This window comes from Protomyctophum bolini (assembly GCF_963924005.1).
Source record: "Protomyctophum bolini genome assembly, chromosome: 8".
NCBI classification, from domain to species: Eukaryota; Metazoa; Chordata; class Actinopteri; order Myctophiformes; family Myctophidae; genus Protomyctophum; species Protomyctophum bolini.
The window spans coordinates 3,320,770-3,464,948 of NC_137869.1; the positions used below are offsets into that span (position 1 = coordinate 3,320,770).

General features: G+C 44.1%; 4 protein-coding genes across 5 annotated transcripts; all 4 read right to left on the bottom strand.

Moving 5' to 3' along the window:
* Window positions 1-3,221: 3,221 nt before the first annotated feature.
* On the bottom strand, window positions 3,222-34,706 carry LOC308320656 (uncharacterized protein). 2 transcript variants are annotated; one of them, XM_080771249.1, is made up of 2 exons: window positions 34,427-34,706; window positions 3,222-5,048 (listed from the first exon to the last, which is right to left on the bottom strand). In XM_080771249.1, exons 1-2 carry the CDS (start codon window positions 34,569-34,571, stop codon window positions 3,862-3,864), a joined length of 1,332 nt encoding a protein of 443 aa, XP_080627375.1. In that variant the 5' UTR covers window positions 34,572-34,706; the 3' UTR covers window positions 3,222-3,861. The 2 variants fall into 2 exon arrangements, with proteins under 2 accessions (XP_080627375.1, XP_080627374.1); XM_080771248.1 differs by lacking the exon at window positions 34,427-34,706 and adding an exon at window positions 8,739-8,930.
* Window positions 34,707-44,089: 9,383 nt separating this feature from the next.
* On the bottom strand, window positions 44,090-59,145 carry traf3ip2l (TRAF3 interacting protein 2-like). The gene is made up of 10 exons (XM_080771247.1): window positions 59,045-59,145; window positions 56,368-56,772; window positions 54,895-55,205; window positions 53,832-53,874; window positions 52,255-52,319; window positions 49,520-49,617; window positions 47,641-47,709; window positions 46,051-46,167; window positions 45,134-45,208; window positions 44,090-44,403 (listed from the first exon to the last, which is right to left on the bottom strand). The coding sequence occupies exons 1-10, from the start codon at window positions 59,107-59,109 to the stop codon at window positions 44,257-44,259; spliced, it is 1,395 nt and encodes a 464-aa protein (XP_080627373.1). The 5' UTR covers window positions 59,110-59,145; the 3' UTR covers window positions 44,090-44,256.
* Window positions 59,146-66,444: 7,299 nt separating this feature from the next.
* On the bottom strand, window positions 66,445-111,852 carry chd1l (chromodomain helicase DNA binding protein 1-like; the record flags this gene model as incomplete). Its single annotated transcript, XM_080769658.1, has 25 exons — window positions 111,754-111,852; window positions 110,239-110,351; window positions 109,530-109,636; window positions 108,796-108,907; window positions 107,864-107,895; window positions 106,219-106,300; window positions 105,499-105,661; window positions 104,110-104,265; window positions 101,927-102,019; window positions 101,522-101,618; window positions 100,205-100,278; window positions 96,763-96,873; window positions 95,247-95,361; window positions 80,156-80,309; window positions 78,103-78,310; window positions 77,442-77,608; window positions 76,246-76,412; window positions 74,429-74,628; window positions 72,686-72,784; window positions 72,090-72,160; window positions 71,538-71,652; window positions 70,473-70,581; window positions 69,041-69,423; window positions 67,555-67,661; window positions 66,445-66,567 (listed from the first exon to the last, which is right to left on the bottom strand). The coding sequence occupies exons 2-25, from the start codon at window positions 110,260-110,262 to the stop codon at window positions 66,445-66,447; spliced, it is 3,069 nt and encodes a 1,022-aa protein (XP_080625784.1). The 5' UTR covers window positions 110,263-110,351; window positions 111,754-111,852.
* A 2,059-nt stretch (window positions 111,853-113,911) lies between these two features.
* sft2d2a (SFT2 domain containing 2a) lies at window positions 113,912-116,955 on the bottom strand. Its single transcript, XM_080771251.1, has 8 exons — window positions 116,860-116,955; window positions 116,625-116,714; window positions 115,478-115,563; window positions 115,268-115,349; window positions 114,744-114,779; window positions 114,273-114,331; window positions 114,113-114,142; window positions 113,912-113,987 (listed from the first exon to the last, which is right to left on the bottom strand). Exons 1-8 carry the CDS (start codon window positions 116,920-116,922, stop codon window positions 113,948-113,950), a joined length of 486 nt encoding a protein of 161 aa, XP_080627377.1. The 5' UTR covers window positions 116,923-116,955; the 3' UTR covers window positions 113,912-113,947.
* Between the last annotated feature and the right edge of the window lie 27,224 nt (window positions 116,956-144,179).

Below are 144,179 nucleotides of genomic sequence, written 5' to 3' on the forward strand. Positions count from 1 at the left end.
CACTGGCTGGGGGCGTAGGAAGACCCGAGGCGCAGCCGAGGGTCTTCTACCCCGCAGCCAGTGTAAAATACCCGGTAAGCTGGGGCCTCGAGTGGCTTATTGCTTTTCTAAAACGGTTACAAACATATGTACCATATTAACCTAATAAAACTATTTAATTCACAAAAGTAGCTACGCTTTGCGCTATCAGAGCGAGCCACATAACTTCCTTGTTGTGCTCGGCAAGTAGACTATGTGACGGGAGAATAGTGCTTGATGTTTTTACGGGGCTGCCTGGAGCCACACATTCACAGTCATTATGAACCGGGCGGTGCTTAGACGCCCGCACGGCATGTGTTTGTAATTCAATCAAGCGCTCTCCTTCCCCAGTTCAGCTACAAGGCTGCAAGATGATACAAAGTGATTGAAGGAGTGGGTTATCGGTGAAATTTACACCGGTCACGTGATGGTAACCAGCCAATCAGAATGAAGTATTGGGACTACCCGTTTTAGAAACAAAGTTTTACACCGATTGGTGCAGTTATAGTTAAAAACACGAATAGGCCAGTTATAGCGCCATCATGAAAAAAACTGAAAGACCAGTTTTGTGTAGTGGCTATAGAGAGACTGTGTACCAATTTGCGTGATGTTTGGACAAAATCTGTAGGTGTAGTCAAAAAATGTGTTTTGCAAAAAGTGGCCTCCATGTGGCGCTATAACAGGGCCATGTGAAATATTCGGAGCAGAGCTTCAGCTCTGGCATCCACAGAGTGTGTGTGCAGAGTTTGGCTGCGATCAAGCAAACAGTGCCAGAGATGAGCTGTCCACAGACAGACAGACAGACAGACAGATGGACTGCAAAACATACTCTCCCCATGCCTTCGGCCTGGTGGAGACAATTAACTACAGTTTGAGTTTAGTGCTAGGACTCCTAGGAGGAACTTAAGCATTACTCAGTTACTCCACCACAAAATGTGTGTGCATGTGCTGTCTGTTGAAGATTAAATCAAAGTGTACAATACAGTGACATGAAAACATGCACATACTTATTCTGTGTAACTTTAGCACAGGCTGCTTCAGCATGGCTGCCTGGATCTGTTCCTTCTCTGACGCAGCATCGGTCCACTCTGATGATGGTCCACGTTTGAGGTCCGCTTTTACCGTCTGGGATGTGACTTTACTCGCCGACATGTTGTGGTCTTTGACCCAGTCCTCTGCTCTGCTTCTTGACTAAACTCTCCCAGATCAATGTAGTGGACAGAACAGTGACTAAATGCTAATCTAATCTAGTCTGTAACAGAGAGCAAAGCAATGGCCGCCACTGTTTGTCTGACTGAAACGCGTCCCCGTTTTTACTGATTGTTCCTTTATCCTTTTTTCGCCACAGCCGCCTGCCGTCCAGACGCCCCTCCCAGTCACACAGCTCACTGTGGAGAAATAGGGTAGGGGGGAAACCATACGGGGAGCCTGGCGTAGTGCAATGCATGTTGGGAAGAAGTGACTACTTTGAATGGGTCACAGTTCTCTGTGCAACATCTCCGCACTGCCGCTGACGGGTCGCGCGCACGTGTGCATGTGCGTGCGTGTTTGAGAGAGAAAGACACATAGGCCCTTGTTTGTACAGTTATATTGCATTGCAATTTGCATCGTGTATGTTTGTGTGACACGTGGATTTCGTTAATATGGAAGAAGGAAATACAGTCATACATCCATGGTGTTTATAAATCATTGTGTTAAAAGTTGTTTTGTTTGTTTGGTTCCAAACGGGCCAAATCCTGCAAACTTTGAAAGGATGGAATATGAAATATGGGACAGATCCGTCTTGAGCACATGACTATAGAGATACTGTGAAACGATTTGCAGGATTCTTGGACCGAATCTGGAGGAGTAATTTATTTATTTTAGTAATAATTTATCCTGTGACATAACTGAGATGCATTGGCTTGCATCGCCCTCTAGTGGTTATGCAGATTAGCACCCACAGGTGTCAGTATAATGGTTCACAAATAATGACACTCCTCCTCACTACATTAAGTGCATCCTACACACAAGTAGAACAAGAAAACAAATAATAATCTGACGTAGGTCAGGTTACAGTCAGAACAAGCATAAACCACTGTAATAATAATAATTAAATAAAAGTGTTCCATGTAAATTGCAGTGGCATAAAGGTATATCCTACAATAAGTCTCTGAGATGTAGATTGATTGATTGAAGTATTTTATTAACAGTATGCAGAATGGGTACATTTCAAACTAAAAGCACAACTCAATACAAAAACTGTTAACTGTGGACGACACCATAAAGCTTTACACTTGGTTTACAAGAGGGTCCACCGTGTTCAATTCATCAGCACATTTAGAGATGTACAAATATACACTTCTATATAAAAGAAAACAGGAAATCATCATAAAAGGAGGTAAAAAGGATAATTATACACAAACACACAATATGGGGAAACAAGGGGTGGAAAAAGGGGGTGGGGGGGACTCGACTTTACGGGGGCCCGTTTCGAATTGCAGCCGTCCGTATAGGTGACCTTTGAGAGCGGTTTTGAAGGAGTCAAGGGATTCACATGTGTTATAAAAGCGAAATTAATTTAGTACTTTAATAAGAAGTTTACTCAAGTACAGTCCTTGAGTAAACTTAATTACTTTACAACCACTGCTTTTCCACAACTACACCTGACCTTAAAGATGGAGTGCCGTGATTGTTATGCTTTTTCCAATGTTTCATGTGTTTAAGAGGTGACAGTACTTCTTTATGTGCAATGATGTCTTCCCTTTGTATTCAGGGTTTCTTCCTGGAGGCTGAAACCTTGACAGTCAAACGTGCCAATGAAAAAAAACTGTAATATAGTGACGTCACACTATCAGCCCCTCCCCTAACCCCTCACCCTTTATCATACAACAGCTGTGGCTTCAGTTCAGGTGGATCACCACCCATCAGGCAAACCAGGCATACTTAATGTGGGCATGTCCACGTAAAACGTCATTTTAACAAATACTGTACAATACTTTCAAAATAATCTTCCTCCTTATATAACAATAAGACCTGATGTTCTAGGGTGGGTAAAAAAAATCATGTAATCAAGTTATGATGTAATGAAGAAAACAGGTAATCAAGTGAAAACAGGTAATCAAGTTATGATGTAATGAAGAAAACAGGTAATAAAGTGAGTATACTTTTATGATGTAATGAAGAAAAAACCGGTAATCGAGTGAGTACTTTGGGTGGTAGCCTAGAATTGAAGGAATTCCAAGAGATCTTCTTCAGGGGGAAGATGTATTGAGGGAAGAGAGAGAGTGTGTGTGTGTGTGTGTGTGTGTGTGTGTGTGTGTGTGTGTGTGTGTGTGTGTGCGTGCGTGCGTGCGTGCGTGCGTGCGTGCGTGTGTGTGCGTGTGTGCTGGAGTGGTGGAAAAAGTACTCAATTGTTTTACTCAAGTAAAAATACCAATACTGCAATTTTAGAACTACTTTGTTTAGGACAAAAGTATCGGCATCAAAATGTACTTAAAGTACTAAAAGTAAAAGTACTCATTGTGCAGAATATGCCATTTCAGTCACAAGCTCAAAATGTGTACAAAATCTATTGAAAATAGCAGATCTACAAGCTTATAATATGTGAGCTTTTAGATCGGCTATTTTCAAACCCGAAATGTATAGGGTTGAAATGGTTAATGTATGTTTTCTAATCGAAATTAAAATCTCCAAAGTAACTTGTAACTAAAGTTTTCAAATAATTGTAGTGAAGTAACAGTAAGTACTTAGTTACTTTTCACCACTGGCATGTTGTGCATGGGTAAGTGTGCACTGTGCACCACTACTACGATGGGATGTTGTTTGAGGAGAGACTACAGAGAAGTCTACAGAACTACAGAGTCAGTGGGAGCTGGTCTTCTCTCTATGAGTTCTCTTATGATATCTGAGACTACTTATCTGGCTGAACCTGCTCCCACACTGGTCACAGGCATGGGGCTTCTCTCCTGTATGAATTCTCTGGTGACTTTTGAGAGCACTGCTCACGCTGAACTTAGCCCCACACTGGTCACAGGCGTAGGGCTTCTCTCCTGTATGAATTCTCTGGTGACTTTTGAGAGCACTGCTCACGCTGAACTTAGCCCCACACTGGTCACAGGCGTAGGGCTTCTCTCCTGTATGAATTATCTGGTGAACTTTTAGTTGACTGCTCCGGCTGTACCTAGTTCCACACTGGTCACAGGCATAGGGCTTCTCTCCTGTATGAATTCTCTGGTGACTTTTGAGATGACTGCTGCAGCTGAACCTAGTCCCACATTGATCACAGTGGTAGGGCTTCTCTCCTGAATGAATTCTCTGGTGACTTTTGAGATGACTGCTTTGGCTGAACCTAGTCCCACACTGGTCACAGGCATAGGGCTTCTCTCCTGTATGAATTCTCTGGTGAACTTTTAGATCACTGCTCTGGCTGAACCTAGTCCCACACTGGTCACAGGCATAGGGCTTCTCTCCTGTATGAATTCTCTGGTGAAGTTTTAGATGATTGCTCACGCTGAACCTGCTCCCACACTGGTCACAGGCATAGGGCTTCTCTCCTGTATGAATTCTCTGGTGAACTTTTAGTTGACTGCTCGAGCTGAACTTGCTCCCACACTGGTCACAGGCGTAGGGCTTCTCTCCCTTATGAATTCTCTGGTGAACTTTTAGTTGACTGCTCCAGCTGAACCTAGTCCCACACTGGTCACAGGCGTAGGGCTTCTCTCCTGAATGAATTCTCTGGTGACTTTTGAGATGACTGCTCTGGCTGAACCTAGTCCCACATTGGTCACAGTGGTAGGGCTTCTCTCCTGAATGAATTATCTGGTGATTTTTGAGACTACTGCTGCGGCTGAACCTAGCCCCACACTGGTCACAGGCATAGGGCTTCTCTCCTGTATGAATTCTCTGGTGAACTTTTAGTTGACTGCTCCAGCTGAACCTGCTCCCACACTGGTCACAGGCGTAGGGCTTCTCTCCTGTATGAATTCTCTGGTGTTGGTTGACATGTCTATTTCTGCTGTAGACATGTTTGAGTTGGGCAGGAAAGACATCTGGGATGGAGAATGAGGAGAGAGAAACAGAGGCTAAATAAGATGTTTTAAAAATAACATGCAAGTTGTGTTGGTATTTCGGGATGTTTATTGGGTACCGAAATTGGGTTCCAAGTAGGAACCGAATGAACACATGGTCGGTACCGGGTACCCATACAAATAATAAAGAATCGGTTCTGCCTATCGGTTCCTGACCTAAACGTGAAGTCAAGCACTATTTATGTATTTAACAGCTAACTCCGGTAAAGCACCGTTGTACGGAGATGTATAGCTGCGTGTCTCTCTGTAACACACCGTCGAATGGAGGAGTAGACAGCTGGAATAGTCCGAGCACACGCTCTGCATTCCATTGGTTTTTAACTCTCTCTCTCTCTCTCTCTCTCTCTCTCCACCCAGCATGCATACAGTGCGCGCTGCTGCGCAATGTCTGTGACTGTGAGACTTTGACACAATAATAATATATATAAATATAAATATAACACTTTCCCTCTATCTGTGACCAGCTCCTCACACACACAACTCCTCTCTCGTGCATGCACGCCTGCTCAATATCAGCAACTGTTTGGGTAAATGTATTTTCTTCCCCGATCCCAATGGAAATATTGCTGGTTTAGCGGGACGAAACGACACAATTGCGGGATGGTGCGGGACTAAACGAGACTTTTCTTTTTTTTTTGCGGGCGGGATCGGCGGACAGGCGGTCACTGCGGGCGGTCAAAATAAAATCATTGCGGGCGCGGGAGGGAATGGGCTGAAATTCCGCGGGAGCGGGATCAATAAATCACTCCCGCGCAGGGCTCTAGCGCGGCGCAACCTGGCGGACGGGACGAATACATTCAGGTCTAATTCCTCATGGGGGCGGGGCCCCCAGCCGCCACAGAGATGACGTCACTGCACATGCTTTAATGGTCTGTGAGTAAAACCCTCGACATTTGAAAGAGTTTATAACCCCCCCCCCCCCCCCCGACAGACCCCCAGAAGAGGACTTGTACGGAGAAAAGAGGACGTATGGTCTAGAATATGAGAAATCAAACAGACACTTGTTGATCACATGACTACAGAGATCAATGTATACCGATTAGCGTGACATTTTTATCAAATCTGAAGGAGTAATAAAAAAAAGGTTTTACACACAGCCTCCTGGTGGCGCTATAAAGAGCAGATGTGAACAATACAGGGCAAAGGTTCTAGGGAGTGTGCATACAAAGTTTTACACCGATTGGTGCAGTTATAGGTAAAAACATGAATAGGCCAGTTATAGCGCCATCATGAAAAAAACTGAAAAACCAGTTTTGTGTAATGGCTATAGAGAGACTGTGTACTGATTTGCGTGATGTTTGGACAAAATCTGTAGGTGTAGTCAAAAAATGTGTTTTGCAAAAAGTGGCCTCCGTGTGGCGCTATAACAGGGCCGGAGCAGAGCTTCAGCTCTGGCATCCACAGAGTGTGTGTGCAGAGTTTGGCTGTGATCAAGCAAACAGTGCCAGAGATGAGCTGTCCACAGACAGACAGACAGACAGACAGATGGACTGCAAAACATACTCTCCCCATGCCTTCGGCCTGGTGGAGACAATTAACTACAGTTTGAGTTTAGTGCTAGGACCACGGCCGGCGTCACGGGGGTGCCTGGGGGTGCAAAGCACCCTCAGTTGCAAAATGTGCACCCTCAGTTTATGTTCTATGTAAAGTTATGACAATATCAAAAATAACAAAATTATATTCAGAATATTATAATTGTCATAGAGATAACAATAACAGTATCAAAACACTCCGTTTTACCCAGTAATATTATATAGCCACATCCACCCTATCAATTGCTCGTTGTCGTTGCAGCGCAGCTCCAGTCTAATTCCCCAATTTACAATTACCTGCCTGCAGGCAGTAGCCTATTATTCAGCAGTGGCACCGTGACCACGGACAGTTTAGTGATTTTAATTTTCACCCTTTCACCTCGTCCTGACTCCTCTTGTGTTTTGTTGTGGAAAGTAAAAGCGTGCGAAACAAATTAAAACAAAGTGATTCAAAGACCGAAGATCTGCCCTCTCCTGGCTCTAGCTGTGGAAGAACTCCACCTCGGTAAGCCTAAACTAAGCTTGCCATCACACCACACACCCACCGCCGGTTGATTAGGGGACAGAGAACGAAGCCAGGAGCTACAATCCTACCCAACTCGAATATTTTTCAATAAAACAGCTAATTTAGCATTAGCTGGTTTGGGAGGCTGGTGCTGCCTTTTGCTTTCCATGTCGGACATTTCCTAATTATTGGTAGGCTGCAATCTACGACTGGTTCAGTTGGAATTTAGCTGGCATATTTTGTTCTGCTGGTTTTATTTGTCATGTCTGTCTGAAACAGGCTATTTTAGGCTATGCTATAGGCTTAATTATTTTTCACTATTCTATTTTTTGTATCATTGTAGCAGTAGCAATAGAATGGTGAACTTGGTGAAGGAATGGCTGTCTTTTTGAACGAGCGAGATGTTTGCGCCTCGATCTCTCTCTCTCTCTCTCTCTCTCTCTCTCTCTCTCCCCCCCCCACTAGCTGCTGAGCTGCGCGAGTCAGCGCCACCATGGCCACATTGACAGATGTATAATCTTGAACTTATGTTGGTTTAGAAAATGTTGTCCTGGGTCCTGGCTCACTGGCTGGGCTGCAGTTCAGGCGATCCGTTTATTACAGTGCCGGCCCTACAATTTGGTGCCCTAGGCAGGATTTTTGGTGTCCCCCGGGGTGGGGGGCCAATTTGGTGCCCTAGGCAGGATTTTTGGTGTCCCCCGGGGTGGGGGGCACCGAACACATGAACTGACATGGGGGATGTCAGTTCAGTCAGAGGGTGTGTTGTGATGCCCCAAACTTAGATTTGTCAAAACTTAAAATTTTGAAGGAGCTTTTTCAATTAATGATATAAAAATATGTATATATGAGTTAAAAAAAGAATGCATGGTTGGTCATGGCACCTAGGCAACTGCCTGTTCTGCCTATTCTTGCACAGTGCTTTATGCTTTAGAAATTGTTCCGACCTGGCTGTGGCTGCAGTTCAGACAATTTATTTTTATTGATTGATTGAATACTTTATAACAGATTGCATGCAGTAGCATGCATGTAGGCTACACTTAATTCAATAAATGCTGCTGCGGCTGCAGTAGAAACAGACGGAAACTCAGGTTTTTGATTGATTGATTGAATACTGTATAAAGAGTTTGCAGATTGTAGCTATACCACACTTAAATTAAATAAATGCTGCCTATTTAACAGCAGTAAATATTTCAGCATTCAGCTATGCATTGTTAAATCATTCAACATGGCAACAGGCTGATACAAGTTTTACTAAATGTGCAGTGCAGGGCTGCGGTCACAGACAAGCCATTCTTATTCTGTAACAACCGTCCTACACTTCTCCAAACCCCTACAGTCCACAGCGCCTTCTGGAGGCACTTGTACAGTTATCACCCCGTTTGATTTAACAACGCTATAGTTGTATGTTGAAATAAAATAACACTATTTCCTGTGCACCCTAAGAATTTTCATCTGCACCCTTAGTCATTTCATCCTGCAGCCGGCCCTGGCTAGGACTCCTAGGAGGAACTTAAGCATTACTCAGTTACTCCACCACAAAATGTGTGTGCATGTGCTGTCTGTTGAAGATTAAATCAAAGTGTACAATACAGTGACATGAAAACATGCACATACTTATTCTGTGTAACTTTATCACAGGCTGCTTCAGCATGGCTGCCTGGATCTGTTCCTTCTCTGACCCAGCATCGGTCCACTCTGATGATGGTCCACGTTTGAGGTCCGCTTTTACCGTCTGTGATGTGACTTTACTCGCTGACATGTTGTGGTCTTCTTTGACACAGTCCTCTGCTCTGCTTCTTGACTAAACTCTCCCAGATCAACACTAGAACACAGTGACTAAATGCTAATCTAATCTAACTGTCTTTAACAGAGAGCAAAGCAATGGCCGCCACTGTTTGTCTGACAGAAACGCGTCGCCGTTTTTACTGATTGTTCCTTTATCCTGTTTTCGCCACAGCCGCCTGCCGTCCAGACGCCCCTCCCAGTCACACAGCTCACTGTGGAGAAATAGGGTAGGGGGGGAAACGGGGAGCGAACATTGTATTCATAGGCGACCATCCCCCGCGTCTGGCGTAGTGCAATGCATGTTGGGAAGAAGTGACTACTTTGAATGGGTCACAGTTCTCTGTGCGACATCTCCGCACTACCGCTGACGGGTCGCGCGCACGTGCGTGTGTGCATGTGCGTGCGTGTTTGAGAGAGAAAGATATAGGCCCTTTCTGAAACCAGTCCCTTGACTTGATGTGCTCTCGGAGTTTCCCTCCTCAGGAAGTGCCCCTCCAGCTGAATCAAGTTCCCTTGATTAGGGTGCTGGGTATAAAAAACTGTTATACACTCGCCCTCATTGTGTTAGCTGTTATTTTTTGTACAGTTATATTGCATTGCAATTTGCATCGTGTATGTTTGTGTGACACGTGGATTTCATTAATATGGAAAAAGGAAATGCAGTCATATACATCCATGGTGTTTATAAATCATTGTGTTAAATTAAAAGTTGTTTTGTTTGTGTGGTTCCAAACGGGCCCAATCCTGCAAACTTTGAAAGGGTGGAATATGAAATATGGGTCAGATCCGTCTTGAGCACATGACTATAGAGATACTGTGAAACGATTTGCAGGATTCTTAGACCGAATCTGGAGCCTGGAGGAGTAATTTATTTATTTTAGTAATAATGTATCCTGTGACATAACTGAGATGCATTGGTTTGCAACTTTGCATCGCCCTCTAGTGGTTATGCAGATTAGCACCCACAGGTGTCAGTATAATGGTAATCACAAATAATGACACTCCTCCTCACTACATTAAGTGCATCCTACACACAAGTAGAACAAGAAGAAAAAATACAAATAATAATCTGACGTAGGTCAGGTTACAGTCAGAACAAGCATAAACCACTGTAATAATAATAATAATTAAATAAAAGTGTTCCATTTAAATTGCAGTGGCATGAAGGTATATCCTACAATAAGTCTGTGAGATGTAGATTGATTGATTGAAGTATTTTATTAACAGTATGCAGAATGGGTACATTTCAAACTAAAAGCACAACTCAATACAAAAACTGTTAACTGTGGACGACACCATAAAGCTTTACACTTGGTTTACAAGAGGGTCCACCATGTTCAATTCATCAGCACATTTAGAGACGTACAAATATACACTTCTATATAAAAGAAAACAGGAAGTCATCATAAAAGGAGGTAAAAAGGATAATTATACACAAAACACACAATATGGAGAAACAAGGGGTGGAAAAAGGGGGTGGGGGGGACTCGACTTTACGGGGGCCCGTTTCGAATTGCAGCCGTCCGTATAGGTGCACTTTGAGAGCGGTTTTGAAGGAGTCAAGGGATTCAATTTCACATGTGTTATAGAGGCGAAATTAATTTAGTCCTTTAATGAGAAGTTTACTCATGTTCTCCCCGTGTCCCCTATAGGGTAGGTACCCTCACAAAAAACATGCAGTAATCCTGGTCTCTAAACTGCCTCCCCCTGGCCAGCCGGGGCGCCTGATGGAGGGGAAAGGAACTGGTTGGAATAACGTGTTCCCTCCACGCGCTACGTCCAACCAGGGAAACTCCATCCCTGTCAGGTGTAAAGGAGCAACTTGGCATGAAGGAAGCATGGGTTCAAGTCCGTTTGCTCTCCCCATGTCCCCCATATATGGGGACTAGGTTGGCGGAGGGTGTGTAGAGCCCAAGGATCACATTAGATAATTGACACAGGGGTGAAAAATGGGTTACAAAATCGTGTGTTTAAGAGGTGGTCATTATGTGCAATGATGTCTTCCCTTTGTATTCAGGGTTTCTTCCTGGAGGCTGAAACCTTGACAGTCAAACGTGCCAATGAAAAAAAACTGTAATATAGTGACGTCACACTATCAGCCCCTCCCCTAACCCCTCACCCTTTATCATACAACAGCTGTGGCTTCAGTTCAGGTGGATCACCACCCATCAGGCAAACCAGGCATACTTAATGTGGGCATGTCCACGTAAAAATGACCTTTTAACAAATACTGTACATTTTTTGTTGAAAAACATCTTCCTCCTTATATAACAATAAGACCTGATGATCATGTTCTAGGGTGGGGAAAAGATCATGGCACTCCATCTTTAAACGAGCAAAACAGGTAATCAAGTTATGATGTAATGAAGAAAACAGGTAATCAAGTTATGATGTAAATGTTATGATGTAATGAAGAAAACAGGTAATCAAGTTATGATGTAATGAAGAAAACAGGTAATCAAGTTATGATGTAAATGTTATGATGTAATGAAGAAAACCGGTAATCGAGTGAGTACTTTGGGTGGTAGCCTAGAATTTAAGGAATTGCAAGAGATCTTCTTCAGGGGGAAGATGTATTGAGGAGTGTGTGTGTGTGTGTGTGTGTGTGTGTGTGTGTGCGTGTGTGTGTGTGTGTGTTGCAGTGGTGGAAAAAGTAATCAATTGTTTTACTCAAGTAAAAATACCAATACTGCAATTTTAGAACTACTTTGTTTAGGACAAAAGTATCGGCATCAAAATGTACTTAAAGTACTAAAAGTAAAAGTACTCATTGTGCAGAATATGTTCAAAGTTCAAAATGTGCACAAAATCTATTGAAAATAGCAGATCTACAAGCTCACAATGCGTTATGTTGTGACGCATTATTTGTGAGCTTTTAGATCGGCTATTTTCAAATGGCCGAAATGTATAGGGTTGAAGTGGTTAATGTATGTTTTGTTTTCTAATCAAAATTAAAATCTCCAAAGTTTTCAAATAATTGTAGTAAAAGTAAAAGTACAAATTTTGTCTCCGAGATGTAGTGGAGTAGAAGTAAAAGTATTGGAAATTGGAAATACTCAAGTAAAGTACAAATGCCTCAAAATTGTACTACCTATCTGGCTTCTCTCCTGTATGAATTATCTGGTGACTTTTGAGAGCACTGCTCACGCTGAACTTAGCCCCACACTGGTCACAGGCGTAGGCTTCTCTCAGGGGCGTAGTGAGGTCATTGTGGGCCCCGGTGCGAGAATATTTTGTAGGCCCCCCACCACCGCCATAAACAAGTGTGCGTGCGCGCGCCCATGCACACACACACACTCACACAATAGGACAGGTATAGACTAACATTACAGGTGAGGTGACCGGCCACACAATTAAATTATTCAATTAAATTCAAAGGGGCTTTATTGGCATGAGAACATATGGTACAGCATTGAGTAAACTTGTCCACTCACAGTTAACAGTATTTGTATTGAGTTTGTGCTTGAAATGTACTGTAATTCTGCAAACAAATATTTCAATCAATCATTTAAACCAGCCTTTCAGCACCACATGCAGACAGCACCAGCTGCCAAGCTCAGTGTCCATATATTCATCAATAAACAACCTGCCCTGACTTGGGCACAAAAACAAAACTACCACAGCCTGATGTCTCCAAACTATGAAACACTAAAAAAAAAAAAACACAGCTCATTATATGCCTTACAAAACCACAGCATGGAATGGATGTGGCTGTTGCCAGAGTACTCACTCATTAGAAGGTGACAAACAACCTGCCCTGACTTGGGCTCAAAAACAAAACTACCACAGCCTGATGTCTCCAAACTATAAAACATTCAAATATAGCATTATACACTAACAAAACTTGTACAAAGATTATATATTCCACTTCCACAGAATGTCCATAACCATCAAGAAAAACACAGGTCATTATATGCCTTACAAAACCACAGCATTAATGAATGGAATGGAAGTGGCTGTTACCAGAGTACTCCCTCATTAGAAGGTCACCTTACGGGCCTTGTACTCAGCAAAGTCCTCGCTCTGCAGCTCTCAATAGAAAGCGTAGCCAGTCCACTGAGTCTCTTTTTTTTAATAGTTCTAAAACTTCTATCTCACTACTAGAACTTTCTGACTCTGAGGTAGATAAGATTGTTGGCACTTAAGTTGGCTGTCAACACAGCATCCATTTGTTTTTTCAATGTTGTGGACCGGAGCGTGGTGAAATAGTTGCTAAGATATGATACTGCATAATGATTGGCTGTGCTGCATGCCTATGAAGAGTACTGACCAATGAGCTGTGCCTAGCGCCTTGCTAGACACCAGGTTCCATGTCTTCCTCCAGTTCCCATAGCTCAGCTAGCTGCCCCTTCTGCTTGTGTGTATGTGTGTGTGTGTGTATTCACAAAACAGCGCCCGTCAGCTTTTTCTTTTCTTTTTTCCCTTCCCCTCATGGGCCCCTAGGGGGCGCTGGGCCCCAGTGCACGGCACTGGCTGCACTGCCTTATCCTACGCTGCTGGCTTCTCTCCTGTATGAATTATCTGGTGAACTTTTAGTTGACTGCTCCGGCTGTACCTAGTTCCACACTGGTCACAGACATAGGGCTTCTCTCCTGTATGAATTCTCTGGTGACGTTTGAGATGACTGCTCTGGCTGAACCTAGTCCCACACTGGTCACAGGCATAGGGCTTCTCTCCTGTATGAATTCTCTGGTGAACTTTTAGATGACTGCTCACGCTGAACCTAGCCCCACACTGGTCACAGGCACAGGGCTTCTCTCCTGTATGAATTCTCTGGTGAACTTTTAGTTGACCGCTCCAGCTGAACCTGCTCCCACACTGGTCACAGGCATAGGGCTTCTCTCCTGTATGAATTCTCTGGTGACCTTTTAGTTCATTGCTCCGGCTGAAACTGCTCCCACACTGGTCACAGGTGTAGGGCTTCTCTCCTGTATGACTTCTCTGGTGACGTTTGAGACTACTCCTCATGCTGAACCTAGCCCAACAGTGGTCACAGGCATAGGGCTTCTCTCCTGTATGAATTCTCTGGTGACTTTTGAGGTAACTGTTCTGCCTGAAACTAGTCCCACACTGGTCACAGGCATAGGGCTTCTCTCCTGTATGAATTCTCTGGTGAACTTTTAGTTGACTGCTCTTGCTGAACCTGCTCCCACACTGATCACAGGCGTAAGGCTTCTCTCCTGAATGAATTATCTGGTGACTTTTGAGACTACTGCTGCGGCTGAACCTGCTCCCACACTGATCACAGGCGTAGGGCTTCTCTCCTGTATGAATTCTCTGGTGACTTTTGAGTTCACTGCTCTGGCTGAACCTAGTCCCACACTGGTCACAGGCATAGGGCTTCTCTCCCGTATGAATTATCTGGTGAACTTTTAGTTGACTGCTCCGGCTGAAGCTGCTCCCACACTGGTCACAGGCGTAGGGCTTCTCTCCTGAATGAATTCTCTGGTGACTTTTGAGATGACTGCTCTGGCTGAACCTAGTCCCACACTGGTCACAGTCATAGGGCTTCTCTCCTGTATTAATTCTCTGGTGAACTTTTATACGACTGCTCACGCTGAACCTGCTCCCACACTGGTCACAGTCGTAGGGCTTCTCTCCTGTATGAATTCTCTGGTGACTTTTGAGAGCACTGCTCACGCTGAACTTGGCCCCACACTGGTCACAGGCGTAGGGCTTCTCTCCTGTATGAATTCTCTGGTGACTTTTGAGAGCACTGCTCTGTCTGAACCTGCTCCCACACTGGTCACAGGCGTAGGGCTTCTCTCCTGTATGATTTCTCTGGTGACTTTTGAGTTCACTGCTCCAGCTGAACCTGCTCCCACACTGGTCACAGACATGTTTGAGTTGGGCAGGAAAGACATCTGGGATGGAGAATGAGGAGAGAGAAACAGAGGCTAAATAAGATGTTTTAAAAATAACATGCAAGTTGTGTTGGTATTTCGGGATGGTTATTATTGGGTACCGAAATTGGGTTCCAAGTAGGAACCGAATGAACACATGGTTGGTACCGGGTACCCATACAAATAATTACATTTCGGTTCTGCCTATCGGTTCCTGACCTAAACGTGAAGTCAAGCACTATTTATGTATTTAACAGCTAACTCCGGTAAAGCACCGTTGTACGGAGATGTATAGCTGCGTGTCTCTCTGTAACACACCGTCGAATGGAGGAGTAGACAGCTGGAATAGTCCGAGCACACGCTCTGCATTCCTCCTCCTCCCCTCCCCTTTCTTGTTTTGACTACCTGATAAATGTCAAGCACCATAGAGTCAGTCTCACTCTCTCCAACAGACATCATCAGGCACGCTCACAAAGCGCCCACACCCGTCAATCATTAGTAGGCTAATCACTCTGAGAAGCGCATGCGTGGATCGAGTTCCTTTTCCCCACAATGGACATTTTCGCTTCTAAACCCCTTGTTGCTTTTCCCTGTGTGCGTCAGCAGCGTCACTCACTCAGCAATAACGTGAAACGGAACACAACGATGAGTATATTTGGTTTTTAACTAGGCAATGTCCCGATACCGATACTTGTATCGGAATGCCCTCCGATATGCCCTTATTTGGTCATATCGGAATCAGCAAGTACGCACCAATCCGATACCACATTTTCAGGGACTAGGAAGAGCAGCAAGCGTTCACATCACGGTGCAGCCTGTATAGTGTGTGTGTGTGCGCGCGCTGTATGGTTTAACCCATTCTGACCTGAGATCAGATTCATACGAGGTTTCCACTGGACACACACTGGTCTGATTAACCCATTCTGACCCGAGATCAGATTCTAAAAAATGTCTGTCGTTCTTCGATTTTTCAAAAATAGCAGACCTACAAGCTCGTAGCGCGCCACTCGGTGGCGCGCTATGAGCTTGTAGATCTGCTATTTTTCAATAGCTAAAGCATGACATGATGCTAACACCAAAATGGGTTCCCGTTCAGAATGGGTTATGTCAAGTCCCAAAATCACTTGTTGCCGTGGATCGCTATGACACAGAGCTATGCTGGGACAGACAGACACAGAACAGATTCGTTGCAGCTCAGCATTGCAAAAATATTCCTATCAGCAACAGCAACTGGCCCGCTCTCTGTCAGGCATGAACTAAACTCAGTTGATCAACTGGCCCACTCTCTGTGAGGCATGAACTAAACTCAGTTGATCAACTGGCCCACTCTCTGTCAGGCATGAACTAAACTCAGTTGATCATGCTGAAATAATCTGACGCGAGACAACGGCTGCGCCTCCACTTGCAATCTAGAATTAATTATACGTCGCCGTACTGCGGAGCGCGTGCAGAAAATAGCCGATCTACAAGCTTACAGCGCGTCGTCGCGCATTGTTTATGGATGCGTTCATGACTCGTTTCTGTCACATCATAAGATACTACTGTAATGTAATGGGTATGGGATCAACTCGGAGCAGGCGGCCAGGCAACGCTGTTTGCCTGAGCCTGGGAGCTCACTGCACTACGGTAGGCAGAGAGGGACAAGACAGGCGAACGATACATTACAATAGCGAAAGGGGCCATCTTGTGGCGATAGACTGTAATAGCAGTCTCTGATTAACAAAATGAAATAATACTTTATACATTGTCTTAAAAAAAGAAAAAAAGAACTCAACTTGTGTGTGTATGTGGGGTACTTAGTTATTTTATTAATTTGACTTGTGTTTGCAGTGTTGTACATTTATTTTTAAATGTTTTGCAGTGTTCTTTTTTTTGTACTATGTGTTTGCAGTGTTAGTGTGTTACTGTACTATATATTTTTTTTTTACTTGGGGTGTGTGTGACTGTGTGTGTGTGTGTGTGTGTGTGTGTGTGTGTGTGTGTGAGAGAGTGAGAGAGAGAGAGTTAAAGTGCCAGTTTTGCACAGCACAATTGTAGCATAATTGTAGCTCACATCTGTGGAAAAGATAAATCCTTATTAGGAATAAATTTGCCTCCTGTGTGATATAGCTGAATATTAAACATTGTATTTTAACATTAATGCTGGACATATTGGTGGTGGTACTTGGTTAAAAAAAGGTTGAGAACCACTGCTGTACAGCTGCTTACCTACTTGTTTGAAGTTTGTCTTAAGTTACAGACAGTACTTTGCACTTTTTAAAAAAGCACTCTGGTATCTGTATTCAGTATCGGCTAACACAGAAATTGTTGGATCGGAATCGGATCGGAAACGAAAAAAGTGTATCGGGACATCCCTATTTTTAACACTGTCTCTCTCTCTCTCTCTCCACCTAGCCTACTAGCCTACTTCCTTAATGTAAACGAAGTCCACACCCACAACACCCGAGGGAGTGCAACAAACCATGTACAGCCCAGATTCGGCACAAACAAGGGACTAAATTCTTTTCGCTCCTATGCCACCAAAATGTGGAACGCCCTACCAACAGTCATTAAGACATGTGAATCCCTTGACTCCTTCAAAACCGCTCTCAAAGGGCACCTACGCATGGCTGCAATTCGAAACTGGCCTCTGTAAAATCTGATTCCTCAGGTCCCCAGTTTCTCTCTAAAATGCACTATTTTAATCATTAAATGAAATTAATCCAGCCAGATCGGCGCGGGTAAAACCCGGAAATGCCATAGTAGGGCTACTCTCCACCCAGCATGCATGTGCGCGCTGCTGCACAATGTCTGTGACTGTGAGACTTTGACACAATAATAATATATATAAATATAAATATAACACTTTCCCTCTATCTGTGACCAGCTCCTCACACACACAACTCCTCTCTCGTGCATGCACGCCTGCTCAATCCCAGCAACTGTTTGGGTAAATGTATTTCTTTCCGATCCCAATGGAAATATTGCTGGTTTAGCGGGACGAAACGATACACATGCGGGATGGTACGGGACTAAATGCGACTTATTTTTTATTGCGGGCGGGAGCGGCGGACAGGCGGTCACTGCGGGCGGTCAAAATAAAATCATTGCGGGAGCCGCCGCCTTCGCCGAAGGCATGGGGAGACAATTATAACTACAGTTTGAGTTTAGTGCTAGGACTCCTAGCCTAGGAGGAACTTAAGAATGTCTCAGTTACTCCACCACAACATGTGTGTAGGCTACATGTGCTGTCTGTTGAAGATTAAATCAAAGTGTACAATACATTGACATGATGAAAACATGCACATACTTATTCTGTGTAACTTTATCACAGGCTGCTTCAGCATGGCTGCCTGGATCTGTTCCTTCTCTGACGCAGCATCGGTCCACTCTGATGATGGTCCACGTTTGAGGTCCGCTTTTACCGTCTGGGATGTGACTTTACTCGCTGACATGTTGTGGTCTTTGAGAGAGAGAGAGAGAGAGAGTTAAAGTGCCAGTTTTGCACAGCACGATTGTATAGCATAATTGTAGCTCACATCTGTGGAAAAGATAAATCCTTATTAGGAATAAATTTGCCTCCTGTGTGATATAGCTGAATATTTAACATTGTATTGTAACATTAATGCTGGACATATTGGTGGTGGTACTTGGTTAAAAAAAGGTTGAGAACCACTGCTGTACAGCTGCTTACCTACTTGTTTGAAGTTTGTCTTAAGTTACAGACAGTACTTTGCACTTTTTAAAAAAGCACTCTGGTATCTGTATTCAGTATCGGCTAACACAGAAATTGTTGGATCGGAATCGGATCGGAAACGAAAAAAGTGTATCGGGACATCCCTATTTTTAACACAGTCTCTCTCTCTCTCTCCACCTAGCCTACTAGCCTACTTCCTTAATGTAAACGAAGTCCACACCCACAACACCAGAGGGAGTGCAACAAACCATGTACAACCCAGATTCGGCACAAACAAGGGACTAAATTATTTTCGCTCCTATGCCACCAAAATGTGGAACGCCCTACCAACAGTCATTAAGACATGTGAATCCCTTGACTCCTTCAAAACCGCTCTCAAAGGGCACCTACGGACGGCTGCAATTCGAAACTGGCCTCTGTAAAATCTGATTCCGCCCCCACCCCACCCCCCCCCCCCCCTTTTTTCCCCTCACTGTATATGTATATGTATCTTTTCCCTTTTTGCTTATATATGATGAATTCCTGTTCTGTTCTTTAACTACATAGAAGTGTCTATTTGTATGTCTCTATATGTTTTGATGAATTGAACAATGTGGACCCTGTTGTAAACAAGTGTAATGCTTAATTGGGTCGTCCACTCACAGTTGACAGTCTCTGTATTGAGTTTGTGCTTGAAATGTACTGTCATTCTACAAACTGTTAATAAATATTTCAATCAATCAAAAAAAGCCCTGGTCCAATGCTTACAGCGAGTGTCTCTCTCTGACGCCTTGTGGAAGTACCTTCCACAGCCCACTGGTCATATTTCCACTCCCGTGCGCTGTTTTTCTAATACCAGCAAATAAACAAAACGACGTAACCACTCACCGAAATAAAGCCTGCTAGACCTTAAGGTAAAAGTCTATTCTCGAACCTGGGAAGCGTCTCGGGTCCCCAGTTTCTCTCTAAAATGCACTATTTTAATCATTAAATGAAATTAATCCAGCCAGATCGGCGCGGGTAAAACCCGGAAATGCCATAGTAGGGCTACTCTCCACCCAGCATGCATGTGCGCGCTGCTGCGCAATGTCTGTGACTGTGAGACTTTGACACAATAATAATATATATAAATATAAATATAACACTTTCCCTCTATCTGTGACCAGCTCCTCACACACATAACTCCTCTCTCGTGCATGCACGCCTGCTCAATCCCAGCAACTGTTTGGGTAAATGTATTTCTTTCCCCGATCCCAATGGAAATATTGCTGGTTTAGCGGGACGAAACGATACACATGCGGGATGGTACGGGACTAAATGCGACTTATTTTTGTTGCGGGCGGGAGCGGCGGACAGGCGGTCACTGCGGGCGGTCAAAATAAAATCATTGCGGGCGCCGCCGCCTTCGCCGAAGGCATGGGGAGACAATTAACTACAGTTTGAGTTTAGTGCTAGGACTCCTAGGAGGAACTTAAGAATTGCTCAGTTACTCCACAACAACATGTGTGTAGGCTACATGTGCTGTCTGTTGAAGATTAAATCAAAGTGTACAATACAGTGAAATTAAAACATGCACATACTTATTCTGTGTAACTTTATCACAGGCTGCTTCAGCATGGCTGCCTGGATCTGTTCCTTCTCTGACGCAGCATCGGTCCACTCTGATGATGGTCCACGTTTGAGGTCCGCTTTTACCGTCTGTGATGTGACTTTACTCGCTGACATGTTGTGGTCTTTGACCCATGCAGTCCTCTGCTCTGCTTCTTGACTAAACTCTCCCAGATCAACAGTGGACACTAGAACACAGTGACTAAATGCTAATCTAATCTAACTGTAATAGAGAGCAAAGCAATGGCCGCCGCTGTTTGTCTGACTGAAACGTGTCCCCCTTTTGGGCAGCGTCTAGTGAACAGATCTAATGAACAGATTTAAGACTTCCGGTGGACGATCTCTTCAAAATAAGAGTACCCTCTAGAGTATGAAAAAAAAGTTTCATTTGCACATTAAAACTACAAATTAAGCATTTAAATGATGCTATATGATGCTAGAAGACACACATTATGTTTCTGTGTAAAAATAAGTAATTAAATAATAATAATAGTAATAATAAAGTCATCTAAATGCATAAATGCTCATCACTGGAGTGCATGGACTTTATAAAGTGGACACTGGACAAAAGACGGCTCCGCGAGGCAACTATCTGGACATACCCACGCGTCCGGGGAGATGTCCTCTACCACCCCACAGTCTCCGCTAAGCGGGAGAGGTGTAAAATTCAGAGCAGCAGAGCTTCTACTGGGGTCAATGCAAAAAAAAATACCGTTTCCGGACCCAGACTGGACACTGGACAAAAGACGGCTCCGCGAGGCAACTATCTGGACATACCCACGCGTCCGGGGAGATGTCCTCTACCACCCCACAGTCTCCGCTAAGCGGGAGAGGTGTAAAATTCAGAGCAGCAGACCTTCTATTGGGGTCAACACTCAAAAAAGTGCCGTTTCCAGACACAGAATGGACACTGGACAAAGAGGCCTCCGCGAGGCAACTATCTGGACACACCCACGCGTTCAGGGAGATGTCCTGTACCACACCCCAGTCTCCGCTAAGCGGGAGAGGTGTAAAATTCACAGCAGCAGAGCTTCTAATGGGGTCAATGCAAAAAAATGTACCGTTTCCGGACCCAGACTGGACACTGGACAAAAGACGGCTCCGCGAGGCAACTATCTGGACATACCCACGCGTCCGGGGAGATGTCCTCTACCACCCCACAGTCTCCGCTAAGCGGGAGAGGTGTAAAATTCAGAGCAGCAGAGCTTCTACTGGGGTCAATGCAAAAAAAAATACCGTTTCCGGACCCAGACTGGACACTGGACAAAAGACGGCTCCGCGAGGCAACTATCTGGACATACCCACGCGTCCGGGGAGATGTCCTCTACCACCCCACAGTCTCCGCTAAGCGGGAGAGGTGTAAAATTCAGAGCAGCAGACCTTCTATTGGGGTCAACACTCAAAAAAGTGCCGTTTCCAGACACAGAATGGACACTGGACAAAGAGGCCTCCGCGAGGCAACTATCTGGACACACCCACGCGTTCAGGGAGATGTCCTGTACCACACCCCAGTCTCCGCTAAGCGGGAGAGGTGTAAAATTCACAGCAGCAGAGCTTCTAATGGGGTCAATGCAAAAAAATGTACCGTTTCCGGACCCAGACTGGACACTGGACAAAAGACGGCTCCGCGAGGCAACTATCTGGACATACCCACGCGTCCGGGGAGATGTCCTCTACCACCCCACAGTCTCCGCTAAGCGGGAGAGGTGTAAAATTCAGAGCAGCAGAGCTTCTACTGGGGTCAATGCAAAAAAAAATACCGTTTCCGGAACCAGACTGGACACTGGACAAAAGACGGCTCCGCGAGGCAACTATCTGGACATACCCACGCGTCCGGGGAGATGTCCTCTACCACCCCACAGTCTCCGCTAAGCGGGAGAGGTGTAAAATTCAGAGCAGCAGACCTTCTATTGGGGTCAACACTCAAAAAAGTGCCGTTTCCAGACACAGAATGGACACTGGACAAAGAGGCCTCCGCGAGGCAACTATCTGGACACACCCACGCGTTCAGGGAGATGTCCTCTACCACACCCCAGTCTCCGCTAAGCGGGAGAGGTGTAAAATTCACAGCAGCAGAGCTTCTAATGGGGTCAATGCAAAAAAATGTACCGTTTCCGGACCCAGACTGGACACTGGACAAAAGACGGCTCCGCGAGGCAACTATCTGGACATACCCACGCGTCCGGGGAGATGTCCTCTACCACCCCACAGTCTCCGCTAAGCGGGAGAGGTGTAAAATTCAGAGCAGCAGAGCTTCTACTGGGGTCAATGCAAAAAAGAAGTACCGTTTCCGGACCCAGACTGGACACTGGACAAAAGACGGCTCCGCGAGGCAACTATCTGGACATACCCACGCGTCCGGGGAGATGTCCTCTACCACCCCACAGTCTCCGCTAAGCGGGAGAGGTGTAAAATTCAGAGCAGCAGAGCTTCTACTGGGGTCAATGCAAAAAAAAATACCGTTTCCGGACCCAGACTGGACACTGGACAAAAGACGGCTCCGCGAGGCAACTATCTGGACATACCCACGCGTCCGGGGAGATGTCCTCTACCACCCCACAGTCTCCGCTAAGCGGGAGAGGTGTAAAATTCAGAGCAGCAGACCTTCTATTGGGGTCAACACTCAAAAAAGTGCCGTTTCCAGACACAGAATGGACACTGGACAAAGAGGCCTCCGCGAGGCAACTATCTGGACACACCCACGCGTTCAGGGAGATGTCCTGTACCACACCCCAGTCTCCGCTAAGCGGGAGAGGTGTAAAATTCACAGCAGCAGAGCTTCTAATGGGGTCAATGCAAAAAAATGTACCGTTTCCGGACCCAGACTGGACACTGGACAAAAGACGGCTCCGCGAGGCAACTATCTGGACATACCCACGCGTCCGGGGAGATGTCCTCTACCACCCCACAGTCTCCGCTAAGCGGGAGAGGTGTAAAATTCAGAGCAGCAGAGCTTCTACTGGGGTCAATGCAAAAAAAAATACCGTTTCCGGACCCAGACTGGACACTGGACAAAAGACGGCTCCGCGAGGCAACTATCTGGACATACCCACGCGTCCGGGGAGATGTCCTCTACCACCCCACAGTCTCCGCTAAGCGGGAGAGGTGTAAAATTCAGAGCAGCAGACCTTCTATTGGGGTCAACACTCAAAAAAGTGCCGTTTCCAGACACAGAATGGACACTGGACAAAGAGGCCTCCGCGAGGCAACTATCTGGACACACCCACGCGTTCAGGGAGATGTCCTGTACCACACCCCAGTCTCCGCTAAGCGGGAGAGGTGTAAAATTCACAGCAGCAGAGCTTCTAATGGGGTCAATGCAAAAAAATGTACCGTTTCCGGACCCAGACTGGACACTGGACAAAAGACGGCTCCGCGAGGCAACTATCTGGACATACCCACGCGTCCGGGGAGATGTCCTCTACCACCCCACAGTCTCCGCTAAGCGGGAGAGGTGTAAAATTCAGAGCAGCAGAGCTTCTACTGGGGTCAATGCAAAAAAAAGTACCGTTTCCGGACCCAGACTGGACACTGGACAAAAGACGGCTCCGCGAGGCAACTATCTGGACATACCCACGCGTCCGGGGAGATGTCCTCTACCACCCCACAGTCTCCGCTAAGCGGGAGAGGTGTAAAATTCAGAGCAGCAGAGCTTCTACTGGGGTCAATGCAAAAAAAAATACCGTTTCCGGAACCAGACTGGACACTGGACAAAAGACGGCTCCGCGAGGCAACTATCTGGACATACCCACGCGTCCGGGGAGATGTCCTCTACCACCCCACAGTCTCCGCTAAGCGGGAGAGGTGTAAAATTCAGAGCAGCAGACCTTCTATTGGGGTCAACACTCAAAAAAGTGCCGTTTCCAGACACAGAATGGACACTGGACAAAGAGGCCTCCGCGAGGCAACTATCTGGACACACCCACGCGTTCAGGGAGATGTCCTCTACCACACCCCAGTCTCCGCTAAGCGGGAGAGGTGTAAAATTCACAGCAGCAGAGCTTCTAATGGGGTCAATGCAAAAAAATGTACCGTTTCCGGACCCAGACTGGACACTGGACAAAAGACGGCTCCGCGAGGCAACTATCTGGACATACCCACGCGTCCGGGGAGATGTCCTCTACCACCCCACAGTCTCCGCTAAGCGGGAGAGGTGTAAAATTCAGAGCAGCAGAGCTTCTACTGGGGTCAATGCAAAAAAAAGTACCGTTTCCGGACCCAGACTGGACACTGGACAAAAGACGGCTCCGCGAGGCAACTATCTGGACATACCCACGCGTCCGGGGAGATGTCCTCTACCACCCCACAGTCTCCGCTAAGCGGGAGAGGTGTAAAATTCAGAGCAGCAGAGCTTCTACTGGGGTCAATGCAAAAAAAAATACCGTTTCCGGACCCAGACTGGACACTGGACAAAAGACGGCTCCGCGAGGCAACTATCTGGACATACCCACGCGTCCGGGGAGATGTCCTCTACCACCCCACAGTCTCCGCTAAGCGGGAGAGGTGTAAAATTCAGAGCAGCAGACCTTCTATTGGGGTCAACACTCAAAAAAGTGCCGTTTCCAGACACAGAATGGACACTGGACAAAGAGGCCTCCGCGAGGCAACTATCTGGACACACCCACGCGTTCAGGGAGATGTCCTGTACCACACCCCAGTCTCCGCTAAGCGGGAGAGGTGTAAAATTCACAGCAGCAGAGCTTCTAATGGGGTCAATGCAAAAAAATGTACCGTTTCCGGACCCAGACTGGACACTGGACAAAAGACGGCTCCGCGAGGCAACTATCTGGACATACCCACGCGTCCGGGGAGATGTCCTCTACCACCCCACAGTCTCCGCTAAGCGGGAGAGGTGTAAAATTCAGAGCAGCAGAGCTTCTACTGGGGTCAATGCAAAAAAAAATACCGTTTCCGGACCCAGACTGGACACTGGACAAAAGACGGCTCCGCGAGGCAACTATCTGGACATACCCACGCGTCCGGGGAGATGTCCTCTACCACCCCACAGTCTCCGCTAAGCGGGAGAGGTGTAAAATTCAGAGCAGCAGACCTTCTATTGGGGTCAACACTCAAAAAAGTGCCGTTTCCAGACCCAGACTGGACCTCTTTGTCCAGTGTCCATTCTGGGTCTGGAAACGGCACTTTTTTGAGTATTGACCCCAATAGAAGGTCTGCTGCTCTGAATTTTACACCTCTCCCGCTTAGCGGAGACTGGGGTGTGGTAGAGGACATCTCCCCGGACGCGTGGGTATGTCCAGATAGTTGCCTCGCGGAGGCCTCTTTGTCCAGTGTCCATTCTGGGTCTGGAAACGGCACTTTTTTGAGTGTTGACCCCAATAGAAGGTCTGCTGCTCTGAATTTTACACCTCTCCCGCTTAGCGGAGACTATGGGGTGGTAGAGGACATCTCCCCGGACGCGTGGGTATGTCCAGATAGTTGCCTCGCGGAGGCCTCTTTGTCCAGTGTCCAGTCTGGGTCTGGAAACGGCACTTTTTTGAGTGTTGACCCCAATAGAAGGTCTGCTGCTCTGAATTTTACACCTCTCCCGCTTAGCGGAGATTGTGGGGTGGTAGAGGACATCTCCCCGGACGCGTGGGTATGTCCAGATAGTTGCCTCGCGGAGGCCTCTTTGTCCAGTGTCCAGTCTGGGTCCGGAAACGGTAATTTTTTTTGCATTGACCCCAGTAGAAGCTCTGCTGCTCTGAATTTTACACCTCTCCCGCTTAGCGGAGACTGTGGGGTGGTAGAGGACATCTCCCCGGACGCGTGGGTATGTCCAGATAGTTGCCTCGCGGAGCCGTCTTTTGTCCAGTGTCCAGTCTGGGTCCGGAAACGGTACATTTTTTTGCATTGACCCCATTAGAAGCTCTGCTGCTGTGAATTTTACACCTCTCCCGCTTAGCGGAGACTGGGGTGTGGTACAGGACATCTCCCTGAACGCGTGGGTATGTCCAGATAGTTGCCTCGCGGAGGCCTCTTTGTCCAGTGTCCATTCTGGGTCTGGAAACGGCACTTTTTTGAGTATTGACCCCAATAGAAGGTCTGCTGCTCTGAATTTTACACCTCTCCCGCTTAGCGGAGACTGGGGTGTGGTAGAGGACATCTCCCCGGACGCGTGGGTATGTCCAGATAGTTGCCTCGCGGAGGCCTCTTTGTCCAGTGTCCATTCTGGGTCTGGAAACGGCACTTTTTTGAGTGTTGACCCCAATAGAAGGTCTGCTGCTCTGAATTTTACACCTCTCCCGCTTAGCGGAGACTATGGGGTGGTAGAGGACATCTCCCCGGACGCGTGGGTATGTCCAGATAGTTGCCTCGCGGAGGCCTCTTTGTCCAGTGTCCATTCTGGGTCTGGAAACGGCACTTTTTTGAGTGTTGACCCCAATAGAAGGTCTGCTGCTCTGAATTTTACACCTCTCCCGCTTAGCGGAGACTGTGGGGTGGTAGAGGACATCTCCCCGGACGCGTGGGTATGTCCAGATAGTTGCCTCGCGGAGGCCTCTTTGTCCAGTGTCCAGTCTGGGTCCGGAAACGGTAATTTTTTTTGCATTGACCCCAGTAGAAGCTCTGCTGCTCTGATTTTTACACCTCTCCCGCTTAGCGGAGACTGTGGGGTGGTAGAGGACATCTCCCCGGACGCGTGGGTATGTCCAGATAGTTGCCTCGCGGAGCCGTCTTTTGTCCAGTGTCCAGTCTGGTTCCGGAAACGGTATTTTTTTTTGCATTGACCCCAGTAGAAGCTCTGCTGCTCTGAATTTTACACCTCTCCCGCTTAGCGGAGACTATGGGGTGGTAGAGGACATCTCCCCGGACGCGTGGGTATGTCCAGATAGTTGCCTCGCGGAGCCGTCTTTTGTCCAGTGTCCACTTTATAAAGTCCATGCACTCCAGTGAATAGCATTTATCCATTTAGATAACTTTTTTATGTTATTTAATTACTTATTTTTACACAGAAACATAATGTGTGTCTTTACAATAACTGTAATGTAATAATAATACTAATAATTTAATGTAAAAATTATTTAATTAACGAATTAAATAACCTTATTTTATTCTGAAAGCAACCGGATGTCTTAAATCTGCTAGCTCTCAGACCGGAAGTTCTAAAACTGCTCATAAGACGGAGCCCCCCTTTTGACTGATTGTTCCTTACTTCCTTTATCCTGTTTGTGCCACAGCCGCCTGCCGTCCAGACGCCCCTCCAGTGCCGTATCCAGGGAATAATCAGCAGGGGGGCATTCATATTTCCAAGGGGGGCACTTGATTTTTCAAGTTCACATCCATATATAGCAATTAAGCTCTCACATTGGCCTATACAATAAAACAACACAAAAGGCTTGGAGAAGGGCTACAAGTATAGGTTCCAATTATACACCAAAACAAATAATATAGCCTAATTATTGTAGCCAACAGAACAAACAAACAAACATAGCCTATATACTGTCATGTGGAAACACGATCGCATCGCACCAACAACACAATGAACACAATGAGCATCTCCACGGCGGGAGGAAAGTAGAAAAAAAAGACTATAGCCTATGCACCAACCATTAATCACCAACAAATAGTTGAGCATTTAGGCTTATAGTGTCTTTTATATGTGGCCATCTCCACGGTAGGGGAATATGAGTAAAAGTTTATGCACCAACCAAAAACAACAAGTCTATATAGTGTATTTATGTCGGGAGGCAAAGGGGGGGGGGGGGGGGATCTGCGCGTCTGCAGATTGCGCGTTTGCCATTATGAAGGCTACTTGGGTATTTGTCCCGTTTTACCTGATTCAGTGACGGTGTGCCAGAACCTCTGGCTTCTCTGGTGGAGAAGCATGCGGTGGTGGTGGAGGTCCGAAAGTTGAGCTGCTGCTGTGGAAGTTAAACAGCAGCCCTCTGCCTCACTGGAATAATGCTATCCGACACTCGCGAACCCCCAGTAATGTGATCCGACGACCGAATTTCGTTGTGCATTTAGTAGTGCTCGGTGCTCGAATGACTCCCCGCAATATTAACAACAACAGGCGACATGGCGTTGGTTTCAGTATCGTCATCAGTCTGCCTTTCTGAAGGTGCTGGTGGGTTTATAGAGTTTGGTGTTTTGGCTTTGAGCCAGTTCCTAATATCCATGATAAAATTTTACCGGTTTGGGTTTGTTTTCACTGTGACTGAAGTCTGAAAATAATATTTGAATTGACCCGGCCTGCGTGGCAACACAGGTAATGACGTAGCTTTTGGTGCGCTGCATCAAAACGAATCCGACTAGGTGCACCGACTAGGTGCCAGTGTACTTTTTATTATTGCATTTTTATTACTATGAATTAATTAGAAAATGTAAATTTATTATAAACACAAAGAACATGAAAATAACACATTATATATATTTTAAACCTGTAAAACATTAAAAATAATGGTGGTGTAGGGTTCTGGACTGGGGGGGCACAAAGTCTATCTGGGGGGGCAGTGCCCCCTAGTGCCCCCCCGTAGAAACGGCACTGCGCCCCTCCCAGTCACACAGCTCACTGTGGAGAAATAGGGTAGGGGGGGGATACGGGGAGTGAACATTGTATTCATATGCGACCACCCCCCGCGTCTGGCGTAGTGCAATGCATGTTGGGAAGAATAAGTGACTACTTTGAATGGGTCACAGTGAGTGTGTGTGTGTGTGTGTGTGTGTGTGTGTGTGTGTGTGTGTGTGTGTGTGTGTGTGTGTGACTGTGTGTGTGTGTGTGTGTGTGTGTGACTGTGTGTGACTGTGTGTGTGTGTGTGTGTGTGTGTGTGTGTGTGTGTGTGTGTGTGTGTGTGTGTGTGTGACTGTGTGTGTGTGTGACTGTGTGTGACTGTGTGTGACTGTGTGTGTGTGTGTGTGTGTGTGTGTGTGTGTGTGTGTGTGTGTGTGTGTGTGTGTGTGCAGGACACATGTGTGTGCGTGTTTGAGAGAGAAAGACACATATAGGCCCTTTCTGAAACCAGTCCCTTGACTTGAAGTGCTCTCGGGAGGTTCCCTCGTCATGAAGTGCCCCTCCAGCTGAATCAAGTTCCCTTGGTTAGGGTGCTGGGTATAAAAAAACTGTTGGAAATACACTCGCTCTCCTTGTGCAGAAACAGGAAACAGACACCATTCGTTGCCATGGTTACTATCATGCAATTGATTGTGTTAGCTGTTATTTTGTTTGTGCAGTTATATTGCATTGCAATTTGCATCGTGTATGTTTGTGTGACATGTGGATTTCATTAATATGGAAAAAGGAAATACAGTCATATGGTGGTGCCATGGTGTTTATAAATCATTGTGTTAAAAGTTGTTTTGTTTGTGTGGTTCCAAACGGGCCAAATCCTGCAAACTTTGAAAGGATGGAATATGAAATATGGGACAGATCCGTCTTGAGCACATGACTATAGAGATACTGTGAAACGATTTGCAGGATTCTTGGACCGAATCTGGAGGAGTAATTTATTTATTTTAGTAATAATTTATCCTGTGACATATAACTGAGATGCATTGGCTTGCATCGCCCTCTAGTGGTTATGCAGATTAGCACCCACAGGTGTCAGTATAATGGTAATCACAAATAATATGACACTCCTCCTCACTACATTAAGTGCATCCTACACACAAGTAGAACAAGAAAACAAATAATAATCTGTCGTAGGTCAGGTTACAGTCAGAACAAGCATAAACCACTGTAATAATAATAATTAAATAAAAGTGTTCCATTTAAATTGCAGTGGCATAAAGGTATAGCCTACAATAAGTTTGTGAGATGTAGATTGATTGATTGAAGTATTTTATTAACAGTATGCAGAATGGGTACATTTCAAACTAAAAGCACAACTCAATAGAAAAACTGTTAACTGTGGACGACACCATAAAGCTTTACACTTGTTTACAAGAGGGTCCACCATGTTCAATTCATCAGCACATATAGAGACGTACAAATATACACTTCTATATAAAAGAAAACAGGAAGTCATCATAAAAGGATAATTATATATATATATATATATATATATATATATATATATACACAAACACTGACACACAATTTTTTTAAAGTAAATGTTATTCAAAGAGTATGACATCATATGCAGTTTTCACGGACATAATAATATTTTCTCCCACAACTCCTTTCCCAGTCCTCCCCACCCACCCACCATCTTTGAGAGCGGTTTTGAAGGAGTCAAGGGATTCACATGTGAATTCACATTTTGAAAAAAAGAAAAATCTTCCTCCTTATATAACAATAAGACCTGATGATCATATTCTAGGGTGGGAAACCATCATGGCACTCCATCTTTAAACGAGCAAAGTTTCATCATCTTCATGGTTAACTTTAATCTACTGCTGTCGCTGGAAGTTATGATGTAATGAAGAAAGCAGGTAATCAAGTTATGATCAAGTTATGATGACCATGTGAAGAGTGATTATCTATCGGTCATCTCAATGGACGCTGCAACATTCCACAGAATGTCTATTTTCTCTCTCTCTGTGTGTGTGTGTGTGTGTGTGTGTGTGTGTGGGTGAGAGAGCGAGCGTGCGTACAAGCTCACAATGCGTCGTGTTGCGACGCATTACTTGTGAGCTTTTAGATCGGCTATTTTCAAATGGCCGAAATGTATAGGGTTGAAGTGGTTAATGTGTTTTAATTGTGTTTTCTAATCACAATTAAAATCTCCAAAGTAACTTGTAACTAAAGATTTCAAATAATTGTAGTGAAGTAACTGTACAAATTTTGTCTCCGAGATGTAGTGGAGTAGAAGTAAAAGTATTGGAAATTGGAAATACTCAAGTAAAGTACAAATGCCTCAAAATTGTACTTAAGTAAAAGTACTTAGTTACTTTTCACCACTGGCATGTTGTGCATGGGTAAGTGTGCACTGTGCACCACTACTACGATGGGATGTTGTTTGAGGAGAGACTACAGAGAAGTCTACAGAACTACAGAGTCAGTGGGAGCTGGTCTTCTCTCTATGAGTTCTCTTATGATATCTGAGACTACTTATCTGGCTGAACCTGCTCCCACACTGGTCACAGGCGTAGGGCTTCTCTCCTGTATGAATTCTCTGGTGACTTTTGAGAGCACTGCTCACGCTGAACCTAGCCTCACACTGGTCACAGGCGTAGGGCTTCTCTCCTGTATGAATTCTCTGGTGATTTTTGAGAGCACTGCTCACGCTGAACCTAGCCTCACACTGGTCACAGGCGTAGGGCTTCTCTCCTGTATGAATTCTCTGGTGATTTTTGAGAGCACTGCTCACGCTGAACCTAGCCTCACACTGGTCACAGGCGTAGGGCTTCTCTCCTGTATGAATTCTCTGGTGACGTTTGAGATGACTGCTGCGGCTGAACCTAGTCCCACACTGGTCACAGGCATAGGGCTTCTCTCCTGAATGAATTCTCTGGTGACTTTTGAGATGACTGCTGTGCCTGAACCTAGTCCCACACTGGTCACAGGCGTAGGGCTTCTCTCCTGTATGAATTTTCTGGTGAACTTTTAGTTGACTGCTCTGGCTGAACCTTCTCTCACACTGATCACAGGCGTAGGGCTTCTCTCCTGAATGAATTCTCTGGTGACTTTTGAGACTACTGCTGCGGCTGAACCTGCTCCCACACTGGTCACAGGCGTAGGGCTTCTCTCCTGTATGAATTTTCTGGTGAACTTTTAGACCAAAGCTCACGCTGAACCTGCTCCCACACTGGTCGCAGGCATAGGGCTTCTCTCCTGTATGAATTCTCTGGTGAACTTTTAGTTGACTCCTCCGGCTGAAGCTGCTCCCACACTGGTCACAGGCGTAGGGCTTCTCTCCCTTATGAATTCTCTGGTGAACTTTTAGTTGACTGCTCCGGCTGAAGCTGCTCCCACACTGGTCACAGGCATAGGGCTTCTCTCCTGTATGAATTCTCTGGTGTCTTTTGAGAGCACTGCTCACGCTGAACTTAGCCCCACACTGGTCACAGGCATAGGGCTTCTCTCCTGTATGAATTATCTGGTGACTTTTGAGTTCACTGCTCTGTTTGAACCTAGTCCCACACTGGTCACAGGCATAGGGCTTCTCTCCTGTATGAATTCTCTGGTGACGTTTGAGATGACTGCTGCTGCTGAACCTAGTCCCACACTGGTCACAGGCGTAGGGCTTCTCTCCTGTATGAATTCTCTGGTGAACTTTTAGTTGACTGCTCACGCTGAACCTAGTCCCACACTGGTCACAGCCGTAGGGCTTCTCTCCTGTATGAATTCTCTGGTGTTGGTTGACATGTCTATTTCTGCTGTAGAGTTGGGCAGGAAAGACATCTGGGATGGAGAATGAGGAGAGAGAAACAGAGGCTAAATAAGATGTTTTAAAAATAACATGCAAGTTGTGTTGGTATTTCGGGATGGTTATTGGGTACCGAAATTGGGTATCGAATGAACACATGGTTGGTACCGGGTACCCATACAAATAATTAAATTTCGGTTCTGCCTATCGGTTCATGACCTAAACGTGCAGTCAAGCACTATTTATTTATTTAACCGCAAACTCCGGTAAAGCACCGTTGTATGGAGATGTATAGCTGCGTGTCTCTCTGTAACACACCGTCGAATGGAGTAGACAGCTGGAATAGTCCGAGCACACGCTCTGCATTCCTCCTCCTCCTTTTACAATTTGCATCATTGTTGCCCATCCCCACCAGTCTAACGACCCTCGTCCATATAAATGCTAATGTTTGGCTTTGTTTACATGAGGAGATCACCTACTCGTGTCGTCTGGCATGTACTGTATCAAAAAACAACGCTTGCCTCTGTGCATTCCTAACCTCGCGTCACCAGGCTTTCAGTGCGTTCCTGCTGGTGAATTCCCACGTGTGGTTGAAACGAATCAAACGATGCAAAGCACGTTGTGAGTTGATCATGTGGAGCCTGCTTTTAGCTGGTGTCGATCTTTAAAGCTGACCTACAAGCCCACACTGTGTTGCAAAAGCGGCTGTGGTGGGCTTACAAATCGCCGGGGCAGAGCTACTGCATAACAGTAACGGCAGACGAGACGACATTCACGACAGAGAAGCGGAGTAGCCGCGCCGGGTCCTTCATGTTTCACGTTTGCTGTCGTCATACCGTAAATTCATAATTATATAAGTTTCTCAAACGTAACTTTCAAGTGAACTTTATGGAAACTTTAGGGAGGAGTCTTTCATGCCTGGCTGCGGTGAACAAACACGTGTGATTCAGCACAGTGTCACAGACAGCAGTGAAGACGTTCTTAACTTTCTGTGTGTGCACTGACTGCACTGACTGCACCGACTGCACAGCATTCACTCAAACTGTGTTCACATTAGTAGGTCAGGAAATAAAATTTGTTAAATATATAAAACTAGCCATCTTGTGTATATGAGAGCAAATATGTTCTTCTGGTTACAAATACAGCTCTGTGTGTGTGTGTGTGTGTGTATGTATATATATATATATATATATATATATATATATATATATATATATATATATATATATATATATATATACATATACATACATACATACCGAATTATATATATTGCCCTCACTCCACACATATAGGTGTGCCCTGGGATTTTTTGGCTATGAAAAGTGTGTATGAAAAGGTTGGGAAACACTGGTCTAGAATATGAGAAATCAAACAGACCCTTGTTGATCACATGACTACAGAGATCATGTGTATTTTTTTATCAAATCTGGAGTAATAAAAGAAAGGTTTTACACACGGCCTCCTGGTACAAAGTTTTACACCAATCGGTGCAGTTATAGGTAAAAACACGAATAGGCCAGTTATAGTGCCATCATGAGGCTGATTTGAGAATTTTCAAGTGGCATAATTTCTTCCTCTGCCTAGAGGGAATGTGCGTGCAACATTCCACAGAAATCACACGATGTGTTCATTTGCGGCAATTTGTTCAAAACGGACCACTTCTGCGAACTTTGGAAGCCAATCTTAGCCAATCAGGATGGAGTATGAAAAAAACTGAAAGACCAGTTTTGTGTAATGGCTATAGAGAGACTGTGTACCAATTCACGTGATGTTTGGACAAAATCTGTAGGTGTAGTCAAAAAATGTGTTTTGCAAAAATTGGCCTCCTTGTGGCGCTATAACAGGGCCATGTGAAATATTCGGAGCAGAGCTTCAGCTCTGGCATCCACAGAGTGTGTGTGCAGAGTTTGGCTGCGATCAAGCAAACAGTGCCAGAGATGAGCTGTCCACAGACAGACAGACAGACGGACGGACGGAGTGCAAAACATACTCTCCCCATGCCTTCGTCCTGGTGGAGACAATTAACTACAGTTTGAGTTTAGTGCTAGGACTCCTAGGAGGAACTTAAGCATTACTCATTTACTCCACCACAAAATGTGTGTGCGTGTGCTGTCTGTTGAAGATTAAATCAAAGTGTACAATACAGTGACATGAAAACATACTTATTCTGTGTAGCTTTATCACAGGCTGCTTCAGCATGGCTGCCTGGATCTGTTCCTTCTCTGACGCAGCATCGGTCCACTCTGATGATGGTCCACGTTTGAGGTCCGCTTTTACCGTCTGGGATGTGACTTTACTCGCTGACATGTTGTGGTCTTAATTGACCCAGTCCTCTGCTCTGCTTCTTGAATAAACTCTCCCAGATCAACAGTGGACAGAACAGTGACTAAACTCTCCTCCCAGATCAACATACAGAACAATGACTATTTTAAACTCTCCCAGTTCAACGTAGTGAACTAACAGTGACTATGTCTGTAACAGAGAGCAAAGCAATGGCCGCCGTCCCCGTTTTGACTGATTGTTCCTTTATCCTGTTTTCGCCACAGCCGCCTGCCGTCCAGACGCCCCTCCCAGTCCCACCGCTCACTGTGGAGAAATAGGGTAGGGGGGAAAACGGGGAGTGAACGTTGTATTCATAGGCGACTGCAATGCATGTTGGGAAGAAGTGACTACTTTGAATGGGTCACAGTTTTCTGTGCAACATCTCCGCAAATACCACTGACAGGTCGCGCGCACGTGCGCGCGTGCGCGTGCGTGTGTGTGTGTGCGTGTGTGTGTGTGTGTGTGCGTGTGTGTGTGTGTGTGTGTGTGTGTGTGTCAGTGAGAGAGAGGCTCGGGAGCGGATCATATCGTTACGTCATGTTGTAGTAGCCTATCGTTTTGTAGTCGATAGGCAGGAATAACAGACACTATAACTTCCTTTCCCCTCAAACCGGAAAAATACCAATAAAAGCTCTCGTAGCCTGCAGCTTTTATTGTGAAAAATCGGTTTGAGGGGAAAGGAAGTTCGGGTTTGTTGTTCCTGCCTGTCGACTACAAAACAATACTACAACATGACGTAACGATATCATCCTGATGACTATAAAACAATACTACAACATGACGTAACGATATCATCCTGATGACTACAAAACAATACTACAACATGACGTAACGATATCATCCTGATGACTACAAAACAATGACTACAACATGACGTAACGATATCATCCTGATGACTACAAAACAATGACTACAACATGACGTAACGATATCATCCTGATGACTACAAAACAATGACTACAACATGACGTAACGATATCATCCTGATGACTACAAAACAATGACTACAACATGACGTAACGATATCATCCTGATGACTACAAAACAATACTACAACATGACGTAACGATATCATCCTGATGACTACAAAACAATGACTACAACATGACGTAACGATATCATCCTGATGACTACAAAACAATACTACAACATGACGTAACAATATCATCCTGATGACTACAAAACAATGACTACAACATGACGTAACGATATCATCCTGATGACTACAAAACAATGACTACAACATGACGTAACGATATCATCCTGAGGACTACAAAACAATGACTACAACATGACGTAACGATATCATCCTGATGACTACAAAACAATACTACAACATGACGTAACGATATCATCCTGATGACTACAAAACAATGACTACAACATGACGTAACGATATCATCCTGATGACTACAAAACAATGACTACAACATGACGTAACGATATCATCCTGATGACTACAAAACAATACTACAACATGACGTAACGATATCATCCTGATGACTACAAAACAATACTACAACATGACGTAGCGATATCATCCTGATGACTACAAAACAATACTACAACATGACGTAACGATATCATCCTGATGACTACAAAACAATACTACAACATGACGTAACGATATCATCCTGATGACTACAAAACAATACTACAACATGACGTAACGATATCATCCTGATGACTACAAAACAATGACTACAACATGACGTAACGATATCATCCTGATGACTACAAAACAATACTACAACATGACGTAACGATATCATCCTGATGACTACAAAACAATGACTACAACATGACGTAACGATATCATCCTGATGACTACAAAACAATACTACAACATGACGTAACGATATCATCCTGATGACTACAAAACAATACTACAACATGACGTAACGATATCATCCTGATGACTAAAAAACAATACTACAACATGACGTAACGATATCATCCTGATGACTACAAAACAATGACTACAACATGACGTAACGATATCATCCTGATGACTATAAAACAATACTACAACATGACGTAACGATATCATCCGCTCCCGCCCGGATCTGATCATATACCGAAATGAAATGGTGCCCGGGCTACGGGAGACCACCACCACCTGCCTATGAAATAATCAGAATTCGCGTCACTCACCTTTGTCCAATGTTTGTGTTACACAAACACTCAACATCCATTGTCAACGGTGTTTAATGTTGGTGTATAGTGTGTGACGTGCGGGCAACGTCATCAGAGTGGTCATTGGTCAGTCGGGCAACGTCATCAGAGTGGTCATTGGTCAGTCGGGCAACGTCATCAGAGTGGTCATTGGTCAGGGCGGCGGGGTGGAGCAACGTCATCAGAGTGGTCATTGGTCAGGGCGGCGGGGTGGAATAGGCCTATATATAAGGAGGCGAAGCGACGACGCTCTCCGTTTTTCTCCTCGACAAAGGATGGAACGTCGCGCCAACTCGCCCTTTGTCTCCAACGTGGACCTCGCGCACTTCCTGTCCGACGGCGGCGACGGTGGCGACGAGACGGTGGCGGCGACCCCGACGCCGACCGCGGGGGCGGAGCACGCCCGGCTGCAGCAGGAGGACATGGACCGCCTGGAGGACGAGAACCAGGCGCTGAGGGACGAGAACAGCAAGCAGGCCCTGGAGATCAGCGCGCTGAGGCACAGCCTCAATGAGCTGCAGCTGGTCTACAGGAAGAAGGACAACAAAGACAGGAGGACCATGACCGTGGGGAGACTGCTCGGCTGGAGGAAATAGAGGCACCGTGGGTGGGCCAGAGACCACCGTGGATGGGTGGGCCAAAGACCACCGTGGATGGGTGGGCCAAAGACCACCGTGGATGGGTGGGCCAAAGACCACCGTGGTGGGTGGGCCAAAGACCACCGTTGATGGGTGGGCCAAAGACCACCGTGGATGGGTGGGCCAAAGACCACCGTGGATGGGTGGGCCAAAGACCACCGTGGACGGGCCAAAGACCACCGTGGTGGGTGGGCCAAAGACCACCGTGGATGGGTGGGCCAAAGACCACTGTGGATGGGTGGGCCAAAGACCACCGTGGATGGGTGGGCCAAAGACCACCGTGGACGGGCCAAAGACCACCGTGGATGGGTGGGCCAAAGACCACCGTGGATGGGTGGGCCAAAGACCACCGTGGATGGGTGGGCCAAAGACCACCGTGGATGGGTGGGCCAAAGACCACCGTGGGTGGGCCAAAGACCACCGTGGATGGATGGGCCAAAGACCACCGTGGATGGGTGGGCCAAAGACCACCGTGGATGGGTGGGCCAAAGACCACCGTGGATGGGTGGGCCAAAGACCACCGTGGATGGGCCAAAGACCACCGTGGATGGGTGGGCCAAAGACCACCGTGGGTGGGCCAAAGACCACCGTGGATGGGTGGGCCAAAGACCACCGTGGGTGGGCCAAAGACCACCGTGGATGGATGGGCCAAAGACCACCGTGGATGGATGGGCCAAAGACCACCGTGGATGGATGGGCCAAAGACCACCGTGGATGGATGGGCCAAAGACCACCGTGGATGGATGGGCCAAAGACCACCATGGATGGATGGGCCAAAGACCACCGTGGATGGATGGGCCAAAGACCACCGTGGATGGGCCAAAGACCACCGTGGTGGGCCTGGTCTGTGCGCATGCATACACGCTGCGGGAATAAGGATGTTTTCTTCATGTTGTTTTGAATGTCTTAACATGAATCTGCGGCCTCGATCTCTTGACCCAAATGGTCACGGGTCCATTTGGTGCCACTCTCAGAGGTACAGACCGACCTGTAGCTGCTCAAGGACCGTCGGGGGGGTCCCGGGGTTACGGTTTGAGAACCACCCATGTAGCCTAATTAATTGGCACACTCTTGCTCCGTCTGCCATCAAACGCATGCCCATTAATGTCCTCTACACCACAAACCACCTCCACGGTGCAAGCCCACGAGTCAGACCCATTGGTGGAGTCATTGGTTCATGTATTGTCCCCAAGCTGAGGTCACATATTTGCTTGGAAAAGGCCCCTAGGGGTCCTTTTCCTGTCCTGGGGTGTTTCTATATAGTCACACGTGTGAAATCACCTCAACTGGAATGGAATGGACTTGCAAATATCTCTTTGGTTCCATGTTTACACTCTCTGAGATACAGACCCACCAACGGGTGGTTTTGGTGGACTAACTGTCGATCATTTAGCCGGGGACCCCCCCTGGAACCCCCCCCCCCCCAAGGACCCCCTGGGGGCACCCGGACCAGACGTTGAGAACCGGCGACCGAGACGCTTCATTCAGACCTTCAACATAATGTTCATCCCTCATTCGGGAGACTCTCTGAATGTTTTTTTTCCCCCTCCTCACTAGCGTCGGAAGAACGCTGCATGTCTTTCGCCGTCCATAGAGTAGTTCTACATAAATAAACTAGAGAGCGGACAGCCCCGCCCCCAGCTATTCATTTCAATGGAAGTTATAATCAGTGGAGTTTGAAGCACCCGGAAGCTGCCGGAAGTACCTCTGTTGTTCGTACCCCCCTATGTCACGCACTTTAGCCTCTGAACCTCCATCCACTGTCGCACGACTGCAGTGGCTCAAGAGGTAGAGCAGGTCGTCCAATGATCCCTGGGTCGGCGGTTCGAATCCCGGCTCCTCCTGTCTACATGTCGAAGTGTCGCCGCAATCGGTGTGTGAATGGGTCAATGTAATGCAGGCACTATATAAATAAATGTACCATTTACCATTTACCACCTCCATGAACGTCCTGCAATTCCAGCTTTGGCCAGTAGGGGTTGGCGGCTTCCACGTTGGCCAGCCGCTCTGGGGGCAGGCCTGCTTTCGTCCCTGAAAAAATGAAGCATCATTTTGACTAATATAGAATCACTTTCAATCACTGCCACTATATTCTGTATGTTACGAGACAATAAATACATGTGTTATTGTATAAAATAAAGCTAAATCAGTCCACAAGATGTATTTATATTGGCTACGTGACGTCTCACGTCAGTGCCCTAAACAAACATTAAAAGTCCATAGACTTTAGGCTGCAATTCGATTTTTGTTGTGCTCTAAACAAAGTGACCGAGCACGGGATGTGATGATGTATGATGATAAGAGCGCACCTCTCACTTCACACGAGTGTGATTTTTTTCATTAACCAGGAGGCACTTCAAATATATTAAACTCCTACACATTTTGTCCAGACGTCACAGACGTTCCTGACCTGGTGGAGACCTATGCTCCAAGGAGCACTTTTTGATAGTCACAACGCATTGCGAGTTTGTAGATGTGTATATATATATAGGGTTAAAGTGGTTAAACTGATTGATGCATGCTGTGTTAACACATTTTTCTGGGGACCCCTGGAACTTTGAATATTTAGTTTTGTCCACAGTTACAGGTACAAGTATGCTGTGTTGATGTGGTACTATAGGCAAATGATCAAAACAACAATTTTAACAATTATTCTACATTCTCTTATCGTGTATAGCCTACACTACTTGTAAATTAAGTAATGCAGATGTTTAACAATCATTTAACTCGTTAGATCATAACGTGGAATCTTAAGAGTTAAAGATTTTAGCTGAGGACCACCTGGAACCTCCTCAAGGACCACTGGTTGAAAACCACTGTATTAAAGCATCGGTTGAATTAACCCATTCTGACCTGAGATCAGATTCATACGAGGTTTCCACGGGACACACACTGGTCTGATTAACCCATTCTGACCTGAGATCAGATTCTAAAAATGTCAGTCGTTCTTTTTGAATTTTTCAAAAATAGCAGACCTACAAGCTCGTATCGCGCCACTCGGTGGCGCGATACGAGCTTGTAGATCTGCTATTTTTCAATAGCTAAAGCATAACATGATGCCGACACCAAAATGGGTGCCCGGTCAGAATGGGTTAGAGCCCTTCTGATCTGCTCAATCTGGCTGGCTCTTAAATGATATTAAACATTTGTGTCTTTGTTCTCGTTGCCCCTTGATCTGCACCAACTTTCAGCACTTGATTTCGGAAAAAAAATATATCAACTTTTACTTCTCTTCCTCGTTACGGTGGAGCATTTGGACGTGCATGTATATGAGAACTGCTACATATAGTACTGTATATCAATTAAGTTCATTAACATAACCAAAGTCTTATACCGTTCTAGAAATACTCAAAACCATTATGCATTGTTTCTTGATCCTCTAAACGTCTAAACAGATTTATTTTAGCCCCTTTCACCTCTTCTTCAAGAGGTCTTAGTTGCCTCATAACTGGCCGCAGCTATAGTTAGCAAATACTCTGTTGAAAGTGTTGTTAATTTTAACTGACCCTCATACTAGAAGAAGGAATTATGCACCTGTAATATTGTAATAATATTTGGTTTCAAGGTTTTGTTATTGTGTGTGTTCCGAGAAAAAAGCAATAATCTCCTGAATGCTGCCTTCCGGCATGACATGGAAAGAAAGGAGTGGCATTTGCATTACTTTATATTAAACGCTGCATTCGTGGTCTGGAGTATGGGGCAGTTGTTTTACAGACGGCTAAAAGGGCAGGGGCTGAAGCCCCCTTTGATGTCGATGTGTGCATGTGCCTGGATATGAGGTTACACTATTCTGATACTTTAGTAATCATTGCTGTGGATAGAGTGTTTGTTCAGTTCATGCAACATCATTTTGTTTACTCTGCTATCACTTTCCAATTCCATCTGTAATCCTGTGTGAGTACTATTCTCCTGATTGGATAAAATTGGTATCCCGACCTGAAAATGCACATTCTTTTTAAGTATGAGGACTTTCATTTGTTATCAAATAAAAAACACTGCAAACTCATTTTTATGAATTACTGTACCTTTTTTTTTTTACACTATTGGGAATTGCTGATTAGTTATAGTGGAGATTGTATAATAATATAATACACAGTACTTATTGCCTTGTGAGTCTGGACATCTGTCAATGTTTACATTTAATTAAAAAGGCGCACACTCATATAAGCACCCGTATACATATTTCCTTTAATACATTAGGCTTTAACAGTCTGAAGTGCTCTAAAATGTAAAAGTCACACTTTAGGAGTTTTTGGACTGAAACAATACTTTGGTCCATTCTACACTTCAGGCTGTATATATAGGCTATGAATCATTTGGCATGAAATAAATTGTAATAAAGTGATTGATCTTTTGCGGGTGAATGTAGCATCAAAGCAATCACTTACGAAAGCCTCGTAAGGCTGTGGCTCATGGGAGGTAGAGCAGGTCGTCCAATGATCCGTGGGTCGGCGGTTAGAATCCCGGCTCCTCCTCCCGTCTACATGTCGAAGTGTCCTTGAGCAAGACACTGAACCCCCATGAAGGGCCGATTCATACTCCCATTTCATCGCTGTAGTGCCGAAATGAATTTCGGTAGCAGTAGCACCGAAGAGGCGACTTTAGGACGATACCCCCCCCCCCCCCCCTCAAATGACGTCACATTGTGATTGTAGGCTCTACAGCGATGAACCGACTTTTATTCGGCTCTAAAATAAGAGTATGAATCGGCCTAGAATTGCTCCTGATGTGCAGGTTGGTGCCTTGCATGGTTTCCGCCGCCATCGGTGTGTGAATGAATGGGTGAATGTAATGCACAATTTATCTAAAGCGCCTTGGATAAAGGCGCTATATAAATGCACCATTTAAGTCCAAAACCGTTCCATTTTAATTATTGTACTGGGTATATAGGTGTACTTATATGTTGACTCTTTATTTACATTTTCCAGCCATTCAGTTGCAAAAGAAAACATTGGGGACCCCCCCAAAATAATTCCCCCCCCCCCCCCCCCCCCCCTGGTGGGGGGGGGGGGAGAACCCCTGGTGTAGGTTGTACCAGCTCTAAATGGGTTAATGAACAGTAAAAACAACTAAACCGAAGACCACTACTGCGTCAAACGCCAGAGTATTAAATCAATATCTTTATATGACACTTTAATATACAAGTAGTAAATCACAAACTTTATATATGACACTTTAACCCATTTAGGCCTGACGTCGAAATTTAAAAAATGTCTTCTAAATCCTGACAGTTTTCTGAAATACCTCATGTTTCTGTGTCTAGTGGTGCTCAATATTTCATGTCAAGGACCACAAAAATGTAATCCACCGACCCCCCCATCTGAAAATATGTTGACTCCCCCCAGAAGCTATCTACTATTGTAGATCTGCTATTTTTCAATAGCAAAAGTACAACATAATTGCTTTAAAACACCAAAAGGGGTTCCCGCCCAAAATGGGTTAAAGGAGAATTCCATGCTAGAAGGCTTTCTTACCTTTCTTTGTAGTTGTTACGTCCCCACCAAAGAGGTCCAGGTGTTATTTTGTGCAAAAGCTCCTTATTGGATACCCCTACCATAAGCCCTAAATGAATTGCATTGAATTGAATGGGAATTGAATGGACCTATGGGGTGTTGTGCTAATTCGCTTATTTCCATCGAAATAAGTAGTAAAGTGTGCCGCTTGGGATATTATTTACATTATGACGAGAGGATATATACAAAAAAGGAAAAAAAAAGAGCGATGGAAATAAGCGAATTAGCACAACACCCCATAGCCCCATTCAATTCATTTAGGTAGGGGAAATAGCGAATAAGGAGCTTTTGCACAAAATAACACCTGGACCTCTTTGCTGGGGACGTATAACAACTACAAATAAAGGTAAGAAAGCCTTCTAGTATGGAATTCTCCTTTAAATTTGTACCTGCCCACAGGGGGTTCAAATCCACCGCAGTTACATCAGGCTTTGCACAGCGTCGATAAGGGGTTTTCAACCCTTTTCACATCAAGGTCCATTATCTACTATTCAGCATTTGAACCACAGACCACCTTTCGATGAGATTTAGCTGCAGCTTCTCTGTAGACCAGCTCTCTCCATCCCTCTCTGTCCTCGGCAGCTCTCAGCGAGGCAATGAGAGCAGCCGAGGACAGAGAGGGATGGAGATGGGGATGATGTTGGGCAGCTGTCTGGTGTACAGTAGGTCTCCTAGATGGGGATGATGTTGGGCAGCTGTCTGGTGTACAGTAGGTCTCCTAGATGGGGATGATGTTGGGCAGCTGTCTGGTGTACAGTAGGTCTCCTAGATGGGGATGATGGTGGGCAGCTGTCTGGTGTACAGTAGGTCTCCTAGATGGGGATGATGTTGGGCAGCTGTCTGGTGTACAGTAGGTCTCCTATAGATGGGGATGATGTTGGGCAGCTGTCTGGTGTACAGTAGGTCTCCTAGATGGGGATGATGTTGGGCAGCTGTCTGGTGTACAGTAGGTCTCCTAGATGGGGATGATGTTGGGCAGCTGTCTGGTGTACAGTAGGTCTCCTAGATGGGATGATGGTGAGCAGCTGTCTCGTGTACAGTAGGTCTCCTAGATGGGGATGATGGTGAGCAGCTGTCTGATGCCCAGAGCGTAGGTCTCCTAGATGAGGATGGGGATGATGGTGGGCAGCTGTCCAATGGGAGGTCTCCTAGATGGGGATGGGGATGATGGTGGGCAGCTGTCCAATGGGAGGTCTCCTAGATGGGGATGGGGATGATGGTGGGCAGCTGTCCAATGGGAGGTCTCCTAGATGGGGAGGGGGATGATGGTGGGCAGCTGTCCAATGGGAGGTCTCCTAGATGGGGAGGGGGATGATGGTGGGCAGCTGTCCAATGGGAGGTCTCCTAGATGGGGATGGGGATGATGGTGGGCAGCTGTCCAATGGGAGGCGGGTTGTATTTCTCGACGCGCATCAGGCGTCGCAGGATGTCGTCGCGGTCCCGCGGCCAGCCGTACACCTGGGTGTTCTGGAGCCAGTTGGGCACGTGGCTCTGCATGCAGGACACAAGGCACAACGTGGAGAGGTAACAGGTAAATAAACATCCAACCCCCTGGCAATATGACTTATAAATGACCTTTTGTATCATCTTTTATCTTTTAACGTGTTGTTACCGTTGGGAATGTTTGAGATAGTTTTAGTGTGTGTGTGTGTGTGTGTGTGTGTGTGTGTGTGTGTGTGTGTGTGTGTGTGCGCGCGCGCGCGCGCGCGTGTGTGTACAAAGCTGCTCACACCGTAAGTAATTTGAGGTTTGACGTAATGGAACCCACCTTCCTGGCTCCATGAGGGGACATTAAAATGGAACCCACCTTCCTGGCTCCATGAGGGGACATTAAAATGGAACCCACCTTCCTGGCTCCAGGGGACATTAAAATGGAACCCACCTTCCTGGCTCCATGAGGGGACATTAAAATGGAACCCACCTTCCTGGCTCCATGAGGGGACATTAAAATGGAACCCACCTTCCTGGCTCCAGGGGACATTAAAATGGAACCCACCTTCCTGGCTCCAGGGGACATTAAAATGGAACCCACCTTCCTGGCTCCATGAGGGGACATTAAAATGGAACCCACCTTCCTGGCTCCAGGGGACATTAAAATGGAACCCACCTTCCTGGCTCCATGAGGGGACATTAAAATGGAACCCACCTTCCTGGCTCCAGGGGACATTAAAATGGAACCCACCTTCCTGGCTCCATGAGGGGACATTAAAATGGAACCCACCTTCCTGGCTCCAGGGAACAGGATGGGGATGAACCTGAAGTTCTTGCTTCCATTCTGAATGAATTCATTCTGCAACTGAAAAGCACATTTTTACAATTTAGACATGGCAATAACTGTCAAATACATCAAAATCACACCCGTGCGAAGTGAGTGGTGCAACTCTGTGTGTGGGTTCCCGGTTCCCGGAGTTCCAGACCCGCACAGGAACGCGCCCAGGGTGCCGGTCCGGTCCCGGCGAGCCGCCCCGCGTCCGAAACGGTTGAGAAATGACAGAGTTACCGTGTGGCGGTCCCTCTACTGTACCCTCTACTGTACCAGGCAACCTTTTAGGAACTGGTGCCAACATTGGCACAGGGGAGGGTGATCACTGGCACAAGTGTGAGAGAGAGAGAAGGTTTTTCTTTTTAAATTAAATATTCCAAAAAAGTGTGGTCAGTTAGATTAAGTCCATTCACATCTACAAATTACATGATCATTTACATCCTGCACATAATAAAATCGTACATTCATTCAAACTTCTAACTCCTGACTGGGGAGGGATTATAGGTGGGTTATTGCTCTGAGTTTAATGATCCTGAAAATATTTCTAAGCCTGTTATATGTATCCTATATGGACAGTCATAATTATATGGCACATTGACTATCACACAAATGAAAACATGCGGCACTTCATGTGAAAAAGGTTGCAGACCCCTACTGTACTGTACTGACACTCTAATGTACTGGCACGCCCGAAAGCATCATATATACAGTTAATACGTGCGTGTGTGTGTGTGTGTTAGGTTGCGCACAGGTGGTGAAAAACAACCATGCTTTTTTTCGTGCTCATACCCAGACACCCACCCAGCCACAAACAGCTCCGTAAGGGAGTGGTTGCATAAATAGCACGTGGGCGACCCGCTGTTTGTGAAACTAACCCGTTTGTGTATGTAGACGGTGTTGAGGGTCCGCTCGTCGCCCTCCAGGCTGACAGGGGGCGCCGTCACCGTCTCGTGGTACTTTGGGCTGATGATTATGATGATGAGGTATTCCTTCTGCGTGACAAGACAAGACATTAAACTTAACCCATTGAGGACTGAGGGCCGATTAAAAAAGAAACAAAAAAGGCTTCTAAATCCTAACATTTTTCTGAAAACCCTATGTTTCTATGTCAGTGGTTTTCAAACTATTTCATGTCATGGACCCCCAGGATTATAATTATGTAATTGGCCACGAACCCCAATCTCAAAACATGTTGTTCCAGGAAGCAAAGATTTGAGTTAAAAAACGTCCGTTGCTCTCCCCAGGTTGGCGGAGGGTGTGTAGAGCCCAGGATCACATTAGATAATTGACACAGGGGTGAAAAATGGGTTACAAAATCGTGGGATAAAAATTATATTAAAAGAAAATTTAAAAAAATGAAATAATATATATATTCAAAGATTTCCGCCCACATTTTCACGATTAAAAAAAAATAGCAGATCTGCAAGCTCATATAGCGCGGCACTCGGTGCCGCGCTATATGAGCTTGTAGATCTGCTATTTTCCAATAGCTCAAGTATAACATAACTAACGCTCGAAAAACACCAGAAGCGGTTTCCCGTCCTGAACGCGTTAACGAGCGGTGGCAGCGAGCCGACGCACATCAAAGAAGGTTTCCGTTAAGAAGGGGCCAACGAGGTTTGCCAACGACATTCTGTTGTGTCGCTTTGAAGTTCTCCACGCGTTTCACAACTCATTATAACCCCCCCCCCCCCGCTCAGGTTCAAAGAGAACGAGATTAAGATAAGATACAAATACAGATGATTTGTTTTGTTTTGATAATATAGTGTTGTTGCTGCCCGTGAGTGTTTGTTGAAAGGGAAAATCCAGAAATGGACAGTTTTTCATTGATTTGTCATCGTCTGTCTGACAAGTAATTTGTGCGAAAAACCTAACAAACAAACAAACATGGGCACTAGCTGTGTTTTATGTTTTCATAACAAACAAACAAACATGGGCATTAGCTGTGTTTTATGTTTTCATAACAAACAAACAAACATGGGCATTAGCTGTGTTTTATGTTTTCATAACAAACAAACATGGGCATTAGCTGTGTTTTATGTTTTCATAACAAACAAACATGGGCATTAGCTGTGTTTTATGTTTTCATAACAAACAAACATGGGCACTAGCTGTGTTTTATGTTTTCATAACAAACAAACATGGGCACTAGCTGTGTTTTATGTTTTCATAACAAACAAACAAACATGGGCACTAGCTGTGTTTTATGTTTTCATAACAAACAAACATGGGCATTAGCTGTGTTTTATGTTTTCATAACAAACAAACATGGGCACTAGCTGTGTTTTATGTTTTCCACACTTTGACTACAATATGACCAGAGTCTCTTCACCTCAGAATAGCTAGGGTTTGAGTGATTAAAGGTCGCTCAAACGGATGTGTGTTGTGTGCGTGTGTGTGGTGTGTGTGTGTGTGCTGTACGCGTGTGCGTACGTGTGTGCGTGTGTGCGTGCGTGCGTGTGTACCTCGCTGAGGTAGCGTTCCATAAAGTCTATCTTGCTGATGCTCCTGAAGTGCTGCTCGAACATGTCGATCTGGAGAATAAACACACGTCACGTCAAATGAGTTGTGATCACAGCACGCACGCACGCAAACCCATGCAAGAGGAAGCTGGACAGCTGATACAAGCAGGGGCCATTGCCATGCTGGCTTGTGGTTGTGGTGGACATTTTTGTCAAAATTAAATTTCTGCCGGACATACAAAACGATAACTCTGAGAGTGTACATTTGTATTAAGTTAAGAGAGAGTTAAGGGCGTCCTTGCAAATAAACCATTTGAGAACCACTAGTAATAGTTGGACTCCTAAAGTCCTAATGAATGAATAGTGTTGTAAAGTCAGTGTCGTACATATTCTGAAGAAAACCTGGAGCCTTGACAATCAGTAAATGGGCCTTGTGATCAAAATAAAATAAGTACAGTACATTATAAATGGTGTGTGAAACATAAAATATCGTCCCACGGACAGGACCAAGTCGGTACGGTCGGACATGTTGGGTGACCTCTGTGACCCCTGGCTATATATAGCATCGCTGAAGCAGCTTCACATCAGTGGTGACAAAAGTACTCGCATTCAAGTAAAAGTATCATTCTAAAACGGGTAGTCCCAATACTTGATTCTGATTGGCTGGTTATACCGCCACGTGACCGGTGTAAATTCCACCGATAACCCACTCCTTCAATCACTGGGGGCCAGTGTTGGCAAAATATTACTTTAACACTAATATACTACTTATTACTTATTACTTTAAAAAAAAGTAATAAAGTTACACTACTTATTACTCCCTGAGAAAAGTAACTAGTTACTTATTACTTTACTTATTACTTTTTTCTCTCGCCCCCAGTAATTGCATATTTTGTCCCCAAAAGTCTTACTTTGCATTTTCAACATTAGCAGTCCCCCCTCCCCTATTCTGCAGTGTTTATTTAACTCATGATGATGGATCCATGCATTTGTACACATAGATTAGAAGTAGATTTCGACGTGGAATATAGCTTCTTCCATATGCACAACTTGCAGCGGACAATAATGTTCATCTCGTCTCGATCGCGGACATACTCAAAATAATGCGAATACTTCCAAGTATTGAATGTTATAACGCTTTGTTGTGCCGGTGTTTCTGTCTCCTCCACCTCCTCCATTGTTAGTTTATTTAGATCTCTTCTCTCTAACAGTGCAGTCTAACGAGTTACACACACTAGTTTAGGTTGTTGTTCCGTGTTCTGGACAGTTTAAGGCCCGCCCTTCTGCATCCGATACTTCACACATACATACCGACGAGTGTGCATCGTTTCCGTATCCGCTCTAGAGTCTAGATCTAGAGCAGATCAGCAGTCTGCAAAGCAACTTGACCCCTATCCAGTCTACCATTATAAATAAACACTCAAACCCACAGTTCCACCAAGGCTCGTGAAAATAGTAATAATATTACTTTTGAAAAAAGTAAATGTAATATTATTACTCAAAATGTGAAAGTAACTAGTTAAGTTACATATTACTGGAAAAAAGTAATAATATTACTGAAAGTAGTATATTACTTAAGTTACTTGCCAACACTGCTGGGGGCTATACTTGCCAAGCAAAACAAGGAAGTGACGTGGCTCGCTCTGGTGGCGCAAAGCGTAGCTACTTTTGTGAATTAAATAGTTTTATTAGGTTAACATTGCTATATGTTTGTAACCGTTTTAGAAAAGCAATAAGCCACTCGACGCCCCAGCTTACCGGGTATTTTACACTGGCTGGGGGGCGTAGGCAGATCTTCTAATACCCGGGAATACCCTGTAAAATACCCGGTAACCTGAGACATCTCGTGGCTTATTGCTTAAATATCCCCCCCCATACGTACGTGGGTGTCGAAGCCGTTGTGTCTCAGCAGCGCCACGAAGTTGATGATCTCGTTGACGTGTCGGTCGTCGTCCGCCTCGTACGTCACAAACACCCGTCCTGGATTACAGTCAAAGAAGAGGGAGGGGCGCTCGTATCATTACCAAATTTGGCTATAGAGCGTCGCAGTCCCTCCCCCTTTCAGAACGACGAGTGGCCCAGGAAATGAATCCCAATGCATTTTTCCCCATAGGCTTTTCTTAAAGTATTTATTTAAAGACGGTTACGCCGAGTTGGCTTTGTCTGCGGCGGCGTAACCGTCTTTAAATAAATACTTTAAGAAAAGCCTACGGGAAAAAAATGCATTGGGATTCATTTCCTGGGCCACTCGTCGTTCTGAAAGGGGGAGGGACGCTCTATAGTCCACTTCGTATTTGTGATTTGGCCATAGCCAAAAGTGTGTTTTTCGTGCAAAACTAATGCTTGCAATGGATTCAGCATCATGAAAACCCCCTAGTTTGACTCGTCCCATGCTACTTAAAGCATAATGAAACTTTGATATTATATTGGATGTTAATGGTACAGTACGTACCCCAGCTTATTATGCTATGAATTATGAAAATATCCATTATGCAAGTTATCACCCAGCAGTTTCTAAATGCTGGGGACCCATATACTCAACATTTATAACATAAAACTTTAGGGTACTCAAAATGCCCGGGTTCACAACGGGGCTGCTTCTTTTCACCTGACAGGGGGGAGTTTCCCTGGTTGGACGTAGCACGTGGAAGGAACACGTTATTCCAACCAGTTCCTTTCCCCTCCATCAGGCGCCCCGGCTGGCCAGGGGGAGGCAGTATAGAGACCAGGATTACGGCATGTTTTTTGTGAGGGTACCTACCCTATAGGGGACATGGGGAGAACATGTGAGGGTACCTACCCTAGGGGACACGGGGAGAACAGGTGAGGGTACCTATCCTATAGGTGACACGGGGAGAACATGCAAACTCCACACAGAAAGGCCCTTTGGCCAACCCCACCTCGGGTATGGGAGAGAGAGGAGAGAGGAGGGGACAACACGCCTCCAGCGTGTTCACTGGGCGTTATCTTTCATCAGTGTGAACACTCACATACATACCATAATTATCCTTAAGTTATATAGCAGTGGTTCCCACACTTTTTAGCCTGTGAGACACACCCAAAAGACACCCAAGGACCCAAACTAGTGAAAATAGCATATCTACAACTTAAGTGTGAGCTTGTAGATCGGCTATATACATTTAAATTTTTATTGTTGAGGGGCGCTATAGCCCGTCCTATATACAGGTTTAATGTTTGTTTGTTTGTTTTATCTGATAATTACGTCTCAAAAGATGTATAGGCCTATATAGCGCCCCTCACTTCACACGGGTGTGATTTTCTTTTACATTTTATTCATGAAATTATTTTTTTAAAATCACTTGAATTTATTTTTTAATCTATGAAAAGCTCAAAAATAATAATAAAATAAAAACATACAGACAAAAAGGGGGGGGGGGGGATATTTACTCGCGGACCACAAAGACCCACTTGTCTGTTCAATGATAAAAGTGTTTTCAATCTGGTCTGTCACTGTGTCTGAATTCCACTGTAATAAATCATTCCCCTCGGGTGAAATACTGAGATTTCTTTCACTTGTTGCTACAGCACTAGTGACACCTATTCCACAATGCTATTGTAGAGTCTGGAACTACACCTCCCAGACACCTATTCCACAATGCTATTGTAGAGTCTGGAACTTACACCTCCCAGACACCTGTTCCACAATGCTATTGTAGAGTCTGGAACTACACCTCCCAGACACCTATTCCACAATGCTATTGTAGAGTCTGGAACTTACACCTCCCAAACACCTGTTCCACAATGCTATTGTAGAGTCTGGAACTACACCTCCCAGACACCTATTCCACAATGCTATTGTAGAGTCTGGAACTACACCTCCCAGACACCTGTTCCACAATGCTATTGTAGAGTCTGGAACTACACCTCCCAGACACCTGTTCCACAATGCTATTGTAGAGTCTGGAACTACACCTCCCAGACACCTGTTCCACAATGCTATTGTAGAGTCTGGAACTACACCTCCCAGACACCTGTTCCACAATGCTATTGTAGAGTCTGGAACTACACCTCCCAGACACCTGTTCCACAATGCTATTGTAGAGTCTGGAACGTCACCTCCCAGACACCTGTTCCACAATGCTATTGTAGAGTCTGGAACGTCACCTCCCAGACACCTGTTCCACAATGCTATTGTAGAGTCTGGAACGTCACCTCCCAGACACCTGTTCCACAATGCTATTGTAGAGTCTGGAACGTCACCTCCCAGACACCTGTTCCACAATGCTATTGTAGAGTCTGGAACTACACCTCCCCAAATCCCAGTAAGGAAGCTGGCCTTTCTGTGCACGAAAATATATTTTAAAATAGCTTTTATATTATTTATTTATGTGTATATCCATTTCTGCTGAGCAGCAAGCTATAATAATGCTTAGATGATTTCGATGTATATTAGGATGAATCTGCGCGAGTGTAAAGACGAAACGGAAGTGGGGAGGAGGCTCCACTTCCACTTTATATTTTACTCATGCTTCCGTTGACGCCTGACGGCTTTACAGCCTGTCAATCTCCTACGTTGTAGCATTGTGTATTCTGTAGTTTACAGCCTGTCGATCTCCTACGTTGTAGCATTGTGTATATTCTGTAGTTTGTACTCACGCTGTTCCAAAGACAGAGGGCTGTTGTAGGCAGGATTATTCTGCTTGGAGGAACCGTAGTGGCCGCTGTATTGGACAGAACGCATACATATTTAGACATTGTCAAAGAAACTCACTGTGCATGTCCCAATGTGCATGTTCATATTTATACCTCGCTTAGTCTATTATTATTATTATTATTACATTTGCATGTTGGTAGTACTGCATGTTTGTACTTTGTACAATTTACAATTTAGGCATTTAGCAGACGCTGCTTATGGGTTGAATCAGTGGAGTAGGAGGCTGGGAGCGGCTACCTCTGGGAGAGATTTTCTTCTGTTTCGTCCTGTATGTATATATGGATGTACTGTTGTATTGTTTGTGTAATGTATGGGTAGCGCCTAAACCCCATTATTAGGCGTTACTGGTTGCCAACAGCCAGGATTGAAGACGTTATGACGTGTGCTACAGAAAGTGATGTACAAACATGTCCATTCAGTTGATATATATGTATTAGCTGCCAAAGCCCTATACTGTTACATATATATATATATAATAAATAAACATAAGTCAAAAGAATATACCGGTAGACAATGAGCCCTCCAAACACAGTCTAAAAACCCTGCATGTCAGCAACACCTGCACCTGATTAGGGCCAGGGTTAAATACCCCTCCCTGTAACCATGGCAACCAAGGCCTTGATTGACAAGTCCTTCAATGACGGCACAGAATAGATGCATGGCTCAAATGGCTCTTACAGTATGTATTGTATGTACTGTTCATTTGTGTTGAGGTGTTTATGAGGCATCTCAAGGGGATTATCCTTTCAATAGAACTAAAGGAATATAATTAACACAACAAAGAACTCACCAGGGCACATTCTAAATTATGTCGCAAGTCTCTCAACTTGTTACTGTACAATACTAAGTATTTATGCATTGTATTTAGCAATTTTACGAAGAAAAAGGAAAAAGATGGATTTAATTACTTTTCCATTCCATATACAGTAGCTACAATTGGTCTATTGATAAACGTGTGTATTCTCTGTGTTCACGTCAAGGCGTGGGTTTGTCCATAATGTGTTCAAATACAATGTCTATTTGCCAGAGAATCACTGTTTACTTATTTATATCCATAATAATACATCTTTCCCGTAGAAAGCTGCACTATCCACAAGTTTCAGTTGTTTAATGTATTTGCTAAATAGTTACTGTATCGATTTCAAATCATTGAATCGTATCGTATCGCCATAATAAACCAATATCATGTATGTATCGTATTTTTTTGTAAATTTTATTTAACCTTTATTTAACCAGTAAAAACCACATTGAGACTGAAGTCTCTTTTACACAGTGTGAACTGGCCAAGACAAGAGGCAAAATAAGTGACACAGCTCTGCCAGTAACAACAAAATACACAGCAAAAAAACAGGACAGACATGATACAATGCTCATAAATACAGTAACCCACTACCGAAGAAGCTCAAAGGGAGAACAGGAACGTTTAGTAACGCGACCAATAAGGACTAATACATAAAAACTAAGCAACGGAAATTGCTCATAGACTAAAAAGCACTAAGAAGGTATCTAGAAAGCTCACCTCAAGCCGTAGCCAGCACCAGGAAGCCTGTGGCTGTCTGCATCTGAGACAGAGAGACAGAGAGACAGAGAGAGAGAGACAGAGAGACAGAGAGACAGAGAGACAGAGAGACAGAGACAGAGAGACAGAGAGACAGAGACAGAGAGACAGACGGAGACAGAGACCACAATGAGGAAAGCATAGGAATGATTTCAACGGTAACACAGCGACAACAGAAGAGCAGATCCTGGCCTCGTCAGGCATGAAACTAACTTAGTTGTAAAGTAGTGAAAATAGCCGACCTACAAACCTCACTCACGTGTTGGGACTTGTTAACCTATTTTGACCTGAGGCCGATTCTGAGAAATATGCCTTCTAAAATCCTGATCTACGTATTAAAAAAACCAAATCATAATAATAATAAATAAAAGTATTAAAAAAAGAAGATTTTTTTATTCAAAAACAATAATTAAAAAAAGGTGTTGCTATATACATATCAACAACAACTACCCGAAACCACATGTGTACATTTAAGATGGAACTATTTGTATTAAAAACTTTTCAATCAAAGTCCTTCAGACCCGAACTTGACAGCACACTTTTCAAGTAGATAAACATAATTGTAATGACACAGCATTTAAAAATTATATATTATAAAATAAATTAAAATAAAATCTGTGAATTATTTCGCAGAATTATGTGAATTATTATGTGAATTATGTCTTCTAAATTAAAATAAGTTTTCTGAAAAACCCATGTTTCTATGTCAGTTGTTCTCAAACATTTTCATGTCAAGGACACCCAAGATTACAGTATGTAATTGGCCGCCGACCCCCATCTGAAAATATGTTGTTCCAGGGACCCTCCCAGAAGCAAAGATTTGAGTTAAAAACGTTGAGCTGTGAAAGAATATATATTCAAAGATTTGCACCATTTTCACAATTAAAAAAAAAATAGCATGCAGACCTACAAGCTCGTAGCTCGGCTATGAGCTTGTAGATCTGCATTTTTTTCAATAGCTAAGGTATAACATATAATGCTTAAAACACCAAAATTGGTTAAGTTATAGTTACGTGAATCTCACAGTAGTGGCCGTAAGTGGGGGGGTGGTGGTGTTGAAGTGGCGGCGCCCTGTTGAAGAGGTCGGCGGGGCACTGCGCGCAGCAGGCGCCCCCCGGAGGCGAGCAGTGGTACGGCGACATGGTGTGGTGGCGAACGTTGTAGGCTGATGTGGTGGAGGTGGGGGGGTTGGAGCGCAGCGAGTGCGGCTGCTCCAGGCTGCCGGGGGAGGGGCTGTAGCGGCCCGGGAGGGACCCGAACCGTGAGGAGGAGGGGGGGCTGTCTCCAGGGGAGTAGCTGGGCCACGGGTCCTTGGGGCTCGGGTAGGACGGCAGGCTGTTGGGGAAGCAAAGGCTGTTAGAGTTAAATGGACCACTCCACCACTTTTCAACCTATCTTCATATAATAGGTCCTCACTAATAATCATCTCGCCCACAGCCCATAGGAGGGCTCTGGGCAGTTCAGAAACCGTCTTCCAGTGACATCATCGATGGGGAATACAAGCTAGTCCTGAAAAGTTGCAATGCAATGCAATGTTCTCACGATAATGAAAATCTAAACATTTTTGTTTAAAAACGAATCTGCCTAATGATGATGTCACTGGAAGACGGTTTCTAAACTGCCCACAGCCCTTCTATGAGACACAGACTGAGTAGAAAAAAATCGTGCCATTTTATCGTGATTATTAGTGAGGACCTATTATATGAAGATAGGTTGAAAAGTGGTGAAGTGGTCCTTTAACGAAAAACTAAAATTGAAAAATAATTTTGTTAAATAACATTAAAGAAAGACAGATTTTTACGTTCTGGCACACAGGCGGTCGGGTGGAGAATAAAATGGAATCCCACGTTCTTGGCATACATTCGGTTAACTGAACAAAATAAAAAAGTATAATAAAAAAACTACAACGATAACTAAATGAAACTTTATTGTGTGTTTACAAAACTGTACCAACAGTAACGGAATATAAATATCTTAAATGGTATCTTTTGTTGAGTTTTTATTACACAATGCGCCTCTACTTACTCTGACCATTTGGAATCCTGCTCCTTGACAAATAAGTAAGTATGAAAAAAACTAATTACACTGTGACGGCCAAGCTACACCGGGCATGTGTGCATTTGACGTAAGCGCACTGCGCGCACAAAGTATGCTTGCGAAATGCCCCGGCTACACCAGATCTGTGGCGCACGGCAGATTTGTGCGGGACCTTCCGGGAGGATAGATACGCGCGCATGGGGGCATTGTACGCACGTAAAACAAGTAGAACCGATCCTATTTTTAGAGCACGCGTAGGATGGCCCGCGGTATCCGTGCGTTTGGTGTAGCTGGTATCATTGACATATATTGGTCCTATCCAAACGCACTGTACGCGCGCAGTAAACGCATACGCACGCGCGCAAAATTGCCTGGTGTAGCTTGGCCGTCACACAAATGAAAAATAATACAAAACTAGCAAATCCGCTCTAAAAACGAACTAAAACAAAACTATTCTAACCTTGTGGGGAAGCCCCCTCCCCCGCCGCTGCAGGTCCAGCCGCTGGCCAGGCTGGGGGGGTGGAGCCAGGAGGAGGGCTCCCCCTCCTGGCTGGGGAAGGGAGTGGGCTGGCTGTAGCCCGCCGGTAGGCCGTGAGGAGGCTGGTACGGGAGGTACCCGGCGCCATCTCTATGTCCGCCGTACGCCACCGAGTCTGGGTCGACGGACGGGAGGCGGTCGGTGCAGGGCCGGGGCCGGGGCTGGTCGTCGGGGTCAGGGGCCCCCGGTCTGCTGCTGCTGGTCAGGGCCCCCGGTCTGCTGCTGGTCAGGGCCCCTGGTCTGCTGCCGTTGGCCCCCGGGGGTCTGCCGGGATCACAGTCCACCTTGTTGCTCATGGTTTCGTCGTCCTCTTCTGGAGTGTTGAGGCTGGGTTTGGAGGTAAGCGGTAATATATATATATAGGAGCCTTTTATCCAAGGCGCTTTACATATAGATTGTGCATAGATAGCATTTCTGTAGACTTAGAGATAGCATTTGCTACAGACTTATAGCATGTTATGTAGACGGCACTATAAGAGCATTGTATGTATAGTCATAGCACGTCATAGTACATATGTATAGCATAGTATAGTATATATGTATAGTTTCATTATATAGATATTCCACTGTTACTTTCTTAGCTTACGCATGTTTCATGATAAATTAAACATTTTTATGTGATGTATTCCCATGCTTATTTTTTTGTTATTGCTTAACGTAAATCGCTCTGGATTAAGAGCGTCTGCTAAATGCCTAAAATTGTAATTGTACACATTCACACACCGATGGCGGCGGAAACCATGCAAGGCACCAACCTGCACATCAGAAGCAATTAGTGGTTCAGTGTCTTGCTCAAGGACACTTGGACACTAACTCTGGGGGAGCACCACAGGGACCGCTAGTGGTCCATGTCATAATCACAGGTGGTAAATGTAAATAAAAAAATTATACAAAAAGAAAATCTATATCTTACCTTTGTATCTATATCAAAAATATCTTTACATACTATTTAATAAGTCCATAAAATGTATTTATTTTATTAGTGTGTAGAAAAAAAGCTTAAAATGAACTCAAAACATTTGAACTTGAATTTTCAGATCTTTAAATGTTTGCATGAATAACATTTAGACATAATTCTATACGGATAGAAAACGACTGTGTTATGCCTATACTGTACTTACTTAATACAGTACACTGTATATATTGTTGTGGGGGCGTGGGGATTGTTCAAATGGTTAGTGGTCCAGACTCCAGAGCGTCTACAGAAGGTTGAGAGTTAGTGGTTTACAGTGAGTGGGCGTGACTGAGACCACGGAGGGCTTTCAGGCGCTTCCAAAACTTTCCGCTGCAGTCAGATTGAAACTGCTCTACTTTTTATCACTGCTTATCACATTCATCTACCGCGGTAATGTGAGAGAGAGAGAGGGAGGGGAAAGAGAAAGTAGAAAACTAGAACCAAACAGGAAAATGTTTCTAAGCATGCATCGCATCAAGCCATATCTCCATGTAGCGTCTCATGAAAACAATATGTTTTAATAGGTCGTTTCACATTGCAAATAAATAATTTATGTTCAATGCTTCAAAGCTTGTGACTGGAACAATCTACCTGTCCATATTCGTTCAATAACATCTTTTCATTTGTTTAAAACTGTGCTGTCCTCTCATCTGGAGACTATATACCTGTTCATGTTTTCACTAATCATGATGCAAATGATCCATGTGTTATGTCTACGTTATGTCCATGTTATGTGAAATGTTGTTTTGTTGCAGTTTTTGTTTTGTGTTTTGTTGCTAATGTGTTGTTTCTTGTTTATCAAGGAATTGTATTGTTTTGTCTTGTCTTGTCTGGTTGAATTGTTTGTAAAAAAGTGTCTTTATGTATGAAGTGTATTTTGTGAATTGCGGAGCCCCCTTGAAAACGAGATGGTTCATCTCAAGTGATTGTTCGTAATAAAGAATTTCAGATATTGATGACCAGATTTGACTGAGAGCCTGCCATGGCGCAAATTCCAGCTTTTCACCTTTTTTTCAAAATGAGTTATAATAGCACAGGCAGACTCGTTACATACTAGAGCATGTCTGTAATAAATGTCAGAGCTGAAATCGACGAAATGTAAATATGAAATAAATGCTTAAACATGTAGCTAGGAGTAATGTTAGAGTCCACAGAAGGGAACCTTTCAATCCTGTTTTCTCAAATGTTTTCTGCAAGACATTACTCTATAAGCCAATGAGTCAAACTGAACAACCAATATGTCATTTTGAAGCAGTCCCTCAGTCAAATGTAGTCACATTGGTGTGCCTTGGACACAAAACAGTAGAAAATCACTGGTTGTTGTTGCTCTGTGTCTATTGTGTGTTAACCTCGCCTCACCAGGCTTTCCACCACCTCGGAGGAAAGCCTGGTCTCTGTTTCAAAAGTCTGTATGATCCTGTCGGGAGCGGATGATATCGTTACGTCATGTTATAGTATTGTTTTGTAGTCGACAGGCAGGAACAACAGGCGGCAACTTTATTGAGGGAAAGGAAGGTTCCTTCCTTTTCCCTCAATAAAGTTGCCGCCTGTTGTTCCTGCCGTAACGATATCATCCGCTCCCGACAGGATCATATACCCTAAATGAAATGGTGCCCAGGCTAACTGTGTGTAGGTGTTAGTTACCTAGTGCATGCAGAGGCAGAGCAGAGGGCCGAGGGCAGCATCATGGAGGCTGTTCCACTGGACATCCATGTGTGGTCGCTGCAAGATGCTCCCTATAACCTATAAGGAAATAAGTACGTAAGTACAGTACATTTGTCAGAGTCACAAAGTGCACAGCTATAAAAGCAAAACATAACGCACAAGGAGACAGAAAACGGAACAATTGGCACTGGAATCAACACAGGACTATTTATGTTACAATTAAGACCTGTCTGAAAAGGTGGGTCTTTTTTTTAAGGTTGGAGCAGGTCACAGAGATGTGGGGGTGCCTGGCCGAGTGGCCATGGAGGGTCCTGTGTGTGTGAGCCTTTAAAATGAATTCTATAATCTACTGGGAGAACAAGATGGGTGTAATACTTTCTTATTGGTCATATCTGCACTGTGCAATTTGTGATTTTTGAAGCCTAAAAAGCAAACAGAAATAAAAAGAAGATTATATACCGGTAATATGTTCCAGTGAGTGACAGCGCTAGTGTATAGAGACCACGTCCCTCCCACATATGGGACTGTTGGTTGTTAAAGCTGTGGTTGTTCATTTCTGCTGGTGTTAATGAATGGGAAACGATGCTTCATAGCAGCGGAAACAAGGCCTACATGTCATGGAACGCTCTAACCACCAACAAACATCTGGGCACGTACTGTACTATACAGTACTAGGGTAGGAATCGAAAATGATACAAGCAATGCTCAAAACCCACCTCTTCAGGATTATAGCTTTCCCCAGCTGAGGCCTCGTTTTATCCTTTTATCTTTTTAACCCTGTACTGTTGCTGTATCCGTTATGTTTTGCTTAGTTTTTTTCTTATAAAAGTCTGTTCCTAGTGTTAATTCCCATGTAAAGCGCTTTGGGTATTTAGAAAAGCCCTATATAAATTTGAGCTATTATTATTATTATTATTAATGTTATTTTCTTTAGCTTTTTCATTCGGTCATAGAATGAGCACAGCTGGAGATTAAGTGTGAATGCTATTGAATTATACATTCATTTGTGTTCAAATACGTTTTAAATTAAAAAGCATTAGCCTTATTTAATTTACGTTTTCTGTTTTTAAAGATATGTTTTGTTTTTTTTCCTTTTATTGATAGATTCATAGTAGTTTGACGGGAAGGGGGGAGCGAGCTGGGGAAGACACACAGCAAAGGTGGTCGGGCTCGGGACTCGAACCCACGACACGCCGTCAGGCGGGATTACCAGCCTTTAATATTGTCCATTATTTGGCAGGCTTTTTGTTTGTTAAATGAAAATATATTCTTTTGAATTCTGTCATAGAATGAGGCACACCTGAAGATTAAATGTAAATGCATATTGCATTATGAATTCACCTTTGTCTTAAAAAAAAAGACTTATTACGAGTTGTATTTATATCGACCATATTATGATGTCTCACGTCGTCATTTTAGGGCACTAAACAAACATTCAAAGTCCATAGACTTGGGGGAGCCTGCTGGCCAAGTGATCGAGGCGTATGGCATGCCACACACAGGCGTTGCGTGTTAGAGTCCCGTTCATGAAGACCTTTGCTGTGTGTGTCTCTCCCCTTCGCTCTCTCTCTCTCCCATATTCCTGTCATTTTTCACTTTCTTCTCTTTAAATTTTTTGTCGAAAGTGCTCAAAACGAACTATTAATAGTGCACAGACTTGGCTGCATGGCACATGACGTAAAAGGGACCCGATGGCTCCCTGCTTGGCGGTTGGCCCTCAGCATGGAGGGTTGGATTGGGGGGGAAAGTCTTGCACGCTATACAGAAACAGGAGATGGGTTGGTTCCTGCCCCGATGGGCCACCTGCAGTGATCTGTTGGCGCCCAAGGCTACCTGTACCTGTACCTGTACAACCATAAACTTAATTTGTTTTGTAATATATTATACATTACACACGCACTGAACTACATGAACCATGAGGGGCAAGGGCTGAAATCTCGTTAAAGAGGGCACTTTTGGACAAAAAAATAGCGAAAATAGCAGATCTACAAGCTCACAACGTGTCGCGCTGCGACACGTTGAGAGCTTGTAGATCATCTATTTTCGGGGCGCAAACCTGCACTCTTTAGCTAGTGGAGATGGGGTGTAACGACATGGTTTCCAACGCAAAATACTGTGTTCAAATTCAGGAGACTTCGGAAAAAAGCAATTCTCCTGAATGCTGCGTTCTGGTACGGCATGGAAAGGAGAGGAGGGGCATGTGCATTTCTTTCACCATGTAGTAAACGCTGCATTCGTGGTCTGGAAAGGGCAGTTGTTTTATACAGACGGGTAAAAGGGAAGGGGCTGAAGCCCCCTTTGACGTCCATGTGTGCACGTCCCTGACATGCTCTAGCATCCCTTAATTCTCTGCTGTACATATTTGGAGTAATTAGCCATTATCTATTTAGTGAAGCCCTTGGTGTCATGGTGAGGATGATGGGAATCTACCTAACTTTAATATGTTCAAATGTTATGATTATGTTGAGGGGTCCCCCGTTCAAATAGGATTATTTTGAGGGGTCACGACCTGAAAAAAAGGGAGGATAATGTAATGATGATCAGTCAGTGTGAAGGATGAGTAATGTGTACATAAACCTGAGGCGTGGGGGGGGGGGTGATCTATCATAGTCCGTGACATGAGTTGACATGAATCATTAATTATTCATCATGACTAAACACGGGTCGGGAAACACCTTGACTTCAAATGGCATGACTTCAATCATCAAAGAAAATGTCAAAAGGTTCGTTCAACATTCAAACTATAAAAGACAGTATAAATGAGTAAAATGCCATTTAAGACGTGTTGTAACCAATTGAAAAAACATGTCAGCACTTCTACAAGTAAGCTAGCATTTATAGATCAAGGGTTGTCCTTTTCAACCCGTTTACATGGGTCGTCCACATTAAAGTATTAACAGTTTTTGTATTGACTTTAAGGCTTTCGTTTGAAATTCTATGTGTGAAATAAAATGTTCAATCAATCAGTATCAAGCTGTGTGACCCCCTAAAATAATCATATTTTTGGGGGGGCCCCCAGTTTGGGAACCACTATTAGGGTTTTATGTGTATAAAACTAAAACAACAACAGAACACCAACTCAAAGTCTTGTCAGGTGAACTGACGTCAGTCGTATAGAGTCACGGTATTCGATAGGTCGCCAATTTCTGAGTAACAACAACAAGTATCAACAGAATTTGCAACTGTTGTAAAAGTGTGTCGTCTGTTGAGTGTTGACCCAGATGTGGCTGTTGCGGACGTCCGCACGCGCGCGCACATACACGCCACACGGAAAAGCGCACATGAATCCAAATCTATAAATCTGTGGTGTTGTGCAATATTTCGATGCCGATCTCTTCCTGTCGCCCCCCCCCCCCCCCCCCCCGAACTAGTCATCGAAAGTTGAAGTTACGCACAATTACTACATTTCTACAACATAATAAATATGGCTATTGTATTGATCATGTATTAAATATCAATAAACAAACAGACATAAAAAAAACATTCCGTTGTTTTTGCTCATGTTTTTAGAAGCTAAAACCTTCGTACATAAGCTGCAATAGGCTGCAATAACAAAATGAACACAGCCATTACATAAAAATATGTCCCGTTCCAAATGGTAAAAATTTATGTCTTCTCTTCTTGTTGTATAAGAAAGTGGATCACTTCCTTACCTTATATGCTGCAGGTGAGTCTTATATAAAGTCCTGGATGTAATTTTAAAGTCTTGTAGAAAGTCAGGGTGAAGTTCAAGTGTGATCTATAAATTCCTACTGTAATCCCAGCTGTTAATAGAATCTATCATATGTATTTCCAGTAGCCTCATGCTGATCTTCCGCGTAACAAACATTCTAATGGTATGTCAATGTTATGTCAACGTGTGTCTCGTCTTGTCCTGCCGAGCATGTGGACGGCCCTGCCTAATGCCTATACTGTATGCTCCACCCTCACTCTATACATCACCATCCCATGGCCCGGAGGGAGGGCCTGCTCCGATACGCTGCTTGGCTGCCATGGGCAACCGGTATGGACGCATGGATTTCAGCATAATAAATAATATTTACCAAAAAAAAAAAAGGAAAAAAAAATAACTGGGGAGTGGGGATCTCTCAAAATAATCATATTTGAACTGGGGATCTCTCAAAATAATCATATTTGAACTGGGGACCCCACAAAATAATCATATTTGAACAGGAGACACCTCAAAATAATCATATTTGAACTGGGGACCCCACAAAATAATCATATTTGAACTGGGGACCCCACAAAATAATCATATTTGAACTGGGGACAAAATAATCATATTTGAACTGGGGACCCCACAAAATAATCATATTTGAACTGGGGACCCCACAAAATAATCATATTTGAACTAAGGACACCTCAAAATAATCATATTTGAACTGGGGACCCCACAAAATAATCATATTTGAACTAAGGACCCCACAAAATAATTATATTTGAACTGGGGACCCCACAAAATAATCATATTTGAACTGGGGACACCTCAAAATAATCATATTTGAACTGGGGACCCCACAAAATAATCATATTTGAACTAAGGACCCCACAAAATAATCATATTTGAACTAAGGACCCCACAAAATAATCATATTTGAACTGGGGACCCCCCGATCCTAATATGGATATTGGAACAGGAGTTGAGCGAGGAATTAGATTTTCGGTTCCACAGATGAATATTTTTGAAAATAGAAGATCTACAAGCTCACAACGCCTCGCTTTTTGAAAGATCGCCTATTTACACAATGTTTGCCTCTTTCTCATATTAATTTATTTTAATTTATTTATAGTTTGTACTTTTGTAATGAGTAAGTCCTTAGGCAGATTCCCATCATCGTCACCAAGGGCTCCACTAAATAGATGTTAGATTACTACAAATATGTAGGGCAGAGAAGGGATGCTAGAGTTCATGTGGGTTCAGTGCGTGTTTATGTATATATAATATTAATTATAGGTTGTAGTATAGGTACAGGTAGCCTTGGGCACAAACGGTTCACTGCAGGTGGCCCATTACATCGGGCAGGAACCAACCCATCTCCTGTTTCTGTAGCGTGCAAGACTTTCCCCCAATACAACCCTCCATGCTGAGGTGCTCCCGCCAAGCAGGGAGCCATCGGGTCCCTTTTACAGCCCCGAAATGCATGGCTTTGCCAGCCAAGTCTATGGACTTAGTCTAAGAGATTCGTTTTTTACTTTTCTGCCTTTAGTATCAAGTGAAGATAGACAAGAGAGAGAGAGAGAGAGAAGGAGAGACACGCAGCAAAGGTCGTCATGAACGGGACTCGAACACGCGACGCGCTGTCAGGCCAGAGCCTATCTGTGCCTGGACCACTTGGCCAGTAGCGGCCGAAGTCTATGGACTTTTAATGTTTGTTTAGTGCCCTAAAATGACGACGTGAGTCGTCATAATGGGCGATATAAATACAACTTGCAATCTTTTGAGATAAAAAGTGAATTCATAATGCGATAGCATTTACATTCTATTACAGAATTAAAATTAACATCATTTGATTTAACATAAAAAAAAAAAACGCTATATAATGGACAATATTAAAATTAAAATGCTATTTTGAAATTGTTAATTTAAGGCTTGGGCCGGCCTAGCGGGCCAGGCACCTAGGCTGGTAATCCCGCCTGACGGCGTGTCGTGGGTTCGAGTCCCGAGCCCGACGTCCTTTGCTGCGTGTCTCCCCCCCCCCCCCATCTCTCTCCCCCTTCCTGTCAAACTACTATGAATCTATCAATAAAGCAAAACAATATCTTAAAAAATGTAATAAGGCTAATACATGAGACTAATAACAAAGGCAAAGCGTATTTAATTAACACATAGCATACAACGCAGGCGAAGGATAAAATGTTCTATTTTGTAAGTGCTATGATTTTACAATCATGTTCCTTTTGAGAGGCCCAACCTGAGACGTGACTGAAATACAAAGTCAATAGAAACACCTGGAAATACCTGGCTAAACACCTGCTAGATTCATGTGAGCTGAAACACCTGCTAGATTCATGTGAGCTGAAACACCTGCTAGAATCATGTGAGCTGATGAACACCTTGAAATACCTGGCTAAACACCTGCTAGATTCATGTGAGCTGAAACACCTGCTAGAATCATGTGAGCTGAAACACCTGCTAGAATCATGTGAGCTGATGAACACCTTGAAATACCTGGCTAAACACCTGCTAGATTCATGTGAGCTGAAACACCTGCTAGAATCATGTGAGCTGAAACACCTGCTAGAATCATGTGAGCTGAAACACCTGCTAGAATCATGTGAGCTGAAACACCTGCTAGAATCATGTGAGCTGAAACACCTGCTAGAATCATGTGAGCTGAAACACCTGCTAGAATCATGTGAGCTGAAACACCTGCTAGAATCATGTGAGCTGAAACACCTGCTAGAATCATGTGAGCTGAAACACCTGCTAGAATCATGTGAGATGAAACACCTGCTAGAATCATGTGAGCTGAAGAAACACCTGCTAGAATCATGTGAGCTGAAACACCTGATAGAATCATGTGAGCTGAAACACCTGCTAGAATCATGTGAGCTGATGCAGGTGGATAGAAAAACCTGCTAGAATCATGTGAGCTGAAACACCTGCTAGAATCATGTGAGCTGATGAAACACCTGCTAGAATCATGTGAGCTGAAACACCTGCTAGAATCATGTGAGCTGATGAAACACCTGCTAGAATCATGTAGAAACACCTGCTAGAATCATGTGAGCTGATGAAACACCTGCTAGAATCATGTAGAAACACCTGCTAGAATCATGTGAGCTGATGCAGGAACGCTGGATACCAGAGAACTCACCACTTTACCAACTCGCCGCGGTTTAGTGCATTTTAGTTTTACTTCACCTTCATTTCAATTGCATTGAGAGAGAGAGAGAGAGAGAGAGAGAGAGAGAGAGAGAGAGGGGATAGTTGTTTAGTTTACACTAAATTAAGTAAGAATGCTAAAGTTCAAACACCAAAGTACCGAAACAATGTAATGTAATTGGTACTTGGTATTACACATACTTTTTTTTATCAAGTTGAAGAAGGCAACGTTGGAAAAATATATTTCTTATGGCATCGTGACTACGAGCTGTGAGGCCTCTTTCCTGTCTTAGTCAAAATCATTATCTAGCTTCTAGCTGACCATTTAATTGCACAAAATAATTTGATCACTTTGGAAATGAACTACAGCATCTGTGGGTTTGACACACTATGACACCACACTGATGAAGACAGCATGTTAGCATTAATAACGATGAAGACATTGATGAAGAATTCTCGGCTGCAGCGAGTTGGTAAACTGGCGAGTTCTGTACCGGATTACCGGAAGGCTGCAGTGATAGAATCATGTGAGCTGATGAAACACCTGCTAGAATCATGTGAGCTGGTGGAGGAACGGTGCGGCGTTGACCCTCCTCTGCCTGGAGAAGCAGGCCTCCAGCCAGCTCTTCTGGACCACCACAGCCTGAGGGTAGCGTCTCTTCATGTCCCCCAGCTCCTAGAGAGTGACCACAGAAAACACCACCACCTCGTCAAGAAATATACCCTCACAAAAAACATGCAGTAATCCTGCTCTCTAAACTGCCTCCCCCTGGCCAGCCGGGGCGCCTGATGGAGGGGAAAGGAACTGGTTGGAATAACGTGTTCCTTCCACGCGCTATACGTCCAACCAGGGAAACTCCCCCCTGTCAGGTGTAAAGGAGCGACTTGGACACTCAGGCATGAAGGAAGCATGAGTTCAAGTCCGTTGCTCTCCCCTTGTCCCCCATATATAGGTCTAGGTTGGTGGAGGGTGTGTAGAGCCCAGGATCACATTAGATGATTGACACAGGGGTGAAAAATGGGTTACAAAATCGTGGGATAAAAATATATATAAAAAAAAAAGAAATATACCACGTCCGCAAGTCAGGAATTCTCTTCGGGGGTTTGAGCAACATGGTGACAACACATTCCAGGAAGACGGGACTTGCCCTGCTTTCCTGTAAAAATATTGCTCGGCTCCGGGCATTGCCTAATAATGATTTACGATTACGTACATAACTGGAACGGCGCCGAGTCAGTGGCGACTGAGGCTGAGCCAAGACTCAGAAGACGTTGCAGTGGCATGATAGGCTGGCTGTAATTCTATTTATTCTGGGTCAGGTGAAAAGGATGAAATTCTGACTCGGATTCCTTGTTTGTTACCCGTTGTTGATATGCTGATAGCCGCCCTAAGACAAGTAGATGGCTAAGCTGGTCTAAACGTTGCTCATAATTATAACGCCCGTTCACATAATGAAAAACATAAACACAGTTATCCCAGTTTTAGCGTAAATCATATAATATGCAATTTCACTTCTATCTACCATTTACACCCGCCTATATACTTAGTTGAAAGGGGTCCCCCACAGCTCTATACTAGGCCCTCTTCTATGAACGCTCAAATCTCACTGACCTCTGTGTGGACGCTGTGCTCCACCTCTCAGCAGGTTAACTTAACACTGACCTCTGTGTGGACGCTGTGCTCAACCTCGGCAGCTATGTGCGTGACCTCTGGACTCAGGATCTCCTCTTCGTCACCGTCATAAGTGAAGGTCTCTGTTAAGGAGCTGTCTAGCACAGTGTAAGGGTCAATGAAACACTTATAATCCACAGTGTAACGGCTTGATACTAGTACAGCAAATATTTGATCTAGACTCAGCAAACAGCGTGGCCCCTGTGTCTAGAGTGCCCGCCATGAAACTGGGAGGTTGGAGTTCGATACCAAAGACGATGATGAGAAATGGGACTCCCTGCCTGGCACTCAGCAGCATCAAGGGTTAGGACTGCTGCAGGGTTAAGTACCTGGGACAAAGTACTAGCGTGATGTCCAGGGGGTGTACCTGTACATCGAGTCAAGGGGGTGTACCTGTACGTCATGTCAAGGGGGTGTACTTGAACATCAAGCTGCCTCACGCTACAGAAACAGGAGTTCAGGAGAAGGACAACCCTGTCGCACGGCAGCGGCGAATCAATTAAACGTAACTGTGTTACATGCCGACTAGCCTGGGGTCCACATATGCTTTCTATGGCATAGGGCCATTTTATTATTTTATATGCATACATACATATTGTACCATGTAGATTAGTCATGTACTATGCACTTTCTTTCTTTTAACTGCAATGATGAGCCTGCACAAACATGTTATGTGATGTGACAATAAAGTTTGATTCTGATTCTGGCAGCTCCCGGCAGGATCTGCCGGGAGAATCTAGACGCAGCTGCGCGACATGAGACTAACTAATTGGAGCGACAGAGAGAGAGAGGAGTGTGTGTGTGTGTGTGTGTGTACTGGTGTGCGTGTGTGCGTCAGGTGCAGACGATCAGAAATCAACAGAGATCGATGTTTGCGCTACTCTATGCCAATTGAAGTGGACTCGGACCAGGTTATTCTACCCGTTATTAAAAACGTCTGTGTTTCCGAGGCTACATGCTGACTGACTATTAGCCTAGGAGGACTTATAGGTTGTCTGCAAATTAATGCAGGGTTATTATACAGTAAATTAAAAGCTATTCTAAAAGAGTATAAGTTTGTTATAACTGAACTGAAAAGTAAAGTAAACCTAAACTAAATTAAAGACGATAGCTAACCAAAAGTAATGAAATTATCTTGGATTTAGTTTTTCTGCCATGTGATGCCATGTCATCCTACCCCCTTTCAGCTTCTATAAAAATCAAGGTGTTCCTCATAATACCTACCTGAAAAACATAGACCAAATAAAAACAAATCTAAAACTAGTCAATTCTTCAACTGTAAATAAAAAGAGCACACAGAAAAATGTGCTGATGAACATTTCAAAACAAGCCATAGATAAGATAGTAGTGGTTTGTGTTATAGCTCGTTATAAGAGGATATGTGAAGAGGTAACAGAGGTATAGATACAGTAGAGAGTTGTGGTTTGTGTTATTGCTCGTTAGAGGATATGTGAAGAGGTAACAGAGGTATAGATACAGTAGACAGTTGTGGTTTGTGTTAGAGGATATGTGAAGAGGTAACGCGCCAGCCTCTTCCTCTCGGACGCCGGCAGGTTGTAGAAGAACACATGGACTCCGTTCATGAAGCTGGGCAGCTGGGAGCGAGAGGAGGGTCCGGAGGGGGCTTCCGTCTCCTGCTGGGAGGGTTCTGTCTCCTGCTGGGAGGGAGAGGCGGGAGAGGAGGGGGCTTCTGTGTCCTGCTGGAAGGGAGAGGAGTGTCCCGAGGAGGGTTCTGTGTCCTCTGCGTCCCGGCTCGGGCTGTCCGATCCTGGGGTCGGTGAGGTGGGCGAGGACGCCGGTGGAGGCGAGGCCGCTCCACGCGGGGTCCCTGCGTTCCTGGCCGCTCTGCTGTGGTAATATCTGGACGTCACTCAGGTCAAGGACAAAGGAATAAAATACATTCCGAAACCACGTCGTCAAATAGTTTCATTTTAACCTCTTAAACCCATTCTGACCTGAGATCAGATTCATACGAGGTTTCCACTGGACACACAACTGGTCTGATGAACCCATTCTGACCTGAGATCAGATTCTAAAAAATGTCAGTCGTTCTTCGATTCTTTCAAAAATAGCAGACCTACAAGCTCGTAGCGCGCCACTCGGTGGCGCGCTATGAGCTTGTAGATCTGCTATTTTTCAATAGCTAAAGCATAACATGATGCCAACACCGAAATGGGTTCCCGTTCAGAATGGGTTAAACCCGCAGGTCAGCGTCATTATTCCAAACCACCCGCCCCGTTGCTAACCCCGTCCCTAACCCTAATCTCACACCAAGCCACGTTGTCGGACTATGTCTGCATATCGGGAATTATACGAGCAGATCCCGAACCCCAACACCAAATCTCTTCACCAATCAGATCGGTACATTTTTGGCAAGAATGTTTGCCAATCGTGACAAGCCCAGAAAAAGAGGTTTCATGTTGTTGAAATGCCATTTTAAAAGCTATAATAAGCCTATTGATAGACGACATTAATTTGTTTCCCCGCATTATTTCACCCGCGGTTTATCCGATATTAGTTTATAATATATTTGAATTAAATCCACCCTATAGAATAGAGTGATGTTTCTACTAACAGGAGTGTTTCTGTCTCCTCAGCTCTTTAGTGAACAGAAAATACATTTTCAGAACTGATACAACAGGATGCAGAACTCATACAACAGGATACTGGGTAAACAACAGGATACTGGGTAAACAAGTGCAACTGGAAGTGAAAAAACAAATAAACGAGCAGACAGGATTGAAACTGGAACACCTTCAGGGTGATTAAATCCCCAGGTGTTTACCCATAATGCAGTAGGAATAGGATACATGGTCGTGGGGACTCCTTCTTACCCATAATGCAGTAGGAATAGGATACATGGTTGTGGGGACTCCCTTCTTACCCATAATGCAGTAGGAATAGGATACATGGTCGTGGGGACTCCTTTGGACGCCAGGTGTTTCCTGACCAGTCTCTCCGTGCCGTACCAGTTGAAGCCCTTGGTGGCGTGGCCGATGCGGGGCAGGTGGACGCTCGCTAAGACAAAAAAAAAAAAACACACACACACACACACACACACGTCAATGTGGTCATGTGACCTGACACCACCTATACACGTGTCATCGCTCCTATGCCACCAAAATGTGGAACGCCCTACCAACAGTCATTAAGACAGTCATGCAAATCCCTTGACTCCTTCAAAACCACTCTCAAAGGGCACCTATACGGACGGCTGCAATTCGAAACTGGCCCCCGTAAAATCTGAATCTTTTCTCCCTCACTGTTTAAGTTTCTTTTCCCTTTTTCCCTCCTTTATGATGAAATCCTGTTCTGTTCTTTGACTATATAGAAGTGTCTATTTGTATTCGTCTCTAAATGTTTTGATGAATTGAACATGGTGGACCCTCTTGTAAACAAGTGTAATGCTTAATTGGGTCGTCCACTCACAGTTAACAGTCTTTGTATTGAGTTTGTGCTTGAAATGTACTGTAATTCTACAAACTGTTAATAAATATTTAAATCAATCAATCAATCAAATCAGTGTCCACACATGCTGCTGCTGTATCGCTGCGTTCACACCGACAGATATTGCTCTCAATGTGATTGTTTTTTTATTCTGCATTATATGAACGCTACTGTAACATAACCGACTAATTGCGAACGCAGTGAGCACTTACTATGAGACCTAGCAGATCATGTCTGTCTGTCTGTCTGTGTGTGTGTGTGTGTGTGTGTCTGTCTGTCCCACTATACGTCCAAATATGGAGTGTGTTGCATCAATACGTCCAAATATGGAGTGTGTTGCATCAATCACAAACAAAACAAAAAAGGCCAGGTCCACATATACAGTAACAGCGCGACAGACACACAGACAGACAGACAGACAGACAGACAGACATGATCTGCAGGGTCTCAGCTGTGTTCGCTTCCCGCGTTTGCGCGTCTTACTGGTATATAAAGACTAAAGAATCATTTTGATAATAAAAGATTACCTTTCCTTTTCTTGGCTGCAGTCTGAATCCTCAGCAGAGCTCGGTCCAGAGCGCTGAGATGGATTCCAGACAGGTTGTTCGCTTTGTCTCTCTGCTGCGCTACGATGAGAGCCAGCTGGAAGAGTAGTTTAACAATAAACAATATTAATAAACATTGTAATGTAATGTAATAGTCCCTCCCTCTTTCAGAAAAACGAGTGGCCCAGGAAATGAAACCCCAATGCATTCTCCCATCGGCACTTCTAATATCATTTATTTAAAGACGGTTATGCCACGGACAAAGCCAACTCGGATCGTGACAAATCATGACAATGAACACAATGTTTTGGGCCGAAGAATAAAAGAAAGTCAGGAGACAACACTATTTGTTTTGTTTTTCGTCTTATAAATTATTTGATCGGCCCCAAAACATTGTGTTCATTGTCATGATTTGTCACGATCAGAGTTGGCTTTGTCCGCGGCATAACCGTCTTTAAATAAATTATATTAGAAGTGACGATGGAAGAATGCATTGCGTTTGCATTTCCTGGGATTTAGAAAATGAACACGCACCAGGTCCTGACCGTCCGTCCTGGACTGTTTGTCATCGATGGGGAAGAGGAGGACGTGCCCCAGCTCCAGGTCTGAAACACACCAGACGTCAACACATTTACAATGACATTTAGAAAGTTACGTATGTCATTTAGAATGACATACAGTACATGACAGCTGCTTGTTGATCTGTTATTGTCGGAGAAATCTGATCACTCGCAAAAAACTGTGTGAACCCTGGACAGAAACAGCTATACAGACTTGTAGCATGTTATGTACAGTAGACAGCACTATAATTGTAGTCATAGCACGTCATAGTACATAATGTATAGCATAGTATAGTATATATGTATAGTTTATATGTATAGTTTCATTATATAGATATTCCACTGTTACATTCTTAGCTTACGCATGTTTCATGATAAATGCTTTTTACGTGATGTATTGCCATGCTTTTTTGTTCTCGCTTAATGTAAATCGCTCTGGATTAAGAGCGTCTGCTAAATGCCTAAATTGTAAATGGTAAACAAATGGGATTGACCTGCAGTCACGACAAGGCCTTCTTATAATTATGAATATATTTTTATGGTATAAAATTGATTGAGAAGAGCTCCCACCTTTCATGGTGCCGGCCAACTCGTACTGTTTGCGCGGTTCGTCAGATCTCGACTCCAGGGCTGTGAACAAACCACCTCTACCCCAACGCCCCGAGTCATCTGTGTACAAGATACAAATGTAACAGTATTATATAATTACACAAAATATGATACAAATAAGTGCTTCTACCTGACTTAATTCTCCATGGTTCATGTGTATAGGAATACATAGTGCATTAAAGGTCACAGCTCCTTTAACCCATTCTGACCGGGCACCCATTTTGGTGTTAGCATCATGTTATGCTTTAGCTATTGAAAAATAGCAGATCTACAAGCTCATAGCACGCCACCGAGTGGCGCGCTACGAGCTTGTAGGTCTGCTATTTTAGAAAAATCGAAGAGCGACTGACATTTTTAGAATCTGATCTCAGGTCAGAATGGGTTAATCAGACCAGTGTGTGTCCAGTGGAAACCTCGTATGAATCTGATCTCAGGTCAGAATGGGTTAAGTCTCCCCCTTTTGCCCCCTGTATAAATGTCCTGCCACACCTCCACCTCTTCCTTCTGTACTTCCGTCTTGGAACGAGGTGGGTGTCTTTGTTGACTTCTCTGTATAACATACCGTAATAAGCATTGTACTTGCAAATTGATTTATACAGTGTTTGTTTCACTCTGTTTAGAGAGGAGTCTTTGCACTACTACTAAGAACTAACGTGGAGACGTGTCTGTTGTTGTTCTTTGTCAGGTATGTTACATTTTATTATGTGTTGTGTTACTGTCGCTCTTGGCTTCTGTACTTCCGTCTTGGAACGAGAGAGGAGTTTTTGCACTACTGAGAACTAATGTGGAGACGTGTCTGTTGTTGTTCTTTGTCAGGTATGTTACATTTTATTATGTGTTGTGTTACTGTCGCTCTTGGCTTCTGTACTTCCGTCTTGGAACGAGAGAGGAGTTTTTGCACTACTGAGAACTAACGTGGAGACGTGTCTGTTGTTGTTCTTTGTCAGGTATGTTACATTTTATTATGTGTTGTGTTACTGTCGCTCTTGGCTTCTGTACTTCCGTCTTGGAACGAGAGAGGAGTCTTTGCACTACGAAGAACTAACGTGGAGACGTGTCTGTGGTTATTCTTTGTCAGAATAAAACGTGGTTTCCAAAGAGAGTTCTGTTGGGTTCGTCTGTCCATTCAACACAACGCAGAGAGACAGATTACACCGGTTACACAAACACAACACAATGATCCAACGACAATATATTTGATTTGGCTCAATCGGCTCAAATACTGAATAAATAATGGATCTTGATATGAAAAGGGTTGAAAGCCAATGTCCTAAAGGTCTGTTCATACTCCAGTTTTAGGTGTTAACTAATTCTGGACGGGAACCCCTTTTTGAGGTTTCAAGCATTATGTTATACTTTAGCTATTGAAAAATAGCGGATCTACAAGCTCATAGCGCTACGAGATTCTGGGGAGGGGGGGGGGGGTGTCCCTGGAACAACATATTTTCAGATGGGGGTCGGCGGCCGATTTCATATATTTTAGGTGGTCCGTAACATGAAAATGCTTGCGAACCACGCACGTAGAAACATGAGGTATTTCATAAAACTGTCATGATTTCAGAAGACATTAAGTAGAATCGATCTCGGGTCTAAACCTAACCCTAACCCTAACCTTAACCTCAGTAAAACTATACCTAACCTCAGTAAAACTATAACGCAGTGGCGCGCTACGAGCTTGTAGATGTAGCTATCGTGGTTTCTTACCGACACAGTGGACGATGATGGCGTCCTCCTGGGAGGCGTGTGGGTGAGTGACGTCTCCCAACACGTAGCTGATGGCGGTGTGGTCAGAGTCAGGGGAACACACGCTGCTCGCCTCCTCCTCCTCCTCCTCCTCCTCATCCTCGCTGTCCTCAGACTGTAGACACAGTGACCTGTAGCCACACGACTCCCACCACGCCATCCTTCACCACACGCAAAAAATAAAATAAAAAATACAAACATTGAAACTTTCTTGAGATACATAATACATATTGTAATAATTTTCACTTAATTTTTATTGAAGGAAGAACAGACAAGAAAAACAATAAACAAGACTATACGGAAAGAAAAATAAAATACAAAGACAAAAAGCAAAAGAAACAAGGCTGCATTTTTCATATTATTACAAAATACATTCAATGAAATTCTATTGCAATATCGCTATAGGCTGAGAGAAGAGATTCCACTTTTCCCACTTTTTATAGAATTTATCCTCTTGTAGTCTAAGCATGAATGTTAGTTTTTCCATAGCATACAGTTCCTCAGTAATGTCCATCCATTGTTCTTTCGTTGGTGGGTCCTGTTAGGTTACATAATTTTAACCCATTCTGACCTGAGATCAGATTCATACGAGGTTTCCACTGGACACACACTGGTCTGATTAACCCATTCTGACCTGAGATGGGTTCTAAAAATGTCGTCTACGGACCCCCATTTAATGGAATTTCTATCTCTGGGACCCCCAATTTATATTGTAAAATCAATGTTAATTTAACTCTGAGAGTGTACAAATGGAACCAAATGCCATGTGGTTGCCAAAGCACAGATTGTGTGTTTGCTAAAAATGTTCCCTGAAGAAAAGATAGATTTGTGAATGTAATCAGATCAAAGGAGCTTTATTGGCGTGATTTATTGGCATGATTAAATTACTCAAATACCACCTGGTAACATTTGAATGCCTTTGTCGGTCACACAAGCACAGGCAAGTGCAGCCTTTTACTTATTGTTCATTCATAAAACGTGGTGAGTGTGAATGTGGTTGAACGGTGGTGTGTCTGGGATTTGACATTATTACTGTGTGTATACAGGCGTGGATATGTGTAGAGGTGTGTGTGTGTGTGTGTGTGTGTGTGTGTGTGCGTGTGTGTGTGTGTGTGTGTGTGTGTGTGTGAGTGTGTGCGTGCGTGTGTGTGTGTGCGTGCCAGTGTTGTTTTCGTCGAAAAATGTTCGTCGACTACCTATTTTCACTGACAAAAACAAATGGAAAGTTGGAAACTAAATGAAAACTAAGCTACGATGACTAAAACTAAGACTAAATAATATACTGACAATTACGTCGACAAATAAAAAACTAGACTAAAATGTTAGGAAAGGGACTAGTGGACAAGAGATCCAGTATAAGTCATTTTACACTTGGTTGCATGCTGAAAATAGCTGATCGTGATCCGTTGTGAGCTTGTAGATCGGCTATTTTCAGCAAGTGTAAAAACACTCATTACGACGGCATCAAGACCCGCCAAAATACATTTTAGTCGACTAAATCAACTGTAGATTTAGTCGACTAAAATCCTATGACATTCAGTCTACTAAAACTGGACTAACACTAAGACATTCCAGGTGACTAAAATGTGACTAAAACTAAATGAAGTTTCAGTCCAAAGACTATGACTAAAACTAAAATAGAAATTTGCTGCCAAAAACAACACTGGTGCGTGCGTGCTCGTGTGCACGTGTGTGCGTGCGTGCGTGCGTGCGTGCGTGCGTGCGTGTGCGTGCGTGCGTGTGTGTGTGCGCGTGCGTCTGTGTGTGCGTGCTCTTACTTCTTGAGGTGTTTCTGCTCCTGTAGTTTCCTCCTCCGGTCCACTAGGAGGCGAGCTCTCTTGGCCGCGGACTCTTCCCTCTGCCGTCTCCTGAGCTCCAGCTCCGTGTCGCTGAGCTGCTTCCTCTTCCTGGACGGGACCCCCAGGGGCCCCGACAGACACGCCCCCTATGGGGACCACCCAAAACAACTCAATGTCTGACAGACACGCCCCCTACGGGGACCACCCAAAACCACTCAATGTCTGACAGACACGCCCACTATGGGGACCACCCAAAACAACTCAATGTCTGACAGATACAACGGTTGAGAAATTACAGAGTTACCGTGTGCCGGTCCCTCTACTGTACTGTACTGTACTGTACTGGCACACCCGAAATCATCATATATATACAGTTAATATGTGTGTGTGTGTGTGTGTTAGGTTGCGCACAGGTGGTGAAAAACAACCATGCTGTTTTCGTGCTCATACCCAGGCAGGCACAAACCCACCCACCCACCCACCCACACACATAACTCCGTAAGGGAGTGGTTGCACCACTCAAAAATGAACATGGACATTCTGCAGATAATGGCAGGCCGAAACTAGGGAAACGAGTTTGAAGTATTTGTTTTAAAAGGTAGACTTTATACTTAATGTGGTTGTTACAAAATCCCGACCAAAAGGCACACCTGCAATAATTCCTATATGATGTAATCACTTAGAGAGGCGTCACATTCCATCCTACCCCTGCGGTGTTGCGTCTCAGAGCGTCCCCCGTCCCCCCCACATAGAGAGGCGTCACATTCCATCCTACCCCTGCGGTGTTGCGTCTCAGAGCGTCCCCCGTCCCCCCCACATAGAGAGGCGTCACATTCCATCCTACCCCTCCGGTGTTGCGTCTCAGAGCGTCCCCCGTCCCCCCCACATAGAGAGTCGTCACATTCCATCCTACCCCTGCAGTGTTGCGTCTCAGAGCGTCCCCCGTCCCCCACATAGAGAGGCGTCACATTCCATCCTACCCCTGCGGTGTTACGTCTCAGAGCGTCCCCCACATAGGGAGGTGTCACATTCCATCCTACCCCTCCGGTGTTGCGTCTCAGAGTGTCCCCCGTCCCCCACATAGAGAGGCGTCACATTCCATCCTACCCCTGCGGTGTTGCGTCTCAGAGCGTCCCCCGTCCCCCCACATAGAGAGGTGTCACATTCCATCCTACCCCTGCGGTGTTGCGTCTCAGAGCGCGTCCTTCCCCCTCGGCCTCCTCTAGCTGCTCCTCCAGTAGGTGTTCAAAGTGCCGCTGGTCCCCCGTGCTGGGGTCCCTGGAGTCCCTGGAGTCCCTGGGGTCCCTGGAGTAGTCTCTGCCCTCAAAGTAGTACATGTGGTCTGTGGGGGACACAATTGATTGATTGATAATTTTATTAGACAATAAAATGAAAACAGTCAGCGCACCCCTCACCAAACTTAATCCGGTCGTTTTAACGCACCCCTAACCAACCTTAATCTGCTCGTTTTATCGCATCCCTCACCAACCTTAATCCGGTCGTTTTAACGCACCCCTCACCAACCTTAATCCGGTCGTTTTAACGCACCTCCTCACCAACCTTAATCCGGTCGTTTTAACGCATCCCTCACCAACCTTAATCCGGTCGTTTTAACGCACCCCTCACCAACCTTAATCCGGTCGTTTTAACGCATCCCTCACCAACCTTAATCTGGTCGTTTTAACGCACCCCTCACCAACCTTAATCCGGTCGTTTTAACGCACCCCTCACCAACCTTAATCCGGTCGTTTTAACGCATCCCTCACCAACCTTAATCCGGTCAGACCAATGTCGAACCAAAGTCTGCCTCTCCACGGGGAGAACATGCAAACTTACTGTGTGTGTTGGATCCAGAGGCCTTCTCCTCCTCTTCCTCCTCCTCTGCGTCAGGAGGCCCCTCCTCTTCCTCCTCCTCCTCTTCCTCTTCCTCCAGCCACTGTCCGTCAGCTGACCGGCCCAGTATCCTGACCAGGTCCACCTCCTGGACGGAGCTCTCCTCAGACGACAGCAGCTTGTCCACCCCGAACTTCAGGATCTCACTTAACTGGACGGGTGTGTGTGTGTGTGTGTGTGTGTGTGTGTGTGTGTGTGTGTGTGTGTGTGTGTGTGTGGAGGGGGGGGATGTCGAAATTCAGAATCCAGTTATTGCACATTAGTCAAAGGTAGTAGAAACAGAAATCTAGAATACAAAGGAATAATAAATGTGATGACATGTGTGCACTGTCCTTACATGTGCTTTAACCCATTCTGACCGGGAACCCATTTTGGTGTTAGCATCATGTTATGCTTTAGCTATTGAAATATAGCAGATCTACAAGCTCGTAGCGCGCCACCGAGTGTCGCGCTACGAGCTTGTAGGTCTGCTATTTTTGAAAAATCGAAGAACGACTGACATTTTTTTGAATCTGATCTCAGGTCAGAATGGGTTGATCAGACCAGTGTGTGTCCAGTGGAAACCTTGTATGAATCTGATCTCAGGTCAGAATGGGTTAAAGGGGGATGACACAAAACTACAGCAGTTAACACACATTCTGTACATACGATGTCTGGAAACGCGAATCGAGCGGTGCATACGACATCTGTAGACGTCCTAGCGTATCCTCAATGATACCGGGGCGAGAGAGGAATATTCAGAATGTTTTCCTTTTTTGTATTCGTCAGTTCGCCTTTCGGCTATACCGTATGCTACGCTCTGCACGAGTCTGCAGTCATATTATCTTACCGTTGACTTCGCCGTTAGCGCGGCAGAAAGAATGACTCGTCTCTAGTCCTAATCCAGGGCGCTCTCCGTGGTTCTGAGCGGATCGATATGCCGGCGCTTCATTTCTGCTCCTCCTCATCCGTCTCTCCCGCAAAATATGAACGCTTTTTGGATTATATATCGTATGAATTAAAACGATAGCAATGTAAAGCACACTTATTTAGCGGATTGTTTCCGGGTGGTGGGTTTCAGAGTAAAAGCGGCCATATCTTTCCGGCACCCCAGAGCTCCCATTTTGAAGGACTAACTTAAGTTAGGAGGCTAACTGACCTGTAGTCCACCTGGTCTAGTAGAGAGGAGACTAACTGACCTGTAGTCCACCTGGTCTAGCAGGGAGAGAGGAGACTAACTGACCTGTAGTCCACATGGTCTAGTAGAGAGGAGACTAACTGACCTGTAGTCCACCTGGTCCAGCAGGGAGAAGACTAACTGACCTGTAGTCCACCTGGTCTAGCAGGGAGAAGACTAACTGACCTGTAGTCCACCTGGTCTAGTAGAGAGGAGACTAACTGACCTGTAGTCCACCTGGTCTAGCAGGGAGAAGACTAACTGACCTGTACTGTAGTCCACCTGGTCTAGTAGAGAGGAGACTAACTGACCTGTAGTCCACCTGGTCTAGTAGAGAGGAGACTAACTGACCTGTAGTCCACCTGGTCTAGTAGAGAGGAGACTAACTGACCTGTAGTCCACCTGGTCTAGTAGAGAGGAGACTAACTGACCTGTAGTCCACCTGGTCTAGTAGAGAGGAGACTAACTGACCTGTAGTCCACCTGGTCTAGCAGGGAGAGAGGAGACTAACTGACCTGTAGTCCACCTGGTCTAGTAGAGAGGAGACTAACTGACCTGTAGTCCACCTGGTCCAGCAGGGAGAAGACTAACTGACCTGTAGTCCACCTGGTCTAGCAGGGAGAAGACTAATTGACCTGTAGTCCACCTGGTCTAGTAGAGAGGAGACTAACTGACCTGTAGTCCACCTGGTCTAGCAGGGAGAAGACTAACTGACCTGTACTGTAGTCCACCTGGTCTAGTAGAGAGGAGACTAACTGACCTGTAGTTCACCTGGTCTAGTAGAGAGGAGACTAACTGACCTGTAGTCCACCTGGTCTAGTAAAGAGGAGACTAACTGACCTGTAGTCCACCTGGTCCCGCCTGGACCTGGTCCAGCAGGGAGAATCGTCCTTCCTGGATGACGGTGTTGGTGAGGCGGAGCTTAGACGCGGCGCGGCTGTACACGATCTCCTCCACCGTGTCTCTGCCCAGCAGGCGGATCACCTTCACTGCCCTGTGACACGAGGGAGGGAGAGATAACAACATGTCTGTGACACGAGGGAGGGAGAAAACACCATGTCTGTGACACGAGGGAGAAAACAACATGTCTGTGACACGAGGGAGGGAGAGAAAACAACATGTCTGTGACACGAGGGAGGGAGAGAAAACAACATGTCTGTGACACGAGGGAGGGAGAGAAAACAACATGTCTGTGACACGAGGGAGGGAGAGAAAACAACATGTCTGTGACACGAGGGAGGGAGAGAAAACAACATGTCTGTGACACGAGGGAGGGAGAGAAAACAACATGTCTGTGACACGAGGGAGGGAGAGAAAACAACATGTCTGTGACACGAGGGAGAAAACAACATGTCTGTGACACGAGGGAGGGAGAGAAAACAACATGTCTGTGACACGAGGGAGAAAACAACATGTCTGTGACACGAGGGAGGGAGAGAAAACAACATGTCTGTGACACGAGGGAGGGAGAGAAAACAACATGTCTGTGACACGAGGGAGGGAGAGAAAACAACATGTCTGTGACACGAGGGAGGGAGAGAAAACACCATGTCTGTGACACGAGGGAGGGAGAGAAAACAACATGTCTGTGACACGAGGGAGGGAGAGAAAACAACATGTCTGTGACACGAGGGAGGGAGAGAAAACAACATGTCTGTGACACGAGGGAGGGAGAGAAAACACCATGTCTGTGACACGAGGGAGGGAGAAAACAACATGTCGGTGACACGAGACCAGGGAGAGAAAACAACATGTCTGTGACACGAGGGAGAAAACAACATGTCTGTGACACGAGGGAGGGAGAGAAAACAACATGTCTGTGACACGAGGGAGGGAGAGAAAACAACATGTCTGTGACACGAGGGAGGGAGAGATAACAACATGTCTGTGACACGAGGGAGAAAACACCATGTCTGTGACACGAGGGAGGGAGAGAAAACACCATGTCTGTGACACGAGGGAGGGAGAGAAAACAACATGTCTGTGACACGAGGGAGAAAACAACATGTCTGTGACACGAGTGAGGGAGAGAAAACACCATGTCTGTGACACGAGGGAGGGAGAGAAAACAACATGTCTGTGACACGAGGGAGAAAACAACATGTCTGTGACACGAGGGAGGGAGAGATAACAACATGTCTGTGACACGAGGGAGGGAGAGAGAGAAAACACCATGTCTGTGACACGAGGGAGGGAGAGAAAACAACATGCAGAAATGGGGGGGGGGGGGGGGATCAATTAATCGATTATTAACCGGGAGAGCAGTCGATTAATCGATTTGGCTGGTGAGTTTTTTGACATACCTACTCTGGGGAGTGTGTACTCAAGTTACGTCAAGCTTCCACATTGGTGCTTCACTAGTCTCGTGTAGCCACTAGACAACTATTTTTCCACGTGTGTCACATAGGGCTGCAACGATTCATCGATTAATCGTAATCGAATCGGTTATTCAATTAGCTGTCAACTAATTTAGTAATCGATTAATCGAATCGGCAAATAATCACTAGAGGTTTTTTTGCAATTTATCATGTGGTGATTTCCCACCTAACCATAGTTTGTCCAGTGTTAAGTGTAACTAAACTAACCTATTTGAGTTCAGAAGAGTACTGTTCCTTCTAGACTGACACATGTGTAGCTATTCTTTAATCAAATTATGTATGCAGTCAGAATAAGCCTAAAGACACCATGAGGTGCTTTAATTAATTTTAATTTAGTTTGTCTTTTATTTGAATAGCAGCCTAATCAGCAGCTAATCAAATGCATTTTTGAATGAATTATATTTTTTGGTAGTTAGTTAGTTGTCTAAAATAACCTAAAATATATTTTTAAAGGTGATAGCAAAAGAAGTGTCATAATCCGATTCATCGATTAAAATAGTTTAAATAATCGGCAGATGAATCGATTATGAAAATAATCAATGGAATTGGAGAGAAATGACTGCAGACTCTCAGAGTGTCTGTATTCAGCTGTGATGATCGTTATATGATCGTTGGGCTCTATGACATCTGACACGTTGGGCTCTATGACATCTGATACGTTGGGCTCTATGACATCTGATACGTTGGGCTCTATGACATCTGATACGTTGGGCTCTATGACATCTGACACGTTGGGCTCTGTGACATCTGACACGTTGGGCTCTATGACATCTGATACGTTGGGCTCTATGACATCTGACACGTTGGGCTCTATGACATCTGATACGTTGGGCTCTATGACATCTGACACGTTGGGCTCTATGACATCTGACACGTTGGGCTCTATGACATCTGATACGTTGGGCTCTATGACATCTGACACGTTGGGCTCTATGACATCTGACACGTTGGGCTCTATGACATCTGACACGTTGGGCTCTATGACATCTGATACGTTGGGCTCTATGACATCTGACACGTTGGGCTCTATGACATCTGACACGTTGGGCTCTATGACATCTGACACGTTGGGCTCTATGACATCTGATACGTTGGGCTCTATGACATCTGACACGTTGGGCTCTATGACATCTGACACGTTGGGCTCTATGACATCTGACACGTTGGGCTCTATGACATCTGACACGTTGGGCTCTATGACATCTGACACGTTGGGCTCTATGACATCTGACACGTTGGGCTCTATGACATCTGATACGTTGGGCTCTATGACATCTGACATGTTGGGCTCTATGACATCTGACACGTTGGGCTCTATGACATCTGATACGTTGGGCTCTATGACATCTGACACGTTGGGCTCTATGACATCTGACACGTTGGGCTCTATGACATCTGACACGTTGGGCTCTATGACATCTGACATGTTGGGCTCTATGACATCTGACATGTTGGGCTCTATGACATCTGACACGTTGGGCTCTATGACATCGGACACGTCTAGAACGACAATCCCTACATTTGTTCCGGGCTGACTTATTAGTGCCGACATCAGATCGATGTGGTAGAATCCATATACGGACAGATCTGATTGGCTCAGTCATTGTGACAAAGCATAGTGGGGTAATATATAGCAGGGCTCTGCTGAAGGTTCTGAGCAGAAGGTTAAGCATCCTGGTTTAACTTCTAATGGGACACCACTGCAGGGTTCTGACCTATAGGCAACCAGCACAAGAGCTTTGAGCTATTTTATATATTCCATGCTTTTACACAGCAGGATTTGACCAATAGGATACCACTGACCAATAGGATACCATTGACCAATAGGACTTATCTATCCTAGTGAGTAATGTTACACTGGGCGGAGCGTCTGAGAGGACCAGAGACAGCCTATCAAAGCACTGTGACAGTGAGACACTATGTGTACTGCTTTGGAGGAGACTGTCTGGACGACGAGGAGAAGATTGATGTGAACGTCTTCAACACAAAGTCTTTGATCTGGAGGAAGTTGACCCCAGAGACCCATGGAACAGGAGAACGCCACCATGAGGTTCCTTCCAGGCGCTGGGGCCACACAGCTGTGCTGATTGAAGACACTGTCTACCTCTGGGGAGGTTATCCTTACTGCAAAGTTCTTTATGCATTTGATGTCGACGCCCACACATGGTTCAAACCACAGGTTTCTGGAACCGTTCCAGAAGTGAAGAACCACTCAGCCTGTGTTTTGGGGAAGATCATGTATATTCATGGAGGATGGGTCCGGTGGACTAGATACACTAATGACATGTACAAGTTGGACACCACCACAATGGTCTGGACTTTAATTAACACCAGAGGAACTCCACCTCCTGCTACAGAATTTCACTCTGCTACCATTATCGGGACAAAGATGTTTGTATTTGGAGGATGGATGGGACATCAGTACTACAACACCATCAGAGTGTTTGACACAGAGACCAACCTCTGGCTGGACACACCTTCTACACAGCTTCTACCAGGAGGACGCGTTCTACATTCAGCCTTTACATACAATGGAGAGCTGTACATATGTGGTGGTCGCTTCCGTAACCAGTACTTAAATGATCTGTGGAAATTCAACCCAGAGACCTTCTCCTGGAAGAAGGTTGAGCCCAAGGGGAAACGTCCACATGTGTTGAATAGGATGTGCTGTTGCATGATGGGAGATCGTATCGTCCTCTTTGGAGGAACCAAAACACCTGGTGACCTGTATGTCTTAGACCTCAGTCCTAGCCTCGAGACATTATGTAAGCTAGCAGTTATTCAGTACGGTCTGGAGCAGTCTGGACTCCCACACAACATCAGGTGGGAACTGGCAGCCATGACTATTATAGCAAACAGCTGCTGATTGAAAAAGCAAACAAATAATACTATAAGATGAAGAATAAAAAGTATAAATAACAGCGACACATGGAACCAATAAAAGAAGGAAATTAAAACAGAAAAGCAGTACAAAGACAGGGTGCCTGATTACAGTGTAGGTTTTCCCTTTTCTTTTTTTGACTATGTCACTTCAGGGATACATTTCATGACCTTCCAGTAAACCAGGGGTTTTCATCTGATTTTGACCCAGGGACCACCACTGTGACTAAGAGCAACCTGGGGACCACCACTGTGACTAAGAGCAACCTGGGGACCACCATTGTGACTAAGAGCATCCTGGGGACCACCGCTGTGACTAAGAGCAACCTGGGGACCACCACTGTGACTAAGAGCATCCTGGGGACCACCACTGTGACTAAGAGCAACCTGGGGACCACCACTGTGACTAAGAGCAACCTGGGGACCACCACTGTGACTAAGAGCAACCTGGGGACCACCACTGTGACTAAGAGCAACCTGGGGACCACCACTGTGACTAAGAGCATCCTGGGGACCACCACTGTGACTAAGAGCATCCTGGGGACCACCACTGTGACTAAGAGCATCCTGGGGACCACCACTGTGACTAAGAGCAACCTGGGGACCACCACTGTGACTAAGAGCAACCTGGGGACCACCACTGTGACTAAGAGCAACCTGGGGACCACCACTGTGACTAAGAGCAACCTGGGGACCACCACTGTGACTAAGAGCAACCTGGGGACCACCACTGTGACTAAGAGCAACCTGGGAACCACCACTATTGTGCATCTCGCGGTACTGTCCCCAAATAGCACTACTGTCCCGCATCCTGCAAATCAAAGATTAGGGGAAATGAATTGAGCATGTGATGCATAATCACAATAATCTGATTCCATCATATTCGAGGCCTTTTGGAGAGAAATTACTGCAGACTCTCAGAGTGTCTGTATTCAGCTTTGATGCTCGTTACATCAAGGCAATGATGTTTCTGCACTGCACAGTGCCAGGGTTGTTTTCGTCGACTAAAAGACGAAAAATCTTTTCGTCGACTACCTTTTTTCACTGACGAAAACGACGCGCTGTGGGCTGGTAGATCGTCTCTTTTCAGCGAGTGAAAAAACTGTCATTTTGACGGCATCAAGGCCATAAAATACATTTTGTTCGACTAAATCAATTGTTTAGTCGACTAAAACCTTATGATATTTAGTCGACTAAAACTAGACTAACACTAAAACCAGGTGACAAAAATGTGACTAAAACTAAATGAAAACTATGCAAGAGACTAAGACTAAAACAAAAAAATAAATTGTAAAAATAAAACCCACAGTGCACAGTGCACTGCCAAACAGGCCTACATCTGGCTCTGGTCCAACCGGTTGTTGGGCTACATTTCATTGATTGTATGAAACACTTTGTGATTAATAAATTAATAACTCTTAAACTGAATATGAGCCAATGTGGATAATTCGGGGGAATCTTTTGGACTGGTGCAACCACTCCTATAGACAGCTATGTGTGTCCCTGGGTCTGTCCCTGTGTCCCTGGGTCTGTCTGTCCGAGCACGAAGATATCGTCATAGCGTTTGTTCACCACCAAGTTCTGATGCTTCTTTTGTACAGTTCTACTGAATGCATGTGACGACGACGATGGCATTATTAGCCTGATGTCAGTGCTAAACATCTCCGATATGCCCATATATGGAGCTCTAGGTGAAAGCCTTCGTAGCAGCCACCCCCATGTAACCAAGACTCTCACTTCCATTCATAGAATGGGATCTGGGAGAGCTGCTCGTTGGTTATTTAGTCTCCACACATATCCGACTAGGACGTTGGGCTCTATGACATCTGACACGTTGGGCTCTATGACATCTGATACGTTACGTTGGGCTCTATGACATCTGACACGTTGGGCTCTAAGACATCTGATACGTTGGGCTCTATGACATCTGACACGTTGGCTCTATGACATCTGACACGTTGGGCTCTATGACATCTGATACGTTGGGCTCTAAGACATCTGATACGTTGGGCTCTAAGACATCTGACACGTTGGGCTCTATGACATCTGATACGTTGGGCTCTATGACATCTGATACGTTGGGCTCTATGACATCTGACATGTTGGGCTCTATGACATCTGACACGTTGGGCTCTATGACATCTGACACGTTGGGCTCTATGACATCTGACACGTTGGGCTCTATGACATCTGACACGTTGGGCTCTATGACATCTGATACGTTGGGCTCTATGACATCTGACACGTTGGGCTCTATGACATCTGACACGTTGGGCTCTATGACATCTGACACGTTGGGCTCTATGACATCTGACACGTTGGGCTCTATGACATCTGACACGTTGGGCTCTATGACATCTGACACGTTGGGCTCTATGACATCTGACACGTTGGGCTCTATGACATCTGACACGTTGGGCTCTATGACATCTGATACGTTGGGCTCTATGACATCTGATACGTTGGGCTCTATGACATCTGATACGTTGGGCTCTATGACATCTGATACGTTGGGCTCTATGACATCTGATACGTTGGGCTCTATGACATCTGATACGTTGGGCTCTATGACATCTGACACGTTGGGCTCTATGACATCTGACACGTTGGGCTCTATGACATCTGACACGTTGGGCTCTATGACATCTGACACGTTGGGCTCTATGACATCTGACACGTTGGGCTCTATGACATCTGACACGTTGGGCTCTATGACATCTGACACGTTGGGCTCTATGACATCTGATACGTTGGGCTCTATGACATCTGACACGTTGGGCTCTATGACATCTGATACGTTGGGCTCTATGACATCTGACACGTTGGGCTCTATGACATCTGACACGTTGGCTCTATGACATCTGACACGTCTAGAACGACAATCCCTACATTTGTTCCGGGCTGACTTATTAGTGCCGACATCAGATCGATGTGGTAGAATACGTTGGGCTCTATGACATCTGACACGTTGGGCTCTATGACATCTGATACGTTGGGCTCTATGACATCTGATACGTTGGGCTCTATGACATCTGACATGTTGGGCTCTATGACATCTGACACGTTGGGCTCTATGACATCTGATACGTTGGGCTCTATGACATCTGATACGTTGGGCTCTATGACATCTGACACGTTGGGCTCTATGACATCTGATACGTTGGGCTCTATGACATCGGACACGTCTAGAACGACAATCCCTACATTTGTTCCGGGCTGACTTATTAGTGCCGACATCAGATCGATGTGGTAGAATCCATATACGGACAGATCTGATTGGCTCAGTCATTGTGACAAAGCATAGTGGGGTAATATATAGCAGGGCTCTGCTGAAGGTTCTGAGCAGAAGGTTAAGCATCCTGGTTTAACTTCTAATGGGACACCACTGCAGGGTTCTGACCTATAGGCAACCAGCACAAGAGCTTTGAGCTATTTTATATATTCCATGTTTTTACACAGCAGGATTTGACCAATAGGATAGCACTGACCAATAGGATACCACTGACCAATAGGACTTATCTATCCTAGTGAGTAATGTTACGCTGGGCGGAGCGTCTGAGAGGACCAGAGACAGCCAATCAAAGAGCTGTGACAGTGAGACACTGTGTGTACTGCTTTGGAGGAGACGACGAGAAGAAGATTGATGTGAACGTCTTCAACACAAAGTCTTTGATCTGGAGGAAGTTGACCCCAGAGACCCGTGGAACAGGAGAACGCCACCATGAGGTTCCCTCCAGGCGCCGGGGCCACACAGCTGTGCTGATTGAAGACACTGTCTACCTCTGGGGTGGTTATCTTTACTGCAATGTTCTTTATGCATTTGATGTTGACGCCCACACATGGTTCAAACCACAGGTTTCTGGGACCGTTCCAAAGGGGAGGTGGAACCACTCAGCCTGTGTTTTGGGAAAGGTCATGTATATTCATGGGGGATCAACCCGGGGTGAATGGGCTAATGACATCTACAAGTTGGACACCACCACGATGGTCTGGACTTTAATTAACACCAGAGGAACTCCACCTCCTGCTGCAGAACATCACTCTGCTACCATCATCGGGACAAAGATGTTTGTATTTGGAGGCTTGGGGTGGGGGTATCAGTACTACAACACCATCAGAGTGTTTGACACAGAGACCAATCTCTGGATGGACACACCTTCTACACAGATTGTTCCAGAAGGACGCAGGGATCATTCAGCCTTTACCTACAATGGAGAGCTGTACATATGTGGTGGTCACTGCGGTAACCAGTACTTAAATGATCTGTGGAAATTCAACCCAGAGACCTTCTCCTGGAAGAAGGTTGAGCCCAAGGGGAAACGTCCACATGTGTTGAATAGAATGTGCTGTTGCATGGTCGGAGATCGTGGCATCCTCTTTGGAGGAACCAAAACACCTGGTGACCTGTATGTCTTAGACCTCAGTCCTAGCCTCGAGACATTATGTAAGCTAGCGGTTATTCAGTACGGTCTGGAGCAGTCTGGACTCCCACACAACATCAGGTGGGAACTGGCAGCCATGACTATAGCAAACAGCTGCTGATTGAACAAGCAAACAAATAATACTATAAAATGAAGAATAAAAAGTATAAATAACAGCGACACGTGGAGCCAATAAAAGAAGGAAATTAAAACAGCAAGCAGTACAAAGACAGGGTGCCTGATTACAGTGTAGGTTTAAAGACAGGGTGCCTGATTACAGTGTAGGTTTTCCCTTTCCCTTTTTTTGACTATGTCACTTCAGGGATACATTTCATGACCTTCCAGTAAACCAGGGGTTTTCATCTGATTTTGACCCAGGGACCACCACTGTGACTAAGAGCAACCTGGGGACCACCGCTGTGACTAAGAGCATCCTGGGGACCACCACTGTGACTAAGAGCAACCTGGGGACCACCACTGTGACTAAGAGCAACCTGGGGACCACCACTGTGACTAAGAGCAACCTGGGGACCACCACTGTGACTAAGAGCAACCTGGGGACCACCACTGTGACTAAGAGCAACCTGGGGACCACCACTGTGACTAAGAGCAACCTGGGGACCACCACTGTGACTAAGAGCAACCTGGGGACCACCACTGTGACTAAGAGCAACCTGGGGACCACCACTGTGACTAAGAGCAACCTGGGGACCACCACTGTGACTAAGAGCAACCTGGGGACCACCACTGTGACTAAGAGCAACCTGGGGACCACCACTGTGACTAAGAGCAACCTGGGGACCACCACTGTGATTAAGAGCAACCTGGGGACCACCACTGTGACTAAGAGCAACCTGGGGACCACCACTGTGACTAAGAGCAACCTGGGGACCACCACTGTGACTAAGAGCAACCTGGGGACCACCACTGTGACTAAGAGCAACCTGGGGACCACCACTGTGACTAAGAGCAACCTGGGGACCACCACTGTGACTAAGAGCAACCTGGGGACCACCACTGTGACTAAGAGCAACCTGGGGACCACCACTGTGACTAAGAGCAACCTGGGGACCACCACTGTGACTAAGAGCAACCTGGGGACCACCACTGTGACTAAGAGCATCCTGGGGACCACCACTGTGACTAAGAGCAACCTGGGGACCACCACTGTGACTAAGAGCAACCTGGGGACCACCACTGTGACTAAGAGCAACCTGGGGACCACCACTGTGACTAAGAGCAACCTGGGGACCACCACTGTGACTAAGAGCAACCTGGGGACCACCACTGTGACTAAGAGCAACCTGGGGACCACCACTGTGACTAAGAGCAACCTGGGGACCACCACTGTGACTAAGAGCAACCTGGGGACCACCACTGTGACTAAGAGCAACCTGGGGACCACCACTGTGACTAAGAGCAACCTGGGGACCACCACTGTGACTAAGAGCAACCTGGGGACCACCACTGTGACTAAGAGCAACCTGGGGACCACCACTGTGACTAAGAGCAACCTGGGGACCACCACTGTGACTAAGAGCAACCTGGGGACCACCACTGTGACTAAGAGCAACCTGGGGACCACCACTGTGACTAAGAGCAACCTGGGGACCACCACTGTGACTAAGAGCAACCTGGGGACCACCACTGTGACTAAGAGCAACCTGGGGACCACCACTGTGACTAAGAGCAACCTGGGGACCACCACTGTGACTAAGAGCAACCTGGGGACCACCACTGTGACTAAGAGCAACCTGGGGACCACCACTGTGACTAAGAGCAACCTGGGGACCACCACTGTGACTAAGAGCAACCTGGGGACCACCACTATTGTGCATCTCGCGGTACTGTCCCCAAATAGCACTACTGTGCCGCATCCTGCAAATCAAAGATTAGGGGAAATGAATTGAGCATGTGATGCATTATCACAATAATCTGATTCCATCATATTCGAGGCCTTTTGGAGAGAAATTACTGCAGACTCTCAGAGTGTCTGTATTCAGCTGTGATGCTCGTTATATACATCAAGGCAATGATGTTTCTGCACTGCACAGTGCCAGGGTTGTTTTCGTCGACTAAAAGACGAAAAATCTTTTCGTCGACTACCTTTTTTCACTGACGAAAACGACGCGCTGTGGGCTGGTAGATCGTCTCTTTTCAGCGAGTGAAAAAACTGTCATTTTGACGGCATCAAGGCCGTAAAATACATTTTGTTCGACTAAATCAATTGTTTAGTCGACTAAAACCTTATGATATTTAGTCGACTAAAACTAGACTAACACTAAAACCAGGTGACAAAAATGTGACTAAAACTAAATGAAAACTATGCAAGAGACTAAGACTAAAACTAAAAAATAAATTGTAAAAATAAAACCCACACTGCACTGCAGTGCACTGCCAAACAGGCCCACATCTGGCTCTGGTCCAATCGGTTGTTGGGCTACATTTCATTGATTGTATGAAACACTTTGTGATTCATAAATTAATAACTTTTAAACTGAATATGAGCCAATGTGGATAATTCGGGGGAATCTTTTGGACTGGTGCAACCACTCCTATAGACAGCTATGTGTGTCCCCGGGTCTGTCCCTGTGTCCCTGGGTCTGTCTGTCCGAGCACGAAGATATCGTCATAGCGTTTGTTCACCACCAAGTTCTGATGCTTCTTTTGTACAGTTCTACTGAATGCGTGTGACGACGACGATGGCATTATTAGCCTGATGTCGGTGCTAAACATCTCCGATATGCCCATATATGGAGCTCTAGGTGAAAGCCTTCGTAGCAGCCACCCCCATGTAAGCAAGACTCTCACTTCCATTCATAGAATCTGATCTGGGAGAGCTGCTCGTTGGTTATTTAGTCTCCACACATATCCGACTAGGACGTTGGGCTCTATGACATCTGACACGTTGGGCTCTATGACATCTGATACGTTGGGCTCTATGACATCTGACACGTTGGGCTCTATGACATCTGACACGTTGGGCTCTATGACATCTGACACGTTGGGCTCTATGACATCTGATACGTTGGGCTCTATGACATCTGACACGTTGGGCTCTATGACATCTGACATGTTGGGCTCTATGACATCTGACACGTTGGGCTCTATGACATCTGACACGTTGGGCTCTATGACATCTGACACGTTGGGCTCTATGACATCTGATACGTTGGGCTATATGACATCTGATACGTTGGGCTCTATGACATCTGATACGTTGGGCTCTATGACATCTGACACGTTGGGCTCTATGACATCTGATACGTTGGGCTCTATGACATCTGACACGTTGGGCTCTATGACATCTGACACGTTGGGCTCTATGACATCTGACACGTTGGGCTATATGACATCTGATACGTTGGGCTCTATGACATCTGACACGTTGGGCTCTATGACATCTGATACGTTGGGCTCTATGACATCTGATACGTTGGGCTCTATGACATCTGACACGTTGGGCTCTATGACATCTGACACGTTGGGCTCTATGACATCTGATACGTTGGGCTCTATGACATCTGACACGTTGGGCTCTATGACATCTGATACGTTGGGCTCTATGACATCTGATACGTTGGGCTCTATGACATCTGATACGTTGGGCTCTATGACATCTGATACGTTACGTTGGGCTCTAAGACATCTGACACGTTGGGCTCTATGACATCTGATACGTTGGGCTCTATGACATCTGATACGTTGGGCTCTATGACATCTGACACGTTGGGCTCTATGACATCTGATACGTTGGGCTCTATGACATCTGATACGTTGGGCTCTATGACATCTGATACGTTGGGCTCTATGACATCTGACACGTTGGGCTCTATGACATCTGATACGTTGGGCTCTATGACATCTGACACGTTGGGCTCTATGACATCTGATACGTTGGGCTCTATGACATCTGACACGTTGGGCTCTATGACATCTGATACGTTGGGCTCTATGACATCTGACATGTTGGGCTCTATGACATCTGATACGTTGGGCTCTATGACATCTGACACGTTGGGCTCTATGACATCTGACACGTTGGGCTCTATGACATCGGACACGTCTAGAACGACAATCCCTACATTTGTTCCGGGCTGACTTATTAGTGCCGACATCAGATCGATGTGGTAGAATCCATATACGGACAGATCTGATTGGCTCAGTCATTGTGACAAAGCATAGTGGGGTAGTATATAGCAGGGCTCTGCTGAAGGTTCTGAGCAGAAGGTTAAGCATCCTGGTTTAACTTCTAATGGGACACCACTGCAGGGTTCTGACCTATAGGCAACCAGCACAAGAGCTTTGAGCTATTTTATATATTCCATGCTTTTACACAGCAGGATTTGACCAATAGGATACCACTGACCAATAGGATACCATTGACCAATAGGACTTATCTATCCTAGTGAGTAATGTTACGCTGGGCGGAGCGTCTGAGAGGACCAGAGACAGCCTATCAAAGCGCTGTGACAGTGAGACACTGTGTGTACTGCTTTGGAGGTGAGAAGAAGATTGATGTGAACGTCTTCAACACAAAGTCTTTGATCTGGAGGAAGTTGACCCCAGAGACCCGTGGAACAGGAGAACGCCACCATGAGGTTCCTTCCAGGCGCCGGGGCTACACAGCTGTGCTGATTGAAGACACTGTCTACCTCTGGGGAGGTTATCCTTACTGCAATGTTCTTTATGCATTTGATGTTGACGTCCACACATGGTTCAAAGCACAGGTTTCTTGGACCGTTCCAAAGGGGAGGTGTTACCACTCAGCCTGTGTTTTGGGGAAGATCATGTATATTCATGGAGGATGGGTCCGGTGGACTGGATGGACTAATGACATCTACAAGTTGGACACCACCACGATGGTCTGGACTTTAATTAACACCAGAGGAACTCCACCTCCTGTTGCAGAACATCACTCTGCTACTGTCATCGGGACAAAGATGTTTGTTTTTGGAGGCTATGTGGGACGTCAGTGCTACAACACCATCAGAGTGTTTGACACAGAGACCAACCACTGGCTGGACACACCTTCTACACAGCTTCTTCCAGAAGGACGTGAACATTCAGCCTTTACCTACAATGGAGAGCTGTACATATGTGGTGAATGCCACAGTAGCCAGTACTTCAATGATGTGTGGAAATACAGTCCAAAGCCCTTCTCCTGGAAGAAGGTTGAGCCCAAGGGGAAACCCCCACATAGGTTGAAAACGATGTGCTGTTGCATCATGGGAGATCGTGTCATCCTCTTTGGAGGAACCAAAACACCTGGTGACCTGTATGTCTTAGACCTCAGTCCTAGCCTCAAGACATTATGTAAGCTAGCGGTTATTCAGTACGGTCTGGAGCAGTCTGGACTCCCACACAACATCAGGTGGGAACTGGCAGCCATGACTAGCAACAGCTGCTGATCTCAGGCGAGTGGTTAACCAGGCTACTGAGATCCCAAGAGTGCATAAGAGTGGATCATAATATGATTCATACAATCATATAATTGGGAGTTCTAAAGGTCAGAGGTCATGTGACGAATGACTGTGTGCTTCAGTGCTTGACCGTTTCCCATGAGCCTCTATACCGTATCGGCGAATTTCATGGAAAGCGACAGCACAGAAATGCCATAACTGCAAAAATAAAAATAAAAAAAATCAGTAAAAAAACAATAGTGGCCTTTTCCCCCCTTCAGGCGTGGCTCCCTAACAACACTGACATGTGGGGACCAATAAAAAAAGAGGAAAATAAAACAGCAAGCCAATCAAAAGACAGTTTCGCTGAGCTGTCACAGAGAGGACGTAACCAGTAGTTACTCGAGTGGCAGCGTGACGTAGTTCCACGTAGTTCCACCGGGGGACGTCCGCCCTCAACTCAACACTGTGCTGTAAAGCACTTTGAGCTGCATTTCATGTCATGAAAGGTGCTATACAAATAAAGTTTAATTATTATTATTATTATTAACCCATTCTGACCTGAGATCAGATTCATACGAGGTTTCCACTGGGACACACACTGGTCTGATTAACCCATTCTGACCTGAGATCAGATTCATACGAGGTTTCCACTGGGACACACACTGGTCTGATGAACCCATTCTGACCTGAGATCAGATTCTAAAGGCAGGCAGCCTGTCATAAGTCATTACCTGTGCTGGCCAATCCGATGGCAGCGTGCTGCTGCAGCAGCCTGTCATAAGTCATTACCTGTGCTGGCCAATCCGATGGCAGCGTGCTGCTGCAGCAGCCTGTCATAAGTCATTACCTGTGCTGGCCAATCCGATGGCAGCGTGCTGCGGCCTGCAAGTCATTCTGGGGGTTGAAGTCACTGTCCATGAAGATGACGGTGTCAGCGGCGGTGAGGTTCATGCCCACTCCGCCTGCAGAGACAGGAAGTCTTAACTTCAATAAACATATGAGTCTCCTCACGAGGAACACATGTGACCAGATTTGACTGAGAGCCTTCCATCGTGCAACCTCCAGCTTTTCACCAAAATGAGTTAATAGCACAGGCAGACTCTTCACATACTAGAGCATGTCTGAAATAAGTGTCAGAGCTGAAATCGACATGTAAATATGAAATAAATGCATAAACATGTAGCTAGGTGTAATGTTAGAGTCCACAGAAGACATGTAAATATGAAATAAATGCTTAAACATGTAGCTATAGGTGTAATGTTAGAGTCCACAGAAGACATGTAAATATGAAATAAATGCTTAAACATGTAGCTATAGGTGTAATGTTAGAGTCCACAGAAGACATGTAAATATGAAATAAATGCTTAAACATGTAGCTATAGGTGTAATGTTAGAGACCACAGAAGTGAACCATTTCAAGTCTGTTTTCTCAACTCTCTGTTTTCTGCAAGACATTACTCTATATTAAGCCATATCTCCAAAACTGGTGGGTCAAACTGAACAACCAATATGTCAATTTGAAGGGGGGGGGCTGCTCTAGCACATTTCTCTCATGCAGTCGTTTCACTATTGTACATGACAGGGAAATCTAGCGGTCGGTTTGCGTGTGTTTGCATAGTAAATGATTTGCACAAAGACTACTGTGTGTCTGAGAGAGACAGGATATTATCAGACTTCCCCGTTCCCGGCCACTCGCTCACTCACACTGAATTATGTGACCATCTTGTGGACTTCACACAACTTACATGGTCATGGAGGTCTTTAAATATGTTGCCTAAATACCGCTAGGTTGAACTCAAAATCAACCACCCCTCCCAAAAAATACATTTCAAACTGCCCCTAACAGGCTAACAGGAAATGGAGGTGGATGTATTGGATGCAGCTCAGAGTGAACTTTGAGTCCGACCTTCCTGTTAATAAAGGAAAACCAAAAATGGGTTTTCAGACCCGTTGAGAACTCATACCATGTTTAACCCATTCTGGGCGGGAACCCCTTTTGGTGTTTTAAACATTATGTTATAATTTAGCTATTGAAAAATAGCAGATCTACAAGCTCATAGCGCGCCACCGAGTGGCGCGCTACGAGTTTGTAGGTCTGCTATTTTTGAAAAATCATGAACATGTGGTGCAAAGCTTTGTTTCAGAGCGAACGTTTTTAACTCAAATCTTTGCTTCTGGGAGGAGGTGGTCCCTGAAACAACACATTTTCAGATGGGGGGTCAGCGGCCAATTTCATATATTTTTGGTGGTCCTTGACATGAAATATTGAGAACCACTGATATAGAAACAAAAAATATTTTTTTTAATTTCGACGTCAGGCCTCAATGGGTTAATGGATGGATAATGAAGGGGTTAATAACCACCTGCTTTGGTGCTGAGCAGAAACACGAACACGTCCTTGTGGCTGAAGTTCTTGATGGCCAGGTTACGTTCCTCTCCTCTCACTGACCCGTCCAGACGCTCATAGCTGTACCCTGCACACACACACACACACACACACACACACACACACACACACACAGTTCAGCAACCACCACCGTTCTATTTGGCTGTAATAATAATATATACGATTTATATAGCGCTTTTCTGGGTACCCAAAGTCGCTTTACAGAAAGAGGTACAGACATATTTATTAGAAAACTATTTAAAAAGGTTAAAAACTAGAAATCAAAATAAAAAGAGGGACAAACAAGAAGGGGGTGTGTGTGTGTGTGTGTGGGGGGGGGGTTATGTAGGCAAAGCCAGTTTGAAAAGGTGGGTTTTGAGTGTGCTTTTGAACATTTCGAGGGTGGGGGCAGCTCTGATGTGAGTTGGGAGTGAGTTCCAGAGAGAAGGGGCAGCCACTGCAAAGGCCCTGTCTCCCCGGCAGGGGCGGCAGTGGCTCAGGGGTAGAGTGCCTGGATGGGAACCGCAAGGTTGCCAGTTCGAACACGGGCTCCCCCAGAGTTACTGTCGAAGTGTCCTTGAGCAAGACACTGAACCCCTAATTGCTCCCGATGTGCTAGTTGGTGCCTTGCATGGTTTCCGCTGCCATCGGTGTATGAATGGGTGAACGTAATGCACAATCTATGTAAAGCGCCTTGGATAAAGGCGCTATATAAATGCACCATTTACCCTGTAGAAGAAGACGGCCTCCTCAACAACGGTGAAGGTCGGGTCGCGTCGGATCAAATCACTCGCTAAGAGTCTTTAGAGAAGCGTTCATATTTTAGACGTGCGGTCACGGGGAAGAGCTATTGAGCCACTACTAAACACAGTGGCTGTATTTATCCAGCGCCATTTTGAAATGTAAAACTCTTAAAAAGGGCCTAGAAAGGACCTCGTCCTCCACCTTGCTCTTTTTTCAATGCTCTGAGGCTGAAGGGGAAGCAATGGAACACGGAGCTGCCGCTCGAGAGGAGCTTTGATTAGCGGTAAGACAACTTTGTGGTTTTATCATTAATTAGAGCGCTAATTAACACGTTAAAGGTGTCGTTGGCAGTGCGGGATTTCATTAAAAATACGTTAAAAGTCCTTAGCCAAGGATGAGATTCTCAGATCTTTTTTTTTTTTTTACAAAAACGAAGCTTATCAACTAATTGGTTAATCGATCGATAAGGTTATCAAAACTCATAAAACGAATCAATCAATGGATAATTCCCATCCCTGTCCATTACCTCTGTATTTCATGTAATCCTGTAGAATGTAATCCATTACCTCTGTATTCCATGTAATCCTGTAGAATGTAATCCATTACCTCTGTGTTTCATGTAATCCTGTAGAATGTAATCCATTACCTCTGTGTTTCATGTAATCCTGTAGAATGTAATCCATTACCTCTGTATTCCATGTAATCCTGTAGAATGTAATCCATTACCTCTGTATTCCATGTAATCCTGTAGAATGTAATCCATTACCTCTGTGTGTAGCCGGTCAGATCTGAGCCTCAAGGGATGGCTGCACTATCCACTTCAATCAGTGTTACTATTTAAAGGCCTTGTAGTCTACCAAACAATAGTCTGCTTGGTGGTTACATGGCTGTGGGTCCTGAGACCTGAGTCGTGCACTTATGCTTGTTTAACCCATTCTGACCGGGCACCCATTTTGGTGTTAGCATCATGTTATGCTTTACCTATTGAAAAATAGCAGATCTACAAGCTCATATATCGCGCCACCGAGTGGCGCGATACGAGCTTGTAGGTCTGCTATTTTAGAAAAATCGAAGAGCGACTGACATTTTTAGAATCTGATCTCAGGTCAGAATGGGTTAATCAGACCAGTGTGTGTCCAGTGGAAACCTCGTATGAATCTGATCTCAGGTCAGAATGGGTTAATGTGGTTGCCAGGGTGAGCAAGGTGTTTCATGCCTATTGGTTTAAAGATGTTTATACTGTCTGATAATTGTAAATAACTCTGCTGTTCAGATTCAGGTTGATCATGTGCCAAACCATTGCTGTGGTCGAGAGGGAGTGTTAAGTACAGACAACTGAAGGTACGCAAACAGCTTTAACTTCATTAAAGTGTTTGATTTTGATCTCATCCTGTGTAGATTGCCACTGCTGCTTTGTTTAGTTTGAGTTCATACGTTGATTTTAATTGCTTTTAGTGTTTTGAGCCATTTCATGTTGTGATCATAATTATTTGTCTTCTGTTTCTTTCCCCAATTGTGGAGTCCGGTGTCACCAGAGTTGATGTCTAGTGTGGTTCAGCCAACCTACTAAGGGGTTCACAATAGGCCTCACTATAGTCCACTGTCCTACAGGTTTGTTGATGTGACTGCGTGCACCTCTTTTCACGGTGACACTCTTATTTCTGTGTGCTGTTGCTGTGTGTGCGTGTTGTGGTCCTATAGGCTTTAGGTGGGCATGGCGGCTTATAGTTTTAGCTTATAGCCCCCTCATGTAAGGTTGTTGCTCCCTGGCCAACTGACTCTGTGTTTCTGTTTTGAACATTACTACTACTACAAACTGCTGACAACTGTTTTGTACTTTGTGCTATATCGTGGTTGGTGATTATTTAACCTATAGAACTATTGCTGGTTTTATCTAATAACTTAATAAATATTGTCTTCCTACAGTGTATATATTGTATAAGTCTTAACCCATTCTGAACGGGAACCCGTTTTGGTGTCGGCATCATGTCATGCTTTAGCTATTGAAAAATAGCAGATCTACAAGCTCATAGCGCGCCACCGAGTGGCGCGCTACGAGCTTGTAGGTCTGCTATTTTTGAAAAATCGATTTTTAGAATCTGATCTCAGGTCAGAATGGGTTAATCAGACCAGTGTGTGTCCAGTGGAAACCTCGTATGAATCTGATCTCAGGTCAGAATGGGTTAACTTGTGAATAAATGTTATGCATTTGGGGGAAACTCACGTCTCAGTCTCATTGTGCGAACTTGTGTTTTTGGGGAACCCGATTTAGAGGTATTCATTGTTTAACCCATTCTGACCTGAGATCAGATTCATACGAGGTTTCCACTGGACACACACTGGTCCTGATTAACCCATTCTGACCTGAGATCAGATTCTAAAAAATGTCAGTCGTTCTTCGATTTTTTTCAAAAATAGCAGACCTACAAGCTCGTAGCGCGCCACTCGGTGGCGCGCTATGAGCTTGTAGATCTGCTATTTTTCAATAGCTAAAGCATAACATGATGCTATAACACCAAAATGGGTTCCCGTTCAGAATGGGTTAATTTCCTTGATACAAACATCATCAAGGTGGCGTAGGTAGTCGTACATTTTATATTATCCTAAGTAAATTCCTTGCCCCACCCGGTTACATCTGTATTCCATGTAATCCTGTGTAGAATGTAATCCATTACCTCTGTATTCCAAGTAATCCTGCAGAATGTCCAACACTCTGGTCATCTGAGAGAACAGCAGCACCCGATGACCTCTGGGTGAACACAGAACAGAGACATGGACATCAATAATAATTCATATAATGGCTTTTTCATAGCGCTTTTTTTTCCTAAGTGCTCAAAGCGCTTCACAACGGTTCATACGTTGGGAGGTGAAGCGGCGAACAGTCGACGACCAGCGTCCTCACTTCCCACATTCACACACCGACGGTGGCGAGCTCACACCGACCGACTCACTGGAGGCGACGTGGGGTTCAGTGTCTTGCCCAAGGACACTTCCACATGTGGACAGGAGGAGGAGGAGGAGCCGGGATTCGAACCGCCGACCCAGGGATCATTGGACGACCTGCTCTACCTCCTGAGCCACAGCCGGACGTAGCCGGACGTAGACGAACCCAAGAAAAGGGTCTGCCCTTTTCCAAAAATATATATATTTTTGGACATAGTTCGAATGGTGATTAATCACGACTAATACATTTTTAAATGTAAACTGTGATTAATCTGATTAAAATGTTAGTCCTTTGACAGCCCTAATTGGAAGTGAATAACCACAACAACAACGTGAGAAACGTTGAAACGTGAGAAAGGACCTCCAGGCTTCGACACATTCCTCACATCGTTTGATGTTCATCGTTTTTGGAAAGTTGTGTCTACACAGAGCGGTGCAAACGCTCTGCTCTGCACATGAACGTGACAAACGGCAGTAAATTATATTAACACCCCTGACAAACGGCAGTAAATTATATTAACACCACTGTTCTGTTTTTATAAATGAACGTGACAAACGGCAGTAAATTATATTAACACCCCTGTTCTGTTTTTATACAAACCTGCTTGCTTCTGAACTATTAGCAGGTCAGGTTTACCAGGAGGGCACACAGAAGACGTCAAGGTTTAAGACTCATCTTTGCTACCACCTAGTGGCGAATGTAGGGATCTCTTTTAGCCTGTGTGACCCAAACTAGTGAAAATAGCAGATCTACACGTTTTTTAGCAGATCTACAAGCTCACAACGCGTCACTTCGTGCCACGTTGTGTGAGCTTGTAGATCGCCTATTTTCACTGCTACCTAAACATTTGTTTTCTTCACGAAATTACTAAGAAAAAAGAAAAAAATGTTTTGAAATGATAATTATACACTAAATGTAGGAAATGTAGGACCAAAATGCTGTCTAGCAGGCAGACAGACAGACAGTATAACTGACTCTTTGTGCAGGTAGACCAGCATACTGTCCAGCAGACAGACAGACAGACAGACAGACAGACAGTATAACTGACTCTTTGTGCAGGTAGACCAGCATACTGTCCAGCAGACACAGTTTGCCGCTGGCTTGGATCAGATGCTCGCCCATCTCAAACGGCTCTGGCTCCACCCCTACACCACAGAGAGAGAGAGAGAGAGAGAGAGAGAGAGAGAGACAGACAGACAGACAGACAGACAGAGAGAGAGAGAGAGAGAGAGAGAGAGAGACACACACACACACAGAGAGAGACAGATTTGTCAGGACAATATTTAATTTGACTTTTATCAGTTTCATTCTGGCATCCCTGATCATGATCACTGACACACACACACACACACACGCACACGCACACACACACACACACACACACACACACACACACACACACACACACACACACACACACACACACACACACACACACACACAGACCACTGACCATCAAACAGGTAGGGGTGGTCCACACACTTCCTCAACTGCATGAGGATGTTCAACAGCCTGGTCTTGTTGCCCTGCCAATCAGCAAAGGCCTCTGGAGAGAACAAACACATCCATTACTCAAGCATTAATACAATATCATGCTTTATTTACATTACATTTCAATTCAGAAGCTTATTTGTGCCGGTTTAAATACTTTCAATCGGGCGTAGTGTAGCTATGTTGCGGGGCTGTCAAACAATTAAAAGAAATAGCTCAAAATCAAATAGCTGTGAGCTTGTAGATCAGCTATTTATTGCAGTTTAAAGTTTTGTTTTAAGCCATTTCAGACGGCCAGAGGCAATGCAACAGTTAAATGCTTCATGTGTATTGAGAAAGTTGACTCCTTTAAATATCTTGGAGTGTGGCTCGACCCAGAGCTTACCTTCAAACCACACATAGACTACGTTACTAAAAAAAACCTATGGTTGCCTTAGCTCACTTTACCGTTCTATTAATTGCTTCTCCTTTGATGTTAGGAAAATAATTATTGCTCAAGTGATTCTTCCCATTATTGACTATATGCAGATGTTGTGTATCAGAACACAACTGACTCTCATCTTAAACCTCTAAATGTTTCATACAACTCCCTGTGCAGGTTTGTATTGAGAGAGATGCCCATATGATACCCACCACTGCCTCATGTACAGATCACTCAATTGGCTGCAGCCTAAATCAAGACGGCAACTACACTGGTTTCTCTTCACCTATAAATGCATTTATTTTAGGTGCCCTGTTTACTTAAAACAGTACCTGGCTCAGTCTACCTCATCCTATCCACTAAGACATCTACAATACCCTTACTTTAAAACCCCCAAAATCTCCAATGTGGTTGGGCGGAGGCGGAGGTCCCTCTATATCTTACAATTTACAATTTACAATTTAGGCATTTAGCAGACGCTCTTAATCCAGAGCGACTTACATTAAGCAAGAACAAAAAAGCATGGGAATACATCACATAAAAACATTTATCATGAAACATGCGTAAGCTAAGAAAGTAACAGTGGAATATCTATAATGAAACTATACATATAAGCTATACATCTATACTACTATGCTATACATATGTACTATGACGTGCTATGACAATAGCACATACAATGCACTTATGCTGTCTACATAACATGCTATAAGTCTGTATCAAATGCTATCTAAGTCTACAGAATTGCTATCTAAGGGGGTATGGGGTAAGTGCTATGGGCCATGATGGAGTCTGAAAAGGTGGGTTTTCAGACTACGGCGGAAGATTGGGAGTGATGCTGCAGTTCTGACTGCAATGGGAAGTGCATTCCACAGTTTTGGAGCCAGAAGGGAGAAGAGTTTGGGACGTGTGGAGCGTTGTCCCGGCGTTTTTAGTGAGGGTACTTCCAGCTTCCCTGCGTTGGCTGATCTGAGTGAGCGGGAGGGTTTGTAGGGTTCGATCATACTTGCAAGATATCTTAGATCCATCTCATCATATAGTAGCTTCAGGACCTTCCTTACATTCACATCTAGACTCAACTTGTCTTTGCTTCTAACCTGACTGTAACCTTTTATGACCCTGAAATATTTGCGCTGTGACATTATCTACACTGTGTATTATTATGTGGTGGTTGGTGGTGTAGGTGGAAGATGGTGAGCAAGCTATTTGTGTATATATGTATGTATTTGTATATCTGTTTGTATCTGTGTACTGCATATTTTTGTGTATTTGTGTACAGTATGCTTTTCTGTATTTTGTTTTTTGTAGGTCCCTCTTGAAAATGAGATGCTGCATCTCAAGGGGCTGTCCCTTCAATAAAAATCTGAAATCTGTGTATGTGCCAAAATCTGTGCAAAAGAAAGGGGAAATAAATATTGGGTTGGAAGAGAGACAGAGAGATGGAGAGATTAATTCATTAACATGCTAAGGCAGCAGTGTTTATGTAATTATAAATATCATAAATAATAAATACAATCATCGCCTGGTGCGATCTGCCACGAGCTTTCCAACCTGGAAGAAGGAGGAGTGAAAACGCCTCACGCGCTGCAGGGTGAGCAACTCAACGCAAGTGGACGGGATCTATTGTTTCTAACGCTGTGTGCATGCCGAGTGGAAGTGTGTAGGGCGAGTGGCGAGGAGGAGGAGGGGTTAGAGAGGAGGAGGAGGGGTTATAGAGGCCTCACCGTGGTCCTTCATCAGGATGGCTTTGTAGTACTTCTTCTGCAAGGCGGACATGCCGTGATAGACCACCAGCTCCGTCTTCTTGGGGAGGTCGGCGGCCACCTCGGACTTGACCCGACGCAGCAGGAAGGGCTCCAGGACGCTCTGGAGCTCACTGGCTGTTCAACAGAACCAGAACAGAACAGATACAGTACATTAAACTGTAGTTCACTGGCTGTGTTTCACCACCAGAACAACAGATACAGTACATTAAACTGTAGTTCACTGGCTGTTCAACAGAACAGAACATATACATGACATTAAACTGTAGTTCACTGGCTGTGTTCACCACCAGAACAACAGATACATGACATTAAACTGTAGTTCACTGGCTGTGTTCACCACCAGAACAACAGATACATGACATTAAACTGTAGTTCACTGGCTGTGTTCACCACCAGAACAACAGATACATGACATTAAACTGTAGTTCACTGGCTGTGTTCACCACCAGAACAACAGATACATGACATTAAACTGTAGTTCACTGGCTGTGTTCACCACCAGAACAACAGATACACTACATTAAACTGTAGTTCACTGGCTGTTCAACAGAACAGAACAGAACATATACAGTACATTAAACTGTAGTTCACTGGCTGTTCAACAGAACAGAACATATACATCACATTAAACTGTAGTTCACTGGCTGTTCAACAGAACAGAACATATACATCACATTAAACTGTAGCTCACTGGCTGTTCAACAGAACAACAGATAGTATACACTACATTAAACTGTAGTTCACTGGCTGTTCAACAGAATAGAACATATACAGTACATTAAACTGTAGTTCACTGGCTGTTCAACAGAACAGAACAGAACATATACAGTACATTAAACTGTAGTTCACTGGCTGTTCAACAGAACATATACAGTACATTAAACTGTAGTTCACTGGCTGTTCAACAGAACATATACAGTACATTAAACTGTAGTTCACTGGCTGTTCAACAGAACATATACAGTACATTAAACTGTAGTTCACTGGCTGTTCAACAGAACAGAACATATACAGTACATTAAACTGTAGTTCACTGGCTGTTCAACAGAACAGATACATATACAGTACATTAAACTGTAGTTCACTGGCTGTTCAACAGAACAGATACATATACAGTACATTAAACTGTAGTTCACTGGCTGTTCAACAGAACAGATACATATACAGTACATTAAACTGTAGTTCACTGGCTGTTCAACAGAACAGATACATATACAGTACATTAAACTGTAGTTCACTGGCTGTTCAACAGAACAGATACATATACAGTACATTAAACTGTAGTTCACTGGCTTTGTTTCACCAACAGAACAACAGATTAAACTGTAACAGTAACATCTTTCCTACCCAGGGCGGGGCGCTCCTGCACGCGGGCGTAGCAGCTGACGAAGTGGTCCGCGTCATGCTCGGGGAAGAGGCTGGGCTGGATGAAGCTGAGCAGGGCGTAGACCTCCTGGAGGTTGTTCTGGATGGGGGTCCCGGTCAGAAGAACCCTGAAGCCCACCGTGAACTGTGTGTGTGTGGACACAATTAACACTGGAGTTAACAGTTAAGTCACATTCATTTCACGTTTCAGCCTTATCTTTATGAAGCATGAGTTCAAGTCCGTTGCTCTCCCCTTGTCCCCCATATATGGGGACTAGGTTGGTGGAGGGTGTGTAGAGCCCAGGATCACATTAGATGATTGACACAGGGGTGAAAAATGGGTTACAAAATTGTGGGATGAAAATATATTTAAAAAAACAACCTTATCTTTATTATAATTGGTCCTCAGAGTCACTAATCAATGTTCATCCACTCGCTCTGTGTCTCATTGGTGCGTTGTGGAGGTACGTTGTGTGTTGATGATGGATAGTACTAGAGGTGTGTCCGGTTATTTGGGACAGATTCCGATCTTGTGCATTAAAGGGACATTTTTAATATTTCCATAATATGTCAAAACTGTTCCTGTGTGTGTAGTCGAGTAAGGGGAGAACGCTTAGGCCTATTTGATCTGGGTAACTGGGTTCAGTACCTCTAAAACAGAGTGACTACGGTTCATGTGGGCTGGGTAACTGGGTTGAGTACCTTTGTCAGGGTTCTGTGCAGCAGTGAGTTCTGGTTCTTCAGTCTGTGGGCCTCGTCCACCACCAGAACCTTCCACTTCCACCTGTTGGGAGATCAGGAATTCACATGATTGTTCTGATCTGGACTGACTGGTACAGAGTAGACCCATCATGTCTGCAGTTCACGCAAGCATTAAGTAAAGAATAAATAAACTTGACACATGTATGCGTACACAGAGTATTAAAAAGTATTGTGCGGGTTGGTTGGATACTGTATGTACTGTACATTCATAATGATGAAATTATTCTGTTTTTGTTGTTTTGTCCGTGGTTCATTGTAAACTAACTAAGACAGAAAATAATGCATTCCTTCACTCAGTATACATCTAACTGTTCACACCTGGTTGTGTGGTATGATCCTAGTCTAGTCCTAGACCACCAACGTCTGATGTTTGGTACGATATTTTGAAAATAGGCTCACTGTACAAGCTCAGATCTTGTAGATCTGCTATTTTTGAAAACCTTCGACCAAACGATGGATGAAAGACACTGCTGCATAATTGCTAAAACTGCAAGAAGTCAAATAATGGCCTATATGGAATTATGAACCAGACTGAAGACATGGGTCAGCCTATATGGAATTATGGACCAGACTGAATACATGGGTCAGCCTATATGGAATTATGGACCAGACTGAAGACATGGGTCGGCCTATATGGAATTATGGACCAGACTGAAGACATGGGTCGGCCTATATGGAATTATGGACCAGACTGAAGACATGGGTCGGCCTATATGGAATTATGGACCAGACTGAAGACATGGGTCGGCCTATATGGAATTATGGACCAGACTGAAGACATGGGTCGGCCTATATCTGGACCAGACTGAAGACATGGGTCGTCCTATATCTGGACCAGACTGAAGACATGGGTCGGCCTATATCTGGACCAGACTGAAGACATGGGTCGGCCTATATGGAATTATGGACCAGACTGAATACATGGGTCGGCCTATATGGAATTATGGACCAGACTGAATACATGGGTCGGCCTATATGGAATTATGGACCAGACTGAATACATGGGTCGGCCTATATGGAATTATGGACCAGACTGAAGACATGGGTCGGCCTATATGGAATTATGGACCAGACTGAATACATGGGTCGGCCTATATGGAATTATGGACCAGACTGAATACATGGGTCGGCCTATATGGAATTATGGACCAGACTGAATACATGGGTCGGCCTATATGGAATTATGGACCAGACTGAAGACATGGGTCGGCCTATATCTGGACCAGACTGAAGACATGGGTCGGCCTATATCTGGACCAGACTGAAGACATGGGTCGTCCTATATCTGGGCCAGACTGAAGACATGGGTCGGCCTATATCTGGACCAGACTGAAGACATGGGTCGGCCTATATGGACCAGACTGAAGACATGGGTCGGCCTATATGGACCAGACTGAAGACATGGGTCGGCCTATATCTGGACCAGACTGAAGACATGGGTCGGCCTATATCTGGACCAGACTGAAGACATGAGTCGGCCTATCTGGACCAGACTGAAGACATGGGTCGGCCTATATAACCGAGCCCTAGAGACATTCAGGGTCAGATAATGAACACTGGTTTGAGGACAAGGCAGACGGCTCACCTTCTCAAGAACGAAGCATCTTTGAGACATAACTGAAAAAAAAAAAAAAAAAAAATAGAAATTCAGCAACATCTTTCCATTCTGGTAAAGAATGATGTAACACATCCAGATGGGTGGGCCACGTTATTTTCTTTCAGACCGTGTTTATTTTAATACAACAAATCAGATGATTGGATCAATGGAATGAACGTAGTATTATACTTTAAGTTCCTACGTATCGGTAGGTATCAAAATGAAAACTAATTTGTCAAGTTAAAGAATTGTCATGTTTTAGGAATCATGCCCATAAAACATTTGATTCTGTTAGAAACAAAAATAGTAATTATATTATATTATATACTGTATTTAATAAATACTCTTTTTTTCCTGTTTGACACAGAGTGAAATGTTTTATGTTCATAAATCACCAGGAGCCCTTGGTTCCAGGCTTCAAATATTGTATATGGATATTTTCCAAAAATAAATGTAAGGGTTTTCTATCTCTGCTACTCTACATCCTCATGCCAGGGGTTTTGTTTAACCCATTCTGGGCGGGAACCCCTTTTGGTGTTTTAAGCATTATGTTATGCTTACCTACAAGTATGGTCTGCTATCTTTGAATATATATTCTGTCAGAGTTTCAGTTTTTAACTCAAATCTTTGCTTCTGGGAGGGTCCCTGGAACAACATATTTTCAAATGGGGGTTGGCGGCATGTTACATATAATTTTTGGGGTCCTTGACATGAAATATTGAGAACCACTGATACAGAAACATGAGGTTTTTCAGAAATAAATACATTTTTTTAATTTCGACGTCAGGCCTAAATGGGTTAAATGCAAAGCAGTCCTTGGTCTAAATGCAAAGCAGTCCTTCCCAACCAGCGGAGCACTGGGAACGGCTGCTTTGCATTTAGACCAAGCCTCTCCCTGGCATTCAGAGCATGATGCTCACCTCGTAGGTGGTGAGCAGAACATGGAAGCTCTGGTTCTGGAGGTCCTTCTGGAGTTCAGCCCTCCTGTCTTTGTCTCCGCTGTAGCACAGCACGCTCAGAGACGGAGAGAAGCTGCCGGAAGAGAAGAGATGCACAGCATTATGAGGTTTATCATGCTTATAGATTAGTTTTTAAGTGGTGCAACCCACTTCCTTAAGTGACTATGGGCTGTATTTTGCGTGTCTTAAGTACCAGGTTTTATTACCTAACTTGAGTAAACTAAAGACCTGGAGGCGTGATCAATGCCATTTGGCTATTCTGAGTGGCCAAAGAGCATTGATCACGCCTCCAGGTCTTTAGTTTACTCAAGTTAGGGAATAAGACCTGGTACTTAAGACACGCAAAATACAGCCCTATGTGTGTGGGTGGCTGGGTGGGTGCGTCTGAGCACGAAAACAGCATGGTTGTAACTCTGTCATTTCTCAACCGTGTCGGACGCGGGGCGGCTCGCCGGAATCGGGCCGGCACCCTTTTAGTTAGTCGACAAAATCAACACTGCTGTGAAGAGTTGAGTATTCAGGTAACGGCAGACTCTGACTAGAGTCTGACTGGTCAAAACACTGTTAATGAGTGGCGGTCTGACTATAGGACTGTCCAACATTGGTATTGGAGTCAGACCCGGTCGGTCGGTATCTAGTCCTAAACAGACCAATCAAACATTTAGGTAAAAGGTTGTAGTCTGTGAGTACCGTACCGCTCCATCTCCTGTCTCCAGTTCTCCATCACAGAGAGCGGGCTCAGAACCAGGAATGGACCGCTGTCCCGCAGGGCGCCCGTCATGTACACCAGCAGAGAGATGGTCTGTGCGGGGACGGAGACAGGACACATTTAGGACAAAACACCAGCAGAGAGATGGTCTGTGCGGGGACGGTGACAGGACACATTTAGGAGAACACCTCTTTAGGGATGATGACTGATGAACAGTGATGTAAATAGGTTAGTTAATAGGACAGTGACGGGACACATTTAGGAGAACACTTCTTAGGGATGATGACTGATGAACAGTGATGTAAATAGGTTAGTTAATAGGACGGTGACAGGACACATTTAGGAGAAAACGTTCTCAATTTAGTTAGTCTGAAGTGCTTCACAGAGTCGAACATAATCGATGCAAGAAGCACGACTAAACAACGGAGGGTGAGAGAGCAAGCAGCTTAAAGTACCCCTGCTGTCCTTTGGCAGCAGAGAGCAAGGAGGCTTTTCCTCCTCTGCTCGACCTCCTCGACCTCGGCACCTTTTATAAACGTAAACACGATCGGCATGGATAGATAAGATCACATTGAAAGTTAAACAGGACAACATGCCACCATCGTACTTCGAAGCACAGCTTTGAACGATGCTTTAATATTGTTTTGGGCCAAATGTCAGGCCTGATAATCAGAATCCTCATCAACAACACACACCTGGCAGGTTTTGCCCAACCCCATCTCGTCTCCCAGAATGCATCCCTCCTGGTTGTCCTGGCAACCGATCAGCCACTGGACCCCGTCCAGCTGATAGGACCTCAGCGTGATGCCTGTTAGAAAAACACAGTTCAAACTTCAAACATGAGCCGCAGCAAAGTAACCTTACCGAGTACTCAAGTTTGATTGGAATTGATTGATTGAAAATTGTATTAACGGTTTTCAGAAGTACAGTTCAAGGAATGTACAAAATACTTTTTTCTCCATTTTCAACTCATCAGAACATTTAAAGACATACAAATAATCACTTATATGCAAAAGAATAAATCATATACACGGTTAGAAAAAAGGGAAAACTAAGTTCACTACTAATTACTGAAGTACTGTACTTTCCTTCAAAAAAATAATGTGATACTTCTACTCCACTATACCTGATTGATTGATTGAATAATAATTGATTTACAGATTGGAGACATTGGACAAAACTGTCAACTGTGGACGACGCCATAAAGCATTACACTTGTTGACAAGAGGGTCCACCATGTTCAATTCATCAGCACATTTAGAGACGTACAAATATACACTTCTATATTATAGCCAAAAACAGGACATCATCATAGAGGTAAAAACATATACAGTGAGGGGGAAACCTGTTAAGAGGAAATACTGTACTTTTTAAGTTACTTAAAGTTTGCACATCTAGAGTAAGTACCTTTCAGACTAATTGAATATGAAGGACCCCAATGGAAACAAGCAATATTAGTGCATTCGTGGGTTATAATTAAATCCTTTTAGCAGATTGAACTGTACTTTCCTGTGCTTTTTTCGGCAAACTGTTGAGTAGTAAATCAAACTTAAAGTAATTCAAATCTGCCACCAACGTAAAACTTCATATATTATTTTTTACCCTAATTTACAATACATACTGTATATTATGAAATGCATTCTGCATAATAGTTATTTCATGTTTGATACTGTCTGCAAGTACAAAATACAAGAGGTTGAGCGATGACTTTAAATTGCAGTCAGAGTAGTAGGCTATAGTTTCTACATGGTGGTATATTCAATGTCACTTTTAGTCAAGTAAAAAAAAAAGAATCTTTCACTACTGCGTTCAAAATAGCCTAAGATTTAGACTCTAATGTATTTATCGATTCTGTCATGATGTCAGAATCATTATGTCAGAATCAATAAATACAGCATCTTTCCAAAAAAATATGAATATCATGGAAAAGTTGGTTTATTTCTGTTTTAGTGGGTTTTATGAGCTGGAAGCAAACATTGTGTAAAGATGAACAAAAACAAATACTGTTGAAATAATTTACGTCGTGTGCACTGACTGAATCTATTGAAAGTTAAACTTTTTGAATGGAATTCTGGAAATAAACCAACTTTTCCATGCATTTTTGGAAAGGTACGTGCTGTACATCTATACGAGTCTAAATCTTAGACTACGTTCTAAACTACAGTAAGACAAACATTTGTCCTATGAACGAAATATTAATAAAAACAAACCTTGTAATCCCCACTTTTCCAAGTCCTTGTGAGAAACATTCTTCTTCTTATTCTTCTTGGTTGTAACGCTGTTCTGTACACTCACATAGAAGCTAGACATGTTTATCGTTTATTAATAATATTATAAATAAAGTGCGTTGACTGACTGCGGAGGGAGTTTAGAAACATGTACAGTTTGCGTACACACAACACGCAACGCGCCAATGTTGATCTCCCCTACTTCCTGGAACGTGACGTCACACAGCACACTAGTAGAATTCAGCGGAAAACGTCAGATCTTCAAGCTCACAGCGCGTCGCATGGCGACGCGTTGTGAGCTTGTAGATCTGACGTTTTAGCCGCGCGCGTTCTGAAATATACACTTGCGTCAGTGTATATTTTAAATGTAAAACACGTTTAGTTTAACATGCAATATCCACAGGATTAATACTAATATTAATACCCTTAAAAAAAGAACGAAATAAGAACAAATCGGTTGAGCACATTACAATAATAGCCTACAAGTTTGTATATCAATATCTAGATTGTTTTGCTAGATAACCGCTACTATGAAAAACACACTTAAAGTCAAATAAGGTCATACATTTTATTTATATACATTAGCTTATTTAATAAAAAATAAAACTCCATTTGCTTCACACAAAAACATGTATTTTATCATAAAGCTATATATATCAACTTCCCTAAATGAAGCAAGACTAAAACACCATTGATCAAATGCTGACCTCTTGTGGGCTCTTTTTGGAGTTGCAGACTGGGTGGCCAAGCATATGATCCACATAGAGAAAATGCCATTTGACATTGAAGGTCATGTAAAAAAATAAAATATGTTTTGTTTACAGCAAAATCATTGAGTGTTCATTTCATTAAAATACAAAATCAGCCTTGGCCGGGGTTCATCCCCTTTGCACCCCTTTTTAGTGACGTGTTGTGAGCTTGCAGATCTGATATTCTTTTACTAATGTTTCCCGCGAAATAGTGGATGCTCAAGTGGTAAACGAAGGATCAGCAAAAATGTGTTAGTATCAGCTTAGCTCTGGTCCATAGCTCTAATGCTCTGCTCCATAGCTCTAACAGACTTACTGGTGGCAAAACCAAATGTAAGACCCCTCAGGGCCTGTCTTGTTAAAAACTCACTTTTATATAGGTTACATTTTATCTTGTAAACTTTTATTTTGACCATCATTTGTTGTCAATTTATGTTTCTGCTCTTATTCTTTGTTGTGTTTGCTCCTTTGTGCCTTGTTTTAACTTGATTGTTTATATTGTTGTTTTTACTGTACAGCACTTTGTAACTTTGTTTTGAAAAGTGCTCTATAAATAAAAATGTATTACTTACGCTCTGATCCATAGCTCTAATGCCGTTGCATTTAGAGCTACAGTATGTTACTGTCGACTTCCGGCGCTCGCGTAAATGCAGATCAGCCACTTGTCTATAGCGTAAATATAAAGAATATTTTACCTACTTACCAATACAAATACTTTACAAATACTAGAAGAAAAAATACTTTGTTACTCCACTGCGCCCTCATACCGATATTGCCAAAAGAAAACCTCAGACAAGATTTTTCCTTCAGGTGAAAAAAAAGTCCCTTTCTGGCCAAAAAGTGCATTTTATACGTGTGGTGGGGGGGCTCAGAGTGCGTCCACTAAGGAAAGTGGGCTTTCTAATGACACAAGCAGCCTTTGTATTGGCGAGTAGGTAAAACGTTATTTTTTATTTACGCTACAGAAGAGAGACTGGTCTGCATTTACGCAAGCGCCGGAAGTCGATAGTAACATAGCTCTAAATGCAACAGCATTAGAGCTATGGACCGGAGCTAGTAATAGCTGTGAATCAGAAAGAGGGATTCTGCAACTGTTCTGGGTCTGATTCTGAAGTCTAGGAGGTTACGGTGGAGAGGACTTATTTTTTAATTTCAGGAAGAATCTGACATCTTTGAATGATGAATCGACGAGCAGGGAGAGGAGTCTCTGCATCTCCGGGAACAAGATGTAGGAGATCTGAAGAGAGGAGGCATGGGAGAAACTGACGTGAGCGTCTTTCAATAGAGACACATTATGGGCGCTGCCACGCTATCAAAGGAGCCACGCACGTTTTCGGCTGCGCACAGCTTCAAAACCGGGTTTTAAGAAAAACACCCACCTGTTTGTTATTAAAGACTCCTTGGTGTCCAAACCCAGTGAAACGGTGTCACTTAATTGCACATGAAAAAACCTTCAGAATTGCGTCCCTGGGAAGTCATAGAAATGCACTAGTTAGGGCATGGACTCATAGAGCGTGCTCCACACACACACTTTTAAATGTTGTGCATTTATTACGTATAGCTTTGAATAAATAACGAGAACGTTAACAAACCTCATGAATGGGATGTACGACAAGCCATACCTGGAAAAAAAACACACAAAAACAGGATTTGTTGTGGCACAAGGTGACTTTGTGTCAATATATTATATATTTATTTTAAAAAAGTGAATACAACCTCTAAGAAAGGAAATGAGGCAAAACTGTAACTCACCAGGCAAATGATAAGCATTGTAGAATTACGAATAACAAAGCCAGACCAAAGTTCTTCCACTGTAAGAGAAAGACATCAGCGATGATGTGATATTATATATAGCATAGATGACTCTGTCAAAAGAGGCTTATATCACAAGAGTTAAATACCTTGATATTGTGACATTAGATTTTCTTTAAAATATAATGTCAGAAATAGACAAAATAGCTAATGTACATATTCATATCTCTTATGCATAAAAAAGGCTTAAGTGAATAAAACCAGGGGGGGGGAAATGCCATTATATAGTACACCAAAACAAATCAAGTCATGTCACAATATTAGGCTATAATACTCATATTTCCCAGGTCTAGTCAATATGTCACTCTGTGTTGAAGTATCTGCATAAAACAGCAACTTAATACGACACTCTGTGTTGAATTATCTGCATAAAACAGCACCATTATTTGCATCAAATGTAAGACTACTCACCCAGAAAGCTGCACAGAGAGTCAACACAAGACATGTCTAAAGAAATGAAATAGAGGGCAAAACATGAACAAATAGATTAACATATTAATCTATTTGTCACCCATTTGAGACTGAGGCAGATTCTAAAAACGCCTTCCAAATAGTAAATAAATTCAAATGTTTGAATACTGTACAGAATCCCAAAAGGGGTGCCCAACCAGATGGGTTAAAATTAAAACACCAAAAGGGGTTGGAATGGGAGGCCATATGGTTCTCAAAAAGGTTAAACGATTATTTGTTGGCTACTTCCTAAAAAATGTTTAACATGTTTAACACATGTTGACAAATCTGCTCTTATGCTGGTCCAAATATACAGTAGCATCAAAACCCCTCTAACCACGTTGAACCCATTTTAAATTATTTTTTAACAGTGCAAATCTAATTGTGGGTCCGCAGCCAAATACATCATCAAACACATCAATTTGGGGGTCTGTCTGTGACCTGAAAATGTTTGAGAAGCTCTGACTGAAGTAAGCAACACTCACAAGCATGATGGCGGTGGCCAGCGCTCTGGTTTTGTCACACATTCTTTTCAGTTGCTTCAGAGGTCCCATCAGGAACATTGTGCTGTCGGGGAACAAAGATAACAAAAGCTATACTGTCAAGAAAAGAAAACCTTCCCCGGAAACGAAAGCTCAATTTTTTATCAGTGGTTGGTGATCATGTTTACTTCTTTGACAGGAGTCTTACTGTACCTGCACAGCGAGCAGACGTTACCAAACGTGTACATCACTATGAAGAGAATGATTCCAACTTTGGGGATGAACAGAAAACATACTCCCTGCAAGGCATCAAAAAAAAACATGTCAAATATTTGGGTCTGTAATTTATTCTTCTTAACTCAATGTGGGTCCCCAAATATTTTCCACAGATGATTATAGATTAATGTGCAACATTTTATTTTCTCAATCAACAGTACAAACAAACCAACATACGACTGGCCTGCAGCCCTTCACATTTATAAAGTCACAATTTGAGGAATTTTAATGAGGTTTTAATACCTATACATTTTAGTATCAACCAATTATAGTATACTATACACATCTTAATTGTCAAATATTGTTCCCTATAAGAAAGGAGTAAATATTATGAAAATAGTCTTGTAGGTTGACTATTTTCACAATATTTATCCATGGAACTGAGTCAAACTAAATGTAATGCCTCAACTCCTACAATTCCAAGTGCTTGTCAGAGTGTGTGTGTGGGGGGGGGGGGGGGGTCCACAGTTCACAGATGATTATTTATTTGGGGCAATTGGGGGATCACTGCTAGCCCCTTTCGGGACCCTCTGTTACCTTTCTGTATTTTGGGCTAGGTCACGGCCTGATTGATACGTTCGATAAGAACTATAGGTTATTGACTGTGGGGACCCCCAGGCCCCAGGACTGGAGTGGTCTTTGAAGGGGTTTCAGAGGGACCCCATCTAAATGATTTAAATATGTTGGTACTAAATGGAAATTTTTCAGGTCTAGAACTCAAGAGTGTGTAGGCTATAGTGTACAAATGGGACATTTTGTATACACAAATGAACACTGACTAGGCTACAGATTGGGGTCCCACACACTGCCAATTAGTGTCAAAGGTTCTGTGGCCTAAAACATTTCATAACTTCCTTGAAATTAAAAAGGTTACAAATCCCCATCTGCGACTGTGCATGGCTTTTAATAGAAGAACAATGTAAAAGACATTCCTCAAAAGCGTGATAAACCAGTGGAACAGCATTGGTAGCTCTTCGCGTTGTCTCTGTCACTACAGTGTGCGTGTATATACAGCTGACGGGAACTAAAGATTAGATTATAGTAAACGAAAAATAATCAATGAATCACAACGTGTATAACCTACCAATATTGTGCACACCACCCCGATCACAAAACAACCGATGAACCCCTTCACACGTGTGCCCCAGCCCAAAGTGGACGCTTCTTCGGCAGCCTACACACACAAAAAAGAAGTTGTCGCACATGTTTTGTTTGTTATTATTTTGGTTACATTATTATTGTCAGAAGTGGAACGGAACACGTACATGTTTAGCAGTGTGCGTGACATATAGTAAACAAGGTAGATTGTTTGTTTTTACCTGTAATATAGTGCGGTCTTGTGGCTGTGGCTGGCCAGTCACCACAGATTTCAACTTGTCCATAGTTCCAGATGATCCACAACACAGAGCGTCGCTCTGCTTTAGTTCCAATGTAGCCTTACTTTAGGGAGCTTCATTCATGTGCTACCTGACCTGTTGCTACGGGTTACTCCTCCTCCAATCGGCGACGACGCTAGCCTGCTGGGCCAGCAGTGCTGGCCCATGGGACCAGTCAACAGGTAGAATAGATTGTAGAAGGATATATCCCATTGCCCAGAAGTAATAGTAGGTATAATTATGTACACTGACTGTCACTGCAGTGACTGCACACAGTATTAAACTATATTAATGAGTTGATGGGATTATTAATAGGTAGAATACCATCTAGACGTACTTTTTTTTTTTTTTACTTGGTTAAAGTACAAAAGTATAAAGCTATAGCATAGGCACACCGTGTGAGCGCAACGAGTCACTGCCACGTCACAATGACGTGGCGACTTTGCGCTATAAAAGGCAGAGCGCCAACAGTCTCTGATGATAGACATGGAAAACACCACCACACGTGTGAAGAGAATTCGGAGGCCCACCAGGGTGACCAGGCAGGCAGCCAGCAGGGTGACCATGAGGCAGGCAGCCAGCAGGGTGACCAGACAGGCAGCCAGCAGGGTGACCAGACAGGCAGCCAGCAGGGTGACCAGGCAGGCAGCCAGCAGGGTGACCAGACAGGCAGCCAGCAGGGTGACCAGACAGGCAGCCTCCAGGGTGACCAGGCAGGCAGCCAGCAGGGTGACCAGGCAGGCAGCCTCCAGGGTGACCAGACAGGCAGCCTCCAGGGTGACCAGACAGGCAGCCTCCAGGGTGACCAGGCAGGCAGCCAGCAGGGTGACCAGACGGGAAGGTGCCACGGTGCAGACTTTAAACAAAACGCCTGCCGTCTCCGAGGCTACGCCGCCGGTGCAGTTAATAGACGACAGCCTAACCGGCCTCCACCGGCTGCCCGAATCGGCCACTAGTGCGGACCCTCCTCCAGAGAGAGGGAACAGGTCCGTTCCCCGACCTCCCAGACTGGCCGTACACCTCCCCGTCACCTCCCACAGTGCTGGGTACCCTGCACCACACGTCCCCCATCATCGGCCCGGTCCGCCCGCCAAGGAGGGCCACAACGAGGACCCCAGCGTCAGACCCCCGTACTCCTGCGCCTCCCTGATCTGCATGGCCATGCGGGCCAGCCAGCAGCACCAGGTGACCCTGGCGTACATCTACCGCTTCATCACGGACACCTTCCCGTACTACGGGCGGCTGGCGGCGGAGCCCCGCTGGCGGAACTCCGTCCGCCACGACCTGTCCACCAACAAGGCCTTCGTGAAGGTGAGCCGGGAGGAGAACGGAGGCCGGCGCGGCGGGAAGAAGGGAGGCTTCTGGCGGATGGACCCCGGCCACGACAGCGACCCCGCCGTGAGGCCCCCGTACTCCTGGGCCGCCCTCATCTGCATGGCCATGCGGGCCAGCCGCGCGCCCGACAACAGGGTGACCCTGTCGCACATCTACCGCTTCGTCACGGACACCTTCCCGTTCTACGGGCGGCTGGCGTCGGAGCCCCGCTGGCAGAACTCCATCCGCTCCAACCTGTCGACCAACCGGGGCTTCGTGAAGGTGAGCAAGGAGAAGAAGGACGGCAGGAAGGGCGGCTACTGGCGGGTCGACCCGGAGCACGCGCACGTGTTCGCCGACGCCGACGGCGTCCACAAGGGCCGGAGGATGTCGCCTGCGCCGGCGGGATACCCGCCGGCACGTCACCTCAACCCCGAGCACAACTACAGCGCCGCAGTTCAAGAACGGGGAGACGCCACCGCCGCCACGCTTCAGGCCCGCGACTACACGCCGCCGCAAGGCCGCGACACCGCCAGTGTCGAGACGAGCCGCGATAACACGACGACGACAACGCTCAAACGCAAGCACGCTGCCGAGGGCAGCGGCGGAGGCCACGACGACGGCAAGGTCCCACGACGTAGAAAACAACCGAGGCCGACAAGAGTCTCTGTATGAGCGAATAAATACAGGGGGAACTCTTGAAGGACCTGTCCCCGTTTGATGTATTTATATGTGGGTGAGGATTTGAGTCTTAAGCCACTGTACCACCACTTGTATTAAGGGTTTGTTTTGTTTTTGTCTTATAGCTCCAGAGGTGGTGTGAGGGAGACGTCTGTCCAAGTGGACAACGGGTCCCTTTACAGCAGCAAGCCCCATAGAGACAGTCTGGGAGAAATCTACAAGGACATGTACAGGAAGGCCTCTAGCTCCAACTAAGATCTTATTCTACATGGGTTTATGAGGATTGTACACAACACAACTAGACTTAACTTAGAGATGACATATACCACACACATTTTAACCATTTATTTATGTCCACACAAAGGATATGCATACAAGGACACAAATATTATAGGAGTATTAGAGATTACATATTCTGCAAAATCCTGGCATGCATGTGTTCCCCCCCCCCCCTTTCCCCTCACTGTATATGTATCTTTTCCTATATGATGAATTCCTGTCCTGTTCTTTAACTACCGGTACATAGAAGTGTCTATTTGTATATGTCTCTAAATGTTTTGATGAATTGAACAATGTGGACCCTGTTGTAAACAAGTGTAATGCTTAATTGGGTCGTCCACTCACAGTTAACAGTCTCTGTATTGAGTTTGTGCGTGAAATGTACTGCAAATTCTACAAACTGTTAATAAATATTTCAATCAATCAATCAATCAATCAATTCAATCAATCAATCAATGTTACATTAGGCATGTCACTCAGTACTCTATGGGTATAAGTAACATGTACTGTACTGACACATCCACTGTATCCATTGATTGGTGGCAATGGAGGGTATGCGCGTGACATCATCGTACCTGGAAGTTATGTGGGAACGCCCTGCACTGAGTGGCAAAAAACTACTTTCTGGCCTCGACAGTCCGTTCATCCACACAGAAAAGTCCTGTCTGATTGCATTAAACAATGTTAAACATTGCAGCTGTACGAAAAGCTTGAATTAATATCCTCTTTCTATCTGCAAAGTTTTTGTTTCATAAATATCCACCATCCATCCATGTTATGAGCTAAACATCTGACTTTTTATTTGTGAGAAAGTTATAGCAGTCTTTAAAATAAGCTGTTCTTCTTGCATTAATACAAAATAAAACCAACAAAGTTGAAATCTTGTTTGAAATGGCCAAACCTGCCGAGAGATAATGTTTACTGGTATACAGGCAAACTGTCCACAGCCCCCCAAGAGAGTGAGTCGACAGAAATGGTATCATCTAATCACGAGCATTAGTAGGACCAGTTATAGGAAGAGAAGGTTGAAAAAGGGTGAAGTGCTCCTTTAATGACTTTATAGCTATGTGGAACACTTTGAACTTTACTCCATGGGTGTCATAACTATATTCTATCTGTAATTAATGTTTCTGCTTTTATTTCATGGAAACGTTATTTTATAAACGGTAACACGTACAAATCAATACACAACTATAATGTAAGTAAATATGAATATATAAGAAACATAATACAATAATAATGCTTCTATGAGATACTACAGTGACATACTTTGATTTAATGATTAACCAGTGAACATAAAGACTTGGATTATCATTGTTCAACTGAGCAGTAAGATAACAACAACACACGTTCACACAGAACGTTGAAGGAATATTTACGAACTACGAAAGCTTTAATCTGAAGGATACGTTTGAATACCGAAGCAAACGGTGGAGAGAATTACACTTATATTCTTGAGAACAACAGCTGAACATTAAGAGTTCCGTACAGAACTGTTGGAGACTCGCAGCTCACTGGGTTGAAGTTGAGGTGAATCGGTGAGTCTTGTCACTTAAAGATACTAGCTTTTACAACCGAAGGAAAATGTCAGAGCAAACCGATCCCGACTGTTTTGTGTGTTCCGATAAGTTCCGCGATCCAGTGACTCTTGGCTGTCACCACACATTCTGTTTCAAGTGCCTGAGAAGATTCTGGAAAGAAAATAAAACCAAGAACTGTCCCATTTGTAAGAGAAGATCCTCATCCAAAGATCTGGGGATCGATTTCCCTCTGAAGCAACCGGCTAACGTCCAGAAGACTGAATCGTCTCTGGTGATTTGTAAGAAACATCCAGACTCTGTGCCTACACTGTTCTGTCACGACGACCAGAGACCCATGTGTCTGGTCTGTGACTTCCAACATGACCCCGCTCATACGGTGGTTCCTGTAGCACAGGCGGTGAGGGACCTGAAGGAGCATGTGAACTCTGACCTCCAGGCTCTGCAGGACAAGCGGGGCAGATTCAAGGAGGCGGAACAGACCTACAAGCAGGTGCTGGACCACTCAGAGAAGCAGGTGGAGGCCACAGAGAAGCAGATCAAGGCAGAGTTCATAAGGATCCAGCGGTTCCTGAGAGAGGAGGAGAAGTTCAGACTGAAGGCACTGAGGGAGGAGAGCGACGGCAAGAAGAGGACCGTCCTGAGAGAGATGAAGCTCATTGAGGAGCAGATCTCCGCTCTGTCGGAAAGCATCTCCGCTGTGGAACGAGAGCTACAGAAACCCGACGCGTCGTTCGTCTGCAGTTTCAAAGCAGCTCAGACCGGCGCCAGAGTCCAGTGCAGCAGATCTCCGGACCCTACGTTTGTGTCGGGAGTGCTGATAGACGTGGCCAAGCACGTGGGCAACCTGGGCTTCCGAGTCTGGGAGAAGATGAAGGACACGGTGCACTTCACGCCCGTCATCCTGGACCCCAACACGGCCAACCCCCACCTGTGTCTGTCCGAAGACCTGAGCGGCGTGAGATGTTCAGACACGAGGCAGAACCTTCCCGACAACCCCGAGAGGAACAGCTACTCTAACACCGTCCTGGGTTCCAAGGGCTTCAGTTCGAGGACACACAGCTGGGACGTGCAGGTCGGAGACCATCCCGACTGGACTATAGGCGTCGCTAACACGTCCGTCGACAAGAAGGGGCGGATATATGCCACGCCACAGCATGGGATCTGGTGTTTAAGTCTGAGAGAGGGTGAGTATGACCATTTACACCTTGGGTTAGTTCAGATGTTTGGACTTAAAGATGGAGTGCCGTGATTATTTTCCCCCCTTAAAACATGACATCAGGTATACTATGATTATAGGAAGATGTTTTTCAAAAGTTTACAGAAAGTCTTAAAATTATGTTTTGTATCTGGCCCAGGCGCCACACCCACCAGTTCATTAAGTATATCTGGTTTTCACCTTAGCACCTTCTCACCTGACATTCAGACAGGCATTCCACACAGCTCATACACAACCCTGGGGAGCACCAACATTAGTAGTAATTAATGCTGATGAGAGGGTTGTGTTCACTTTCACCCTCTGTACTCTGTTAGTAAGAAAAGAAGCATACCAGTGAATTAAGTATGGATTCAGTTCCAACTGTACCATTTTTGACACTAGTATATGACTCTGTATCCCATTTTCTGTTTAATAAAAAAGCTGGAGAAACTTGGAGGCTCCTGTTACTGAACAAACACTATATCCGACTGCTGATCGGGGCGGAACAGTATAGTAGTGCCTCGGGAATGTAGCAGAAATAAAAAAACGTGCTGACTTGTTTGTTTGTTCCCGACCACAGGAGAGTACGATAACGGCTGTGGAGACACCGTCCCGGTGCCGAGGAACCCCGAGAAGATCAGAGTCCAGCTGGACTACGAGGGAGGACGGGTGTCCTTCCACGACTCCGAGGACATGACTCACATCTACAGCCACAAACACGCGACGTTCAGCGAGAAGATCTTCCCCTACTTCGCCGTGGGAGAAGCCGCCGACGCTAAAAGCACTGGCCTCAGCGTGTGTCCACAGGACAGCCGGAGGGCGCTAGAGAGCCTCTACCACGCTAAGGGCCTCTTCAGACGGGCACCCACCACCCAGCGACGACGGCTACCTTCCCGGGCCGCTCCCTCCCTCCCTATCCCATGATTCCCATCTACTGTATGCAGTGCCGGATTAACACCTCTGAGGGCCCCTGGCCACTGAAGCTCGAAGGGCCCCCCTTCACACGCGTGCAACATTTTTGCTGTTTTGGAGCCGTTTTGGGCCTATTTCCGGACGCCTACCCCCCCCCCCCCCCCAAAGTGACAGCCAAGTGCCCATTGTAGATCCGTCCCTGACTGTATGAGACGCTCCCCTCCCCTTGAATATTAACCCATTCTGACCTGAGATCAGATTCATACGAGGTTTCCACTGGACACACACTGGTCTGATTAACCCATTCTGACCTGAGATCAGATTCTAAAAATGTCAGTCGTTCTTCGATTTTTCAAAAATAGCAGACCTACAAGCTCGTAGCGCGCCACTCGGTGGCGCGCTATGAGCTTGTAGATCTGCTATTTACCAAAATGGGTTCCCGTTCAGAATGGGTTAATGACCTCCCCACCTATCCGCTCTCCTCCCCTTGAATATTAATTACCTCCCCACCTATCCGCTCTCCTCTCATTGAATATTGATGACCTCCCCACCTATTCCGCTCCCCTCTCGTTGAATATTAATTAGTAGACCTAACCACTGGCCTCTCATTGGATATTAATTAGTAGGAACTTATCTAATGTGATCCTGGGCTCTACACACCCTCCGCCAACCTAGTCCCCATATATGGGGGACAAGGGGAGAGCAACGGACTTGAACTCATGCTTCCTTCATGCCTGAGTGTCCAAGTTGCTCCTTTTACACCTGACAGGGGGGCGTTTCCCTGGTCCCACGTATAGCGCGTGAAAGGAACACGTTATTCCAACCAGTTCCTGGTCCATCTAATGACCCAAAGCTGACGTAACATGACGTGACAATGACAATAGACTGCATTGGTTTCAGGTGTGTGTGAGTGGGCAGTCCAATGCTGTTTTATGTAAAAAAAAAAACTAACAATAAAACAGTCAGTTGGACTTTGGCACTGGATCAGAGCACCACGTCTTTAAGATATAGACACTCTTTGATCGTTGCAGCTATAGTGGCATATAATCTGCTTCACGAGTGGACAGTGCAACAGCTAATGGCTGCTTTTGGTTTTTTTCCAAGAAATCAACGTGCCATTTTTGGATGGGATAATACAATAACCAGCAGTACTTTACTTTGTCTGTCATTATCAGGCACCCAATCTGCATCACTGTATGCTTGAATACCCATGCAGTGTTTCACACTTTCTGTAACACAACTGTCGACTGTACCTTTAAGATACCTCAGAACATGTTTGACTGCATGTAACCCATTTCGCATCAGTTTTGCAGTCTATGGATAGTTGGCTTACAATAAAACTCAAATCGGTATACAAACAGTCAAATAAATGAGGTTACCGACTGGCTCTGTATAATCTGACATCAGTCATCACTTCTGCATTATCAGTATAGTTTGTTCACTAGGTTGATCTAGACTTGCAATCCTGCATTTGAAACCTATGATTTTTTTCTACATACTTGAGACATTTTCACAGTTATATCTGGTTAAAAAAAATACCTAGAAAATGTCTAAGTTGGCCCAAATCCTTCATTTTGAACCTTGATGCAAGCTTGTTCTTCACATCTCAGAGCATTTATCACTTGCAGCAATGATGAAATCCATCATGATCAACCCATATACCTTTAACAGTCACCTGTGTTGTGAATGATAATGTCGCCATCTACTGGTCACTCCGTTCCTGCAACCAGGAGTATAAACAAACTAGGGTCAAGCCCTGACACTATAGCTATATAAGATATAAAGGCATATTAATATTGCCTGTTCAAAGCAGAGTTTATAGGACAAAAAGATCTCCGTCTTAGGTATAAGACACCGGGATTTAACAGGGAAATTACAGTGAAGCTGGAAAGGAAACACTGCAAAACAAGGCTTTACTGTAGGTGGGTTAGGTGCACACACACACACACACACACACACACACACACACACAGTACAACAAACTTACAGTGCATGCAATGGATAGGAGCTATTGGAATTCATGGTCAATGAGTAATAGGAAATAAAAAGGGTCAGAGGCACTACGAAGATGTTCGGTGCTTTAATACATGTGGACATTAACCCATTCTGAGCAGGAACCCCTTGGTGTTTTTTTTTAAGCATTATGTTATAATTTAGCCATTGAAAAATAGCAGATCGACAAGCTTGAAGCGCAGCACCGAGTGACGCGCTACAAGCTTGTAGGTCTGCTATTTTTCAATAATTGTGACACAAATTCTTTGAATATATATCCTTCCACAGCAAACATTTTTAACTCAAATCTTTGCTTCTGGGGGTCCCTGGAACATCAATTGGGCAGGGGGTTCTCAAAGTTTTTGGCTGGGGACCCCGGAAATGCTTTGGCCATGTCTCTCACCGCCCACCCTCCACACAAATACAAAATGACAAAAAATGTATTAGAGAATTAAAATATCATAAATTAATACTAAAACCAGATATCATTAAGGAAAGTTTATGCACGCACTATATGTAAACTCTTCATTTCCATTTTTCCAGCCATAAAGTTGCAAAAAGCTAAGTTTCTTTTAAATAATTTGGGGGCCCCCACAAAAAAGATTTGGCAACCCCCAGAGGGGTCGCAACCCACATGTTGAGAACCCCTGTCATAGGGCACAGAGATGTATATTTAAAAGATTATCATAATGTACTGGAAATAAGGTTACATAATAAGAAAAACATAATTTTGTCCCCATGGGCCAAGTAAAGAGTCCTGCAGATTATTTCCATACTTCAAACATAAAGGACGACACACAACGGGTTCAATTACATGGTTTATTGCAAGTTTTGTACAGTACATCCATTTTAAGTTATATTTCGTCCAGGGTTTGTCGAATGGGCTGGAGTTAAGACAGCTGGCCAAAGACAGTAACGGCTCCAGCCGAGTGGACTGCACCATGTCCCCTCTGCATATGGCAGGGGTTTATTAAAATTTGAATGCATTAGAGTGTGAAGAAAAGTATTTTTATATTTTCTTTAGCTTTAGTTGTCAAGAGTGCCAATGCAGCTATAGTGACTCCTGAACAAATACCCATGAGTCATGAGTCATGACTCATTGAATATCACAATCCAAACTAAACTCACTCCACGACAGCTAGTTCGTATCCCAAGTACCTTTCCTTTCTGCCTTACCTCAAAAGTTGTGCCATTCCAGATTGCCAAAGGTAGACATTTATAGAAAAGGCTGCAGATGTTGAACTCAAACTCATACCAGTAGCCTAGTACAGACCACTTCAGCTAGAGCTAATATTACACTGACTCCATGGTTTGGTCAGCAGGTACTTTATCATCACACAAGTCAGATGAAAAACGTTATAATCTGTACAGAGACACAAGTGTGCACTACAGTACACTCACTTGGATGCTCTAGTGTCCTCCACAGCTGAAAAGCCAAAACAGGAGTAAAATATTAGCATTCTTAACTTTTTAAAGAATGACTAATGTGTACACTTGAACAATCTAGATCAGTTAATAAAATAATATCCTCAAATGGATCAGAGACCTGATTCGGAATCATCACATCAAGATTGTCAAAGAAAAATAACTGCGTGTTTAAATGGCCATAGACCTACCTACCAAAAATGAAAACACAACCTCTGTGGGGGAGTTGACAAATCACATTTCACCAGCATCCTATGAAATAAATATGCCATTAAACATGGTGCAGTTAAAGTTCATATGTATTAATTTCTATGGGCAGGATTTTGATACCATCAGCTAGGAGCGAAAGACTTTAGCAAGTTGTTCATCACAATGATCAGCTGAACTATGCGATCATCATCGTATCAAGAAACAAGTTTCCAAGCGCTTGAAAGGGACAATACCTACCAAAAGGCAACCTCTGGGGACCTTCAGAATCCTGCAACAGATTTTTACAATCAATACAGTGCAGTGATCATCAACTGGCTAATATCGACAGGATTGATACATCAGCTAGGAGCGAAAGACTTAAGCCAATTGTTCATCACAGATATCAGCTGAACTATGCGATCATCATCGTATCATGCAGCAACACCCTACAGTTGAAAATTCAAAACTGACCTTCATATAAAAAGGAGTCCCGGCCTTCTAACTGGAGAGACAGTCAACATTCTAAAGAAGAAAGAAAGTTAGCTTTACAGCCAATTAACCATTGATTGAATACTTTATTGAAAATATATTTCAAAAGGATAAATTCACAAGAAAGCCGTTAGGCTTGTTTCCATTGTGGTCCTCTTGGGGAAAGGGGAAGGGGAGTACTGCATGCATGCTTGTTTTAGTACAGGCTATCAGAATGGTTGGTGTTTCCTCAACAATAGTCAGAGTCCCTACCAACACTTATATTCATCATTTAAGCATGGATAATCATTGCAACGGTTGTTGTAGGGCCTTAGCTTGTTGGCTAGTTATGTTTGAGGGCTGCAATTAAGCAAATTGTTCATCACATATATCAGCTGAACTATGCGATCATCATCGTATCATGCAGCAACACCCTACAGTTGTAAATTCGAAACTGACCTTCATATAAAAGGAGTCCCGGCCTTCTAAAGAAGAAAGAAAATTAGCTTTGCATCCAATTAACCATGTACTGCATGCATGCTTGTTTTAGTACAGGCGATCAGAATGGTTGGCATTTCCTCAACAATAGTCAGATGTCCCTACCAACACTTATATTCATCATTTAAGCATGGATAATCATTGCAACGGTTGTTGTATGGGCCTTAGCTTGTTGGCTAGTTATGTTTGAGGGCTGCAATTAAGACAGTCAGTCATCTAAAAACAAGAATCAGCAATAGGAAAGTTAGCACTACCCGGGGAAATTACCTGCCGGGGAAATTACCTGCCAAGATTCACTTCACAAGTTATTCCTAGACAGTCATCTGCAAAATGAAACCGAAATGTTTGGTAAGAATTAGCCTACACCAAAAGTAACATACAAGAGTTGTGTAGCATCTACTGCCATCAGGAAAACAAACATCTTTCATAATTTTCAGAGAGATTCCCATTGTTTTAACAAATCATCATTGACAGGTTAAGTACAGGCCGAATTAAATATCCTCATAATTACCTGTTTTGGATGCTTCAGCACTTCTGGTTAGATTCTGTAAAAATGCATAATAGGTAAACTGAATAACACCTTACTTAGTGATCACTCAATTACAAGTCACAAGTGCCTCAGAATCTGAGAAATTGGTGGTAAAAATTCATCATCTTTGTCAAGAGTAGCAAATAATTGTCATCATTGTAGCACAGACCATTTTTACCATCCTATTGTGACCATCAAGTGATACATACCATCAACCATGAGTCTCCTCACATCTTCAATATCTAATATTAAGGAAACTCGTTTAGTAAACAATCATGGATACTGGCAAGTAAAGGGACACTTCAACCCTTTTTCAACCATATGTTATTTTAATGTTTGGGAGACAAGAAACACTTTCCTGGGGTTTTTATGTGGGCAATACGTGTTTTTAGATATTTTAGTATTTCAAAGTGTCTTTGATGTCATGGACACTGGTCTCACTTCCTTCCTGGACTACAAGTCCCATAATGCTTTGGTGCACTGCTCGTCTTTGTGGATAGGGACAGGGCTGCTACTGAGACATGTAGTCCAGGAAGTAAGTGAACCCATTGTCCATGACATCATGGACACCTAGAAATACTAAAATATCTAAAACACATAACCCCAGGAAAGTGTTTGTCTTCCAAACATCATTAAAAATAAGATCTGGTCCCTTTAAGTCTCAGTATATAATCAGTCAGATATCACATCTGTCCACTACTCTTACATATGAATTCATCATTGACTTCAGTGTTGGAAGCTGAACCATCATTTATTAGTCGTGTACCTGTGTAGATTCCGTGACTTGCACACACTCCTGTGACAAGTCCGTGACTGGCATGTGCTGTGCCAGATGTTAAACCAGACATGAAATTGCACAATATGTTAGTTTTAATGTTTAAGTGTCATGAAGTGCTGAATAAGTGACAAAAGCACTTACACCAACTACAGTACACTCACTTGGATGCTCTGGTGTCCTCCACAGCTGAAAAGCCAAAACAGGAGTAAAATATTAGCATTCTTAACTTTTTTAAAGAATGACTAATGTGTGCACTTGAACAATCTAGATCAGTTAATAAAATAATATCCTCAAATGGATCAGAGACCTGATTCGGAATCATCACATCAAGATTGTCAAAGAAAAATAACTGCGTGTTTAAATGGCCATATAGGCCTACCTACCAAAGCTGAAAACACAACCTCTGTGGGGGAGTTGACAAATCACATTTCACCAGCATCCTATGAAATACATTTGCCATTAAACATGGTGCAGCTCAAGTTCATATGTATTCATTTCTATGGACAGGATTTTGATACCATCAGCTAGGAGCGAAAGACTTTAGCAAGTTGTTGATCGCATAGTTCAGCTGAACTATGCGATCATCATCGTATCAAGAAACACGTTTCCAAGCGCTTGAAAGGGACAATACTTACCAAAAGGCAACCTCTGGGGACATTCAGAATCCTGCAACAGATTTTACAATCAATACAGTGCAGTGATCATCGACTGGCTAATATAGACAGGATTGATACATCAGCTATAGGAGCGAAAGACTTAAGCCAATTGGTCATCACAGATATCAGCTGAACTATGCGATCATCATCGTATCATGCATCAACAACACCCTACAGTTGTAAATTCAAAACTGACCTTCATATAAAAGGAGTCCCGGCCTTCTAACTGGGGAGACAGTCAACATTCTAAAGAAGAAAGAAAGTTAGCTTTGCAGCCAATTAACCATGTACTGCATGCATGCTTGTTTTAGTACAGGCCATCAGAATGGTTGGTGTTTCCTCAACAATAGTCAGAGTCCCTACCAACACTTATATTCATCATTTAAGCATGGATAATCATTGCAACAGTTGTTGTATGGGCCTTAGCTTGTTGGCTAGTTAAGTTTGAGGGCTGCAATTAAGCAAATTGTTCATCACATATATCAGCTGAACTATGCGATCATCATCATATCATGCAGCAACACCCTACAGTTGTAAATTCGAAACTGACCTTCATATAAAGGAGTCCCGGCCTTCTAACTGGGGAGACAGTCAACATTCTAAAGAAGAAAGAAAATTAGCTTTGCATCCAATTAACCATGTACTGCATGCATGCTTGTTTTAGTACAGGCTATCAGAATGGTTGGTGTTTCCTCAACAATAGTCAGAGTCCCTACCAACACTTATATTCATCATTTAAGCATGGATAATCATTGCAACGGTTGTTGTATGGGCCTTAAGCTTGTTGGCTAGTTAAGTTTATTGGGCGAGGCCTGCAATTAAGAAAGTCATCTAAAAGAAAATCTATAAGAAATTACCTGCCGGGGAAATTACCTGCTAAAATTCACTTCACAAGTCATTCCTATAGACCGTCATCTGCAAAATGAAACCGAAATGTTTGGTAAGAATTAGCCTACACCAAAAGTAACATGCAAGAGTTGTGAAGCATCTACTGCCATCAGGAAAACAAACATCTTTCATAATTTTCAGAGAGATTCCCATTGTTTTAACAAATCATCATTGACAGGTTAAGTACAGGCCGAATTAAATATCCTCGTAATTACCCGTTTTGGATGCTTCAGCACTTCTGGTTAGATTCTGTAAAGATGCATAATAGGTTAACTGAATAACACCTTAGTTAGTGATCACTCAATTACAAGTCACAAGTGCCTCAGAATCTGAGAAATTGGTGGTAAAGATTCATCATCTTTGTCAAGAGTAGCAAATAATTGTCATCATTGTAGCACAGACCATTTTTACCATATAGCCTATTGTGACCATGAAGTAATACATACCATCAACCATGAGTCTCCTCACATCTTCAATACCTAATATTAAGGAAACTTGTTTAGTAAACGATCATGGATAATGGTAAGTTAAGGGACACGTCAACCCTTTTGCAACCAGATGTTATTTTAATGTTTGGGAGACAAGAAACACTTTATGTGCGGGCAATACGTGTTTTTATCTATATTTTGGAATTTCAAAGTGTCTTTGATGTCATGGACACTGGTCTCACTTCCTTCCTTCCTGGACTACAAGTCCCATAATGCTTTGGTGCACTGCTCGTATTTGTGGATAGGGACAGGGCTGCTACGGAGACATGTAGTCCAGGAAGTAAGTGAACCCATTGTCCATGACATCATGGACACTCAGAAATACTAAAATATCTAAAACGCATAACCCCAGGAAAGTGTTTGTCTTCCAAACATCATTAAAAATAAGATCTAGTCCCTTTAAGTCTCAGTATATAATCGGTCAGATATCACATCTGTCCACTACTCTTACATATGAATTCATCATTGACTTCAGTGTTGGAAGCTGAACCATCATTTTATTAGTAGTGTACCTGTGTAGATTCCGTGACTTGCACACACTCCTGTGACAAGTCCGTGACTGGCATGTGCTGTGCCAGATGTTAAACCCGACATGAAATTGCACAATATGTTAGTTTTAAAGTTTAAGTGTCATGAAGTGCTGAATAAGTGGCAAAAGCACTTACACCAACTACAGTACACTCACTTGGATGCTCTACTGTCCTCCACAGCTGAAACGCCAAAACAGAAGTAAAATATTAGCATTCTTAACTTTTTAAATAATGACTAATGTGTACACTTGAACAATCTAGATCAGTTAATAAAATAATATCCTCAAATGGATCAGAGACCTGATTCGGAATCATCACATCAAGATTGTCAAAGAAAAATAACTGCATGTTTAAATGGCCATAGGCCTACCTACCAAAACTGAAAACACAACCTCTGTGGGGGAGTTGACAAATCACATTTCACCAGCATCCTATGAAATACATTTGCCATTAAACATGGTGCAGTTAAAGTTCATATGTATTCATTTCTATGGACAGGATTTTGATACCATCAGCTAGGAGCGAAAGACTTTAGCAAGTTGTTCATCACAATGATCAGCTGAACTATGCGATCATCATCGTATCAAGAAACACGTTTCCAAGCACTTGAAAGAGATAATACCTACCAAAAGGCAACCTCTGGGGACCTTCCGAATCCTGCAACAGATTTTTACAATAAATACAGTGCAGTGATCATCGACTGGCTGATATAGACAGGATTGATACATCAGCTATAGGAGCGAAAGACTTAAGCCAAGTGGTCATCACAGATATCAGCTGAACTATGCGATCATCATCGTATCATGCAGCAACAACCTACAGTACAGCAGAAAATTCGAAACTGACCTTCATATAAAGGAGTCCCGGCCTTCTAACTGGGGAGACAGTCAACATTCTAAAGAAGAAAGAAAATTAGCTTTGCATCCAATTAACCATGTACTGCATGCATGCTTGTTTTAGTACAGGCCATCAGAATGGTTGGCGTTTCCTCAACAATAGTCAGATGTCCCTACCAACACTTATATTCATCATTTAAGCATGGATAATCATTGCAACGGTTGTTGTATGGGCCTTAGCTTGTTGGCTAGTTATGTTTATTGGGTGAGGCCTGCAATTAAGACAGTCAGTCATCTAAAAGCAAGAATCAGCAATAGGAAAGTTAGCACTACCCGGGGAAATTACCTGCCAAGATTCACTTCACAAGTCATTCCTAGACCGTCATCTGCAAAATGAAACCAAAATGTTTGGTAAGAATTAGACTACACCAAAAGTAACATGCAAGAGTTGTGTAGCATCTACTGCCATCAGGAAAACAAACATCTTTCATAATTTTCAGAGAGATTCCCATTGTTTTAACAAATCATCATTGACAGGTTAAGTACAGGCCGAATTAAATATCCTCGTAATTACCTGTTTTGGATGCTTCAGCACTTCTGGTTAGATTCTGTAAAAAATGCATAATAGGTTAACTGAATAACACCTTAGTTAGTGATCACTCAATTACAAGTCACAAGTGCCTCCGAATCTGAGAAATTGGTGGTAAAGATTCATCATCTTTGTCAAGAGTAGCAAATAATTGTCATCATTGTAGCACAGACCATTTTTACCATATAGCCTATTGTGACCATCAAGTAATACATACCATCAACCATGAGTCTCCTCACATCTTCAATACCTAATATTAAGGAAACTCGTTTAGTAAACAATCATGGATAATGGTAAGTAAAGGGACACTTCGACCCTTTTGCAACCAGATGTTATTTTAATGTTTGGGAGACAAGAAACACTTTCCTGGGGTTTTTATGTGGGCAATACGTGTTTTTAGATATTTTAGTATTTCAAAGTGTCTTTGATGTCATGGACACGGGTCTCACTTCCTTCCTGGACTACAAGTCCCATAATGCTTTGGTGCACTGCTCGTCTTTGTGGATAGGGACAGGGCTGCTACTGAGACATGTAGTCCAGGGAAGTAAGTGAACCCATTGTCCATGACATCATGGACACCCAGAAATACTAAAATATCTAAAACACATAACCCCAGGAAAGTGTTTGTCTTCCAAACATCATTAAAAATAACATCTGGTCCCTTTAAGTCTCAGTATATAATCAGTCAGATATCACATCTGTCCACTACTCTTACATATTAATTAATCATTGACTTCAGTGTTGGAAGCTGAACCATAATTTTATTAGAAGTGTACCTGTGTAGATTCCGTGACAAGTCCATGACTGGCATGTGCTGTGCAAGATGTTAAACCAGACATGAAATTGCACAATATGTTATTTTTAAGGTTTAAGTGTCATGAAGTGCTGAATAAGTGGCAAAAGCACATAACTACAGTACACTCACTTGGATGTTCTGTTGTCCTCCACAGCTGAAAAGCCAAAACAGGAGTAAAATATTAGCATTCTTAACTTTTTAAAGAATGACTAATGTGTACACTTGAACAATCTAGATCAGTTAATAAAATAATATCCTCAAATCGATCAGAGACCTGATTCGGAATCATCACATCAAGATTGTCGAAGAAAAATAACTGCGTGTTTAAATGGCCATACCTACCAAAACTGAAACACAACCTCTGTGGGGGAGTTGCAAATCACATTTCACCAGCATCCTATGAAATACATTTCCCATTAAACATGGTGCAGTTAAAGTTCATATGTATTCATTTCTATGGACAGGATTTTGATACCATCAGCTAGGAGCGAAAGACTTTAGCAAGTTGTTCATCACAATGATCAGCTGAACTATGCGATCATCATCGTATCAAGAAACACGTTTCCAAGCGCTTGAAAGGGACAATACCTACCAAAAGGCAACCTCTGGGGACCTTCAGAATCCTGCAACAGATTTTACAATCAATACAGTGCAGTGATCATCGACTGGCTAATATAGACAGGATTGATACATCAGCTATAGGAGCGAAAGACTTAAGCCAATTGGTCATCACAGATATCAGCTGAACTATGCGATCATCATCGTATCATGCAGCAACACCCTACAGTTGTAAATTCGAAACTGACCTTCATATAAAGGAGTCCCGGCCTTCTAACTGGGGAGACAGTCAACATTCTAAAGAAGAAAGAAAATTAGCTTTAAATCCAATTAACCATGTACTGCATGCATGCTTGGTTTAGTACAGGCCATCAGAATGGTTGGTGTTTCCGCAACAATAGTCAGAGTCCCTACCAACACTTATATTCATCATTTAAGCATGGATAATCATTGCAATGGTTGTTGTAGGGCCTTAGCTTGTTGGCTAGTTATGTTTGAGGGCTGCAATTAAGCAAATTTATCATCACATATATCAGCTGAACTATGCAATCATCATATCATGCAGCAACACCCTACAGTTGAAAATTCGAAACTGACCTTCATATAAAAGGAGTCCTGGCCTTCTAACTGGGGAGACAGTTAACATTCTAAAGAAGAAAGAAAATTAGCTTTGAATCCAATTAACCATGTACTGCATGCATGCTTGTTTTAGTACAGGCTATCAGAATGGTTGGCGTTTCCTCAACAATAGTCAGATGTCCCTACCAACACTTATATTCATCATTTAAGCATGGATAATCATTGCAACGGTTGTTGTATGGGCCTTAGCTTGTTGGCTAGTTATGTTTATTGGGCGAGGCCTGCAATTAAGACAGTCAGTCATCTAAAGCAATAGGAAACTTAGCACTACCCGGGGAAATTACCTGCCGGGGAAATTACCTGCTAAGATTCACTTCACAAGTCATTCCTAGACCGTCATCTGCAAAATGAAACCGAAATGTTTGGTAAGAATTAGACTACACCAAAAGTAACATGCAAGAGTTGTTAGCATCTACTGCCATCAGGAAAACAAACATCTTTCATAATTTTCAGAGAGATTCCCATTGTTTTAACAAATCATCATTGACAGGTTAAGTACAGGCCAAATTAAATATCCTCATAATTACCCGTTTTGGATGCTTCAGCACTTCTGGTTGGATTCTGTAAAAATGCATAATAGGTTAACTGAACAACACCTTACTTAGTGATCACTCAATTACAAGTCACAAGTGCCTCAGAATCTGAGAAATTGGTGGTAAAAATTCATCATCTTTGTCAAGAGTAGCAAATAATTGTCATCATTGTAGCACAGACCATTTTTACCAGCCTTTTGTGACCATGAAGTAATAAATACCATCAACCATGAGTCTCTTCACATCTTCAAAACATAATATTAAGGAAACTCGTTTAGTAAACAATCATGGATAATGGTAAGTAAAGGGACACTTCAACCCTTTTGCAACCAGATGTTATTTTAATGTTTGGGAGACAAGAAACACTTTCCTGGGGTTTTTATGTGGGCAATACTTGTTTAGATATTTCAAAGTGTCTTTGATGTCATGGACACTGGTCTCACTTCCTTCCTGGACTACAAGTCCCATAATGCTTTGGTGCACTGCTCGTCTTTGTGGATAGGGACAGGGCTGCTACTGAGACATGTAGTCCAGGAAGTAAGTGAACCCATTGTCCATGACATCATGGACACCCAGAAATACTAAAATATCTAAAACACATAACCCCAGGAAAGTGTTTGTCTTCCAAACATCATTAAAAGTAAGATCTGGTACCTTTAAGTCTCAGTATATAATAAGTCAGATATCACATCTGTCCACTACTCTTACATATGAATTCATCATTGACTTCAGTGTTGGAAGCTGAACCATTATTTATTAGTCGTGTACCTGTGTAGATTCCGTGACTTGCACACACTCCTGTGACAAGTCCGTGACTGGCATGTGCCAGATGTTAAACCCGACATGAAATTGCACAATATGTTAGTTTTAAGGTTTAAGTGTCATGAAGTGCTGAATAAGTGACAAAAGCACTTACACTAACTACAGTACACTCACTTGGATGCTCTGGTGTCCTCCACAGCTGAAAAGCCAAAACAGGAGTACAATATTAGCATTCTTAACTTTTTTAAAGAATGACTAATGTGTACACTTGAACAATCTAGATCAGTTAATAAAATAATATCCTCAAATGGATCAGAGACCTGATTCGGAATAATCACATCAAGATTGTCAAATAAAAATAACTGTGTGTTTAAATGGCCATAGGCCTACCTACCAAAACACAACCTCTGTGGGGGAGTTGCAAATCACATTTCACCAGCATCCTATGAAATAAATATGCCATTAAACATGGTGCAGCTCAAGTTCATATGTATTCATTTCTATAGACAGGATTTTGATACCATCAGCTAGGAGCGAAAGACTTTAGCAAGTTGTTCATCACAATGATCAGCTGAACTATGCGATCATCATCGTATCAAGAAACACGTTTCCAAGCGCTTGAAAGGGACAATACCTACCAAAAGGCAACCTCTGGGGACCTTCCGAATCCTGCAACAGATTTTACAATCAATACAGTGCAGTGATCATCGACTGGCTAATATAGACAGGATTGATACATCAGCTATAGGAGCGAAAGACTTAAGCCAATTGGTCATCACAGATATCAGCTGAACTATGCGATCATCATCGTATCATGCAGCAACACCCTACAGTTGTAAATTCGAAACTGACCTTCATATAAAGGAGTCCCGGCCTTCTAACTGGGGAGACAGTCAACATTCTAAAGAAGAAAGAAAGTTAGCTTTAAATCCAATTAACCATGTACTGCATGCATGCTTGTTTTAGTACAGGCTATCAGAATGGTTGGTGTTTCCTCAACAATAGTCAGAGTCCCTACCAACACTTATATTCATCATTTAAGCATGGATAATCATTGCAACGGTTGTTGTAGGGCCTTAGCATAGGCGGCGGGTGCGTTTTACCTTTGGGTAGGCTATAGAATTGCGTTGGGGGGAATCCGCCGCGGATTTATTTATTTATTTATTTCCCAGATGGTCTAAAAATGAGTTATTTAGCATACTTTTGCCAATGAATTAGCCTATACAGACAACGACTTTTGGACGTCTTTTTCTCAAGTCTCGAGTCAGTCAGTGTAGATTACCCGGCGGTGTTGCTGCCCCTCCGGGAGTCGCGGCTCATGGCCCTTCACAGACGGCACAGAGACAGCAGTCACTCCGCTGAACGTGTCAGTGTTGCTGCAGTGGTGTGAACTGTGAACCGTGCGGGCACTGAGTTCTGACAGCCGACTCACAGCTTCTTCTTCTGAATTAGGCTACTTTATCTTTGCCTTGAAAAATACATTTTGCGTTTTGCTGTTTCCCAAAACAAACCAGCGTGCGCTACTCTTTGCTACAAAGCGACTGGAAGGACGAGGTTTACAGACACACCAATAGTAGTCAATCATATGCTGATTAGGCCAGTTGCTGTAGTGTATAGCCTATATCCGATCAGCGATCACCAGGGGGCAGCGACAACACACACACACACACACACACACACAATAGCCTTCTATAATGCTGCGCACATATATTATATATATTTAAAAAAATACCCAGGATAATTTTTGGGAAGGCTAAGCCTTCCCTAGCCTTATGCACCCGCCGCCTATGGGCCTTAGCTTGTTGGCTAGTTATGTTTGAGGGCTGCAATTAAGCAAATTGTTCATCACATATATCAGCTGAACTATGCGATCATCGTATCATGCAGCAACACCCTACAGTTGAAAATTCGAAACTGACCTTCATATAAAGGAGTCCCGGCCTTCTAACTGGGGAGACAGTCAACATTCTAAAGAAGAAAGAAAATTAGCTTTGCATCCAATTAACCATGTACTGCATGCATGCTTGTTTTAGTACAGGCGATCAGAATGGTTGGCGTTTCTTCAACAATAGTCAGATGTCCCTACCAACACTTATATTCATCATTTAAGCATGGATAATCATTGCAACGGTTGTTGTAGGGCCTTAGCTTGTTGGCTAGTTATGTTTGAGGGCTGCAATTAAGACAGTCAGTCATCTAAAAGCAAGAATCAGCAATAGGAAAGTTAGCACTACCCGGGGAAATTACCTGCCGGGGAAATTACCTGCTAAGATTCACTTCACAAGTCATTCCTAGACTGTCATCTGCAATATTAAACCAAAATGTTTGGTAAGAATTAGCCTACACCAAAAGTAACAAGCAAGAGTTGTTAGCATCTACTGCCATCAGGAAAACAAACATCTTTCATAATTTTCAGAGAGATTGTTTTAACAAATCATCATTGACAGGTTAAGTACAGGCCAAATTAAATATCCTCATAATTACCTGTTTTGGATGCTTCAGCACTTCTGGTTAGATTCTGTAAAAATGCATAATAGGTTAACTGAATAACACCTTACTTAGTGATCACTCAATTACAAGTCACAAGTGCCTCAGAATCTGAGAAATTGGTGGTAAAAATTCATCATCTTTGTCAAGAGTAGCAAATAATTGTCATCATTGCAGCACAGACCATTTTTACCATAATAGCCTATTGTGACCATCAAGTGATACATACCATCAACCATGAGTCTCCTCACATCTTCAATACCTAATATTAAGGAAACTTGTTTAGTAAACAATCATGGATAATGGTAAGTTAAAGGGACACTTCATTCAACCCTTTTGCAACAAGATGTTATTTTAATGTTGCAACCATGGTTATAAAAGGATAAATCAAAACATCACCTCCTCAGACACTGGCACCTTCTTGACCAACAACAGTAGACAGACTGACTGACTGAGTCAATTCTCTGCAGCTATATATATATACCCCCCATGGCCCCTCCCACCAGACAGGACCAATCCATAGGGGTTAACATGATCCACCACAACATGTCAAATCTGCTTGGGATTGGCACAAAACACATTTTCATACATTTCAATTAATTTGAGCTTGTAGATCTTCTCTTTCTCAAGTCTCTAGTTTTCCAACGTCTTTTTTTTAGAGTTCAGTGTCCCTCAGTGACAAATAATCCTCCCTATCCACAGACACGAGTTGGTTTGGCCCAAATTGGCCCAATTAGTGTTCAGCTGTATAGCTTCTCCCCATTTAAAGTCACAGAACCAAATGAACATGTTTGATGGCTGAACAGGGAACATAGATGCCCCGTTTCCAGACCTAAGCGCAAAGCGGTTTTGCGCTGCGGACAGCAGAAGCTGTGATGCGTCATGTGTGTGCGCAGCTGGTTTTTAGACAGCTGGTGGATGGGAATTAAGCTCCACCTCCGCGGACGACTGACGCGGAGGAGGAGAGCGCTTCCGGGAATCTGGCCGTCCGTCGCGCAAGTCGTCCCGAGGAAGTGGAGCTTCTTTTCCATCCACCAGCTGTCTTAAAAACCCGGTTTTGAAGCTGTGCGAGGCTGAAAACGTGCGCGGCTCTTTTGATAGTGTGGCAGCACCCATTATGGTGTTTTAGTTTGTCCTATACCCTGACCGGCATGTAGGGAACACATTTTCCAAGAAGAATATACAGCCAGTAGAATATTAAAGTAAAACTACAGTGGCTATAGGCTATTATGGGTAATGTATACACTGACTAATTTACCTCAGAGAATGTTTTCATTCTGGATAAAACCATAAAAATGGTCTATGTTCTAATCTCATGGAATAAATGGATGATCAAATGTAGGAGTCAAGAGTGGTCTGATCACCCACAACTAATAATTGACCTAAGTTATATTAGTAGTATGTGAGATTTACATGAGTAAAGGCAATCATAATTTAAGTAATTTCCCCTCATTGCTGTGGTAACACAATAAATGAGCATGCATTGCACTATAAGTCAGACGACTGATTGTGCTCTGACGCAAATTTTATTCAAAACAAGGTAATTAATACACAACTGAAGTAGTCTCAGGGGACAGCAAGACAGCACACATAAGTACATTTGTACAATCTTGTCGAGGAGTACAACCCTCGCCCTCACAGGGGATGCAAAAGTTCAGTGGTATATGGTTTGTCGTATTTTAAAAATAATAATAAAAAATAGTGTTTGTTTGTTTGTTGAGTAATCAGTTCAGATGATCGAGGGTTGAGATGGCTGGTATATAGAGATACCAGTAAGATGCCCCCTGAGGGCGAGAAGCGACCTATATAGGGCGAGGCCGCGCTGAAACAACAGAGCTTATTAACACGGCACAGTTGAGAAGCAGGAGTTAAACTATGAATCTGGTGTCAGTGAGGTCAGATGTAGAGTTGTTAACCCATTCTGACCGGGCACCCATTTTGGTGTTAGCATCATGTCATGCTTTAGCTATTTAAAAATAGCAGATCTACAAGCTCGTAGCACGCCACCGAGTGGCGCGCTACGAGCTTGTAGGTCTGCTATTTTTGAAAAATCGAAGAACGACTGTGACATTTTTTAGAATCTGATCTCAGGTCAGAATGGGTTCATCAGACCCGTGTGTGTCCGGTGGAAACCTCGTATTAATCTGATCTCAGGTCAGAATGGGTTAATTCCAGACCGTTAGGAATGCACCCAGGGTGCTGCCGGGCCGGCCCGAATCCGGCGAGCCGCCCTGCGGTCCCTCTACTGTACCTGCTGTACTGTAGCCTACTTTCACTGTAGGCTACTGGCACACCCAGTATATGTGCGTGTGTCAATCAGGAACAAACGGTCTCTTTCACAGCTGCCAGTTCCTCTCTCACGTTGCACACAATGAGCACCCGTCACGTGTGCTCATTGTGTGATCATCACGATGCACTCCATACAAATCCAGCATGGAGTGCAAGCGACAACCAGGTGCACTTTCAGAGTGCAGAGTGCATGCCACTTAGGTGCACTTTCAGAGTGCAGAGTGCATGCCACTTAGGTGCACTTTTTCATTGTGCCACTAGGTACATGGTAAATGGTGCATTTAAAGAGCACCTTTATCCAAGGCGCTTGGGAATTAAAAACATAAAATAAAAAATGTCCTTGGACTTGCCTGGCCTCTCCAATCATTAATGTTACAGGGTATAAAAAAGTGCTTCTATACACACACACACACACACACACACACACACACACACACACACACACACTAGGCCTACACTGAGTCATTTTACAAAAGGAGAAATAGCTCATTCTCCAGAGTCATTGTCGTGCATGTGTGTTCCATTTATGAGATGAGATGAGATGAGATTCAATTTATTGTCAATGTACAGTACAAGTACAGCACAGCGAAAGGTATTTTCGCATCTCACCAATGGTGCAAACATGTCAGTAAGGAGGATACATTATTTACAGTAGTAACAGTATTAACAGTAGCATGAGCTGAGCAGTAGTCATTTAAATAAGTAAATATATATATGATTCAGTATATATATGATTGTGTTTTCAATTTTTCACTTCCTTTGTGCTGTAAATGCTGTGGTAGTGTGTAGCCAAATGCTAGTTGTGTGCACTGAATGAATGGTAGGCCTATGTGTGTTTCATTTGAAAATATGGCTGTGTGTACCAAATGAAAACACCAGTTCCATTTTGGGAACAGTTAAGAGATTTGATAGCAAAGAGTCATCATGGAAAAGGAGAGTCAGGGTTTAGCATTTTGTGTGTATTGTTTTCAGATTTGTGTGTGCAGTTTTGAGAATTCCGTTAGGTTGTGAAAAAAGTGTGTTAACAATCGTGAAAAACTGTAATTGCCCCCCCCCCCCCCCCCCCCCCCCGCACAATCGTAGCACTAAAGGTTTTCAAAGAGATATACCTGCCAGGCGAGTAGGATACAAAGAGATATACCTGCCAGACAGTATAGGATACAAAGAGATATACGTGCCAGACAGTATAGGATACAAAGAGATATACCTGCCAGGCGAGGATAGGATACAAAGGCTGAATCACCCATTCCCAATGGGTGATTGGGGGCCGCGCTCTACCGCAACGGCCAATCAGCTGTCCACTACTTCCTCGCTTTCTTGTAGATATACTGGTGTTGCCGTGCTGGGAACAGCTCATAGCCAATTAAGCCATATACATTGCTGATCAGAGCTGCCTGCAGAGGGAGAGAGAGAGAGAGAGAGAGAGAGAGAGAGAGAAAGAGAGACAGACACACACACACACACACACACACACACACACACACACACTCCAACATGCCATGCAACAATGACACTCTAAGCGACAACCTGGATGGATGTGGACGTGGTTTTTGGGATTTGAGTTTCCTCGTGAGTTATTGGAGTTTGTTGACGTTCTCTATTGCGATAAATTGCTGCCTGCTATATTTGGCATTAAAACACAGACATCCCAGGCATCCTCAGTACACAATTTTGGCGAATCTAGCGGTGTGTGATTTTTTAGAAGCCCTTATTCTATCCGTACATGTGCTGCCCAGTGTGGTGCAGGGGAAAACTGCAATATTAAGCAAATGGTGCATAAGTTTTGTACCGATATTTGGCGATTGCATTGTAGCGTGCCAGCTGACTTGGACCTTACTGGCGGCTGAACGTTACACTTTCATCTGCCAGGGAATCCACTACCGCCAGATCGTCACGACACGTCACATCCGCTGGGCTTTGTCAGTGATCTGGACCATAGTTTTGCTTTTGAACACCTACCATCAAGTGGTCATTCACTGCAAGTTGGATATAGTCGCAGGCAGGCCCCTGCAGGACACGCTGATCTGTGACCCGTTGACGTTGGAGAAGATCACAGAGCTGACCTCCGTAGACTTGTGGCTTCTCCGCGGGCCGCCCGGAAGCATCCTCCTCTTGGCCGTCGTCAGCATCTTCACCTGCTACTTCCGGATCTTTCGAGCGGCGAGGAAGGTGGCGCGGGACCTGCGTCAGAGCAACAGCAGAGCGGCGTTGCACGTGGGCTGCTACCTCGTCATGTTCCTGGCGCAGATGTTGCCGTTCTCTTCGTGGATCGCGATGTCCGTCGTGGATCAGGTTCACCCGGGGACGATACCGCGAACTCAGAGCCAACGCGTGATGATAATCATGATGATGGTCACTCCGTCGGCGAACGTGCTCACCGTGATCTGTTGCAACAAAGAGTTTAAGGAAGAATTGCTCCTTATTCTCTCCTTTAAGGGTAGGTGTCGAGTGGGTCCTGCAGAGCTTAGGGCTCCCGAGGAGATTGAGATGAGGGAGCTGCAGTCGCCGCAGATACAAGGACGGGCTTGTGATTCAAACGGACAACAATAGGTATTGATTCTATTGTTGTTGCCATTGTTGTATATTAGCGACTATGCTTCTTATACCATCAAATCTATAATTAGAAGTAGTGCTATGAGGCTGAGCTGCATGTCGGCAGGAACTATAGTGTATGACGCGTTTCTTTCAATCAAATCCAGAAAAGTTCCTTATTGTAGTTAATTAAGGTGATTTATTGACAAATATAAACGAGGTCCAAAAATGTACTGAAATGTTGATAAATGAAAAAACGTATAGGTATGAACGATCAGATAAAGGATTAAACGGTCAACAGAACATATTGAGCCTATAGAGAGCTCACCCCCATTCTCTCACTGAACGCCACTGCCCAGACACACAGCTGACATTGTGTTTTTGTGGTTTTTAAATGAACTTGTGTTTTTTAATGTTTTACTGTAAAGCACTTTGGTACAACGTTGTTGTTTTAAAATGTGCTATATAAATAAAGATGGTATGGTATGGTATGGTATGGTATAAAGTAAAGTGATTAGCAAACACACAGTAGGAGCTCATCAATCAGGTAAGGGCTGTGCGGCACAGCGAAAACCCAAGCGTGGGGAAAAAATAAACAAATAGAATAAACAACAAACAAAATGCATATTTTGGCTCCTACAGTACATTGTTATTATTGCTATTATTATTATTATTACTAGATTTATCTGTTATTGTTTGTTTTGTGTGATTTAATGAATTCATTTCAATTCAATTCAAAAGAGCTTTATTGGCATGAGAGAATGTCTACATTTACATTGCCAAAGCAAAAGTGGACCAAAACAATCAAACATAAATAATGTATAATTATGTAAGTAAATATTTAATTATAATTAGGAATAGGATAAAAGTGTAAACAGA

Bases quoted from the DNA above. Each gene is read 5' to 3' on its own strand.
- sft2d2a (XM_080771251.1), bottom strand. From the start codon at position 116,922: ATGGACAAGTTGAAATCTGTGGTGACTGGCCAGCCACAGCCACAAGAC. The intron at 116,715-116,859 runs GTAAAAACAAAC...TTGTGTGTGTAG, and splicing joins AAGACCGCACTATATTACAG to GCTGCCGAAGAAGCGTCCAC. The intron at 115,564-116,624 runs GTAGGTTATACA...GATGCCTTGCAG, and splicing joins GGGTGGTGTGCACAATATTG to GGAGTATGTTTTCTGTTCAT.
- traf3ip2l (XM_080771247.1), bottom strand. From the start codon at position 59,109: ATGTCCAGTGGAACAGCCTCCATGATGCTGCCCTCGGCCCTCTGCTCT. The intron at 56,773-59,044 runs GTAACTAACACC...CTCCAAACCCAG, and splicing joins TCTGCCTCTGCATGCACTAG to CCTCAACACTCCAGAAGAGG. The intron at 55,206-56,367 runs GTTAGAATAGTT...CTTCCCCAACAG, and splicing joins GGAGGGGGCTTCCCCACAAG to CCTGCCGTCCTACCCGAGCC.
- LOC308320656 (XM_080771249.1), bottom strand. From the start codon at position 34,571: ATGTCAGCGAGTAAAGTCACATCCCAGACGGTAAAAGCGGACCTCAAA. The intron at 5,049-34,426 runs GTATGTTTTCAT...TCTCCATCCCAG, and splicing joins GATAAAGCTACACAGAATAA to ATGTCTTTCCTGCCCAACTC.